The sequence below is a fragment of the Dermochelys coriacea genome, chromosome 12, assembly GCF_009764565.3.
Source record: "Dermochelys coriacea isolate rDerCor1 chromosome 12, rDerCor1.pri.v4, whole genome shotgun sequence".
NCBI lineage: Eukaryota > Metazoa > Chordata > Testudines > Dermochelyidae > Dermochelys > Dermochelys coriacea.
The window spans coordinates 3,654,661-3,771,555 of record NC_050079.1 but is presented as its reverse complement, the minus strand read 5'-3'; the positions used below and the strand labels follow the sequence as shown (position 1 = coordinate 3,771,555).

Here is a 116,895-nt window from a genome sequence, read left to right as displayed (position 1 = left end):
TGGAAATCTTTGGGAGTGAGGTGCCTAAATCTCTTTGACAACTTGGGTCCTAATTCCCATTGCCTTTCAGTGCCTACCTGCCATGTGCACTGTTGAAAATCTCTCCCTAAAAATACAACAGGGATCAAGTAGAGAATAAAGTCCCAGTGACAGACTGCAGTGGAGTGGGAATGCTGTAATACGCAGAAATCAGATGTGACACCATTGAAAACTAGATGCATTCGCCACGTAATATTTTATTTCAGGCGCGAGGGCTCTCTGGGCATTTAGATAGATTATTGATTCCTATGTTAGGCTGGCAAAAAATGCATGAAATAGACTAGGTCCATGATCCCCCATCAGAGAAGGCTGCAGCTCTTGCTGGCTTATAACACACTGTCTTTTCCAGTGACGTTTATACTGAAGGGGTGATCTATCTGGGAGCCCACTGCAGTGCTACAAGAATGGTGTTTAATGCAGCTGGGAACCAGGCAGGGCTGGACCCGAGAGATCCAGAAGGGAATGTGCAGAGAGAAACCGAGCTGCTGCCGTGCTCTTAGCTAATAACAGACTCCATGCTGGCAGCTCCCAGTTCAGAGTGTCTGGGTGTACGTGTGTGAATTTCCATACATTTCTTGTGATTAACGTGGCCACGTGTAGCAAAGCAGGAGCATTAGACAAATGTGATGCGTCCACCTCCCTCTGGGAGTGTGATGCCTGGTTCTTGACGCACAGGACAGAGACAGTCCCAGCTGTGACCAGAGAAAGCAGGAGATTCAGTCTGTGCTCGTGCGGCCGGTGCTGAAAGGCATCGTGGTGCTATCAGAGCTATTCGGTGAGGGGTAGGACTTCGACTTTCTGACCTGCCTCATCATTGTCCAGTACCAAAGGAAGATGAGGAAGCCTGCGAGAGAAGGGAGAAATGGGTGAGTGCTCACTGGGCAGGGGCAATGCAGAGAGCAGGACAATGGATCACCTGACTGCGGGGGGAGGCTGGCCCCCTGCCTGAGCATCCCATTACTCCTGCCCTTTAACTATACGGCAGATGAACTGAGCTAAAGGGGTCTCGGCTCCATCACTGTACCAAGGTAGCAGAGCACTGTCTCGAGCCTTAGCTGGTGGCACCCTCGTGTGGCCACTGGGTGCTATTGCACAGAAAATCCCGGGGCCCTGCAGGAGAGATCCCTACATACAGCGAGGCACGCTCTAGTATGGAGGGGAGCCTCTCCCCCATGGTGAGGAATAGGGCACAGGGTTGTGTCAGAGCCTCATCAGCTGCTCCTCGGAGAGACTCCATTTACCCCCGAAACTCGCCCCGGGGTGACGGCATGTCTCCGGGAGAGGGCGAGATGGGGAGAGTGCGCCCGGCCCAGCGCGCTCACCTTGCAAAGTGTTGATGATGGTGAAGAGGTAGATGACGACTAGCCGGAACGATCCCGAGGAAAAGGAGAAGAACGCCAGTCCCCAGGGGATGCCCAGCACAAGGCTCAGACCGAGGAGCACCAGGGTGTGCTTAAGCTTGTGGCCTCTCTTCCTCTGCCTCAGGATCTCCCACACCATGGCTCCCAGCATGACCAAGTTGAAGAGGAACATCAGGCTGAAGATGCCCAGATTGACTATGTTATGGATCAGGGGGGCTGTGATCCAGCATCTGGAGGGAGGAGAAAGGCAAATAGTTCAGGTCCATAATCCTCTGGGTTAAAAGGGGCTGAAGGTCTGATCGGAGAGCTCGGGGGGACCCACTGGCACATTCAGCCTCCAGCCCAGAGTTAAACATGGAGGCTGGTCTCCCAGCTGATGTAAAGCTGTACAGCTCCACTGAAGTCACGAGAGCTTTGCTGATTTATGCCAGCTGGGGATCTGGATGGACTGAGAGGCGGGAGGAAGAAAAAGTTTCAGGGAAAACCCCAGCAGAGGGGATGTAATCTGTTGGTATGATCCAGGGTCCACGCCGTGTGAAACTGACTCACGGGAGGAGGCACTGCTAGCCATGGTATAACCAGGAACACGGTGACGCCATTCCAATTACTCACATGGTTGCATTGGTGGATTTCTCAAGGGATTCAAATACTTCAATGTGGAATGGTCCATAATTTGTCTTATCCGCCAGGAAGATCACACCCACAATAAAGATGGGAAGTCCTGGATGCAGAGAACAGCATTAGGTAGTTTCCCTAGCCTCAATTCCTCTCTTTGCAGGTCCTTGAAAAAGGAGCCCATCCTTTCTCCTCCTTAGGAATTGACCATGTTGTTCTCCCATACCCTTTGTCACCCGAGCGGTGGACTGAGGACAGTGCATTGAACAGGGATGGTTGGGTACAGCTTTGGGTCCTCATGTTCACACTGCTCATAGGTTCATGGGTGTTAAGGCCAGAAGGGACCACTGTGATCATCTACGACAGGTTTCAGAGTAGCAGCCATGTTAGTCTGTATCTGCAAAAAGAACAGGAGTACTTGTGGCATCTTAGAGACCAACAAATTTATTAGAGTATAAGCTTTTGTGAGCTACAGCTCACTTCATCGGATGCATAGAATGGAACTCCCAGTCTCTATTCAAACCCAAGTTAATGGTATCTAGGGTGGCAATTTTGCAACAGAAAAGCCTCAAAAACAGACTCCAATGAGAAACTGCTGAGCTTGAATTAATATGCAAACTAGATACCATTAACTTGGGTTTGAATAGACTGGGAGTGGCTGGGCATTGTACATATTGAATCTATTTCCCCATGTTAAGTATCCTCACACCTTCTTGTCAACTGTCTAAATGAGCCATCTTGATTATCACTACAAAAGTTTTTTTCTCCTGCTGATAATAGCTCATCTTAACTAATTAGCCTCTCACTTATAACTTATCTGTATGTGTGTGTGTAGATAGATAGATAGATATAGATATACATCTATCTTACTATATGTTCCATTCTATGCATCCGATGAAGAGAGCTGTAGCTCACGAAAGCTTGTGCTCTAATAAATTTGTTAGTCTCTAAGGTGACACAAGTCCTCTTGTTCTTTTTGTGATCATCTAGTATGACCTGCTGCACAGCACAGGCCAGAGATGTTCACCCAGTGCCTCCTGCCCGTAGCTGGTGTTTGAGTGACCGTGTATTTTTTTTTTTTTTTTTTTACAGAGACAGCCAGTCTTGACTTAAAAGCCTTAGTGATGGAGACACCATTGCCGCCAATGCTTTAGGCACAATTCTGAACAGTGAGGGGACTGATCTCTAGCCTGAATTTCTCTAGCTTTAGTTTCCAGATATTGGTTCGTCTTACGCCTTTGCCTGCTAGATGAAACAGCCTCTGCCCTCAGAAATCTCTTCCACGTGTCGGTACTTATGGACGGTGAGCAAATCATCCTCTCATCCTTGTGAGAGGAAAGTCTTCTAGGGGCACAGAGGCCTGGAGTTCTCAGGGCCATCTGGGCCTCCTTTCGTACTCACCCCAGCCCACCATGCAGAGCTTGAAAATGAAGTGCTCCACATAGGTGTTGAAGACCTCCACCACCAGCCTGTAGAGATTGTAGCCCTCAATGCCCATCCAGGTCAGGCAGCAGAGCAGAGATAGGTGCAGGAACATGCCGCCGGCTTTGCAGGCTGCCTCGCTGCCGATGGAGGCCAAGTGCTCAGTGATGAGGAAGCTCACATCCAGCAGGAAGATGGCCCCCAGCAGGTTCATGTGAATGTAGATGTTTATGGTGCCGTCTCTGTGCTTCCTCCTGGGAAAGGGAGAGGAAGATATTTCACTCCTGATCGTGTCTGGGAGTCCCAGACCCAGCACCCACAAAAGCGCATGATGGGGTCCCAGTGCTTTGATTCAAGCAGCTCACACTAACCGGAGACACACAAGAGATCTGTGTCTTAACAACAGGAGATTGTAAGCCCAGTGCCTATTCCACATGTGCATAGCCAGCTGATGGCTGAGATGGGTGAACTTATTGAGCCACCGGTAACTGCAACAGGTGAGCGATCCTGGTCCCCTTGTTCCACTGGGAAGCTACATCTCATCTGGCCTTTGAACCATGTGTCTAGGTGACGGGTTTGGCCATTGCATACAGCCTAATTTCTCAAAGGAAGCCTCTTTTAGTTTGCATCAGCCTCTTCTTAACACACTGCTAAAGATCTGTGCATGCCCACGCTCGCTGCATTAGTGCTAAAGACCAAGATGGCAGTCAAGATTATTAAAAATGACAGGTGGTTCTGGGGGCTCATCTGGAGACCTTATAAAGGGGTCTGGTTTCTAGGGGGGGGTGTTCAGCACTTCCTGAATATCAGGCCCCTTTCAGGTGTCTCACAGTGGACCCCCAGAATCACAAATCCCTTTAGAAAAATCTTGGCCAATCTGTGTGTAGTGGCAGCCGAGGGGGATGCTGCCTGCATAGCAAACTGGTCAGCACGAGCATGAGTTACAGGCTGCTAGCTAATCCCCTGCCCCTAACCACAGTACTGTACCTGGAGCAGCAGAAGATGATGATGGTGAAGAGGGAAGCCACAGCTGAGATAATGCAGCCAACGTAGGTGATAATCATCAGGTACTCCTTGTGGATGTAATCTATCCCCGGAGAGGACATCTGAGAATGGAGAGGACAGGGGAGGTGTTAGAGCCACACTGGGCAAGAGCTGAGAGCTTTACCCATCACTGCGGAGACCATGCAGTGAGGATGCAGAGAGCTCGAGTGGGAGCTGGTACCTACCATCAGCACAGCAAAATAGGTGAGGTGGTTGCAACGGCAGACCGTCTGGCCATTACCCGTCTCTGTTTTACAGCCATCACTTTTCCAGCTGCCGTGGCCATCTGCAAAGAGAAAAGCAGAGTTCCCTGTTGCCCGTGGGAGGTTTCACACACTCAGCCCAAGTCAATGTTCACAGAAAGTCTTTGACCCACGGTGTCTGCAAGCAGGTGAGAGAATGAGAGAGAGCTTTGCAATGGGGCCCAGTGACTTCCTTACAGACCACATGGCAGCACTGCTATACTGGGGACTCCTAGCACCCGAAATCACCCCCACCCATATCTGTGTGGGGAGCAGGGCCTGGGACAGATTCTTTGAGATATCCGTGTGGGAACCGCCTGAGATCTAGCCACCGACAGAGATCTAGGGGCTGTATCCCTGGCATTATAGGAATGGCAGGATTTACAGATGAGGGGAGGCAGTCAAAGCAAGCCCCGTTGAGGCTAACAAGGAGAAGTTACAGGGTGCTGGGATGAGTGACACAGATTGGAGGAGGACAGAGTGAAAACTGATCAGCTTCTACTGATGGAAAAGGGATGGATGTGTATCCAGCCACTGACCATGCGCTGGGCCATGGTCAGTGGTAAACGGGACTCCATCCACTCCAGTGGGAGTTTGACGTGGCCAAGAGTTTGTCTCTACAAGAGTTAAAATATCAAGGACAATCCAGGCCCATGCGTTAGATTGTAAAGTGATTGATGCTCAGTCCCTTCCTTGGGCAGCTAGGCTAGGGATCTGGTTCCCACCTGCCCCACACCTTGAGTCCTCACACCTGTGCAAAGCCAGCATAAAGGTGCTGTCAAATTGGGAGGGTAGCACTGCACTGCCACACTGCACAGGTGTAAGTGACCTGGGGGAGACCCAGGGCCCTGCAAAACAGCCTGCTTTCTCTGAGATACTCACGGCTGGAGTCCACATCCCAGAACACGCACCGTGGAGTCACGTTTCTCTGAAAGGACAAGAACGTGGGTGGTGATGCAGGAGTCTCTCTGGGTTATTCACGGGGCAGGAGAGTTTGGCCGAGGGGCAGATCAAGGGAAAGATGGGGCAGGAGGAGAAAAGAAATTCTGGCCCTTGTCATGTGACTGGAGCCAGGAAACAAAGATCATTCTCTCCCCAGCACTCCAGGGTGTCACCTCCTTTTTCAACAGGGAGACTGCTCCCAGCAACAGGGAAAGATCAAAGACACCGGTTGTGTCCCCTCTCTGGAGATGATCGCCTGGAAGTGGCTAGTTGTCCTGAGTTATGTTTTTTGGAAGGGCATTCCCTAGAGAGGATGGGGCGACAGAGACGAGGCCGAAGCTTAGTTGACAGAAGTCCCAGCTTCCACCCCCTCCTCCCCGGTCTGGACAGACTGATTTGAATGAGGCCATTTCTCACACCTACCGGTAGCTGGTCATGAAAGAATTTGAGGACCACGTCCTGGGGGAGGCCTGATACAGGGGTGTTCCCCACGGTGATGCCAATCACCTTTTTACCGAGCACCCTGCTGCTGTTCTGGTCCTGAAAGAGATGGAAAGACCGTGATGCCAGTGTGGGAGAGTGACAGCTGCCGGACACCACGCTGCTATAAAACCCCTGGAGAGCTCAGAGCCAGAGAGCTTCCTTGTCACCTTCCTCAGCAGACAATACAAACCCAAAGAGGGCCTGCGCACACAGGCGACAGGAGCCGGCGCAGTCTTTCCTCAGGTTGTGCCTTGCCGCTGTCACAGATAATGTAGCACAGTCATCTGCAGGAGGGCACCAGGACACCAGGTGCCTCCTATGTACTGTGGCAAAGGCCAGATCACAACCACCAATGGTCCAGCTGCTCCGGTGTCTTGCCACTGAGAGGAGCTGCAGTCCGATACTTCGGGGAAGGTGCCACCTTCCATACTGCCCCTAGCTGTACAATACCCTGCCAGGGGCAAGGGGGCATTTCTTCCGGAGCCCAGCCAGGGACTGGTTTGAGCTGCAGTCGCTAGGCACAAAGGGAGATCACAATGGGCAGAGCTTTGGCAGGAATCTGAATTTGGGGACCCTCCTAGCACTGTCCCCGTGCATGTCTAGGATGGGTCCGCAGCGTTTCCCAGCGGGGTGGAGAATGGGGGACTGAGAGTACCCAGCCTGGCTCCCCTGGAAATGGGAGCCTGGCTAAAGGCACACAGCAAAAATAACCTCTGGGGTCTCATCCTACTCAGTCTGTTCACACAGGACACTGGGCCGCCGGGTACAGTTCAGATAGGCAGCATCAGCTCAGGGGAGCCTCTGGGCTGGGAGAGCAGGGGGTGCTGTGAGTCGGGGGGAGGGGCATTAACACAGCTGGCATAGCAGGGGGTGCTGAGAGTCGGGGGAGGGGCATTAACACAGCTGGCATAGCAGGGGTGCTGAGAGTCGGGGGAGGGGCATTAACACAGCTGGCATAGCAAGAGGTGCTGTGAGTCGGGGGGAGGGGCATTGGCATAGCAGGGGGTGCTGTGAGTCGGGGGGGCATTGGCAGGGCAGGGGGCCAGAGCTGGCAAAGCAGCGGGTCGGGGGAGGGGCATTGGCAGGGCTGGGGAAGCAGGGGGTGCTGTGACTCGGGGGAGGGGCATTGGCAGAGCTAGGCAGGGGGCCAGGGCTGGCATAGCAGGGGTTGCTGTGAGTTGGGGGGGAGGGGAATTGGCAGGGCTGGGCATGGGGTTAGGGCTGGCATGGGGGGGTGCTGTGAGTTGGGGGGGATTGGCAGGGCTGGCACAGCAGGGGGTGCTGTGAGTCGGGGGAGGGGCATTAACACGGCTGGCATAGCAGGGGGTGCTGTGAGTCGGGGGGGCATTGGCAGGGCAGGGGGCCAGAGCTGGCAAAGCAGCGGGTCGGGGGAGGGGCATTGGCAGGGCTGGGGAAGCAGGGGGTGCTGTGACTCGTGGGAAGGGGCATTGGCAGAGCTAGGCAGGGGGCCAGGGCTGGCATAGCAGGGGTTGCTGTGAGTTGGGGGGGAGGGGAATTGGCAGGGCTGGGCATGGGGTTAGGGCTGGTATGGGGGGGTGCTGTGAGTTGGGGGGATTGGCAGGGCTGGCACAGCAAGGGGTGCTGTGAGTTGGGGGGAGGGGCATTGGCAGGGCTGGCATAGCAGGGGGTGCTGTGAGTCGGGGGGAGGGGCATTGGCATAGCAGGGGGTGCTGAAAGTCGGGGGGAGGGGCACTGGCACGGCTGGCATAGCAGGGGTTGTGTGAGTTGGGGCAGGGAGATTGGCAGGGCTGGGCAGGGGGGCAGGGCTGGCATAGCAGGGGTTGCTGTGAGTTGGGGGGGAGGGGAATTGGCAGGGCTGGGCATGGAGTTAGGGCTGGTATGGGGGGGTGCTGTGAGTTGGGGGGATTGGCAGGGCTGGCATAGCAGGGGGTGCTGTGAGTCGGGGGGGCATTGGCAGGGCAGGGGGCCAGAGCTGGCAAAGCAGCGGGTCGGGGGAGGGGCATTGGCAGGGCTGGGGAAGCAGGGGGTGCTGTGAGTCGGGGGAGGGGCATTGGCAGAGCTGGGCAGGGGGCCAGGCCTGGCATAGCAGGGGTTGCTGTGAGTTGGGGGGGAGGGGAATTGGCAGGGCTGGGCATGGAGTTAGGGCTGGTATGGGGGGGTGCTGTGAGTTGGGGGGATTGGCAGGGCTGGCACAGCAGGGGGTGCTGTGAGTTGGGGGGAGGGGAATTGGCAGGGCTGGGCATGGGGTTAGGGCTGGCATGGGGGGGTGCTGTGAGTTGGGGGGGATTGGCAGGGCTGGCACAGCAGGGGGTGCTGTGAGTTGGGGGGAGGGGCATTGGCAGGGCTGGCATAGCAGGGGTTGTGTGAGTTGGGGCAGGGAGATTGGCAGGGCTGGGCAGGGGGGCAGGGCTGGCATAGCAGGGGTTGCTGTGAGTTGGGGGGAGGGGCATTGGCAGGGCTGGCATAGCAGGGGGTGCTGTGAGTCGGGGGGGCATTGGCAGGGCAGGGGGCCAGAGCTGGCAAAGCAGCGGGTCGGGGGAGGGGCATTGGCAGGGCTGGGGAAGCAGGGGGTGCTGTGACTCGTGGGAAGGGGCATTGGCAGAGCTAGGCAGGGGGCCAGGGCTGGCATAGCAGGGGTTGCTGTGAGTTGGGGGGGAGGGGAATTGGCAGGGCTGGGCATGGGGTTAGGGCTGGCATGGGGGGGTGCTGTGAGTTGGGGGGGATTGGCAGGGCTGGCACAGCAGGGGGTGCTGTGAGTTGGGGGGAGGGGCATTGGCAGGGCTGGCATAGCAGGGGTTGTGTGAGTTGGGGGAGGGGCATTGGCAGGGCTGGCATAGCAGGGGGTGCTGTGAGTTGGGGGGAGGGGCATTGGCAGGGCTGGCATAGCAGGGGGTGCTGTGAGTCGGGGGGGCATTGGCAGGGCAGGGGGCCAGAGCTGGCAAAGCAGCGGGTCGGGGGAGGGGCATTGGCAGGGCTGGGGAAGCAGGGGGTGCTGTGAGTCGGGGGAGGGGCATTGGCAGAGCTGGGCAGGGGGCCAGGCCTGGCATAGCAGGGGTTGCTGTGAGTTGGGGGGGAGGGGAATTGGCAGGGCTGGGCATGGAGTTAGGGCTGGTATGGGGGGGTGCTGTGAGTTGGGGGGATTGGCAGGGCTGGCACAGCAGGGGGTGCTGTGAGTTGGGGGGAGGGGCATTGGCAGGGCTGGCATAGCAGGGTGTGCTGTGAGTCGGGGGGGCATTGGCAGGGCAGGGGGCCAGAGCTGGCAAAGCAGCGGGTCGGGGGAGGGGCATTGGCAGGGCTGGGGAAGCAGGGGGTTCTGTGAGTCGGGGGAGGGGCATTGGCAGAGCTGGGCGGGGGGCCAGGGCTGGCATAGCAGGGGGTGCTGTGAGTTGGGGGGGAGGGGAATTGGCAGGGCTGGGCATGGGGTCAGAGCTGGCATGGGGGGTGCTGTGAGTTGGGGGGGATTGGCAGGGCTGGGGAAGCAGGGGGTGCTGTGAGTCGGGGAGAGGGGCATGGACAGGGGAGGTGGCCAGGGCTGGCACAGCGGAGGGTGCTGTGAGTTGGGGGGGATTGGCAGGGCTGGCACAGCAGGGGGTGCTGTGAGTCGGGGGAGGGGCATTAACACGGCTGGCATAGCAGGGGTTGCTGTGAGTTGGGGGGAGGGGCATTGGCACGGCTGGCATAGCAGGGGGTGCTGTGAGTCGGGGGGGCATTGGCAGGGCAGGGGGCCAGAGCTGGCAAAGCAGCGGGTCGGGGGAGGGGCATTGGCATGGCTGGGGAAGCAGGGGGTGCTGTGAGTCGGGGGAGGGGCATGGACAGGGGAGGGGGCCAGGGCTGGCACAGCGGAGGGTGCTGTGAGTTGGGGGGGGATTGGCAGGGCTGGCACAGCAGGGGGTGCTTTGAGTCAGGGGTCAGAGCTGGGTGCCAGCCGAAACTTGGCTGAGCAGGAGGTTGCATGGCAGGTTAGGATTCACAGTGTCTGGCAGACCGAGGGAGCAGGGCAGGACCAGCAGCGGGGATGCTCTGAAGCGGCCCTGGCAGAGTTGTGGGCAGCACGTATCCTCGGCATTCGTAGCAGCTGCTCCCAACCAAACTTGGCCCAGCTCTGCCCAGCACTATTAGCCCCTCGCTTACTACACCTGCGCACCAAATTCATTCCCATCCCTGAGCCCGGTCGTTACCTGGAAAAGGGCCTGGCTGTTGATATCTATCAGGAGCACTCGCCTCTCAGCGCTCTTCCTCCTGCCCTTTGCCTTTGCAAAGACGATGCTCGGCAGATTCACCGCAAACCTATGGACCTCTCTGCCCTCCTGCAAAACAAAACCCAGCAGAGCCCTCGAAGAGTGGCCGGAGGACGCGGCGAGTTCGGGGGAGACACTAGGGAAAGCCTCGGGCTCTGGCTACACATGCACCAGAACATCCACTGGGGTAAATCGGCATCAACAGAGCTAGGCTGATTTACCCCATCTGAGGATCCGCCTGCTGTCTAGCCCATATGCATCACTGCTCTGGTTTCTAGTGTGGACGGCACCGGACTGGGTAGTAAAGGGACGCCAGCAACTTGAGTTAAGAACATTTCTATTCCAGTAGTTTAGCTGGGTTGGCTGCTCCCTCTCTTCAGCAGCAGCACTGAGATGAAGCCTCACCCCTTCGACGCTCCTCCCTGGGCTTGAAAGGCGGGTCCTCTGCCTACCCCACATCCCGCCATTCCCCAGCCTCATGCCAGAAGGGCGGAGCCGGGCTCCCCATGCAGGAGTCTCAAGGAAAGGAGGTTCCCTCCTGGCTGCCCTCGCAAGGGTGCGCAGCCCTCTGGCAGGGCCCGTGGCACAGCCTGCCAACACGCTCTCCTGGGGAGTGAGGGCCGGGGGCTCCTCTGATCACCCTCATGAGAGAGGAAGTGCGACTAGTCAGAGCATGGGACTCCACCAAGTGCTACCTAAGGCGCCAAGGGAAGAAAGCGAAACCAGAGTGAAAAGGAGATTTCCCTTGCAATCGGTACAAAGAACAGAAGTCTGATTTTTCGGGGTGAGGGCATCCCTTTAACTACACGCTGGAACCAGACCTGTCCCAGGTTACCCTGGTTATGGGAAGGAGTCAGGTCCCCTCTACGTTGCAAACTGTAACGCTGCGAAGACCAACCCAGGACCACGACCTGGAAAGATTCCACAGAGAACAAGGCACAACCTGGAAACATGCCAAGTGCATCAAGAGGTTCTGCAAATGCTCCGGTTGGTCTGGGGTCCCTGCTCTGGGCCCTGCAGGTCATTTCAATCTGTCACCGGATGGCTGGGCCATTAAGAGGAGCAGGACCCAGCCTGTGACTGATCAGCTCGGGATGAGGCGATTATAGAAGCCAGCAGGCAGGCCAGCCGGGTATGGAGCCATCAGGAAGAGCTGCAAGCAGCAGATCGACTCCTGTGGGAAGCCCAGAAGCAGGGCTTTCAGGTAAGAGACCCGTAGGGAACAGACACCCCCTGGATTTGCGGGAAGGGATGGCTGGTATGGAACCTGTACTGTCTGTTCTTATGTAAAATAAAGCTGAAGCCCTCATGCTTCAGGGCTTCAGCTGGTCAGTGGCAGGCATCAGGGAGGGAGGGTTCCCCTTGCCACCAGGTCATTTTTTTGTCTCCTTCCTCTGAAGCCTCAGGGATGGAGGTGGGACATTGAATGGGGGTGGCTGGTGAGCTGAGGTGATCCTGAGCGTCCTCTCTCTCGGGTGCTGGGCTGGCTGGTTCTTGCTCACATGCCCAGGGTCTAACTGATCACTGCCATATGGGGCTTTGAGGAGGAACTGTCCCCCAGCTCAGATGGGCAGTGACCTGGAGAGTTTTTTGCCTTCCTCTGCAGCATGGGGCAGGGTCACTTGCTAGGATCATTTGAGGGTCTCTCTCTTCATCATTTCCCCACTGTCCCCAGGCATTCATGCACCTAAGCCCCTGCTGTTCTCTGCCTGTCGCACACAATAGACTAGTCTCCTTTAGGCTGTAATACTTGGGTCTTGTTCCAGTTGTTGGGTTAATGTGTGGGTGTTGGTGGCCTGTACTGTACTGGAGGTCAGACTAGATGATCTGGTGGTCCCTTCTGGCCTTGAACTCTATTGTCATGACTTTGTGACTATGGGAAAAAGAGCCTGGACCCCTGGCACACCTGCACTCACCTCCAATTCAGACATGAAGGGCAGATCCTGAGAGACTTTGCTGGATCCTATCTTCAAAACAGTCGCACGCACTGTACTCGTCCCAAAAGTCTTGTTCTCCCCTTCAAACGCCACCTGTCCCAGGTCCGATTCCAAATGCAGAAGTCTCCTTTTGGGGAAGAAGGAACAGAGCGTGGATCTAGAGAGAGTAGGAGGGAAGAGAGCCTCAAAGCAGGGGCTGTACCATCAGCAAGTGACAGAAGGAGAGTTTTGAGGACCCGCTGCTGCGGTTGGGAGGCCCTACATCTGACCTACCTCTCCCGAAAACCATAGCTCCCCACAGACAGATCCTCGGGTATGTGAGGCTGTACAGACAGTGATGGCAAGCGCCTGATCTGGGAGAGGAGGAGATGGACATAGTTTGTATACTGTACTCACTCATATGGTATTCTGGCATTGGTCTTTCTTCCAGTGGGTTTATTGGGATTCTTCATGTAGTTTGCTAAATTCCTTAATTGTTCTTCAATCGCATGCACCTTGCTGATGTCTTCAGCAGTCGATGTGGAAAGAAAAGAGAATGCGGTGATTAATTCTGTGAAGAGGGGACAATGCTGGTTTCTGTAGCATCCCTCCCCGCAGCAGCAAGTGCTTTATACTGTGTTCTCAGGCGCCTGCATTATTAATTAATTGGCAATCATGGGTCTGATGAGGACTGGTCTGAATTCAATGGAGCCACTCTTGATTTACATCAGCATGAGTGGCAAGCCAGATGCAGGGTGTTTGCAATGGTTATGCCTGGGTAGGTCCGAATGGCCAAGCAGAGCATGGGTACGGCTTAAGGCATTTGGGGCCAGACTTTCAAAGTTATTAGGCACCTCAGCGGATTCTCAAAAGCCCCTCTCAGCATCTTCTGGTGCCTAAATACCTTTACAAACCTGGCCTTTTGAGCCGAGTCACAGGGACTAGCCATGCAAAAGGAAGAATTCACATGAGGTGATCCCTGAGCCTCTTGCATCCACCAGGACTCATGAGAGGGGAGACAGCCCATGGTGGTGCATTTCTTGCCTGTCTCATTCCTCTGGACTTCAGTTGCACAGGAGATGGGCTTGCTGAAGTTTGCAGAGGGCTCCTGAACAGCCAACTGGCTGCACCAAATTGTAAGGAATGGGCTAGCTGAGGGTAATAGCAGGTAATAGATACTTTGACAATAGCTTTGCCCCATTGTCTGGCAGGCCATTTGGTTACAGCAGCTCTAGCATAGGTGCAAACTCATGTCATTCCTATCTGCACAGGCCGAGAACCTCAAGGTGCAATCTCCAGCATGCATGCTCCTGCTCTCCCGTCTCTTACTCTGCATGTCTCTAACCAGAATGCAGCTGAGGCCACTCCAGTACCCATGTGCAGCCATGGACACTGCAGGTCCTAGCACCCAGAGCTCCATCTTGATCTCAGTTGTCTCCAACTGTGCAGATCTTCTAAAGGATGGAGTGTTGCTGGTGTCATGATGAATCCCTGTAAGGCCCCCCATACAGCTGTGACCTGAGGACCCCGGCACTGCTGTAGGCAGCACAACTGACCATTAAAGATGGGACATTGTGACTAGACAAGGGATTATCCAGTGAAATGCAGGACCTTTGCAGCTACGTGTTCAAAAGTGGTCACTTATTTTGTGTGCTTACGCAGAGAAACTTTGGGTTGGATTTCCAGAAGTGCTGAGAACCCACAACTCCGGTTCTTGTCAATGGGAGAGGTGGGATTTCGACACCGTGGGGAAATTGGCCCCAGAGCGCTGCATGTGGGTGCCCAGAAAATGAGGAACCCAAAACTAGTGGCCATTTTTGAAAAACGATGGAATTAGCGACTGGTGGAGAAGCCAGCTGCGCTGCTCTACCTCCTAATGGTGCCTCAGCGGTTTCCCCAGAACCTTCCCATTCATGGGTGGGCAGATAGAGCCAGCCCCGCTTAGCTTCCAAGACTGAACATGCTCAGAGGCTGCGGTGGTACCGCTGCAAGCTCTCTAACCCATTTAACATGTTGATTCAACTGTACCACGGACGGAGAAGAAGTAAACATCAGCGTTGCTGAGGGAGGTGTTCCGCAGGTCTTTGCCGTAGGCGTAGGACACGTTGAAAAGCACAGAAACCCCACTTTTATTCTGCAGTTTGTCCAGGGTTGAAAACTCGAAGGAAGGGTTCGCCTCAGTACTCAGCGTGTAGTTGTTTCTGCCATACGTGAGGTTGAAAATCCTGTCCCTTTGGTACCAGTAGAGGCAGAAGCGGTAGTTCCCCAAGTTGTCCGGTAAAGTGTAGTTTTCAAGGTTTGGGAATGGCGCACCTATTTTCAGTGTCTCAGCACTGTTCTCAATGGTGATGTTCTCTGACTGCATCTGATACATAATACGGCTTTTCTTTATTTGCCTTCTTTCGCCACAGAATCGGAAATCTTCAGCATGGTGGCTGCTTCCGTTGACCCCTGCGTTACACAAAACCGCACGGTAAGGTGTAGTTCAGCCTGAGGGGCTCCATATGCCAGGAGTTCCCCAGGTTACTCATCTCCTTGGTGACCCCACACAACACAGCTGTCTACTATTTATTACATGGATCACAGGAAGGCTCAGGGGCTCCATTGTGCTAGGTGCTGCATGTGTACAAGAGACAGAGAGAGACCCTCCTCTGAAAATCTTGGGAGCCATGTAAGAACCCATTATCATAGAGTCCGAGTGCCTCCCAGTCTTTCATGTCTTCAGCCACACACTCCCCTGTGAGGCAGGGCAGGGCAGGCCTGTTATCCCCATGGTATGGATGGGGAAGTGAGGCCCAGAGAGACTAAGTGACTGCCAGTGGTCACCCAGAGAGGTGTTTGCAGAGCAAGCACGTGAACCCAGCTCTCCTGAGGCTCAGGCCCGGCCCATCCTTCCTCTGAATGGACTCTAACCTCACCCGGGTGAGCTGATCGGACAAGAGGAACACAGACAACAATAATGTATTCTCCATGTCCATCCAATCTTGTTCCTGCCCTGATTCATCTACATGCCTCTAGCCTGTCCTGGAAGGAGAGGGGAAGTCCATCTTGGAAAACAATGACGGGTTCTCTGTCTTTCAGGAAACTTAATTAGAGGGAAAGTCCCTCTATACCTCCTGCCTCCTCCTCACTCCACCCATACTAGGATGACTGCTTCCTCCTAACGGGTACTATCCTGGCACTGGCAGTGGAGAGAAGGTTGATAATGCTACATCCCTGCCACCTCAGCTGTTGTAAGCCATATAGACCCCTGTAGAGGTGAGGAAATAACCAGGGAGCATATTACCTTGCAACAGGAAAAGCAGAGCCAGAAGGAGGCGATCCATCATGGGCGGCTTTCCCAGCTCTTGATGTTCCTCAGTGATAGACTTTGACCCTGAGGGGCAGAAGCACACAATGGCAGAGTGAGTTTGTCTAAAGAACTGCAGGAATTTTTCACAGCTCAGGGCCTGGAACAGACAGAAAAGCCTGCAGTTCTTTCTGCATCAGCATGGGCTGAGTTGAGCTACCATGCTAGGTGTGGGACACCTGCAAATGCCAGGAACTGTGTTCCTGTGAGTACCAGAGAGAAGAAAAAATGGCAGCTCTATCCATGCAAGAAGGCTAGACACAACTGTTTTATTGTCATCTGCCACTAGGGCAGTGGTGGGCAACCTGTGGCCCATCAGGGTAATCTGCTGGTGGGCCGCAAGACAGTTTGTTTACATTGACCATCCGCAGTGAAGTGGTTAAAAAAAATTATGAGAACAGGGCAGTCATACGTAGCAATCTAGATTGCTTGGTAGGCTGGGCCAATTCAAACAAAATGCATTTTATATAACCAAATGCAAGGTCCTGCATCTAGGAACGAAGCATATAGACCATACCTATGGAACTGTACCGACATGAGCTCCTGGCTCAATGCTGTGGCTATAGAGGCTAATGCAGGCCTTGGGTATATGAACAAGAGGTGAGGTAGATACTGGAATACTATGTACAGTTCTGGGGGCAACATTTTAAACAGGATGTTGGAAAAAGTGGAGGGATCACAAAAAAGAGACACAAAAGTGATTCGAGGGCTGGAGAAAATCCTAAGAGAGGCTTGGAGTCCAGTCTAGTCATCTTCTCAACAAGAAGACCGAGAGGTGACTCAATTACAGTGTCCAAGTATCTTCATGAAAAGAATATACTGAGTAATAAAGGGCTCTCTTAGCTAGCAGAGAAAGGCAGAGCAAGAACCAATGGCTGCCTGGAAGATAAAGCCAAACTAATTCAAATTAGAAGTAAAGTGCCTATCTTCACAGTGAGGGTGATTAACCACTGGAATGAACCACCAGTGGAAGTGGTGAATTTGCCATTTCTTGATGTTTTCAAATCCAGACTGGCTGCCTTTCTGGAAGATGTGCTTTAGCCAATCACAAGTTGCTGGGCTTGATAAAGGGGTAGCTCAGAGAAATTATCTGACCTGTGCTAGACAGGAAGACAGACTAGCTGATGTAATGGTCCCTTCTGGATTTAACCTCTAGGAATCTTGAGAATTCAGTGTGCACATGGGTCAGCGTCTGCTGTCTGCTCGTGCAAGCCCAGCAGGCAGGGGGTACGTAATATAAATAAAAGTATTTGGCCCATCACCTGTAACCCTCCCTCATGTCCCTCCTAGGATTTATAGGTTTCAGAGTAGCAGCTGTGTTAGTCTGTATTCACAAAAAGAAAAGGAGGACTTGTGGCACCTTAGAGACTAACACATTTATTTGAGCATAAGCTTTCGTGAGCTACAGCTCACTTCATTGGATGCATCACGAAAGCTTATGCTCAAATAAATGTGTTAGTCTCTAAGGTGCCACAAGTACTCCTTTTCTTCTAAGATTTATAGTAGCAGTAGAAACAAATGATCATGTTGCAATATCCATACTCTAGTTCAGTGGTTCTCAACCTTCTTGGGTTCAGGACCCATCTGTAAACCTTGATGGCCTGTCGTGACTCAGTGCCCTCTTCCTCCCCCCATCCAGGGCAGAAGGGGCTGGGGTGTGGTGGGAGAAGAGCTGGGGACCAGGAGGGGTGGTTTGGCTGTGGGGGAGTGGTACATTGGGAGGTCCTGCAGGCTGGGGGTATGCTTGAGTGCAAGCATTTATCAGAGAATGTGACACCAGCCACTCCCTCCCAGCTCTTAGCCCCCAGGTCTGCCTGGGCTCAGCTCCCCGCTCTGGGTGTTGTGACCTCTGGGGTCGCAGTGCTGCTCAGGTTTGGCCTGGCTGGACCAAATTTGTGTAAGTGGAGTTGTGACCTGGTGCCTGGGGTTGCAGCACCACTCACTCCAATTTGGCCCAGCTGTCCCAGTGTCGTCATGATGGAGGGGTGGCTGGGGCAAACTGGAGTGGCACCGAGACCCGATGCACCAGGTCATAATGTCCAGAGAGGGGAACTGAGCCCAGCCAGCCCCATAAACTTTTGATACATTCTAGAGACCCAATTTTGGGTCGTGCTTCACAGGGTGAGAAACCCTGCTCTAGTTCAACCCCTACTTCTACAGCCAGCATATTTGCCGCAGCTGTTTTTCTATAACCATTTTACAGCATTACATCTGATTCCTGGCTCGCTCCTAATTTTCCTTCCTCCCATTTTGATTCGCGATGCTGCTGAAATTATAACGAGGTGAAATCAAGCACCAGGAAAGAACAGAATGTTCTGACAGCTGTTCAGTGACATGTGCAAAAAGAGCTACTGGTCTGGATCCAGCTCTTAAAGGACAGGTGTCCCCATCCCAAAACCCACTGCTACAACTGACAGTAACTGCCCCTCGGGGCAGGTTAGTCCACAATTTTCCAATAGCGGGTTTTTGGCACCTTTCTCTGAAGCAAGTGGGACTGGCCGTTGTCAGAGGATAAGTCTACCATGAAATCAAAGCAGTGATAGCAGCTCCAGCAGATATACGCACGCTATCATGGCTAAAACCAGAAGCATAGAACCGAGGGTTTCAGCAATGTGAATAGGAAACCAGGTCCCTGGTGTGCTTGTACAGCCCACACTGCTGCATCTACATTGCTATGTTTAGCCATGCTAATGTGCATATGAGAGTGTGTCTGTAGGAGCTGCATTCACACCTCATATTGCAGGACAGACATACCCAGAGACAGGATATTGGACTGGCTTCTCCACTGGTCTGCTCTTAGGTTCCTTGTTGAATCACTGATCTGATCCAGTGCAGTGATTCCCGTTCTCCCATAAGTGGTGTTCCCGTGGAGGCTCTCTCAGCAGCGAAGCCGTGGAGACTGGTGGGAGAGCGCAAGGGAAGCTTGCTACTACTCCCCTTGTGCCTGTTCTGTGGCTACAAGGGAGGACTCCAGTCTCAAGGGTTGTCAACCCAGGACCTTCACAGCACTAAAGCAACTAACCAAACTTTCCAGCAGGACTAGCTGACCAATCACTTGTGAGTGCAGGGGGAGTCTGTTTGCCTTTTCGGGGGGGGGGTGATTTCTTCCTCCACTCTACCGCTTCTCCAAGGCTGGAGGATTTCACAGCGAGTTCTTTGCACTTGTATATCAGCCTTTCCCACGCTACTGCTCTCAGATAATAAAACCAGCCAACACAGGCTCATTTATGTTCTAACACACTGAAATATGCAACACTGTGGGTGTGTCACCCACAAGGGAGTGAGTGCGGGGGGGGGGGGAGGGAGAGAGAAAGAGAACAGTGAGAAACAGGACACCAGAGGAGAAACATACAACACATCAACTCAGCTGAGTGTGCGGGCCGGGGTTCGTGGCCCCCACAAAGGAAGTGACAGCTCTTGTTCATTATTTACATTGCCGTAGTCCTGACGGCCCCACTCAGGAATCCGGGCGCTGCTGTGCCAGGTACTGTACTTGCATGTACAGAGACAGGCCCTGCCCACAGTATTAGCTTGTCTGCACGCTCCCTCTCTCTCTCTCTTTCCATTTTCTGCCTCCAGAATTGAATAGTCTGGTCAAAATTCTCCCCACCCCCCCTCAAATGTCAGCTCATTCCTTCTCCCCCTCCTGCCTGCATGGGAAAGTTGGGGTGTCTTTGTTACCTGCTCCTTTCCCAGGATACCAGGCCACACTTCTATGGTTACACCTTTCCAGGTGCTGCTGCACAACTAGTATAAAACTCTGGGGCATGATCATACATGTATTTTTCTTTACTGCCGTTACGAATGTCTGGGGGTGATTCCGATCTTGCATACACAAGTGTAAATCAGTAAAAACTCCCTTGGGATCAGCTAAATTAAACTGGGGGAAAGCCCCTGAAAGTGAAATTAGAATCAAACTGTCTGGATGAAATCCTGGTGTCAGTGAAATCAATGGAAAAACTTCCCTTGAGTCAGGATTTTAAACCTTGGAGGATTCTCTCCTTGTGGGATGCAGCCGCTAGCTTTCCAAAGCCCGATCACCCGCCCCTATGATCGCCAGCCCCTATGCGCTCTGCTCTGCACAGAGCCCGTCAGCACTCTGGCAGGCAGCATGGACCTGCTGTTACTCCTCCAAGCATGAGAGCTGCCTGCTTTCATGGGAACCAAGTCTTTGGGTTTTAACCCCAGCACTCAGGTACTGGTTTCTGTCTGAGTCAATTGTGCTGTGGCTGCAGTGTGTTAACATGGATCCAGCATAAAAATAAGGGGGAATAAAGGGAAGAGGAACAGAGGTTGGTTAGGCCGGAGAGAAAACTCCAAGTAGGGAAGTCATGAGACATGCTCTTGGCCATCCCTTAGTGACTTCAGCTTCAGGGAGAGACAGCTCAGCAGCCCCTGTTTTTGCTAGTGTGGTCAACTGCACAACTCCTGTGGTTCTGTTCCCAATTTGAATAAGATCAGAAGCACCGCTGCAGAAATTGTGGCTGGAGGTTTCCAATGCAAACACAGATCAAGCTTAGTTTACGAGCCCTATCTGTCACAGCTGCTATGCAAACAACGCGCCAGGGGATGGTAGTATGAGTGCTAGGAGGAGTGGTCTTCGCAGCTTCAGATGCGAGCCGGAGGTGCCAACAGTGCCACATGCCTCCTTACACCAGCCCAGCTACATCAACGGGCCAGCACTCTTAGCTTGTAAGCAAGAGTGGGTGCTTTCTGCCTGTATGCTACCTCCACCTGCAGCACCCACGGCCCCACCTCCAGGCTGCACGGCCCTGCGTGTTCATTTTTAGAGCAGTTTCATTGTCTAACCACACCACAAATTAGGGTATTGATCTGCACGGCAGAGCAAAGGGACTGGAGCCCCTGTGCAGCTGCTCTTCAGAAACTCTGGCTCGCAGCGCGAGTTTCACTTTGCCCAATGCTGTCTGGCACCATGTGAGCCAAGGAGCTAGCAGACAGGCCAGGGAATGAAACAACAGGGCCTGACAGCTGCTCTGAAGTAGCGTCTGATGAGGGAATGCTGGCCTGCCTGCCTCCTGGGGGAGTAGAAGGGGCTGTGGCGGAGGCTCTGCTCCACTCTGAATTAAGCCCATTTCCTTCTCTCCATTCCTCTCACATTCCCTCCTTCTTTCTGCGTCCCCCTTTGTCAATCTTCTCTGTCCTCCTCTTCTCACATCCTCCCTTCCAGCCTACACTCAGTCTTCACTCCTTTCCATCGACTCTACATCTCCGGACCTGATCCAGCCCTCTCACCTAATAATCAGCTCTATCTTCTCTCTCTCCATTTCCCTCTCCCTCCCTGGGTGATATACGTTTGCCTGTCCGGGTATGCCTACACAGCAATGAAACCCCCCCAGCTGGGCTGGGCCAGCAAACTCAGGCTTGCGGGGCTCAGGCTGGGGGGCTGTTTCATTGCTGGAGCCCCGGCTCCAGGATCCTGCCGGGTGGGAGGATCCCAGAGCTCAGGCTCCAGCCAGAGTCTAGAAATCTACACAGCAGTGACACAGACCTGCAGTCGGAGCCCTGCAATCACGAGTTTTTCTTTGTTATGTAGACATACCCACATTCTTTCATCCTGTCTCCTGGGTGGTCATTTACACTAGGACTCCCAAAATTGCTAACATCTAGTGCAGATGGACTGGTTCTAGCAACGAAGGAAACATGCAAAATTTCCCCCAGTGTAGATGTCAGGGTTCCCTTCTAGGGAACAGATGTGAGGACCTGTGTGAAAGACCCCCTAAGCTTATTTCTACCAGCTTAGGTTAAAACTTCCCCAAGGCACAAATCCTTCCTTGTCCTTGGATGGGTACTGCTGCCACCACCAAGTGAGTTAGACAAAGATTCAGGAAAAGGACTACTTGGAGTTCCTGTTTTCCTCAATTATCCCCCCCAAACTCCTTCATCCCCTTTCCTGGGGAGGCTTGAGAATAATCTACCAACCAAATAGGTAAACCAGATGAACACAGACCAGACCCTTGGGTTCTTAGGACACTAAAAACCCCAATCAGATTCTTAAAAACAGAACTTTATTATAAAGAAAAAAAAGAAAAAGAAGCACTTCTGTAAAATCAGGATAGAAGGTAACTTTACAGGGTAATCAGATTCAAAACACAGAGGATTCCCCTCTAAGCAAAACTTTAAAGTTACAGAAAACAGGGATAAACCTCCCTCTTAGCACAGAGAAAATTCACAAGCTAAAAACAAAAGATAATCTAACGCTCCTTGCCTTATTTACTTACTCTTTTTTGCAATATTGAGATTCATTTTAGCATGATTTGGAGGAGTTTTCTGACCTGATACTTCTCTGCTTCCCCAGAGAACACAAAACAAAGAGCGCAAACAAAGCCTTCCTCCAGATTTGAAAGTATCTTCTTTCCCCATTAGTCCTTTTGGTCAGGTGCCAGCCAGGTTATTTGAGCTTCTTAACCCCTTACAGGTAAGGAGGAATTCTAGGTTACCCTTAGCTGTATGGTTATGACAGTAAACGTGGCCTATGATGGCTGGAAAACTAGTAAAATGATGACACAAGAGGCTGAAAGTTAAGGGTCCAGAAGTTGTAGTTAGGCAGTTTAAAATGCTTTGTAGTTGTTGAGGCCTATTTAATTCTAATGACTAATTAACATTTGGGAGAAAGGAAGATTTTGCTAAAGATTCAACACCACCCTCACCCTTTCCCTTAGAGTTGTTTCTGGAGTCAATGGGAGTCTGGCCATTGGCTTCAGCGGGAGCAGAGTCAGGCCAAGTCTGCGGGCTTTTGAAAACCACACCTTACGTGGCCCCTGGCGTGGCGCAGCTGGCTGTCAGGGCCCCAGCCTCTTGATCTGTTTCGTTCCTCTTCTCTGGTCTCCAGCCCCAGAGCTGCTTTCTTGCTAGGAGCCTGGTGAGTTCTAGACCTGACTGCAGGTCTCCCTGGAGTGCCATTCGCTGCCCCAGATATTTTCCTCGCCGCTGTTTCTGCTCTTAGGAAATGCATCGAGCCAGGAGCCCTCACACGCTGCCCTCTCTAGGGTCACTGCAGCGCCCAGGTGTCAGGCAGCACACCCTGAAGCTGGGGAGGGAGACAGCCTGGGTGCACGGTCACCCTTTCCCCTTTCTCCACACGCTGGTGCACCCTGTATCAGCTTCATCCTGGCCTGTTTCTGAGGCACTTGTGCTCCTCACTGAATGAAACCATGTTGGGAAAGGGAGCCAGGGTGGGGGCTGTGGTTTCCCACCTTCTCTTGAACCCGGGCTGTGCTGACATTGCTTTCCCATAAAGCTGTGTGTTGCAAGACCTCATGACTTGGTTCTGCCTCAGTGCAGGGAGCTGAACTTGAGAACCACTCAAGGTCCCTGCCTGCCCTTCATATGAAGTGAGCTGTAACTCACGAAAGCTTATGCTCCAATAAATTTGTTAGTCTCTAAGGTGCCACAAGTCCTCCTTTTCTTTTTGCGAATACAGACTAACACGGCTGCTACTCTGAAACCTTCATATCTATGATTCTTTGCAAGGGAATCAGCTATAGCCAGAGATGCATGATGTTATCCAGGAGTGGGGAGCTGTAGCAGGGCGGTCACCCTGCTCCGGCCCTGAAAGAGTTAAAAGTCAGCCCTTGGAGAGGGCTGGGACGGAGAGCCAATCAGAAAAGGCTGAGAGGCAGCCAATCAGGGCCAGGCTGGGCCCTATAAAAGGGCTGCAGGGCCAGAAGGCAGGTAGTCTCTCCTGTTGTGGAGAGAGATGGACCTGGATGCCTGAAGGAGAAAAAGGTTCTTTAGACAGCACAGTGCTGGGGAAGCTCCAGCCTGGCAAGCCCCCCAGGCAGAGGCCTTGCTGTCAGGGCTGGAGGAGGTCCTAGGGCTGTGGGAAAGTAGCCAGGGGAAGAGGCAGCAGGTCCAACCCCCTGGCTAATGATGAGTGACCACTTCAGCCTGCCGTTTGTCCCTGAGGGAAGGGGCTAGATGAAGACTGGCAGTGAGTCATTGAGATGAGGTGGTCTTAGGGATTGGGGTTCCCCAGGGAGGGGAGGACCCTGAGTGTGGGGGCACTGTTGTGGGGGAGTACCCAAGAGAAGGGGCATCGCAGGCTGGGAGGGATGCGGGACCTGAACTACAGTGTGGGAGAAGGAAAGGAAGCAGGTACCGGGAGGGAAACACTGGCTAGCAGGAGGTGCTCTGAGGCTGGGATGAGCTAATTCCCGAGGTAACCAGCAGGAGGTGCTGTGGTGGCGAGGGCACACCGTGTTACAGGAGTGCTGTCATGAGATGCTCAGCCCTGGCAGTGATATCCAGGAGACTTGGTTTCCTGGGCGATCCAGGCTCTGGCGCTTGGCTTTGCGAAGGGGGTGGTTGGTGACTACATGGAGCAGTTATGGGACTCATTGTCCTCTCTTTCCTCCTCTTGAAGGTGCAGATTACACAGTTTGCTACAGATGCTAATTAGTGAGGGCTGGGAGGTGTAATTAAGGATGGGCAGAGCCCCAGATGAGGGGATGTAACCACAAGTGACGCTTGGTGCATGGCTGGTGCTTTGTATGTATATGTGGTTTGGACTCAAGCGGGTCAAGCTCTGCAGCAGGGCTGTGAGTGTTATAGTTTGTAGCCACATCCCAGACCTCAGCAAACTAGTGATTTCTGGTCCTTGCTGGTGTTGTGGCCTGGGTGTGAAGCGTGGGGAGGCTGGCTCTGAAGCACTCCTTGTGGTGGGTGCGATGTTGTTCTGCAGTGCAATGCCCAGACAATGAGCTGTGGCTCAGAGACCCGTCCATTTCACAGCTTCTCTTCCCCTCCCCTTGAGGCCCCGTATTTCAGCAGAGATCCGGGTGATCCCCTCCGAAGCCCACTGGGCTGACTCCAGAATGGTCAGGATGGGGTTGTTTGCGGGAGGGCGGTGTACATAAGGCACTGCCAGGTTGTGCTCCAGGACAAAGCCGCTTGAAGGCAGAGCCTGATATTAGCCCCTGCTTGGCAGCTCCTTACCCTCGCTCCCTGCCAGAACGATGAGCAAAGGGCAGCGCAGGGCTCCCCTGCCAGGTGGTGCCCCCCTCCAGTCGGTGCCAGGCTGAAGAGCAAAGGGCTGCCCTCAGCTCTGTATAATAAATAAAACCTTGAGAATTTGCATGCTGAGCTCTGCTGCTGCCCCAAGTGGAGATTCTCTGTGGGAAGTACAGGTAGCATTCAGTCCCTGGGAAGGGGTGCATTTCCCGAGCGTGCCTTCACCCTCTCGGTCTCCTCTCCTTTTTTGAGGCACCAATCAAATCTGATTCACCGGGGACACAAGCGTTGACCTTTAGCTTTTCCTTGTTTCATGTACTTCATGCTCGCTTGGATCTGGAGGGGGCTCCTTTCTTTTTAAACTACATTCACTCCTTATTTAAGTAACTATTTACAGGGGTGCTCCGGATTCACACTCTTTGCCCTGTGAGCACAGACTGAGTCCTTCATGCCATCTCCAAACCCTTCTCTTCTGCCACCTGGGCTCCGCTCACCTCTGCTGGATGACTGAAAAACCACCACATGGGAATGGGTGGGAAATGGATCTTCTTCCAGGGCACTGGGAAGACAGCGGTGGATTTGTGTTGCTTTGCTTTCCCTGGGGAGCTTTTCCCATGCAGGCCCATAGTCACAGGACAGATGGGGAAGGATACGCCATGGGGTTTTTGGAGGCAGCCTGCATCCTGCCAGAAGTGGAATCGAGGAGCTGGTGGGAGGATTGGCTCAGTGGTTTGAGCATTGGCCTGCTAAACCCAAGGTTGTGAGTTCAATCCTTGAGGGGGCCATTTAGGGATCTGGGCCAAAAATTGGGGATTGGTCCTGCTTTGAGCAGGGGTTTGGACTAGATGACCTCCTGAGGTCCCTTCCAACCCTGATAGTCTGATTCTATGATCTGTGTCAGACGTTCTCTCCTAGCCCAGTTTCTCTCCAGGGGCTGTTCCATAGCCGGGCCAGAGCCATCCTGTGCTTGCACCTCCTCTGTCCAGTGGCTGGTTTGGCCCTGCTCCGTGGGGCTTCGGATGGGTGCAGACATGCTAGGCGTGGCAATGGCCAGACCATCCCTCTCCCTGCCCACACCTCTGTGAACCTTGAGGGGCTCTGTGCAAGGGGGATCCTTGGCCTGCCCAGCAGCCCCTTGGCACAAAGGGGTCCCGGGGCAATGACGAATCGGGTCCACAGGGTGCTGCTCACCCAGCAGCACCTCTCAGGCCACCTGGATGCTGTTCTGCAGGGCTCCCCAAGAACAGATAGTGCTCGGCTTTTGTGGGGCGGCTCTGGGCTTCTGCACCAGGGAGAGCCTGAAAGTTCAGAGGGGACAGAGGCACCAAGATTTTGCTTGCTTGGCTGAAGTGTAGGCCTCTGAAACAGGGCTGGGATCCCTCTGACCCAGGGGAGTCCCAGATGGTGCAGCCGCACATCTCAGCGGGCTAGGGCATCACCCTGCACCTCATGCAACTGCTCACGCCAACGCAACAGGGCTGCAAAAGGCTCCCAGGTGAGAATGGAAGTGATTCACACCCCCTTTGCAAAGGAGGACATGGTGTGCAGGGTAATAGGGGACCAGGGCAGGCATGTGGAACAGCAGAGGAGAGGCGCTGAGCATCACAGCGATGGTGACAGCCCTCAGCCCAGAACCCAGGGGACACCAGCTAACACTGAAAACTGTCCTACATTTTGCGGGACAGTGAGTCATCCCCCAGCAGCTCTCTCAGGCTGTCAGGCAGCTGCTGCGCTCTTCTCATATCGCTGCTGTCCACAGCTGGCTGGCTGGCGCTGGGCTCTCCTTCTCCCCCCCGCCCCCCTTGCTGCTCTCTAGGGCTAGGCTCTCCCCTCGCTGCTCGACAGGTGCTGGGTCCTGACTCCTAGGCACTATGGGAATACAAATTAACAACAGGCCTGGCTGCTGTCCTAGGACTGGGCTGTGCCCCAGCTCGCGGCTCCCCAGGGCTAGCTCGCCCCTCGCTGTGCCCTAGAGTTGTCGCGGGAGGTTGCTGCTCTCGGTTGATGTATCCGTGCTAGCAAAAATCAGGCCCAGCATTGGGCCTCACAGAGCCGAGAGCAGCAGACAGAGCTCGGGCGTCTTGCTGGTGGGGCGTGGGGGAGGTTTACCGCAGGCCCGAGGTTTGCTCATGGAGACAAGGCTTAAGGTTGTCTGGCTGCTGCTGCCCCTGAGCCTGGGCCCCCCTTTGCCAGGCTCTCCCTTCGGCTCAGTGTAGTCACAAGACCCTGATGCCCCAGCTGCATGCACAGGCTGGCATTAGCTAGACAGACATTAGGCAGATGGTGGGCTGTGCGGTCTCACATGGGAACACCAGACCGTTGGCTCTCCCCTCTCCTAGGAGCTTTCCTGTTCTTAGAAATTCACCACGGATGCCCGGCCTCTAATCAGCCTGAGATCTGACAACCCACCCGAGCCTGTCACTATCTCCCAGGGCCAGGCAGATCCTTCCTCCCCACAGGCTCCGCAAGGCCAGACTGAGCCGTTTTCTGTATCCTTGTATCCTGAGACACCAACCCACAGCCTCTTTCTCCTCCCTGGCAGCACGAACAGCCTTATCTCCCCCACGCTGCAGCTAGGAACGAGCCTTGCGGTATATTTAGAACCCACCTCAAGGCCTGCTATTCAGTTACTTCAATGGGCTGGATGGAGAACAATAGCGCAGAAAAGTTCCTGCTTAGTCACAAACAGAGTACAGATGGATCTCAGGGGATTAAGTAATCAGAGGGGATGCAGGCTCAGATGGAGCACCTCCCTTCCTGCCCCCGATGGCAGAAGCCCTGTGCTGCAAAAGCAGCCATGGCACGGGCTAGGATCCTGGGGTCAGTCGGAGGCAGAGGTCACTTGTGCAAGGCTCGTGATTCTGCCCCCTAATTCTCACCAAGAGACATCCAGCCCAGGGTCTGTGCATCACCCTGAGCCCAGTTGACTCTCAATATGCAGCCTTTTGCATAGGGGTACCTGAAATCGGTATGCAGTACGGGACTACTCAGCATGAGGAAGGGTCCTAGATGGCTGGTATTCTGTAAAGCTCCAGCCTAGAGCTAGCTGCAACAAATGCAGGGTGCCAGCTACCAGAAACAAAGTGGGCCTGATTCTGACTTCACCAACACCAGTATAAATCAGGAATAAGAATAGGAGCCAACAGAATATAAAACTGGTGTCAGTGAAATTGGACTTACACCCAAGAGCTGGGCACACAACAGTTAGCAGGATGTTGGCACCATGTTACCAGCTCTCATGATTAGTATCACAAAGCTTGTGATACTAAGTAATTTTCTTAAAGCCCCAGCTCCTGGAGTAAGGCTGACTACATGAGACTAAATAGGATGTAAGTGTTGGGCCCTGGTGGTGACAGAGAAAGCTCAGAAACATGAATGCAAAAGGCTCAAAAACCGGGAGGCAAATACAAAGAATGCAGCATTTTTAAAAAAAATCTCATGCTGTTTAAATGCTTGGGGTTAGCGATGCTGTTGGAAGCTGTGTTTCACTTGCTATTTGATCTTTTTTCCTTACGAAGGAGACGGATGGTCTTATATCTTAAGTGCATGACTAGTAGTGAGAAGACCTGGGTTCTGTTCCCTGCTTTACCTGCTCTGTAACTTTTTGAAAAATATGTCAACGTTCTTTGCCTCAATTTCCCTAGCTATAAAATGGGTATAATATCTGCTGACCTTCCCCATTAGGGGGCTGGGGAGATACATTCACTTGACTTTGAAGCCCTTTGAGAGCCCAGCTTACCCTGTAAATAAGGGAGAGGCAAGTCCCGCTATTGCTTCTTCCTGTCTGAGATAAAAACACTCTAGTAGAGGGGGTCAAATTCTCTTTGCTGATTTTGCTTACTGAATTTTTGCCTCTCCTTTTAAGAGCTGGTTGGGATATGCAAACAACTCAAAAACATCCCTAATGAACAAATGGCAGCTTGCGTATTATTCATAACGTTGGCATTCGAGCTGCAGAACGGACCGTCTGAGTTGCAAGTGGGCTGAATACACACTCATTCATCTGAATCATGCAGACCAGTTTCGAAGCATTGTGTATTTGCCATCACTAAAGGATTTAAATGCAGCTGAGCTGAATGGAAACTAAGATTTGCCAAACATTTTCCCAGTCTTCAGTCAGCTCTGTCTTTTATTAAATACCCCATATCACTAATACTAGCTTCAAAGAAACCTCAAGCATGATGCATCATGGGTAATGGTATACAAACTGAACCTATCAGTCCTACAGTCTGACTTCTACTGAAAAGGAAAAAAAAGAACAGACATGGCTGCACAGGGGGCTGAACTCATTACAGTCAATGGGAAGACCCCCTCTGACTTTGCTGGGAGCTGGCTCGGGCCACTAAATTAGCTGACTCGGAATGAGAAAGCGGGGTGAGGAAATAACAGAGAGCTAACCTCACCTTGTGAGCTGTGAACAGTGGAAGAGGGAATTACAGGCGCAGACAGTTATCGGCATTTGTGGCTTTTCAGGAAGACTATTTGGTAAGAGCTATCGTCTGGGGGCTGAAGGTTCAGACAGGTCATTTCCTAAAGTGTTCTAGCTGGGTTGGCTAAAAATGCAATGCTGGTTGCACCTGCTTTGAATGTGGAACTTGCAGCATTTTGCTCAATGAACTGGAAAGAGCTATAAATGGACTGCAAAGGAGATGGGCTGGTGGCCACCCACCCTCCAGCTTTCCGGACCGATGGCTATTTTAGAGGAGTGATCCTGTGGCTTGCCAGAGGTTAGGTTAAGGCAATAGTCTGGGGTCTAGTTCCTGGCTCATCTGCAAAATGGGAATGATCATATGGCCACCCTCCGTTGGTCTGAGAGTGTATGCTCTTTGGGCTGGAGCTGTCTCTTACTGTGTGTATGTACACAACGTACACAATGGGGTGCTGGTCTCTAAGCTCTCCCACAATATAAATACTGTAGTATCGCTAATTAATTGTCAGGGTTTGACATCATCCTGTGGTGATGCTGCCTCCCTAGATACTCAATAGGCAGTACACAGTAATTGGGAAAGCCTGGACAACCTACTCATTCCATCTTTGACTCTTCCATCTTCTCATTCATGAAGTGTTTTTTCTCTGAGCCAGAGCAGGAAGTTGCTCCCTGCAGATACGCAGGGCTTGCCGTGTGGTTTGGAAGCACATTTGTATCTTCTCCTCAGAATTGCAACACTAATAATAATAATAGCCCCTCACCCCATACGCTTAGTACGCATACAAGCTGCGTGTCTGTGATGCGATGGCCACGTGAACAGATAAGCGTTTAACAGGCAGCAATAGAAACATTTTCAGCACTGCAGGGTCAGGAGCTGAATGTTGGATTCAACAGTGGCCATGGCCAAGATGTTGCTAAGATACTAAAGAGGAAATATCAATCACATTGGTGCATATTTCTACTGGGCCCGGGGAGCTGACCCACTGGTACATCTCCTCACTGGACACTGCCTTATTCATGGCTCTGAAGTTGGGTAGCTGGAAATAATGTCACAAGGCCAGCCAGTCAGTGTCTTGCAATGCTCACCACAGTGTCCTGTCCTTTTGCAATCCTATTTCTGAGAACCATCCACTGAGGTTAGAGGCTGCACAAGCATTGTCAGTCCCTCAATGTCCCTTGCCTTTGGCTTCCTACACACCAAACATGGACCTGTCCTGCTGAGTTCAGCTTGCTTCGACATACCATAGCACTCAGCCTGACTTCTGCTCTCCCGCTGTCTTTTCAGAATTGGACAACAGGATTATACTGTCCATGGTCTGATCAGCAGGGCAGAGAAAGAACCAAGAGGCATGCCAGTGACATAAAATACTATAGCATTAAAGGGAATAGAAGGTGACCAGTCCTCACTTCGCTTTGAGACTTGGGTGCTGCTGTCAAGAGATCTCATAAAAGACAGGAGGGTCCAGCTACCCACCTCAATAGGAGACTTCAGTGGAAAACCCAGGTGCTGTGGGCAGCAGTGCTGAGAGGACACCCTACTCTCACAGTCAGTGTTGAAATGAGAACCTAATATAGCATTAGGCGGCAGGTGCTGTCTTCATCTGGGTCACTCATGGTTGTGAAAGATACCATGATGCTTTGCTTTGGTGGACTATCCACATTCCAGCTCGTGTCTTCTCTCTACCTAAAATTCTCCTGTGGTTTCAATGGGTTACAATACTCTTCCACCTATCCTATACAGATGTGAAGTGCTGATGCATGCATGATGCTGGTAAACCAGGAGCCAGCTCTTGCCAAGGCTGTAGGTTTCAGCTGAGCACTTATAAATTCATAGGTGGAAACCAGACCAGCTCACTCATCGTGATGTTACTGACATAACCTGTGACCGTATAGATCATTGTTGCAAACACGGTTGTATATTTTCAGCAAATATTGTACAAAGGTAGGTGTTAGATTTGTAAAGATGAGTCTAAACATTAAACACTAAGTTGTGGCATGCATTAATCTTACCTGTAATGTCTGTGTCTCATGCTATAAGATAGTAAGTTTTGCTTTATAATTGTAAAAGTGCCTGGTCTGAACTCACAAACCTAGACAGGAAGAGTGGTTCCCCCCGCCCATCAAGAAGGACCCTCAAGACTAAATGGTTCCATCGTAGGACAAACTTTTTTGATTGCCCCATCCACCCATGAAGAAGTTATGTGCAGGAGCTCTCATCCCATTGGTTTGAGCTCTGGGGGAAGGGCATATAGAGAAGCTCACAAGAAGAAACAAAAAGAAAAGGAGTACTTGTGGCACCTTAGAGACTAACAAATTAGAAGAAACAGTTCTCTCTTTGAGGTTTGAACTCTCATCGGGCTGAAGCTAGGAAACAAAAGCAGAGATCCCCAGGGTCAGCCCTAAAAGACATTCAGTGGACAGATGACTACATCTCTGTCATCTTTTGGAACCACAGACTGTAGCTCACCTGTGCTTATATGGTGTCTGCTTTAACCTGTAAATAACTCATTTCTTTTTCCTAGTTAGCTTACTATAGTCTTGGCTACTGACATGGTCTTTAGTGCGAGATCTAAAGTACAAACTGACCTGGGGTAAGTGATTGGTCTCTTGGGACTGGGAGCAAAGTGAATATTTTGTGACTTTTGAGTAAGTGACCATTTATCACACAGCCCAGCTTGCCTGGGTGGCAAGATAGACTGCAGTGCCCAAGGGGACTGTGTCTGATTCCATGGCCAGACTGTTACCATGATCCAGGAGGTCATATTTGTTACTGGGGTGGTGAAATCTCAATTACAGAACATACCACCAGTTTGTGGTGTTGGCCCTGAGGTTGGCACTCACGGCATGAATCGCACCAGACAGTGACACTGCATGCTTTTAAATTGCTGCCCTCCTCTCTAGTGGCGCATTTCCGTAGGGGGATGTGGTTGGACGGCAGGATGGGGTAAAGTGATCCAGACACGCACACAAGTGTGCACTCAGTGTTTTCCTACACATAGACTGTCATCACTTTGTTGGCTGCTTGGGGCTCTCCGAATACAAGGTGCGAGATAAATGCAGTCACTCAGTGTTACAACAGCTGTGGAGTGACATTCACCTATGGGTGCCAGTGAACATACGGGAAAGAGCAAAAAAGAAGTTCTGGATGGTACAGGGATTAGTGCTGGGAGTCCAGAGATCTGGGATCTATTCCCAGCTTGGTCATTGACTTGTTGGGTGGCATTCAGCAAAACACATTAATCTCTCTGTGCCTCAGATACCGTCATGTATAGATAGGGATAACATAAAGGGCTTTGAGATCTTGGGAGGAGAGATGCTAAGTATTAGCATCATGCCAACAGATCCCTGCAGACAATCCCTCTGTAAGTGCCTGAATAGGTCAACAATTTGGAAGCGTGAAACTCATTATGGAACAAGCCCTACTCTCCTCCGTCTGTGCTGACTCCTGGCTGGGCCTTTCTTGCCACTCCCCTCCTGCTAGGCGTAAGACACATTATTCTGATCCTGGGAGTCATAGATGTGGCAAAGACAGGGCGATGTCATGGGAGTCTCAGACCTTTTTATGAGGAGGAGGCAGATTCTGTTCTCAGTTGAATGCATGTAAATCAAGGAAAATGCCATGGAAGTCTATGGCACAATACAGGGGTAAAGGCAGGGATTGGGAACGCAGAATCAGACCCAAAGATGTGTGTCTGTGACTTTGGAAGTCCTGAGAAAGCTGGCAGCATTGTGTACAAAGACAGACCTTGGAAATGTTCCTGGGCGGGGTAAAGCAGCCTCGCTGTGCTTTATAGACTCCTTTGTAGTCTGATCACGGCTGGCTGAATGTTTGTGGCATTTCAATGAATGCAGAATTCCTAGGGGATGGCATAAACTCATGTGACACTCAAGCACAATCGGTAACCTGCCAAGTCCTGTGGAGCATGGAGTGAGTCACACAACCTGGGGCCATGCATCAGACCTCACAAGAGCCTTTGTGCTCTCCCCTGGAAAGGGAAAGGCAGCGCTTGGCATACATTCTTGGGATTTTGTTGGAGGGTGGGTTTTCCCTTGGGATCCATAACAGGTGAGGCTGGGTGTCTGTCACACTATGGCTTTGGTGACAAAACCTAGGCCACTTCGGGATTTTTTCCAATGAGTCATGGGCCCTGATCTCAGCGTGGGACCCAGAGACAGATTCCCAGCAATGTATAGAGGTTGGAACTGTGCTACAAGGGGCAGGGAGAAAATTCACCCTGACCTGCACCCCCTGCTATTCCACCCCAGAGTGCCCAACTCACAGAGACCAGTGTACCCCATCATGACCTGCACCCCCTGCCAGTCCACCCCAGAGTGCCCCTCTCACAGACCGGGCACCCCCACCTGACCTGGGGAGGCAGGAGGGAACGTGTCCTTAGCACATCCCCTGTGAGACTCTGGGCTATTCAGGACTACAGAGCCACCCATGGGAGGCTGCTGTGGATTGGAACACCCCCAGTGGTATTCTAGTTTATCCTGGAAGGTCCTTTAAGTCTCTGAAGTAGCCCCAAATCCTGAGGTCACAGAAGTGTCTTAAAGCCAGCTTTGTCCCCAAGCTCCACTGGGCTTCACCTTCTGGGCACACAATCTCAACCCTGGTATGCACAGTGCACACTGGGATGGGGTGGAGGCAAAGACGGCTTTGGGATGGGGTGGAGGCAAAGACGGCTTTGAGATGGCCCCTGATCCTGGGCTGCTCGCCTGTGTGCCGGTCCTGTCCCCAGCATCAATCAGAGCAGAGCTGTCGCTTACGCTGGCTGCCAGTGACTCCAAGGGGCTGTTATGGAAGCTGGGGATTGGTGGGGTCCTGGGAGGCTCTATCCACCCACCTTATTCCCAGCCACACTCCCTATGCCAAGAGCCAGGAATGGGTGTAGCAGAGGAGTTGCTACACTGGCTCTGTGGGATCCCCCTCCAATGGGGGGGGGGAATCTTCCTCTGGCCAGCTTTCCGGCTGCCTTGTGCCAGGGGGATGACTCCTTGGGCTGGATTAGTGTTTTGTCACCCGCACACTTCACCAGCCTCCTCCACAAACGTCAGCCCGGGTCCTGGGCAGTGCAGCAGGGGGATGGTGAATGGTCATGACCTATTCGTTAATTGTTAACAGACAGCCGTAAGCCCTTCTAAAATAAAGGGTTTGCAGTTGGCTTTCCCCATCACTTCCCATGACACGCAACCTAGCATTCATTCCAGCACTGTGTGTCATGACTGTCCCGGTCTCATTGTTATGCCATTTGCACTCTTTCCCTCCACCAAACCATGGTTTTAAGATGCCAGCCTCAAAAAGGGGATGGCAGAGCCTTTCATCTACATTGGTGCCGTGTAACAGCTGCTTTGGAGCTTCTGGGAAATGAGTTGGTGGGTCTCGGTCTGGTTACGCGTGAGCAGGTGTCCATATGATGAAACCACCACCCATACCAGCAATTAGTTCCCTTGGTGGTCTCAGCAGAACTCAGTAGTCCTGTATCAGCCCCCTGGGCTCTTTCACTGAGAGGGACAGCTGCTATCACACAGCTAGGAAAACTGCCTCCATCAAAAACACATCAGTGCTACCTCAAGGTTTGGGAACTGCGCTCACCCTTACACCACTACGGCTTTAAAGCACCAGCAGAGATTCCCTTTCCCACCACTACCACTGCTGTTTACAAACCTGTCGCTTTCCGATTTCCTCCCTCCCCACCCTTTGCCCACTCCCCTCTATCCAAATTGCTGGATTAAGATTTGGACGGCGATCAAATATGTAACATTTAACATCACTGCCTGATTTGTGCAAGCACTACAGATCAGAGCCGCATAGACAGTGCAGAGGATTCTAACTGGTCTCTTGTGGCTTCTGCTGGAAGATCAGCAACCAGCAGATCAATGTACTTGTTGCTCTGGACAAATCCTAACTGCTAGCTGGAACCACCAGGAGCCAGCTGACACGATCTGAAATCCACACTAGGCATCCCTTGGGACAACAAGAGTTCTCTGGGGTGTCAGCGGTTCTGCAAGGGAAGGCTGAGGTAGACCTCACTTGAGGTGGTACTAGCAGGGGCAGATGTAGCCCTCCTTGTTAAAACGCAGGGGTGGGTGAGCCCAGACGTTCAGCGAATCCTCAGAGTGAAGTTCTCTTCAGGGCTGGCACCACCAGGCGGTTCAACATGGTCCAACGCCGCAAGACTATGTCTGTGGAGGTGAACCGGCTATAGGGCCACAGGGACGAGAGATGGAAGGGCCCCTGCCAAGGGAAAAGACTGAGTTGCTGGGACCAGGGCAGTGGTTTAAGATTTCCAGAGGAGTCCGTGCCTCCACTCAAAAATTTTTAGGGGGCTGCAAATGAAAAACAGGTTGAAAAACCCCTGGACTAGGCTCTGCAGTCAGACCTTGTATGGCTGGATCCATTGATAAAGTGATCGCTCAGCCTCAGCTAGAATGAAGCTACCGCCCAGCCCAATGCGCCTTCATAGCCCCCAGGCCGGGTTTATCCATACCTGCCTGCTTGTGGTCAGACCCAGCAGTTGTGCACACAGCTGAGCCCTCCCCTGCTGCGGGAAGGTTTTCGAGTGTGGGGGGCAGTTGGAGGATGCACTGTTTAATGGCAATGGAATTCATCCCCACCCTTAGTTGGGGGGCTTCCTACTCCCTGGGGCTGGCCAGACAGATCCAGCAGACACGGGGGGAGGGGGGAAGCGCAATCACTCTCACGCCAAACTGTCGTTGCAATCTAACCTGAGCCGCTTGCAGCACATTGTAATGCACCCTGGGACTGGATTTTTTAATACAAACCCTCAAAGGAAGTTACCCCCCAGACTGACCCCCTTATCTTCAAGCTCCTGCTGACTGGAAAAGCAGAGCACCCAGTCATTACTTGAGCTAGTGTGCTAAAAAGAACGGATGTTGCAGCTCCAGGCTAGCCCGGGGAGCTCTGACAAAGGGGGGATAGGGCGAGCCTGGAGGCAGGCTGCTAGCCTGAGCCAGGCGCGCCCCCGAGGGCAGTGTAGACATACCCAGTGAAGACTCCTCTATGATCTCCGGAGTTGCTCACCAGCAGCCTGCCAGTCCCAGAGCCACCGAAAGGTTTCTGACCAAAACCCCACCACAGGCTGCCTCATTTACAAGAGACTGAAAAATACCCATTCAACCGCCTAGCCAGGTGCGCCTTAAAACTCACGGCCTTCCTGAGGGATCAAAGACACACCTGGCCCCAGCCTGTCCGTTTTACATGAGTACCCGTGGGTACGAAATCCCCGTCTTTAGTAGTGTTGCAGCAGCGCTTCTCAAATAAGTGGGTCCCGTTAGCCCCCCTTCCCTGCCAGCCCCCGGAATGAGAGATTCCTGGCTCGGTCCACTAGCCGCAGATCTTCAGCTGGTTGCAGGGTCCCTGGGCTGAAATCAAGGGAGGGCCAGTGATTGTGCAGGCAGGCACCTGGGGATTTAAAGGGCAAGTCCCTCGCCCCTTGCCAAGCGCTGCCCACCTCTGCCAAGCAAACACATTCCTGACGCCCACCCCTGCCTCTTCCTAAGGGATTAACCAGCCCCTCCTCGCCCAAAGTCCAGGGGGGAGAGCGCGGGGGGGGGGGGAATGCAAGAGCCTAGCCCTGGCCAAGCACAGCCCAAGAGGGCACAAGGAAAGAGTCCCGACGTATTGGCGCTGCCTTATTTAGCGACTTGATCGCTGCAGCCCTTACCAGCCCCTCCGCGGCACCCCAGGAGCCCAGGGCGCCCCCGCTGGCTGGCGACCCGCGGACGGCGAGGGAAGGCGCGGCGGAGCCGGTACCTGTGCTCCGCAGGGGCGAGCGGCGCGGCGGGGAGCGGCTCTCGGGCGGCGGCGAGCGAGGGCTGGGGACTGCGATCCCGCGCCCGGCCGGCGGAGGAAGCCGCTCGCAGCCCCCGCGGAGAGCCAGGCGCGCTGGGCGGCGGCTCCGGGGCTGCGCCTCCGCCTCCGCCTCCGCAGCGGGGCCCCCCGCGCCCGTGGGCCGGGTTCCCGCCTGGCTCCGCCCCGGGGCAGCTCGGGGGCGTCCGGGCTTCACCTGCGCTGCCGCTGGGGGGGCCGCCCGGGAGCGAGCCGGTCTCCCCCCCCCCCCCGCCGGGCGAGGCTTGGGCAGGGCACCTGGAGGAGCGCCCCGGCTTTCACAAGAAGCCAAACCTCCAGCTCACCCCAAGCCTGGGAGCCCCAACGCTCGGGGGGACTCGATCCACCCCCGTGCAGTCTGGGACTCTCGCCTCCCCTGGCCCCTGCTTGCCAGGAGCCAGTCCAAAAAAATAACAGAACAAGCTACAAGCCAAAACCTAGCCGGCAAGCAACTCACAAGCCAAATGAGCCAAAACCAAGCGCAACGTGTGTGGTTTTCTCCTGGTTGCCCACCTCCCAGTCACCCTGAGCCCTCAGCAGGTCCCACCGCACGGAGAGACCATCACGCACACAAAGGCACTCTCATACCCCTACACCGAAACACCCTACACACACAGAGGCACCCTCAGACTCCGACACACAGACACACAACTGGCACCCTTATGCCCCTACACACACACAGAGGCACCCTCAGACCCCTACACACACACAGAGGCACCCCTACACATGCACACACCTTACACCTCCTACACACACACACAAAGGCACCCTCTGACCCCTACACACATGCCAGAGAGACACTGGTGGTCCCTCATGCCTCTCCCTCTCCAGTAGTCACCTTCCCCTAGGTTTAATGCACTAGTGTTTAAGGCACCGCTTATCATTGCCTGGTGTGAGGCCCCGGAAGGAGAGGACATCTCTGTTAACAAGTCAGTGAGGAGTACAGAGAGGATGGGAATTAATATGCAAGTCACTGATATTATTACAGATTGATTGGCTCTTGTCTAGCTTCCCACCTGCCTCAGGTAAGCAACAGCTTGAACAAAATAGAAAATCCACAGCGTCCTTATTGGCCTTGTCCACACCAAGGTCCTGCTGCTGGTGTTAAAACACAGCTGCTCTGGCTGGGGATCATCCATTTTTAAGGCTATTTGGTGTATGTCTACACAGCCCAGAGTTAGTAGAACTTGAATTAGGAGACCCTGGGTTTGTTAACCTAGGGCTTGAGCGTCTACGCTCATTTGTAACCACAGGTTAGGAACCGTTGAATCCTGGGTCACTATCTGCAGCTCCAGTGTCTACGTATGCAGGGCCCAAATCCAATCACCCATATGCCAGGCTTCCTTGTGCCCTCCCCAGATGTGGCCCTTTGTTCGTGATGCAGTGAGGGAAAACTTGACTGTCCAGAGGGCAAAGAAAGTCAGCCTGTGGGATCATGGGATACTTTTGGCAGGCTCCCAGTCCAGTGGGGCTGCCTCTACACTGCAAAGCAATAGGGCTTGAACCCTTGGTCCCAGCTTCATGCAGGCTCAGACCCTCCATCCCCGTGGATCCTGGGCCCAAGTGCTGGGGTAGGATGATGTGTATGTAGAGTGAAAGGGTGGGGGCTGAGGCTTGAATCATAGAATCTCAGGGTTGGAAGGGACCTCAGGAGGTCATCTAGTCCAACCCCCTGCTCAAAGCAGGGCCAATCCCCAATTTTTCCCCAGATCCCTAAATGGCTCCCTCAAGGATTGAGCTCACAACCCCTGGGTTTAGCAGGCCAATGCTCAAACCACTGAGCTACCTTCCCCCCTAGTTCAAGCTGTGAATTTGGTCCCGTGTTAACTGTGTTATTACCAAGTTAAAAGACACTTCCTCTTCCCCCAGCCATAGCCTTGGCTTCTACCTGTGCAGTCAGTTTCACAGTGCAGACAGGCCCAGGACCCTGACATTGGCAGCTCCACTATTCTTATGAATTAATGTATGTATTGTCTGTATTGTGGGAGTGCCTAAAAGCCCCAATCAAGGATCAGGGCTCCATTGTATGGGGCACTCTACACACAAGTAGCACAGAGACAGTCCTTGCTTTGGAGAGCTCACAGTCTAGGATTGAGACAACGTCCAACAGGTGAATAAACAACCCGGGAGGAGAAGAAGGTGAGGCACGGCTGTGAGCCCAATAGCTGCCAAAGAATAATGATTTGTAGGCATCCCAGAGAAGGGACTGGATTGTAGCTCTCCAGCGCCTCTGGGCCTGCCACATGGAGCAGCTTGGAGGATTTCCCCCTTTCTCTACTAGAGCCAGGCCACTTGACTCCAGCTGGGAGTATGTCAACTGCCAGCTCCAGTTCTCTGCTGGATTCCTGTCCCGACTGAGCTATTCAGGCTTCATTTGCCCCATTTTTGTCCACGATTCTGCTTTCTTCTGGCACCGCATAATACATGTGTGATGCACAGGAGCCGTGGGAAGAGACTTAACTGCATTTCGTATCTCATGGCAGAGGGCAGTCGCCACCAACTTCAGTGGCAACTGTACGTTCACCTGCTCTCTTGGACAGAGGGAGAAGAGAAAAAAGTCAGGTGTGTGGGTAGACAGGGTGGGTGAGGTCATATCTTTTATTGGACCAGGAAGGCAGAGAGAGAGGTATGATTAGCTATTTCAATGTCTGAGGTTACCATGGTCCCCAGCCAACCCTTATCTAAGATGGTGGTTTTGCTATAATAGCTGTACGGGGCTGTTGGCTGAGCTGCTCTTTGTTCTGCAAGTGCTTGTGCACATATGCATTCGTTGGGGTGTGCATGCCTAGTGCACTTGGCCCGAGACTCTTAGCCGGCAGTACCTGTCTGGCTGGCACATGCATCCTGAATGTCTTTGTACCCACCCCCTCTGTCAGAGCTGGCAGCAAAGCTTGCTTTTCCTGGCTTATCAGCAGTTTGTCCTTGTGTAAATGGTAGTTAGCATAGTCGTTAGTCTGTGTTTGATAATGTTTCCTTTGTTCTCCTCTCTAGGTAATCTTTGTGAATAACCTGGTTCCAGTTTAGCCATGCATAAGTCCCCAGGTTTTAAAAACTGCCCCTCTTAGACAATTTACCACAAACTTTAAAGAGACATACAATGACATTATTGCACCGAAGTTTCTTCTAAATGTTAATATTTTCTTTTGATCTTGCAATTAACAGATATTCGGTTTCTTTGTTTATCATCTAACCACATCTCCTTCCAAGTCTTGTACACCTGTATTTCTAATTTCAAACTCTGCCGTACCAAACGCAAAATGGCCCTAATTGCCATTTACACACGTATCTAACATGTCTCTAAAGGTTGCCAGGCATTCATGCCTGTTAATGACAGGCGTACGAGATGCATCCTCTGTCCGGCTGTGAGTTTGATGTGGTGCTCATGGTAATCGTGAACTTGAATAGAACCCATGACCCCCACAGTGGTGACCTGGCCCACATGGTCACAGCACCATACAGGTTTCATGCACCCGTCCTGCTGTAGATGGAGGGGTGGATGTGTCAAACCTGAATTGTTTTGCGACCCAGCATGTTAGGTCTCAATGCCAAACAATCTGGCCGTCCACCCCCATCTCCATCCACGGAGGGGTGGATTTGCCAATGCGGAGTGGCACTGCAACCATGTGGGCCAGCTTGCAACACCTGGAGTGGGGACCCAGGCCCAGCCCCCTGGGACGGGGCAGCCGCTGCGGCGTGGGCTCGCTATCCAACCCTCCCTTCTTTCCCCACACCTCTGCCATTAAATGTATTACAATTTTCTATGAATAAAAAGTGTAGCCTTTCTCATCTGTTTAGGTGAAGGGCATGGTAGGGACAAATGTAGTATTTGAGAGTCCTTCTCAAAGGCTAACAAATTTATTAGAGCATAAGCTTTCGTGAGCTACAGCTCACTTCATCGGATGCATTTGGTGGAAAAAACAGAGGAGAGATTTATATACACACACACAGAGAACATGAAACAATGGGTTTATCATACACACTGTAAGGAGAGTGATCACTTAAGATAAGCCATCACCCACATGGTATTTCTCCCCCCCACCCCACCCCCCACTGTTCCTCTGATATTCTTGTTAACTGCTGGAATTAACCTACCTGCTTGTCACCATGGAAGGTTTTCCTCCTTTCCCCCCCCTGCTGTGGGTGATGGCTTATCTTAAGTGATCACTCTCCTTACAGTGTGTATGATAAACCCATTGTTTCATGTTCTCTGTGTGTGTGTATATAAATCTCTCCTCTGTTTTTTCCACCAAATGCATCCGATGAAGTGAGCTGTAGCTCACGAAAGCTTATGCTCTAATAAATTTGTTAGTCTCTAAGGTGCCACAAGTACTCCTTTTCTTTTTGCGAATACAGACTAACACGGCTGCTACTCTGAAACTTCTCAAAGGGTATGTCTCCACTGCAATCAGAGGTGGGAGGGCAGCAGATAGAGCATTGATCTAATTAGTGGAAGAACAGCAGGAGTAAAGCCACAACAAGCTGGGCAGCAGTATGGGCTGTACAACCCCGCCCGGGACCCTGGCTACGTATGTGAGTAGCTAGCCCCCAAGAGGAGGCAATGTAAGCCTCAACAGCTCCATAGTTAGCCCTCCATTCCAGCTGACTCCTCCAGAAAGTGGCACAAATTTCCACGAAGGAAGCCTTCTGCTTTGGCATGAATATGTTCGACCCATCAGTCTTAAGGCAGCCAATCTGGCTGCAGCGCGCCAGTTATTCTGGATCTTCCCAACCCATCCCCTCACTTTGGAAACCTGTTGTACCACTTCTCTGCCGCCTGAAACTTCATAACCACTAATCAGTGGGTTCTAGAGACTATGGGACTGGGATACACCATCCAATTCCAGTTCTTGCCCCACCCCCAGCATCCTCCCCTTTCCCTATTCAGGGACCTACTCACAAAATTGTACTGCGTCAGGAGCAGCAGTTTCTTCTAGCTCTTGGAGGGGGGGCCCTTTATACCATAAGGAAGTCAGTTCTACTCCTGATATTTTCACCCCAAATGAGAGGGGGTTCCTAGACTTAAGGAAATTGAACATCTTCACCAATAAGCAAAAATTCAGGATGGTGTCCCCTGCCTCCGTTTCCCCATCCTTAAATCCCAACGATTGGTACATTGACCAACAGGATTCCTATTTTGATGCGGTTATCCACCCAAGCCACAGAAAGTACTTAAGGTTTTTAGTGGGACCACCATTACCTCTCATCAGTCCCAAGAAGTCTTACAAAGTGCATGGTAGAGGTAGCAGCACATCTCAGATGACTCAGATATTCCCATCTCTGGACGTTTGGTTGATTTGTGGTCGCATCAAGTGACAAACAGCGTCCATCAGAGCCAGTACCTGTTTGCACAGGTGGGTCTGAAAATAAACAAGGACAAACTGACACTATTCCCTGTACGAAGAATCGAGTTCATTGGGGCCATTCTCGATTCTACAACTGCAGCCCCTGGATGACCTTGTAAACTGGAGTAATAGTAATAGGATGAAATTTAATAATGAGAAGTGTAAGGTTATGCATTTAGGGATTAATAACAAGAATTTTAGTTATAAGCTGGGGACACATCAATTAGAAGTAACAGAGGAGAAGAAGGACTTGGAGTATTGGTTGATCATAGGATGACTATGAGCTGCCAATGTGATATGGCCGTGAAAAAAGCTAATGCGGTCTTGGGATGCATCAGGCGAGGTATTTCCAGTAGGGATAAGGAGGTTTTAGTACCGTTATACAAGGCACTGGTGAGACCTCACCTGGAATACTGTGTGCAGTTTTGGTCTCCCATGTTTAAGAAGGATGAATTCAAACTGGAACAGGTACAGAGAAGGGCTACTAGGATGATCCGAGGAATGGAAAACTTGTCTTATGAAAGGAGACTCAAGGAGCTTGGCTTGTTTAGCCTAACTAAAAGAAGGTTGAGGGGAGATATGATTGCTCTCTCTATATATATCAGAGGGATAAATACAGGAGAGGGAGAGGAATTATTTAAGCTCAGTACCAATGTGGACACAAGAACAAATGGATATAAACTGGCCACCAGGAAGTTTAGATTTGAAATTAGATGAAGGTTTCTAACCATCAGAGGAGTGAAGTTTTGGAATAGCCTTCCAAGGAAAGCAGTGGGGGCAAAAGATCTATCTGGCTTTAAGATTAAACTTGATAAGTTTATGGAGGAGATGGTATGATGGGATAACGTGATTTTGGTAATTAATTGATATTTAAATATTCATGGTAAATAGGTCTAATGGCCTGTGATGGGATATTAGATGGGTGGGATCTAAGTTACCCAGGAAAGAATTTTCTGCAGTATCTGGCTGGTGAATCTTGCCCATATGCTCAGGGTTTAGCTGATCGCCATATTTGGGTTTGGGAAGGAATTTTCCTCCAGGGCAGATTGGAGAGGCCCTGGAGGTTTTTCGCCTTCCTCTGTAGAATGGGGCATGGGTCACTTGCTGGAGGATTCTCTGCTCTTTGAAGTCTTTAAACCACGATTTGAGGACTTCAATAGCTCAGACATAGGTGAGGTTTTTCGCAGGAGTGGGTGGGTGAGATTCTGTGGCCTGCGCTGTGCAGGAGGTCAGACTAGATGATCAGAATGGTCCCTTCTGACCTTAGTATCTATGTATCTATGAAAGATTCCAGTCCCTACTAAACCTGTGCACCAATCTGTAAGTTCAACGAGAACCACAGGGAGCTCTTGTCTGAGGTTGCTGCTACCCAAGGCATCCGGCATGTATGTGACTCAGTGTGTCACGTCACCTGAAATTCATGCAAAACTGGATGAGGTCTGCGTATCAGCCGAACAAGCATTTTCTGGACATGCTGATCTCCTTACCTGCTCAAATCGTATCATTGTTACGTCAGTGGAGGAGTCTAGAAAACATCTGCACAGTGAGGTATGTGGTTCCCCTTCTCTTCCATCAAAGATGTGAGTGCTGGACACATCCACTCTGCGCTTGGAAGCTCATCTAGATAGCATACAGACTCAGGGTCTCTTAGTCCAGCCAAGAATCAGCTCTCCAAAAAAACATTTTGGAGCTGAGGGCCGTTCTTTATGCCTGTGAAGTTTCCTACCATCTATCAAAGGCCTTCCCAGCCCAAGTAATGACAGATCATACAAATGCTATGTTTTACCTTAATCAGCCCATTATCCTCTGGCACTTCTGCATCTGGAACGACATCGCCCTCAGGGCATCTCATCTTCTCAGAGTGCAGAGTGTTCTAGCAGGTCACCTGTGCAGAAGTCCATCCAAGCCCACGAACAGAGTCTGATGTACAAAATAGTTAAGATGATTTTCAATAAAGGGGACATCCTGCTTTTGAACTATACCCTACCAGGGAGAATAGAAAATGTCATCACTTCTGTGCCGGGGCTGTCACAGCCCAGGGTTGATAACAGATGTGTTTGTGCTTCCTTGGGGCTCGGATCTTAGGCATTCATACCCTCCATCCCCAGGATTCCCAAAGTCATCAGATAATTGAAACAAGATCAGGCCAGAATGATTCCAATAGCTCTGGCATGACTGAGGAAATTTTGTTTTTCAGATCTTCAGACTCTTCCAATACAGCCTCCCATAAGCCTGCCACTTCTCCCAGACTGAATCACCTGAGAAAGTCCTCACCAGCTCCTCACTCACATCACTGTGTGGATTTTGACTGGCTAACATCCTCAGAGGTTCTTCCTACATGGTGTCCAGAACACCTTGTTTAACAGCAGGAAAAGCTCAACCAGAGCAAGTCACCTAGCTAGGTGGGGTGGGAGTGCAGGGAGGATTTTTGATTTGGGCTAGCCATCATCCAAGGAAGATATTGTGGAATACCTACTAGACTTAAAACAATCAGGTCTCTCTATGAGTTCAATAAAAGTCCACTTTGCAGCCAGTTCTCCAGTCACCTTCTGTTCTATAGGCATTCTATTTTTTCTCATCTTCCGGTGGGAAGGCTTCTAAAATGCCTAAAGGGATTAACCTCCATTAAGGGAACTAGTGCCTTCCCCTGACCTTAATTTAGTATTGGCAAGACTTATGTGCCTGCCATTTGAGCCACTGGCTTTCATGTTCTTTCTTCCATTTGTCAGCTAAGACAGTCTTTCTAATGGCAATAACATCATCAAGGCGAGTAGGAGAGCTTCAAGTTTTAATGGCAAGGCCCTTATATGCTCTATTTTGTAAGGGCCAGGTCTCATTAAGGCTTCACCCATTGTTTTCATTGAAAGCGGTCTCAGAATTTCACCTGAATGAGGTCATATATTTGCCAATATCCTTTCTGAAACTGCATGCTCATGGGGACGAGGAGAGGTTATGTTTGCTGGATGTCCCCAGGGCAATCTCATTTTACAAAGACAGGATGACACAATTTAGATCCTCAACAAGGCTCTTTGTAGCTTACTCAGAGAGAATGAGAGGCCAGGTAGTATCAGCACAAAGAATTTCCAACTGGATATCTTCAGGCATCAGGACATGTTATGACTTGGCAAAGGGGACAACATCATTCTTCCAGGGATCAAGTACCTCAGTGGCTTTTCTCAGCAATGTTCCAGTCCTAAACACTTGGCAAGTAGAAGACTGGTCTTTGGTACAAATGTTCACTCATAATGTTCTCAGTGAAGCATCTAGAGCTGATGCAGACTTTGGAAAGGTAGTTCTACGCTCACTGTTTAAGTAGACTCCATTGAAGGAGCACTGCTTGGAAATCACTAATAGTGGAATATATATGTGCACGATTATTTGAAAAAGAATAAATAGTTATTTACCGGTACAGTGATTGTGGTTCATCGAGATGCGTTGTGAACATCTATACTCCATGGCTCACCCTCCATCCAGCCTATTAATATCACAATTTCAGTGGCAAAGGAACCTCACGCCCTCAGTTGTAAGCACGAGGGCACTCAGGAAGGATGCATGCACCATCCCAACAAGTACTGCTGGCCCAAAAGTCTCCTGGTCAAGTGCATTGGGCATGCACACACCGACAGTGGAATATAGATGTGCACAACACATCTTGAAGAACAGCAGTTGCCATACAGGTAAAAGTAACCACATCTTCTTCTAACTGGTCTTTCCTGTGTTGCTGTGCATTACCCTGGCGGTGTTGCGACATCATTGTGTGGAAGGAGACGGCTGAGCTGTTCTATGGCACTGCTGCTTGTGTTGTTTTAATTACACATTTTCATTCCCACGGGAAAGAGGAACTTCTTGCCTCAGACTGTGCACACCAAGATCTCCCAAGGGGATTCCAAACACACCGGCTGCCCATGTCCCTGCAGTGTGACTGGTAACGCACAGCCCATGCATGACCATGGCTAACACATCCTCCTTTGAAGTGCAGTCATTCCTGCACAGAGAGGGAGCAGCAGATGCAACCAGATGGTTTTTCAGCATGGTCAGTCACACAGTTGTCTCTCTGTGCCTCAGCACGTGGCCCTCGAGCAAATTCATGTGGGCAGAGATCAAAGCCAGCTGTGATGGGGGAGGTGGATAGGAGGAGGGTGGGGAATGAGGAGATGGCAGATGGAAATAGGAACTCAGCTGGAGCAGGCTTTTAGCTTGACTTGAGCCTGAGCCACAGAGGGTGGCTCCGGATCCAGATTGCCCCAAGCTAAGGAGCATTCAGATCCAAGGACTTGATTCAGGCCCATCCACCTCTACATCCTCGACCTTTAAATAAACCTGACCCATTGGCATAGGACAATGACTTTGACTCCCTCAGGGAACAGATGGCCAGGATCCCCTGGGGGACTAACATGAAAGGGAAGGGAGTCCAGGAGAGCTGGCTGTATTTCAAGGAATCCCTGTTGAGGTTACAGGGACAAACCATCCCGATGAGTCGAAAGAATAGTAAATATGGCAGGCGACCAGCTTGGCTTAATGGTGAAATCCTAGCGGATCTTAAACATAAAAAAGAAGCTTACAAGAAGTGGAAGGTTGGACATATGACCAGGGAAGAGTATAAAAATATTGCTCGGGCATGTAGGAAAGATATCAGGAGGGCCAAATCGCACCTGGAGCTGCAGCTAGCAAGAGATGTCAAGAGTAACAAGAAGGGTTTCTTCAGGTATGTTGGCAACAAGAAGAAAGCCAAGGAAAGTGTGGGCCCCTTACTGAATGAGGGAGGCAAGCTAGTGACAGAGGATGTGGAAAAAGCTAATGTACTCAATGCTTTTTTTGCCTCTGTTTTCACTAACAAGGTCAGCTCCCAGACTGCTGTGCTGGGCATCACAAAATGGGGAAGAGATGGCCAGCCCTCTGTAGAGATAGAGGTGGTTAGGGACTATTTAGAAAAGCTGGACGTGCACAAGTCCATGGGGCCGGACGAATTGCATCCGAGAGTGCTGAGGGAATTGGCGGCTGTGATTGCAGAGCCGTTGGCCATTATCTTTGAAAACTCGTGGCGAACGGGGGAAGTCCCGGATGACTGGAAAAAGGCTAATGTAGTGCCCATCTTTAAAAAAGGGAAGAAGGAGGATCCTGGGAACTACAGGCCGGTCAGCCTCACCTCAGTCCCTGGAAAAATCATGGAGCAGGTCCTCAAAGAATCAATCCTGAAGCACTTAGAGGAGAGGAAAGTGATCAGGAACAGTCAGCATGGATTCACCAAGGGAAGGTCATGCCTGACTAATCTAATCGCCTTTTATGATGAGATTACTGGTTCTGTGGATGAAGGGAAAGCAGTGGATGTATTGTTTCTTGACTTTAGCAAAGCTTTTGACACGGTCTCCCACAGCATTCTTGTCAGCAAGTTAAGGAAGTATGGGCTGGATGAATGCACTATAAGGTGGGTAGAAAGCTGGCTAGATTGTCGGGCTCAACGGGTAGTGATCAATGGCTCCATGTCTAGTTGGCAGCCGGTGTCAAGTGGAGTGCCCCAGGGGTCGGTCCTGGGGCCCGTTTTGTTCAATATCTTCATAAATGATCTGGAGGATGGTGTGGATTGCACTCTCAGCAAATTTGCGGATGATACTAAACTGGGAGGAGTGGTAGATACGCTGGAGGGGAGGGATAGGATACAGAAGGACCTAGACAAATTGGAAGATTGGGCCAAAAGAAATCTAATGAGGTTCAATAAGGATAAGTGCAGGGTCCTGCACTTAGGATGGAAGAATCCAATGCACCGCTACAGACTAGGGACCGAATGGCTCGGCAGCAGTTCTGCGGAAAAGGACCTAGGGGTGACAGTGGACGAGAAGCTGGATATGAGTCAGCAGTGTGCCCTTGTTGCCAAGAAGGCCAATGGCATTTTGGGATGTATAAGTAGGGGCATAGCGAGCAGATCGAGGGACGTGATCGTTCCCCTCTATTCGACACTGGTGAGGCCTCATCTGGAGTACTGTGTCCAGTTTTGGGCCCCACACTACAAGAAGGATGTGGATAAATTGGAAAGAGTACAGCGAAGGGCAACAAAAATGATTAGGGGTCTAGAGCACATGACTTATGAGGAGAGGCTGAGGGAGCTGGGATTGTTTAGTCTGCAGAAGAGAAGAATGAGGGGGGATTTGATAGCTGCTTTCAACTACCTGAAAGGGGGTTTCAAAGAGGATGGCTCTAGACTGTTCTCAATGGTAGCAGATGACAGAACGAGGAGTAATGGTCTCAAGTTGCAATGGGGGAGGTTTAGATTGGATATTAGGAAAAACTTTTTCACTAAGAGGGTGGTGAAACACTGGAATGCGTTACCTAGGGAGGTGGTAGAATCTCCTTCCTTAGAGGTTTTTAAGGTCAGGCTTGACAAAGCCCTGGCTAGGATGATTTAACTGGGACTTGGTCCTGCTTTGAGCAGGGGGTTGGACTAGATGACCTTCTGGGGTCCCTTCCAACCCTGATATTCTATGATTCTATGATTCTATGACAAGCCAATGCAACCAAAGTGCAGGGAATCAAGAAGCCAGTCTTGGAGATAACGGGAAGGAGAATGTGATTGAGGGGAAGCGTACTGACTCAAAGAGAAGGTCTGGGGACTTGTTCACTCCTGTTCTGCAGTGCAAAACTACAAACCTAGAGGGGTAGAGCCAACACCTCCTGAATTTGTGGGATGGCCCTGAATCCCATGTGGGACTATGGAGTCTACTGCTGTCTGAGAGCCCTGAGGTGAGCAGGAAGGCAAAGAGAGACTGCGGAGACCTGGGAAAGGGATTGGGGTGGTGTGTGGGGGAGTGGGGGGGAGGACTAAAGAGATGACTTTGGGAATCAGAGACTGCAGGGCAGGGGTAAAATCCTAAAGCTGGTTATGTGGTCAGAATGAGTCCTGCTTGGCTTTATCTGTGGGGAACCTGTCCCCAAGGTACCAAGCACCCACACACAGGAGAAATTATATAGCAACCGATGTCTGTAATCTTTGCAGTTGTTGATCATCTCTGGTGCACCTGCTCCTGCTAAATCACCAGCATCACCTGTTCTTTAGTTGTCACAGGAAAGCTTTTCTTGTTATCGGTTGACATGGAGATGGTCAAGTGCCTCCACCGCAGCTACAGTGAAGCTTGGTGTGTATGCAAGAGAGAGCGATCACCCGAAGGGCAAGGAGATACCCTTGTCCCGCCTAAATGCATCCCAGCCATTCAGCCATCCTGACTTGCTCCCCCTTATTAACATGTCCCCTGCTTGGCTCTTGGTAAGAATGTTGTTAAGCAATAAGCCCCTCCTCTTGTTTCCAATTGGTTAGTCTTGATGTACATTGTCATAAATGTAATCCTTTTTTTTTTTTTTTTTTTTTAAATTCTGGTGGCTAGAGGCTGCTAGCAAAGGTCCTGGGCATTCACTCCATAGGGATTTCATACTGTCATAGCTCCCCTTTGCCTTCTGCAGGTGCCCCAGGGGGGTTCTTCCTGCTCCAAGCACTTGTTTCCTGTAAGCTTCATTCCACATATAAGCAGGGACTGGTCTGTGCTTAAAGGTGAACGGATACAAGGCTCTGAGACCTGGAGCGTGGGCTCCACCATGCAGCATTTACCTTTTAATGTCACAGCCTCCCGCTGAGTCTTTATCTTCAGGTCACCATGACTGGCTTGCTACCCTTAGTTAGGGACCCCTGTAAATCTGCAGTGCCATTAAAAGAACAACAGCAGCGAAAAAATCCAGCCAAACAAATCATAACACCCCCTCTCCCCTTGTCTGCCTTCAAATAGCTCCATAGTCCTCAGAGTTGGAGCAAACCTATGAAATCACTGATTTCATCCTTGCTAGTACAGGATACAGTCCCCCCCACCCCCGTCAAAGATAAGGCCTGTATTCACTGTATTAGGCAATCAGCTCTGTCCATTGTGTGTCTGAGTAAGAATCAGCCTAGGAGAAAAGAACATTTCAAATCACTTGTTTTGTTGCTGTTTGTGACAGAGGGCTGGAAACTAGCAGCAGAACCGGCTCTGATCACTTTGGCGCCAATCAGTTTCCCTGGGGAGAAGGCTGATTGGGAGGGCTGATGAACCAATTAGCAATAGCTGAGGGGTATAAAAGAAGACACCGGAAGGTAACAAGGAGGGAGGATCTGGTCTAACTGAGTCTAGTTTGTGTGGGAAAGGTGAGCATTGTTCTTCACTGGCCTTGTGAGAAAGGGCAAGAGACACTGTAAATACCTTGCTGCATGAGACTGTATTGGTGTGGGGAATATAAAGGGGATGAAAAGTGTGCCCTGTGGCACTTTAAAGAACAGAATAACTTTCAGATCCCTATCTGATGTTTTTTTTTCCTCTCCTGCTGGTAACAGCTCACCTTACCTGATCACTCTCGTTACAGTGTGTATGGTAACACCCATTGTTTCATGTACCCTGTATATATAAATCTCCCCACTGTATTTTCCACTGAATGCATCCGATGAAGTGAGCTGTAGCTCACGAAAGCTTATGCTCTAATAAATTTGTTAGTCTCTAAGGTGCCACAAGCCATCCTTTTCTTTTTGAGGTGAGTGAGTTATTTGTAATGCGGTAGTTCATAGAACTGATAGATACAATCAGGTCTTACAACACTCGTGTAGGGTTGACTGCTGTCTCAAAAGGAAACCATGGGCAGAGGATGACCCTGCTTCATCTGAAGTCAAGGTATATCTGCCACTGATTACAGATGCTCAAGAGCACCGAGACAACCAACTCCCATTGAACTCAATGGGTGTTATGCCCCTAAATAACTTGGCTGATCTGGTTGTGAGTCCACAGTGATTGGACCTTATGAGAGTGGCTGCACCTCAGAGTGTGTTAAATTTGAGGGACCTACAGCCACCCCTCAAATCTGTTCACTTTGTGTCGTTACCTGTTAAAACTGTTTCTCTTAGAATTGGCCCCTCCCAAATGAAAGTATTCTCTTGCCAGTGGGTGATGTGATGGACCTGCGGACTCTTCTCTGGGCCATGAGGATGACTCCCCTAAGGGTTCTTTTCCTTCCTGTCATGAACTTTTAGAAGGAAGCTAATGACCTTAGCTCAGCTTGGGAGCCTTGAGTCTGACCAACAGTGGACTGGGGCTCTGGTGACTTAGAACTGTAAGGTTTTTGAAGCCCAGTGGCTCTTGGGTGATATTGCAATTTAGGTTTTTTTCTCCCTTTATCCTTTGTAAGATGACCTGCAGGAGACACTAACTATGTTTGTACCTTTTGTTGCTTCTTAATCATGGCTAAAGAGAGCCTGAAACACTTATATTTAGTTTATCTTGCCTGTCTGGGAAGACTCTATGGGCTACTAGGAAGCTGGTAGCATCTATATTGTCAGAGGAACCACATGTGTTGGGAAGGGGACAGATTATTTTTCAGCCTGTTTAAATATTTTCTTGCTATGTGTAAACACCTGACAAATATGACCTTGCTCCTGGGTGTCTGCAGGCTGGAGGCAGCTGACTCAAAAACCACTGTATCTGCTGTCCCCTACAGAGGGGGATAATGACAAACACTGGTTTAATGTGAGTTACGTTGACTTGATTGGGGGGGTTTCTCTTGATTGTTAAAGACAACAAGTGCGAGCCTTCTGTTCTCTAACTGAAGTGGTGGAGATACTGAAAGTTTAACAGAAAGCTTTTCTCCCAAATGCTGCTTGGATAACTGTGGGGTTGGACTGGACTGTGTTTTAGGTTCTTGTATTGTTATCACCATGGTATCAAAGCGTATTCAGTGACGTGATTAGCATCTGTGGCATGTGGTTCTGGGCACTCTTTGAACAGCTCCCCTTCTATCTGGAAGCAAAAGACTCCAAATCCCAGAAGGGCTGTGGGGTAAGATGTTTCCTGCAACAGACCATGGCCTGTTTAATTACTAGTTTCAGATTTGGAAACTGATACAGGCCAGGCCAAGGGAGAATGGGGAATTGAGGCAGGAGAGCCTGGCAGATCTCGTACGTGTGGTAAGGGGAGGCCTTGGACATTTGAGGAAAGGACCTTTGGCTCCCATGCTAGCACCCCAACTTGGTAGGGTGAGCATGAATGGGAGCCATAGCAAACTTAGAGATGGAGGACCATGAGGATGGCAGAATGAGCCGGGCTCATGACTAGAGAGCTATGGCCAATGTGGGGGGAGGGGTAGAATGTCTCACTGAGGATCTGCGATCTTCCCCATTTCTAAAGCTGATGAGTTATGAGAGGCATACTTGAGGGTCATCAAAGATGGGGAGGAAGAAGGGAGAGCTGGAGTAGCTTAAGGCTGCAAAAGGGGGATGCCCGCTGGCGTGGGAGAGACCTGGGGTGGGGAAACATCCTGGATCCTTTGTAAAATAAACCCTTTACTTGTGCCTGTGGTCCCAGGCTCCGGAAGTGCTCTACATACACTAATTGAGCATCCCAAACCTCTGGAGGTAGGAAGTTATCTCCATTCTGCAGTTGGGAGGAAAGTATGGCACAGAGAAGTTCCACGATATGTCCAAGGTGTCACTGCTAGTTAGTGTGGATCAGAACCCAGGAGTGCTGACTCCCAGTCTCCATGCCACCCTGGAGAGAAAACACGGCTTTTTTTTGGTTGGCTACAGCTGCTCTGTGGGGAAATGAAGAACACTGCATGGGGCTTTGATCTGGGATCAGGGCAGCTCATGAGCTCCAGCTGAGCAACACCCAGTCAGAGTCAGTATTTGAACTATAGGAAACGGATCGAAAAGAATCGATGCCTCCGGTTCCCCGTGTGGCTGGGGCTGGTCTAGATGGCTCCTTGCAGGTGGGCGCTAGGCTCGACTGCTCCCACCTGGGCTCACTAGCCATCTCTGGTTGTACCTGATCTCAGTAGCTCATCATATTGGAATTGCAAAAGGTTCAGAAAAGAGCGACAAAAATGATGAGGAGTATGGAACAGCTTCCATATGAGGAGAGATTAATAAGGCTGGGACTTTTAAGCTTGGAAAAGAGACGACGAGCGGGGGGAGATCTGCTAGAGGTCTATAAAATCATGACTGGTGTGGAGACAGTGAATAAGGAAGTGTTGTTTCCTCCGTCTCATCACACAAGAACTAGGGGTCACCCAATGATATTAACAGGCAGCAGGCTTAAAACAAACAAAAGGAAGTATTTCTTCACACAATACACAGTCAACCAGGGGATGTTGTAAAGGCCAAAAATATAAGTGGATTAAAAAAAGAATGAGGTAAATTCATGGAGGATAGGTCCATCAATGGCTGTTAGCCAAGATGGTCAGGGATGCAACTCCATGCTCTGGGTGTCCCTAGCCTGTGATTGCCAGATGCTGGGAATGGGCAACACAGGATGGGTCACTTGATGATTACCTGTTCTCTCTGAAGCACCTGGAATTGGCCACTGTCGGAAGACAGGATGCTGGGCTGGATGGACCTTTGGTATGACCCTGTAGAGCCGTTCTTATGTTCTTATCATTGGTCTGGATGGCCCAATCCTGATCTCACTGGTTCCTGGTGCCCACTGCTGGGATCAACAGTGCCATGTTGGTTGTTGCTAGGATTGCTGACCCCTTCCTAATTGTTTCTTGTCTCAGTGGCTTCATGTTGGTCATAACCCTCATCCTGGCTGTTGCGGGTCTTGGTAGCTCTGTGCTGGCTATCCATGGGTTTGCCATCTGCCTCCCAGTCACTGCTGGCATTGGTAGCCCCTGACTATTGTTGGGGTGGTTACCCTGTTTCTCTTGGTTCCCCTGCCTTTGCCCTTTACCAGTTATAACCCTGTTTCAGTTAACTCTGTCTTTCCCCTGTTAAAGTGTTGGATACATTTCTTTTTTAAAAAACGTGATTAGTCCTTGATTGGTTTTAACTTGTAATGTCCCTGTATAGTGGCTGTATATTTATTCACCTGGCCAAGGCCCCAGGCCTCACTGACAAATGCATGACTGGAAAGGAGTCTGGCTTACCTGTGTATTAGCATTGTTACAATAGATATTGGTTATAAGAATGTGTTTAGAGTTGATGGAACGCTTGTAGGATGCTGCATGTATTAACCTCACTTCAGGGGCATGCACAGGAGTTTAAATTAGACTGATTTTGGAGGTGTATGTTAAACACACGTTATACACATTAAACCATATCAACAAAAGCAAATGCATCATATGCATAGAAATAAACTGCAGTACACTCACCATTTCAACCAAAATCCATGCGCTTGGAGCCATCTGAATAAATGTATCCCCAAGTACTTGGCCATGGCGGGGTCACAGAGCTCCTCTGGCCCCAGGGCTGCAGTGGAGAAAGTGAGCGAGCTCTGTAACTATTAAAATGTTTGCTAAGACTTTAAACCCCCCACCACTGGGAGAAGCTTTCCAAGTGTGAAATGCTAGTTCACCAGAAGAGATGTTGTTTCCTCCTCAACAAAAGAAAGTCTACAGACATTAAAGACTTTTTGTGGATTGCTTCTCCCACACCCCTGAAGAGGGTATGTGCACTAGCCCTCATTACATCACAGCTTGAATGCTGAGGGAAGGAAATAAAAATGCCTGTTAAGGAGAAATTGTTCTCCTTATGCTGCTTGCAATCTGAGGGGCAAAGATTTCTGAGTATAAGCAAGGGATCCCCAGCTGCTCTGCATGGGTTAACCCCAAAGGACACATAAAGCTTGAATATTATAGCAGCTACTATTATCTTTTGAAACATAAGACTGTGTCTCGTGTGTGTATGTTTACCTGATTTAGCCTTGTAGATAAGTTTCTTTTCTTAGTTAATAACCCTTTAGTTAGTTCATTATAGTATTGGCTACTAGCATTGTCTTTGAGACAGCTAAGGTGCAATTGACCTGGGGTGAGTGACTGGTCCTTTGGGACTGGGAGTAACCTGAATATTGTTGTGATTTTTGTTGTTGTTGTAAGGGACTAGCTATCACAGAGGCAGGCTTGCCTGGGTAGCAAGATAGGTCGCAAGGGGACTGTCTGTGATCCCCTATTAAGACTGTTATAGTGCCTGAGACGTTCACGCATGTTACTTGGTTGGTGAAATCTAATTACAGAACATGCACCCAGTTTAGGGTTCATGCTGTGTTTCTTGATCGTCTGCCCTGAGGTTGGCACCCAGGGCCGTGAGCCACTCCAGACAGCGTGACAGATACTGCTATGTTAGTCGGTGTTTAGTAGCGAGCTGGGACCGGATATCATCCTGCTGAGCACAAAGTCCAGGTCCTGAGGTGGGACCCAGAGTCGCATCGGAGGGAAGAGCGAGTGGACAGTACTGTGCTTTGGGTCCTCCAGGAGGCATGGCTCAATGCTGTCTCAGGAGACGGGGTGCAACCTGAAATTGCTTTGGTCTCTTTGCTGCATGAGATGGCAGCAGAACTCGGGGAGGGGGAATCTACAGAAGCTGTACCACTGAAAGAGAATCCGGTCGGAGACCTGTCTGTGTTGCCCCATGGGGCTGGTGGGAGGCTCAGTTACTTATTGCCTATAAGAGCTAGGGATCGTGGTAGTTGTGCTACTTTTGCAGGAATGAGGAACTCTCCCAACGGCTCACAACCTGCTGCAGCAAAATCGGGTGGTTACCTTTTTTGCTGGGTAGCCAGTCAAGGCAGAGACCTCGTGAGATTGCGCTGCTGGGGGAGAGCCAGAAAGCAATCCCATGTCAGTACTGAGGATGGGGGGCAATACGGACCTAACCCTGAGAGGGGCTGAGTCCCCCCACCCCGCCCTCATCGTCCCAGGGAAGTGCAAGGGTACAAGGCAGACTTGGCTCAATCCTGATCTGACTAATCAGCCTGCATTTGAAAGCAGCTTGTGGTTGGCAGGGAGGAGAGCAGCTGAAAGGTGTCAGCCTGTCTGCCCATAGGCACTAGCTGGTCTACTCAGAGGGTCGGATGCTCAGCTGGTATAAATTTGCATACCTCTATTAAAGTCAAAGGTGCTACCCTGACTCTCACCAGTTGTGGATCTGGTCCAGAAGTACCAGCCTCTCTGCCAGGGGATCTAACCTGTCTGCCTTGAGCCACCTGCCACACAGGAAGTGCCTGCTTCTCTTCTCTGCAGGACCACTCAGAGGGGCTAGCCTTCCTCTCCAGCCATGCCAGCGGGTGTGCTTAAATGGTCAACACAACTCTGGACAACAGCTGCTCATCCCTGCCTGGGTCCCTGGGGAGCAAATCTCTCTGGAATCGTTCTCTCGGGGATGTAGGAGGGCACAAAAAGAGAAAGCACTTTGATCACAGGAACCGTATTTTGGGAGCACTCTGGGACTAGCTAACAGGTATATGGGTTGGGGAGGACCCAATTCTCAGTCTCCCAGGTCCAGGGGAATTCTGGGGAGAGGATTTCTCCTTAAATCTCAAAATCTGGCTTGTCAGATTTTACTTATAGAGCCTGGACACTAACCCAGGGCTGATGTGTATCAGTGTGTGCAACCGTTAACTGAATGGTAAGTTCTTGGGGCAGGGACCATCCTTGTGTTGTGTGTGTACAGTGCCTAGCACAATGGGGTACTGATCGGCACCTCTAGAGGCTACTGCAGTACAAGTAATGAATAACAGTGTCTGTGTTGGGTGTTGCTTTTCTCTGCTGGGGTGACTGCCTCCTGTTGGAAGATAACTGGGCTGCACTGAAAGATGAGGTTTCCTGGGAAATACTGTGCCCTTAGGGCATTGTATGCTTTCTTATTAAAGACATGGAGAATGGTTGGTCATAGTGAGCCCCAGCCATGTATCTGAGGGCAGGATCTGGCTCTGAGGCGCCATCACTCGCTCTGAGTGGCGGCACTGAAAAGCTCAAGCAGAGGCTGGAGAACCAGTTATCGCTCCTGGTAAGCTCCAGAAGCTGCCCTCTATCCAACTGTGAAGGGCTAGGTGTCGCTCCTTAAGGAACTGGCCAGGAAGGGTCCCTGAACTCTGAGAGCCCCCGTGCTATGCCCAGGTCCAATGTGCTAGCCAGACAATGGAGCTGCAGCTCCTCCGCACCTTTGCAAATCAAGCTATTTAGGAGCCTAAATATGGGTTTCGCTTCCTAGCTTTAGATAAACCAGTTAAAATGTTGGTTTGAACCTCTCTGTGCCTCAGTTTCCCTATTAGGAAAGAATTTTTACTAGCTCCAAGAGCCTTAATTCATCTCCGTAAAGAGTTTCGAGAGCCTTGGATGAAAGGTGCTATAGAACGTCCCCATCTAAGTAAAATAAAATAGGCTTAATCCCCTGAGATGGGATATTAGATGGATGGGATCTGAGTTACCCAGGAAAGAATTTTCTATAGTATCTGGCTGGTGAATCTTGCCCATATGCTTAGGGTTTAGCTGATCGCCATATTTGGGGTCGGGAAGGAATTTTCCTCCAGGGCAGATTGGAGAGGCCCTGGAGGTTTTTTGCCTTCCTCTGTAGCATGGTGCATGGGTCACTTGAGGGAGGATTCTCTGCTTCTTGAAGTCTTTAAACCACAATTTGAGGACTGCAATAGCTCAGACATAGGTGCGGTTTTTCATAGGAGTGTGTGGGTGAGATTCTGTGGCCTGTGCTGTACAGGAGGTCGGACTAGATGATCAGAATGGTCCCTTCTGACCTTAGTATCTATGAATCTATAAGTAGGTTTCAGAGTAGCAGCCCTGCTAGTCTGTATTTGAAAAAAGAAAAGGAGGACTTGTGGCACCTTAGAGACTAACAAATTTATTTGAGCATAAGCTTTCGTGAGCTATGGCTCACTTCATCGGATGCATTCCATCTAAGTAATGGTTCAGCTCTTGGGGGCTATGTGTTTTGTGGTAGGGGCTGTACAGAAGGGCCTAACCTGGCAGGCTTCTAGAGGCAACTGCACTATAAATGTTAAACAATGTTCGTCTTCCACGCACTTATGGTGCTCGCCTGTGTGCTAGAGCTGTAACCATGTCTACACGGCAGCGGCGCTGGAGTGCCATAGTGTAGATGCTTCCTACATTGACAGAGAAGGGATTTTTCATCGATGTAGTTAATCTAGGTCAGAATTCTTCCATTGACCTAGCTATGTCTACACTGGTGGCTAGGCCAACTAAATTACGTTGCACCAGGGACAACATTTTCCACAGCCCTGAGTCATGTAGCTAGGTTGACCTAGGCTTAGCTACGCCTAAGCTTAAGTTGTGTGCTCAAAGCGGAGATTCGGCCTCTTTGTTACATACAAGGAATATAGCGTATCCTCCTCACACTTACAGCACCAGCTCTTTGAGCACACTCTGGGGACACGAGTTCATGCTAGCAAGCGCAAAGTGGACTGCGTCTAAAGAGACAACAGCTGACTAGCTGCTTTCCTAAAAGCTGTAACCACACATGTAGCTACCACATTCACACGCTGTTTGTAAGCCTTTCTGCTGAAAACCTTCTCACCAACCTGACTGCTCAGAGCCACGTATTAACACTCACAGCCACAGCAGTGGAAACGCCATTATAGACCCGGTGCTGATGGCCACTCATGGTTTTGCGGGTGTCTCACACTCCTGCTCAGAACATTCACGGGAAACTCTTCAGACAGACTTGTGAAGGCCCAGCCTCCAGCAACATGAGAATCGGGTGATTTATTTGCACAGCAAAGTTGTTTGTTTTGATGGAGTCAGGCCTTTAGCTTCCTGTTGCCCATCATAGAACCATGGGGAATTTTTGTGCGGTGATTTACTGGCCTTTATCGTAGTGATCAGATCCTATCTCTGGAAGAACGAGCCAATGCAATGATGGAGGCACATGGCAGCCTGAAAGATGATAATGGGATGCAGATCAGAGCTAGGGAGCCCCTTCTATTGTTAACTTCCCCTCTGCATTTGGCTAACAGTGACTCAGAAACAGGATAGCAGAGTGCATCATGTACTCTTGTAGCAGATCAGGACTGGTCGCAGAGCTTGCTTATACACGCCAGATATGTTCATCATAAGATCCTTTAATGCTCTGCCAGGTATGGCTGAGGTGTGTTTAAGGTATTTTACACAATGCCATCTACGGGCTAAACAGTACAATGCAGTTTAGTATTCCATTACAGCGTGTGTACGCCAGCCTGCCTAGGGATATGCAATGATCTTTTCACAAAGCTTTACTGGAAATCACTAACAATCCAAAGACCCCGGGGATAGGCTGTCTCTGTCACAGGACTAGACCACTGGTGATAGGGTCTGCTAAACGGGAGAGATTAAAGAGGCTGGGATTTTTCAGCTTGGAAAAAGAGGAGACTAAGGGGGGATATGCTCGAGGTCTATAAAATCATGAGTGGTGTGGAGAAAGCGAATAAGGAAAAGTTATTGTTCCTATAATATAAGAACTAGGGGCCACCAAATGAAATTAGTTGGCAGCAGGTTTAAAACAAATAAAAGGAAATTCTTCTGCACACCACACACAGTCAACCTGTGGAACTCCTTGCCAGAGGAGGTTGTGAAGGCTAGGACTATAACAGAGTTTAAAAAAGAACTGGATAAATTCATGGAGGTTAAGTCCATTAATGGCTATTAGCCAGGATGGGTAAGGAATGGTGTCCCTAGTCTCTGTTTGTCAGAGGGTGGAGATGAATGGCAGGAGAGAGATCACGAGATCATTACCTGTTAAGTTCACTCCCTCCGGGCACCTGGCATTGGCCACTGCCACCAACAGGATACTGGGCTGGATGGACCTTTGGTCTGACCCAATGTGGCCATTCTTATGATTGTTGGTTTACTTAAGCATTTTTATCCCCTCCCCCATCATTCTCATTATGTTCAGAATTGCTCAGCATTCAACATGCTGAATTGCTTTGTAAAGCTGGCTACTCAGCTTCGTGCCACAATGGGCGCTGAGGTCTCGAACAGTAACTCACAGCTGTATTACAAGCTTCTTGCTAGCATGGTTTCAACTTCAGAGCCGGTCCATGCTGGGATAAATGGGATCATTTTAACTAACATGTTTTTTAAAACACTGGTATAGAGCAACTTTATAGTTTTAGTACATGGTAGCTGGCAGGGGTGCTGGAACAATTTGTATAGTGGGGGTGCTAAAAGCCATTGTACCAAACTGTAAACACTTTATATAATGGAAATCACTTCAAGCCAGGGGGTGTGGCAGCACCTCCCTGCCTCCCCCGTGCTCCCCAGTTCCAGCATCTATGGTAGCTGGTCCTCTTAACTTCATGCTGAGCACATAACATGGGAGGCAGTGTGGGCTAGTGAGTAGAGCACTAGACTGGGACTCGGCAGACCTGGGTTGCATTCCCACTTCTGCCAGTGGGCTGCTAGGTAACCTTGGACAAGTCACTTCACCTCTCTGTGCCTCCATTTTCGCCATCTGTAAAATGGGCATAATGATACTGACAAAACAATTTTCCTGTTCTGGGAAAACTTTTGAAACTTTAAAAAACTTTTCCTTTCCCAAATCGATATGAAAAGTCCATCTCAAATGTTAGCAAACTGGCATTCTCTGCCCGCTCTCCGCCCCAAAAATCAACTGAGGTAAATCAAAACATCTTGTTTGGATTTTTGATGTTTATTTGAACACTTTACTATAATTAGTTTACATTGCTCAATGGAAAGTCATTTTGAATGGGGAAAAAACAGAATTTTTCATTTTGGAAATGTCAGAGCGGGATGTTTTGAGGATTTTTAAACTTTTTTTCCCCCATTTTTCTTTTGAAATAAGACATTAGTTAAAACTAGCCCTTGACCATTTTGACTTCAACAAATTAGCATTTTCCAATGCCTTTTTTTTTTTTTAAATTCCCTATCTGCTCCAGTACTGACTTCCTTTTGTAAAGCGTTTTGAGATTTACTGATAAGTTGTATAAGAGCTCAGTGGTGGTGGTATTATTAAAATACCTCTCGCCCTGTGCACACTTGGATTGCCACGATGGCAAAGGGCTGCTAAAGCCTTGTCTACACGAGGGCTCCTGCAGGGAGCCTACTGCCGGTGCGGCTGCACCAGAAGCATCTTTCTAAACTCCCCTAACATAGGCATGGCCAAGAGACCGGGTACGTGCAGAGACCGGAACCAGATTATAGCCCCGGGCCGCCCCTGCGATAAGGGTAACATGGTTCTTCCTGCAGCTGTCTGAGAATTACAAATCAAGAGGGCATTTAACACAGCCACTGCAGTGAATTTAGTGCTGGTAAGAACAGAAGCATCCCTCCCTTTCCCCAAGCTGCTCCAGCAGTGCGCCTCCTTCCCTGCCCAGGGGGACAGTGTGCAGGGCAGTTCAGCATCTATGACCTCCCTGCTGAGCTGCCAGCAACGGGGCCTATCAGTGGCAACAGCGATGGTTGACACAGGCCCATAAGGCAGGGGAGTGAGAGTCCCGCATCGTCTGCCCACTCAGTGAGGGGAGGGAGAGGGCGAGCAAGATCTCGCTTTGGAGAGGCTTGTTGGCCTTTTGTGTGAGAGGATGTGAGGTCTGCACGCCTCCCCCAGTGTTGCAGTATGAGTGGCGCATGTGACTGAACCCACAAACTCAAAACAAAACTTGTAGCTGAAGGTAGCTTTTTCTGATCTGGTGTGGAAACCAGAGTTCTGTGTCGTTTGCAGCCAAACCTGTGAATTCCTGCCTGGAAGATGCACCCAGATCCAAGCACATACCCCGGCCCACCTTGGCATCCAGGTCTGAGCTTTGACTTGGGTCTAACCCTAGTTTTTTATCCCAGGATCTGAAGAATTCTCTCTAGGTCTGTTTATTAACTTACTACCCCTTTATGGAGCGGTTTAATTTGTTCCTCTCCATGGAAACAAATTCTAGCTTCCCAAGAGCAAACAAGCCCTCTTTTGATAGGGATAACAGACAGCAAATAGGGTGGTTTTCTCTGGGTTATTGGGCGGGGTTGGAAGAACAGAACGTCGCCCTGCTTTAAAGAGACAAGGGGGAAAGAAGGAACTAGTAGAGAGTCCTGTTCACCCCCATTCATACTCATGCTAGGAATGGGTCCTGAGCAGCAGATGGATGAAGGGGCCTAGTGCCAGGAGGTGGGATGAGGAGGAATGGAACTTTTTCCCATCCCTTACCAGAGCACCACTCCTCTGGAAAGCATAAACAAAACATGGCAAGGACTGTTCTCAGCTATCAAAATTTCCAGGACCACTTAGTTCAGGACCTCAGAACTATGAGCAAACCCGTATGGGGTGTGTGTGTGTGTGTGTGTGTGTGTGTGCGCGCACGCCCACGGATCTGTGACTGATCACCTTGTCCTTAAACTCATTCTAAAGTTCATCCGCTGCCCACTTGTTCGACACTGACAGGCATCACACGCACACTGCAACCTCTGAGTGCTGCGTGTCTCCGCCAGCACCAATCCACTCCCTTCATGTCTCAAACCCGTGCCTTGAAGCTCCCCATGCATTTCTCGGTGGCACGGCTGTAATCCTCTACCCAACCCATGTACGTGAGGTGAGGGGAAGCGGAACTCACGAATTTCTGCAGCAAAAACTCGGGCCTCTCCTGTTCCAGCTAAAGGGCAGTCACATTCGTGGCATGAGGGCTTTCATCTCTTCTTTCAGGCCCCCGCCATCTCTCTCGTCTGTGCTCAGAAGCATGGAATCATAGAATTGAAGGCCAGAAGATCATGTAGTCTGACCTTCTGCGTGCCACAGGCGAACAACACCAGCACCTGCATGCTGTACCTAACAACTGAAATGAGACCAATTACAGCCCACAGGAAGCGATATTATGTGCCACAGGCAGAAAACAGGAGGGACTGAAGTGCACCAGCACCTCTGGCCTCCTGCAATGGCAGGGAAATGATTTAACAGATGGACCCAGAAAATCTTGGCTAGTGATCCTCACCCACGTGCTACAGCGGCAGGTGACCCCGCCCCCCCCAGTCACTGCCAGTCGAGCCTGGGGGGAAATTCCTTCCTGAGGCCATATATGGCAGTGATCAGTTAGACCTTGAGCTTGTGATCAAGAACCAGCCAGCCAAACACCCGAGAGAGAGGACACTCGGTGCCACCTCAGAGCCCCCCCCCCCGCCCTCCCTCCCAGTGTATTTATACAGAGCAATGATGTCCCCTCTCAGCCTTCCTCTAGCTAGGCTGATCAACCCAAGCTCTTCCAGTCTCCTCCCATACGACAGGCCCTGCATTCCCCTGATCATCCTTGTAGCTCTTCTCTGCTCCTGTTCCAGTTTAAAATATTTTTTTCTTGAGCAGGGGTGACCAGAATTGCACGCACTATTCCGGATGAGGTCTTACCAGTGCCTTTTACAAGGGCATTAATGCTTCCCTATCTCTCCTGGAAATACCTCGCCTCACACATCCTAGGATCACAGCTGCCTTTTTCACAGCTGCATCATGTTGGTGGCTTATAATCACCCTCTGATCGACCCGCACAACCAGGTCTCTCTCCTCCTCTGTCGGCTCATCTGATGAGCCCCCAGCTTGCAGCAGAAACTTTTAGTAGGCCTTAAGTGTGTGACCTTGCACTTTGTACACTTGAATTTCATCCCATTTCTGTCACTTCAAGGTCATCCAGATCTTCCTGTACAATGTTCTGATTCTCCTCTGTGTTGATTCAGACTTGTACTGCTCCGCCCTGCAGGCTGACTTGCCAGCCATTGTGCAGGGATCTAGCCGGGTGACTTCCACTGTCACAACCTCAGCAGAGTGCTTCCAAAATTCAGCACTGAGTCCTTGGCTTGGTAGCGCTGGACTTTCTGCCTCATGCCTCCTTCTGCCTGGTCTAAGTTTGGTTTAATTTCATCAGTAAATAAAGGACAGACATTTTAGCTGTCAGAGTAGATGAGCCCAGTTCCGTTTGGTGTGACTTTTTATTTGTATTGCGGTAACCTAGGAGCCCCGGTCACAACACAATTGTGCTAGAGGCTGCATTAACAAAGCACGAAACCCCCCCAAACAACTTACAATCCAAGGCAGATTTTTACCTATTGTACTAAACGCCGTTCACAGCTGGTGTCACAGCACCCCTCTAATTCCCTCGAATGCCTCTTTCCATTTGAGCCAGTCCATTTCCCCCCAAATTTACCCCTTGTACACCCTGAAACTGCTCTGCTGGTGTTGCGTTGTCTGAGACAGCAGAATAATTTCACTGCAAAGGTAGGACTTTCAGGCCGGGATTGTGAGGCTCTGGCTCAGGGGCTAACAGCACTGAAAACAAAATACGGCTTGTGACTCCTGGGTGGTGACTTGCTGGCCTTGGGCAAAACCTGCTGGATGCTTGTTGTGGACATTGGAAAATGGTTCTACTACAAGGTTTTGGGGGGAGTACTGCACTGGTGGGTATGAATATACTGCGGTCAGAGGCAGGCTGCATATTAGACACTGAGCTACTATGTTCTTTTGCATTCCCCAGAGAAGGGGAAACTGAGGCAGGAGCACCTGTCATGTAGCCTGTTGCAAGAGGGCACCCCAGGAGGCGGCTGTCCAGATGGCTTTTAGGAGGGGCAGAGCCTCACGTGAAGTAGAGGTCTTTTCACAGGAAACAGGAGAAGGCTGAGAGCGCTTCAGGGAGGCTGGAGGAGGAAGTAGCAGTGGCGGTCTGAGATGATCACTGCTGGATGTGAAGTTTGTGGTGTGAATGGAAAGGAAAGGATGGAGTTTGGAGATGATGATGATTACCAGCAGGATGTAGGGACAGTATCCAGTTGGGAGAGGAGGAGAGAGTGCACCAAAGTCGCAAACCTTGGAGGGTGCAAGGCAGGGAGGACAATGGCATTGTTGACAGAAATGGAAAGGAAGGGAAGTGGGAGGGTTTGGAGCAAACTAATTCAGCTGTTGGCGCTTTGAGCTAGTATGGGTAGAGGGACTTCCAGGGCGGGGGAGATGTCCTACACATAGCTAGGGCCTTAGTCCTTCATGCAGTCCAGCATCTGCTAAATTCAGCTACCATATCTAGAGCCCCACAGTCAGCTTCCCAGGCTGAACACACTCTGTGAAAGTGCATTTCTCCTTATTTGTTTTAAACAGACCTGCCGTTGGCTTCACTAAGCCATCCTGTGATCTCTGCTCATGGAAACCACACTCGTGATGCATCCTCCAAGCTGCTGGCTTCAACACCGACACCAAACTTATTTCGCTTCTCAAACCAGACCTAGCCAACCACTAACCTTGTGTGCTGTCAAGTTGTAGTGTTCTGCGTTCACCTGTGCTTGGCATCTGCCAAACCACATACATGAGAAGTGGGGAAATGGAGTCCTGCTTCAGCAACATAAAACACAAAAATCCTTGTGATCCTTACCCCTGATGTCAAACTGAAATTGTTGAGTGCCAGGCAGATCTTTCTGAACACAAAGGTGGTTGTAGCAAAGTGGTTTTAATTACCTCAGCCCCATGCAATCAACTCTGGTTAGTTGGGTGGCCTAAAGAACTGTTGCTTGGGAGTTTCCACGGCTTCTGATGGAGTTGTCACATTGTTCTAGCAACAGACCAGGATCACTTTGAGATAGCAGGCAATGCCTCTATGTGGACTATTGGATGTTTAGTTTGATTGGATGTTTTGCATGGGACAAGGGTGCCATCCCTTCAGGACACTCCATTTCTGGGGAGTGCCTTTGGTGCCTTTAATCAGTCACCTTGTCAAAGGGCATCCTCCTTCACCATCAGCACCATCCCCCACCATGGGTGACACCAACATATGCTGGCACCCAGAGATTTAGCCGCATATTCTTGGCTTCTTTTCTGACTCTGAAAGATCTGATGAAGAGAGGACTCCAGGTAACATCTCCATCCCCATTACTCTTTCCTGAGCAAACTCTAAGACATGAACCACATATTCTTGCTACTCCAGTCCCATGTCCTCTGGTGTGTTAACTTCTCCCCTAACTTTTTCCTCTCACCTCTCTTCTATATTTCTCTTGCCACCTTCTCTTTAGTAAGAATTGGGCTCCTTTAGCCAGGACAAATGTACCCCTGGAACACTTTATATTGACGAGTTTGGCAAACTACAAAGAATGCATGAGCAGGCTTATTCCAGAAAGGGCTTTCCAGAAGAAGACTGGAGTAATCTAGTGAGCTGTTTTTCACAGCCAGGGCAGCAAAGCTGGGGTCCAGGAGTGACTGATGGGGTCACGTGCTAATGGTTGCAGTCTTCCAGGAGCTGAGGGTGTGTCTACCCAGCAAAGAAAAGCCCACGGCTGCCCTGTGCCAACTGACTCAGACCTGCAGGCCTCGGGCTGCGGGGTTGTTTCATTGCAGTGCAGGCTTGGGCTGGTGCCTAGGCTCTAGGACACTGCAGGTGGGAGGGCTTTGGCTTCAGCTATACAGTCCCAGATGGAGCTGTGGCATGAGGGTGTCCTCCACTGGCTGCTGCCCCTAGAGCCCCATCTCATGAGGGTGGGTACGGGAGCATAGAGGGGAACCTGCAAGCCAATGCTCAGCTTTAAGCTGGGGTGGGTCTGCTGACAGGCTTGATGGTGATGGGAGATTTGATGATGTAGACAGCAGCTGTTTCATTGCCTCCCCACCTACAGATCCTGATCATCATGGTGAACCCATGGGGAAAGAGAAGCATGCCACAGAGCTGGCCCTCCCCATTCCGTGGATCAACACCCCCAGACCGAGGGACTGGTGCTCCATTCTCTTACACCAGTGTAACTCTATAATGTTACAGAGAGGGCAATTGGGCCACAGATTTTTGCTTCTCCCCCACCACACACACACCCACCAAATTATAAGGTCCCATGGGATCCTATCGCACTGGCTAGTGACTGTGGTGACTTACAGCTGGTCTTCCAGATGCTAGTGCAGCCTAGCAAGGTTCTGCTTTATTATGATTCAATTTCCCTCTTTCACAATTATGAAACCTCAGGAAATCTCTTCCCCCCCCCCCCCCGTCCCTCCATAGCCACTGTGTTTCCTTAGGCACATTATCCATCAGTATCTGTTCTATCTTGTCTTAGATTGTCAGCTCTTTAAGGCAGGGACTGCCTTTAGTTCTACATTTGTACAGCCCTTAACACCATGGGGTGGACTTCAAGAGGCTACTGAAATACTGATACATGGAATTGGTTGAACTGATGTTTGGCAACCACTAATGGCTTTGGGAACACACAGAAGCCTGATGCTTCCTCTGCTGCTCTGAGCACGGCCCTGTTTTGCAGTAACATTAGCAGGTGTGAGACAGAGGGAACTTTTCTGTTTGTCAGCATGCTTGTGCGGATGAGGTGTCTCTTGAGGTGTGTGACAAAGGCCACAATTCAGAACTTATGAGTAAGGGCTGGGATCTCCACGTCTGCCTCCAGAGGAGCAGAGTAGGATGAAGGGCCGCGCTGAAAGCTCTATAGGAAGGGAGATAACAAAGGTGTCTTTTGTCACGCTCTCCTCCTAGTTTCCTAGCAGGCAGCCGCATGGCCGTGCCTTGATGGGGAAACGGCTTCTCCCTCAGCCTTGAGGAAGCATGGGCCAGATGTAAGCTGGTGCAGCTCCATTGACTCCCATGACAGCCCTGAATTTGGCCCTTATAATGCAACTTGCTGTGTAAACTGACTTGTGGCCAGACAGCAGAACAGACAGAAGCAGCAGGTTGGTGGGGGAACGGTGCGAGCATCATGTGTGTTACCACAGGTGGGATGTGCAGGAAACCTCCCGGGCTCTAATGCGTCGTTCTGCTAGCAGAGGCAGCAGGGGCCTTTCTTGCTTTATGTCTGACCCAGCAGATTATCTCTTGTCAGATAGAAGATATTTCTGGCTTATGTCAGACAGCATTTGATCTAACAGAAGCTGCACCAGTTAGATGGTGTGGGCTGGGGATGGCAAACCACCTCATCTGCCAGAAGATCTCTGAAAATAACCTGTGTTTCTCTGCTGTTTCAGGGGAGACTTTTTTTTTTTTTTTTTTGCAAAAATTGCTGGTTTCTAACACTTTTTGTTAACTTTAATTCCCCCCCTCCCAAAAATCTATATTTAGGTCAAGGGAACATTTGATTTACATCTGGTGTAAATCAACGTAACTCCATTGTAATCAAGGTAGGTAGGCTGATTTGCACCAGCTGAGCATCTGGCCCAGGGTTCCAAGACCCTCCTGCTTGTTTTTACCTGCTACTTCACTTCTGCAGGGCCCATCCTGCCCCTTCTCCACAGCTTTGGAAGGCTCCAGATGCAGTGGAACCAATGCAATTCCACAGCAGATGGATATAGGATTGGGTCTGAGTGCCCACCATGCTGAGGGGGTGGGCTCCCTGCAGAGTGTTTATTGGAGAGGGGATGAGGAAGTTGTGGCCAAGGAATCTGCCGGTTCTACAGAACAGCATTGCAGTAAACCCCTACTGCTTCTGCAGCCTACAAGTGTGGCTGCATCGTGGTAGCCCAGAGGAAAATGAGGAGGGTAAGATTCCCCCCCCCCATCTGCTGAACCTGAACCCTAACCGTAGAAATAGTAAAGAAAAAGAGAAAAGAAACATCCCTGACTCAGTCAGCTAACCAATATCTAGGATCTCAGCAATATCTGTTCCTGGTCCCACAGGGTCTGTGGTTCTGAGTTTGTCTCGTCCACATCCTGATTTTTCCCCAGTTCCTAAGCAACAGTTTCAGTTTTGAAACTTTTAGTTTACTGGGACTGAGGTTACAGATAAAGCTCATCCCTGCATTCCCATCTACACACTTGTTCTAACATAATAGCATCCCATCCTGCCCCAGTTACTCTCCTCTAGTACATTATGTAGAATCATAGAGATGTTGGCGTGATGGATTCCCCTGGGGTGCCAGCTGGAAGTGGGGTACTACTGAACCCCCCAATCCACCAGCCGGGGCTCTGTTTTACACTGTACTGCTGTGACAAGCTGCCAAGCCCTCCAGGCTTCAGCCAGCACTTTCACCAATATACATACAGGCAGGGACACACCCAGCTGCAGTTACATGCAGGCACTTTGACCAGGCCCTGCATGGGAAGGGGACAGCTAGGGCAATAACCAGCTCCTCAGGCATGCACCCCATCTGGTGTATAAACCCAAACTTATGCCATCTTGCACTGCACAGGGAACTGTACAGTGTAAGCTCATGAAATTCACCCCCTCCCTCAATGTGGAGAGGAATATGCACAGCTTTCTGCTCCTGAAGTAGGATTCCCACATACTGGTTTAGATAAAGCTAAAACAAATTTATTAACTACAGAAGATCAATTTTAAATGATTATAAGGGATAGCAAACAAATTAAAGCAGATTACCTAGCAAATAAACAAAAAATGCAAACTAAGTTTAATATATTAAATAGATAGGATGAGAATCTGCTATTCATATCCAAAGTGATGATACAAGCAGGCTGCAGATTCTTAAGGGGAAAGCTGCCTTGCTTACAGCTTGAAATCCCCACGTGTTCCATTCACAAGCTAAAAATCCCTTTAGCCTGGGTCCAGCACTTCCCCCAGTTCAGTCTTTGTTCCTAAGTTTTCAGAAGTCGTCTTGTGTGGGGAGCAAAGACCCGCAGGTGCTGTCACTCCCCGCCTTATATAGCTTTTGCATATGGCAGGAAGCCCTTTGTTCCAAAGCTTGGTTCCCAGAGTGGTCTATGGAAAGACACTGACATTCCAAGATGGAGTCTAAAGACATGTGGTCACATCACGTGTACTTGTAGAGTCATAGCAGCCATTTTTCAGAGGCTGTCTGTAGCGTTCTCGGGAAGGCTCCCCAGGTGGGAGATAAGCTTCTCTTAAGGCCTATTGTGTTCCTAATGCCCCATTACCCACCCACTGTCTAGAATGAAAACAACAAGGAGTCTTGTGCCACCTTAGAGACTAACACATTTATTTGGGCATAAGCTTTCATGGGCTAGAACCCTCTTCGTCAGATTCATGAAGTGGAAAATACAGGAGCAGGTATAAATACATGAGAAGAAGGGAGTTGCCTTACCAAGTGTGTTGCCTTACCAGCTTGGGACTCCAGAACCTTGCCTTGTTGAGCCAGACACTCTAGCCAGCTGCAAACACAGATCCAAGTCTGGTCCACAACCCAAAAGCTGCAGACTTTGACTAAAAACTGCTCATCAGGTCACCTATCTCCAGCACCCAGACACCCAGTTCCCAATGGGATCCAAACCCCAAATAAATCTGTTTTACTCTGTATAAAGCTTATAGAGGGTAAATTCACAAATTGTCCGCCCTCTATAACACTGACAGAGAGATATGCACAGCTGTTTGCTCCCCCAGGTATTAATCACTTAATCTGGATTAATTAATAAACAAAAGTGATTTTATTAAGTATAAAATGTAGAATCTAATTGGTTCCAATAACAGACAGAACAAAGTAAGTAATGAAGCAAAATAAAACAAAACACGCAAGTCTAAGCCTAATAATTAAGAAACTGAATATGGGTAAATCTCGCCCTCAGAGATGTTCCAATATGCTTCTTTCACAGACTAGACTCCTTCCTAGTCTGGGCCAAATCCTTTCCCCTGGTACAGCTCTTGTTAGTTCCAGCTCAGGTGGTAACTCGGGGATTTCTCATGAATGGCAGCCTCTTTTGTTCTATTCCACTCCCTTTTTATATCTTTGGCACAAGGTGGGAATCCTTTGTGTCTCTCTCTAGGTTCCCACCCCTCCTTCTAAATGGAAAAGCACCAGGTTAAAGATGGATTCCAGTTCTGGTGACATGATAACATGTCACTGTAAGACCTCCTTCTTCATTACCTAGTAGCTGGAGGACAGGTCCATAGAAAGGCATGCAGAAAAACAAATTCACAGTTCATTGATTTTGAAGCACCCTTAATGGCTTCCACTTAAGATGTTTGCATCAGTAGTACAAGTTTACATCTTATTCTCCTCATTCCAGACATAGAAATAATACATGCAAACGAATAGGATGACTATACTCAGTAGATCATAAGCTTTGTAATGATACCTTACAAGAGACCTTTTGCATGAAACATATTCCAGTTACATTATAATCACACTTATAAACATATTTCCATAAAACACGTGGAGTGCAATGTCCCACAGCTGTTTTTCTTAAGTGACTCTGAAAAGCACATCCTGGACCCCTAGATTCCTCCTCACTCAGGATTCCAGAGAGCTGCTGCTGGATAATCGTGAAAAGACAACTCTTCAAACCACCATTGGAAATGAGCGTTGAATTACTTTTTGGCACCAAGTGTGGTCCATGCAGGAGTGATTTAACATGGGAACTTGCATGGGTCTGGCCCCAGGGATGTCTTGTAACACTGCAGAAGGGGTCAGCTCGAGTGGAAGAGAGGCAGTTTGTGAAGGCAAAGAGGAGAGAGGGAGAAGAAAGCTATGGTGAAGAAAAGATAGGAAGGAGGGTCCAGTGCTTAGGGCACTAGGCTAGGACTTGGGAAAGCTGGGTTCAATTCTGTGCTCTCCTACAGACTTCCTGTATGACCATGAGCAAGTCATTTAGGTCCAAATCCTCAAAGCTCAACCTCCAGTTGAAATCAGACAGAGTTAGGATCTGGGCCTTCACCTCTCTGTTCCCCATCTGGGAAATGGGGATAATGGCACTTCCCCACCTCACAGGGGTGAGTGGAGATACCTCAGTAATGGGGACCATATAAGTGCCTAAGATAGGGAAAGTAAAAGACTGTCTGAGAGAACAGAAAGAGCCTGTTTTGGAGAAAGGCAGGTGCCTAAGGAGAGGAAAATCGCCTCTAGACAGGCTCTTAGCAATAAAAGAAACCTCCTGAAGTGTGTACCCCTTGGAAACTTTGTGGCCCAGCTGACATAGCAAATAAAATGCTGAAATTCGGTTCTGTGCACATGCCAGGGAGCTCTGGCAACTAGCCTTCCATTCCTGAGAGAGTCTGTGGGACTAATCCCTCCCCCACCTACAGATAGAGATGCAGCCCAAATAACCCCAGAGGCAGCTTTGTGATCATAGAATCATAGAATATTAGGGTTGGAAGGGACCTCAGGAGGTCATCTAGTTCCACCCCCTGCTCAAAGCAGGACCAATCCCCAACTAAATCATCCCAGCCACGGCTTTGTCAAGCCTGACCTTAAAAACTTCAAAGGAAGGAGATTCCATCACCTCCCTAGGTAACTTCACCACCCTCCTAGTGAAAAAGTTTTTCCTAATATCCAACCTAAATCTCCCCCACTGCAACTTGAGACCATTACTCCTTGTTCTGTCATCTGCTACCACTGAGAAAGATCTAAATCCATCCTCTTTGGAACCCCCTTTCAGGTAGTTAAAAGCAGCTGTCAAGTCCCCCCTCATTCTTCTCTTCTGCAGACTAAACAATCCTAGTTCCCTCAGCCGCTCCTCATAAGTTATGTGTTCCAGTCCCTTAATCATTTTTGTTGCCCTCCACTGGACGCTTTCCAATTTTTCCATATCCTTTTTGTAGTGTGGGGCCCAAAACTGGACACGGTACTCCAGATGAGGCTTCACCAACATCGAATAGAGGTGGAACGATCACATCCCTTGATCTGCTGGCAATGCCCCTACTTATACAGCGCAAAATGCCATTAGCCTTTTATTGGACCAACTTCTGTGGGTGAGAGAGACAAGCTTTCAAGCTTACACAGAGCTCTTCTTCAGGTCTGGGAAAATGAGGAAGGCCATGTCTACACTACAACAGTTATTTTCTGGTCTGGGAAGTAAATCCCTTCCTGCAGCCGTTTAAACAGATTAGAGTTCCTGAAGACACAAGCGTCATGAACCTTTCCCGGCCATCCCACGTTGATGTTGGTGAAACGTCCCTTGTGATCCACCAGTGCTTGCAGCACCATTGAAAAGTACCCCTTGCAGTTTATGTACTGGCTGCCCGGGCGGTCCGGTCCCAAGATAGGGATATGCGTTCCATCTATAGCCCCACCACAGTTAGGGAATCCCATTGCAGCAAAGCCATCCAGTATGACCTGCACGTTTCCTTTGATAGCAGCAGCTCAATGACTGCGTTGGCTACTTGCATCACAGCAACCCTCACAGTAGATTTGCCCACTACAAATTGATTACCAACTGACCAGTAGCTGTCTGATGTTGCAAGCTTCCACAGGGCTATTGCCACTCGCTTGTGAACTGTGAGGGTTGCTCTCAGCTTGGTATTCTTGCGCTTCAGGGCAGGGGAAAGCAAGTCACAAAGTTCCATGAAAGTGCCCTTACGCATGTGAAAATTTCGGAGCCACTGGGAATCACCCCAAACCTGCAACACTATGCGGTCCCACCACTCTGTGCTTGTTTCCCAGGCCCAGAATCGGCATTCCACGGCATGATCCTGCCCCAGTAACACCATGATCTCCAAATTGCCGGGGACCGCGGTTTTAAAGAAATCTGTGTTCATGTCCTCATCATCGCGCTGCCGTTGCCTCCTTGCCTAGTTTTTCAGGTGCTGGTTCTGCATAAACTGCATGATAATGCGCGAGGTGTTTACAATGGTCATAACTGCTGCAGTGAGCTGAACAGGTTCCATGCTTGCCATGCTATGGCGTCTGCTCGGGCAATCCAGGGAAAAGGGTGTGAAATGATTGTCTGATGTTGCTTTCACGGAGGGAGGGAGGGTTGACTGATGACATTTACCCATGACCACCTGTGACAAATTTTTGGCCCCATCAGGCATTGGGAGCTGAGCCCAGAATTCCCATGGGCAGCGGAGACTGCGGGAACTGTGGGATAGCTACCCACAATGCACCGCTTGGAATGTCGACGTTTTCCATGGTACTGTGGACACACACCACCAACTTAATGAGCTTAGTGTGGACACATGCACTCGACTTTATACAATCTATTCCCAAAAATAGACTTCTGTAAAATCGGAGTACTTTCGTAATGCAGACATGGCCTGAGAGGCAGTAAATAGGGGACCCCACAATGCCATTTTCAGTCACCGTAACCACCCTTTAATACCCTCTGGGCAGACCTCTGTCCAAAGCAACTTTAAAATGTCTATTCAGACTTATGTAGTCAGGCTCCTTTAGCCACTGTGTATTTGGACAGGTGTTAGACTTCTAGCAGGTTAGAAAGATGCCTCATACACTTCTGGAAATCACAGCAATCTGTCTCTGTTGTTAGTCATTCCAGTGCTTAGTGCTCCACTAATGAGCTCCTCATCCTTTCTCAAATATGAATCACGCTACCTGACAAAAGTCACCTGCCGGTAACTGTCTTTGATGACAAGTGAGATGTGTGAAGCCCAGCTACTGGTCCTTCAGTCTTTTTCCATAAGGGATTTCCTTCAGGGTTTATACTGCTGATGTACTTGTACTTCATGAACAACGTTTGCCTTAATATTTTTGATGATTTTTTTTTCAAACCTTTCCTTCGTCTTCCTTCTACCACCTTCCTGTGAGAGGCAGAGTCATTGGGAGTGGACTGAGCCAGGAGCCACTGAGATGAGCTCTGCTCTGACTCAGCGTGCGGACTTGAGGAAATGCCTCCATCTCTGAGTCAGCTTCCCAAATCTGTGAAATTGGGATGAGTGCAGTTGCCGGCCTCCCAGAACTGTTGTGAGGACTATCTAGTTAATGTGTGTGTCAAAGGAACAATTCCAAGACCAGTCAGCACTGAACTTAGTGCTGTCCAGAACCAAAGTCACTAACCACTGATGATCTCAATTTAGTCAACCACATGGACAGATGGACGGGTTCTCCACAGCAGCTCCCTGGTTGGTGGCTGCCTGCCATCTAGTAGTTACATGAGATAGGCAAATAAGAGCTGGGTTTTTTTCCTTGTTTTTCTTTTTTGTTTTGTTCCCAGGAAATTCTGAGAAACTGGGGGGAGAAATCATTGTGGGTCGAACAAAATATTCATTGTGATCTTGAGCATTTTAATGCTTCTCATTTTTTTCATAAATAACAGGGAAGGAAAATGTGTTTACAATAGCATTGTTTCAAACCTGCTGACTTTGAAAAAATTATCCTAAAAAATCAAAATGTGCAAGCTGGTGAAATTGATGCACGTTCATGAAATGTTTAGATGTCCCCCAATCTGCCTTTTTCATGGGGTGGAGGGGATTTTGGTTGAAAAGTTGCACCCAGCTCTAGTGTGGAACCATTTCTATATCTATATAATGTGCATAGGCCAAACTGGACAGTCTCTACGCAAAAGAATAAATGGACACAAATCTGACATCAGGAATTATAACATTCAAAAACCAGTAGGAGAACACTTCAGTCTCCCTGGTCACTCAATAACAGACGTAAAAATGGCAATTCTTCAACAAAAAAACTTCAAAAACAGACTCCAACTGAAACTGCAGAACTGGAATTAATTTGCAAACTGGACACCATCAAATTAGGCCTAAATAAAGACTGGGAGTGGTTGGGTCATTACAAAACCTAATTTCCCCCATACTAATTTCCCCCTACTGTTACTCACACCTTCTTGTCAACTGGTGGAAATGGGTCACTCTCATTACCACTACATATGTAATTTTTCCTCCCTTGGTATCCTACTGTTAATTGAATTGTCTTGTTAGACTGACCTCCCACTTGGTAAGGCAACTCCCATCTTTTCATGTGCTGTGTATTTATACCTGTCTACTGTATGTTCCACTCCATGCATCTGATGAAGTGGGATCTAGCCCACAAAGCTTATGCCCAAATAAATTTGTTAGTCTCTAAGGTGCCACAAGGACTCCTCATTGTTTTTATATCTCCTCTGTTCAGCCCTCTCCCACACTGGCAGCTGTTGTGACTAACGGGGGTAGGGCGGGGGACTTGGTGCAGCTCACCATGTAGCACCTCTTCTTGCTCTTCACGAGCATAGTATCCAGGAGGACAGAATGACCCTGTGCAGTGGGCTGGCACACGGCCCACACACTCTTCCAGCCCCATTCTGGGGGATTCAGTGGGACTTCAGATGGGCCCCTCGGTACAGGAGTGAATTTCACACTTTCCACTATATTTATTTTTGCCATATCTGCTCCCCCTCTTCCCCCCTCAAACCTGGGAAATCTCTTGTACAGTTTGTCACAGGATGGTCCCCTGAAAGTCTTTTTCAGCCTCAGTAACTGACCACCACAACCCTGGGGTTCTGACACCACTGCGCTTTCTGACGTCCCTTCAGCAAGCCATGGCCTGGAGTAGCAATCAAGAGGTGTCCCCACTTGCTTTTCACGAAGGTGACAGAATTAGCAGTCGCCAGTCCTACCTACTCCTGCCTCAGGATCACTCCTCTCCTCTCTAGCACTTCCTGTCTGCTTATGTAATCCCAGCTGTGCCTGCTCTGATTACTTCCACCCAATTAGCACCTCTGCTGTATCTCTACTGAGTTAATCGATGCCCTCTGCCACCGACCTGACTTGCAGTCAGGTCAGAAATGGTGTATACTGGTGGGGATTGGAGTGACAGGGTGAGTCAGACCCTGTAACACAGCTCCCAAAGGGATCTCTGTCCCATAGGAACCTTTTGACTAATCTGCCCTCCCTTCTAGAATGTTTCTCTAGTTTAGGGGTTCTCAGACTTCATTGCACCATGAGCCCCGTGTGGCAACAAAAATTACTCCACAACCCCAGGACAGGGGACCAAAGCCTGAGCTTGTCCCAGCCCCGCTGCCCTTGGTGGGGAGGGCCAAAGCCCAAACCCCACTGCCTCGGTTGGGGGGACCAAAGCCGAAGTCTAAGGGCTTCAGAGGGATAGCTCAGTGGTTTGAGCATTGGCCTGCTAAACCCAGGGTTGTGAGTTCAATCCTTGAAAGGGCCATTTAGGGATCTGGGGCAGAAATTGGGATTGGTCCTGCTTTGGGCAGGGGGTTGGATTAGATGACCTCCTGAGGTCCCTTCCAACCCTGAGATTCTGTGATTCTCTCAGGGAGCCCCAGGCAGGGGGCCAGTAACCTGAGCCCCGCTGCCCAGGACTGAAGCCCTCAGGATTCAGCTTCAACCCTGGGAGGTGAGGCACGGGCTCTGGGCTTCAGCCCTGGGCTGCAGCAAATCTAAGCCAACCCTGGTGACCACATTAAAACAGGGTTGCGGCCCACTTTGGGGTCCCGATCTACAGTTTGAGAACCGCTGACATCTGAATGAGCAGCCCACCTACATGCTCCAAGGGGAGGATGAGGTCAGGGCTTCACCGTAGGAGGAGGAGTGTGATGTAGTGGTGGCATACAACACCCAGAGACAGCCTCTTCTCCCTGCACCTTCCTTCACAATCACCTAGTCCCTGCTTACCTTCCCCAGCAAAGGGCTGCTGCTGTATAGGGAGCTTTTTCTGGCATGCCTGTCTGGGGCTGACCCTTTATATTTGTCAGCACAGAGTAGTTAGAGCTCTTAAGTGATCACTTTGCATCTGGCTGCTGCATCTCCTTTTTTTCCTGCCTGTGTGTACTCGTCAACATGAGAGATACCATGATAGCAGTTTGGAGGGGTGGGGGGAAGGAGAGGGAAGAAGAAGGGGAGAAAAAAGTAATGAAAATCTTTCCTTTATATTGTAATGTTTGACATTCATCTGACTCTAAAAAAAATTTTCAGGAAAAAATTGAATTTTTCCTTTTTAATTTTGAAATTTCAAATTGTCAAAATCTCATTGGAATTTCAAAATTCCCCAATTTTTTTTAATCAGCTCAAATAAAGCTTTATAAGATGACAAATGGGATAGAAAAGGACAGGTGAGTTGTATCGAGAAGGTAGGTAAGGTGAGTAGAAGCGCCTGTTCTCATAGCACAAGAACGTGAAGACGATCGATGAAATGAAAAGCCGCACACTTCAAACTAATGCTCCCATTCTGTACTACTAAAAATGGCTGTCTCAGACTGCATGATTGGCCCCTGGTACTGGCTGCCACAGGTTATCATTGAGGCCAAGAGCAGAGCAGGGTTTAAAGACTGGCATTTATGGGTAATGAGGACATCCAGACTTACAAGGGTAAGGTTCAAAAGCAAGAGATATAAACCCCCCTGCTTCAGAGCATAAACCAACCTCTGGCTGAACGGGTTGGAAAGAAACTTCCTCCTCTTGGCAGGTTATTCCATAATTGCCCACTTCTGGGTTTCTTACACCTGGATCTCAAGCAACTGGCGCTCGCTATTGGTGGAGAGAGGATACAGGCCTAGATGGTCCTCTCCAGAACGGCTGTTCCTGTGTTCCTACCACCCATTATGGTTCCCGTTCTTACTTCTGCAGCAATGGCACATTCTAACTAGGGATCTTTGGGAAACATGGAATCTGAAAGTCAGTTTTCATATTCATTAACAAGAAGGCACCTTCTAATGAAATGGTGACTAACTCCCCATCGTACATACTACAGAGAAGGATGGTCATGTGACCCCTACTTGGCCAGGGACTGGCTTTAGACAGACCCAGTCTCTCAGCCATTTGCAGATGCAGGGAAGTTAATGGAATTGCTATGAATCAACGTGATTCTCATCTTCATCAGCTGCTCCATATCATGTGGGAAGGACAAGATCAGAAATGAGGCTATCCAAAGCTGAACACAGCAGCCACCTCCATCGGCACTAGTTCAGTGTTGGAGGCTTTCTTGGTATTGTTAGAGTGGAGATCAATGAATCGCGAAGCCACCAGGGAATCCACTACAGGGCAGTGATCGGATGGATGCCGAAAGCCCTAGTGTGATAAGATGATCGGATTATCCAGCCAGACCACCTTAAGGACATAGCCATCCATCGATTCTGGCTGGTTCTCGATAGGCAAGGAGCTCACATCCTTTTCGGACTTGCCATGAGGAACTGAGTGCATGTTACTGGTGTCTGTAGCAGGTGAACTCCTGGGTTCACCTGCTCTGAATCTAAAGCAGAAAACACGAGTGTTACTGTCAACAGTAGTCTTGAACCCAGCTACATTTCAGTGTCTCTGTAACATACCAGAAACACCCACCGCTTGCACTGAGAATGAAGCCAGCCTGGTTACAATGTAATGTCTGTGGCAAGGTGATAGAACCCCACCCTGACGTGAGAGCCCTGTCCCCAGCAGCCAGCAGAGCCTCCATGTCCTGCACAAGAGAATGAGTCACCATATAGCACTGGCAAAATGTTTGTGCAGCTGTCATTGGAGTAGCCTTAACACCCCTAATTTTTTTCCCCAATGCTGGGCTCCCAAAGTCCAGCCTTGTCTCTGTGCTGTGCCATGAGCTGCTGCATGCTTACGGGGTGCAGAAAATGGGCTTTCTGCCCCCACAGCTCCCTCGTCTGGTTCTGCCCTTTTGCTCAGACACTAGGCTGTGATGGGGCTCGTGCAGTTGAAGGGAGATGCCCTCTATTGGCTAAAGCTAGCTGGCTCTTCGGACGTGCCCTCTAGGAGTAGCTTCTCAAACAGATCTGGTGCCTAGAGGGTTAAAACATTACTTAACCCCTGAGCTTGTTCACCAGCTACCACTGAAAGGGAACAAAGGGAGTAAGACCCTGTAGGAAAAACCAAGATATAGACATATGCGGGAATAATGTACAGCAGGGCTGGGGCTCAGAGGCAGAGACAAGGGATGCTCAGCGATTAAGGCGCTAGCTTAGGACTTGGGAGACCTGGCCTCAATTACCTGCTTTGCCACAAATTCCCTTAGGCAAGTCACTTAGCTTCTCGGTGCCCTGGTTTCCTCCCTGGACAGGGGGGCTAACAGCCCTGCTTGGTCTCTTGGGGGTGTTCAGGATAGAGGCGTCAGACTGGGAGGTGATGGGTGCTATATAAGTACTTATGGTAGGTGGATAGCTGCTTTGCACTGCACCTTCTGAATGCCTGCTGGATTCTAAAATAAACACCCAAGGTCAGTTAGTCTGTGTGGAGAAAGTCTTGTGTCTGCTGCTGTTGGCGGGGGTGGGGGGGGAAGAAGCCTGTTACATTCTCCCAGCAGCCAGACCTGTGCCTGTTTGTCTCCACTGGGATTGAGTTGCATAGTCATGCTGAGAGAGCCATGTCTCCAGCACTTGGCGTTTCCCTTTTACATGATGGGTCCATTGTTGCAAAGGGCAGTCGGTACCAGAGTGTGAGGAAGCCCCTTGGATAGCTTTAGCCTCTTCCAAGCGGTACTTTGAAGATCAGGATTGAAGCCTTGAACTTCGCTTGGAACCTGGGAGCAATCTTCTCCCTGAAGCTCTGTGCTGCACCTTCCTAGCAGAAAGCTCATTTGCAGCTGAGAATGTATAATGCTATATAGGTATGTGTGTACCTTGGTGGAGCTCCCTGGTGCGGGGAGGAACCACGCTCAGTTGGAATAAACCCTGTTTAGAACCCGGAGGAGCCTCAGTCATTCACTTTATTCTTTGAACCTAGCAAACTTCTAGGGATTGTACAAAACAAATTTCCCATCAGAGGAAGGAGGCTAAAGCAACGGATGGGAGTCAGGACTGCTGGGTTCTAGTCCCAGTTTTGCTGTTGACTCACTGTGTGACCTTGGGCAACTCACAGAACCACTCTGTGCCTCCACTTCCCTGTCTGCGCAATGGGGCTTTGAATATTTGTCTAACTGCATTGCTGTCTATGCTGTGCTCTGCGATCCTCAGGTGGAAAGTGGAGTGCATAGTACAAGTGCTGCACCAGACTACCTGGCTGATTGCATCTACTTAGATATTTATAATGCACCCAATTATTTTCCCGCACAAACCTGGATGCGGATTGTTAGTACAGCAAAGTCATTGTTTGTATCAGAGGCCTTACTGCAAACCTAGGGGGAAATTGCTTCCAGCAGCAGATGGCATGGCATAATTTGGATTTGGACATTGATGTTCTTTAAGTCATTCATAGATAGGTTGAGAATCCCTATATGATCCAGTATTTATCCTGGATGGGGGATGCACTGCACTCACCAAGCGTCTCCCATCTTCTGAGTGTCTAGCTGTATCAGTGATGTGAGCTGAGTGCCTCAGGGCCAGTTTTACCTCTGCTCAGGCCATGTGTTGGGTGGGTGGGGGATATTTGTGCAGCTAAAATATATGGGTGGAACTGTAACAAACTCCTGCTTATAACCAAGGGACGCTGCAGCTGCCCAGACCTGGCCATGACCTGCTGTGCCCTGGCGAGAGCCCTTCATCGCTCACTGTCCCCTGGGGCAAAAGGAATTTCCCATTCAGCCCTGGCTTCCCCCACATTGCTACACCAGAGGGCACCAGTCTCATACTGCAAGGCTCATGTTCCTCTGGTGTGAGAAGGGAAGTCGCCCTCTTCTGATATTTAATCATGGACTTTCCACACTACTACTTCAACTGAGGCCTCTGCCCTAATCAGATGGGCTCCCCCACTCTCTGCCAAGACCAGAGGGAAATGCTCTCAGGCCACAGGGGAGAATACAGGTGAAACTGCCTCCAGGGGGTGTTGTGGGCTAAGGGGCCCACATGATAAAGGAAGTGGTATCCTCAGTCCGTAAGCAATCGGAATGGGACTCTCAAACCCGCATGTGACTCCAGAGCACAAGTCCCACTGGCTTTCTGTTCTACCCCAGCAGCGTCCCTGCCATGTGTGAACTAAGGCCATGCACTGCCGTCCCCAGTTTACCGTAAATCTAGGGTTGCTCTTGCAATTCTAGTGACTGTGCTGTCGTATTTGGTATCTTGCTTAAAGCCTCAGCTCCTGGAGGCATGTGTTTTGTGAGGATCTCAGCTTTGTTTTTTTTTAAAAAGTTTCTTACCCATGTGGTTGCAGAGGAAGAAATCTTGAAGACACAGCCGCTTTGTGCCACAGGAATGGCACCTGAGAAGTAGGCCCCTAGCCCAGTTGTGGCTCTCACTTCCCTTTGCAGTCTTCATTTTCTGCCCTGCCCTCTCTGAACTCCCCTGAGGCAGCTGGTGTCGTTTGTTAATGCAGCAAGCCCACCTGGCAGTAGCCACTGAGGCAAGGTGGGCTTAGAGGGTTGGGGGTTCCCCTGAGAGGGGAGACCCAGTGTGTGGGGGTACTGCAGTGGGCAGAACCCCAGGGTAAGAGGCACCAGGGTCCGGGCGCGACACAGGGCCTGAGGCAGGTAAGCCACCGGCCAGCAGAGGGCGCTCCAAGGCTAAAAAAGAGCTAATTCCCAGACAACAAGCAGGAGGCGCTGCCCTGGTGAATCATCAACTTTGCTACAACCACCCAGCTGCAAATACTATCCCAGCTGTGGTAATGTGCCCTGTGGAGCCTTCCAAAGGGCGTGAGTAGAAGGGCCACAGTTAAGCGCCCACAATCGGTGGTGGAGCCTTCAGCAAGGAAATGTTGGCAGCGGCCCAGCTGCAAATGCATAACAGACTGGCAGGCTTCAAGAGGAGCCACTGGGGTAATTGTTTTTATTACTCCAGCAGGCTGGCTTCAGGCTGGGAATGGGCTTTGGCCAGGGAAGGCAGGGGTGGGGGGATGTGCCATTGTAAAGCCGTTTTATGGAAGCCTCTGGTTAGGTACAAAAGAGCAATGAACTCCCCACACGGTCATTAAGAAAGCAAAAGCACATTGGTTCCAGGTTTAGTCCATCCGGGTTGTGGACTTATCTGTGAGAGAGAATTCAGCTGCAGCGTCTACCGTTGCATTAAGATCTCTTCACTGACCAGTCAGTGGCAGCTGGTGTCCTGCATACAGTCTCCAGCATCCAGGAATTCAAAGCCCCTTTGCTATTACTTCCTTTCCCTGTGTTCCCTGTTTCACCATGTCTGTTTCTTTATTGCCCTGCTCTGTAATTCCTCCTCTCCAATTTCTAGTTCTTTCCTTTCTGCAGTTTCCTTCCATCTCCTTCCTCGATTGTTCACCTGTCTTCTTTAAATCAGAGATGGGCTTGAGCAGCGGGGTTAGGATTTGGGTTTCAACCTCCTCAAAAATCAGGATGTTTGGGTACATCTGATTTGTTCGTAATGAACTGGTGTTGGGGTGAGCAAGTCGGTGTGTGCACGAACCTGCTTACACCACTGCCCTCTACTGACAGGAATCAGAACTGCTCTGATGTATGTCATTAGCCCCGTACTGCTAACAGATCTTCTCATTTAATGGTAGGGGCCTGTGCCAGGGCAGTTAGCTGAGTTTAGAATCTCTCTCCATGGTGAAGTGACTGGGACGGAGGAATCATCACATGATTTGAAAAGGAAATGTACCAAACTAGGGTGTTTATAGCTTCCTGGGGAGGACAGGCACATAGGCTCTGATACTCCTTGCTTTGCCCCTGGTCGTGTGTGTCTGAAGTAATTGTATGACGTTACCCCTGGTGTGAGTGGGTGGGAAGGTCTGGTTCGGTAGCGACATACACCCTCTCTGCACTCACTGTGCTCGGGCATAAATAAAGACACAAGGTGCAAAGCAGGAGACATCAACGCCCCAAGCATTGTCTGCCTGTAGCCTCCTAGGGAACAGCAATTCCCTGTGCTGTGAGAGTGACTTTCCTGCTACCCCTGTCTCGCTCGTGTACAGAACGTGCTGGACTGTGCTATGCCCCAGGTCCTGTTTGCCTACTCGACAAACTCTGCATAAGCTACTTTGAAGGCTCGTTGTCATGCTGTTTGTTGCCTTGTGTGTGAAGGCACTGAGGAGTGTCTCTTTCCTTGCTAAATCCCCCATCAGAAGCGCAGACCTGCCTGGGCCAACTGGGGCAGGCCAGTTCCAGCAAGTGAATCTGCTCCAAGGTGGGTGAGTTGGGCCCTTCTGGGAGCACAGTTCAGCTGGCTGGCCTGGTTACTTTGTCATCTGAGAGCTCCCGGTGGAGGAGCTGGTGTCTAGCTGGCGGCATATGGTGCAGTACCAGAGGCAGATGAAGAACCCTGCAGGTGGAAAGCACGTTGTAAGACTTCGGTTGCTCTATGGTGCCCATGGCAATAAGTGAGTAACATAGCAGCAGGGCCCTCTGACTTCTGACCTCACAGCAACCGCCGTGTCCTTTCCCCTCCCAACTCCTTGCCATTCCTGGATTCAGAGGCGGGGGCAGAAGCAGCAGAAGTGCACTGACCCGGTGGTGGCTGAGAACTGTGCTACTTATAACGGCAATGATCAGGAGCAAGCAGAAACCTTGAGGGGACTCTGCTGCTCCTAAATCAGTGGTGATAGAAACCTGGAGCTAAGCCAGCCATGCCATCTGAGGCTCCATCTGCAGAATCCCCATTGACAGAGCTTTGCTTCAGGTCTTAAGCTACTTCTGGTTCCATCCCATTCATCCCACTGCCTGAGCATTGTGCCCCTGCAACCTCACTGACCCAGGAGGGAGTTGATGATAGTGAAGAGGATGAGCTGAGGAATCAAGAAGACACCGAAACTGAGGAAGGCCAGTGCCCAGGTCATTCCTAGCAGGCATGTCAGTCCCAGCACTGTCACCAGATCCTTCTTCACTTGTTCTTTCTGATTGTTCATGTTGGATCTCAGTTTCTTCAGCATCGTCACGACGGTGACTAAGATGACCATGTTGAAGAGTATGGTGATACCAGCGTAGCCCAGGTTGAAGAAGTAATGAACATCCCAGGCCTTGTCTGTGATCCAACACCTGTGGGAAAAGAGGAGGAGACTCTCGTATGTTGATGACAATGATGCTACACTGTGCGGATTGGCCCCGTGACTGAGGAGGGATGTCTTTTTTTGGGAATGACACCATGCCATGAGAATTACACCATTCCAGGAGGGTCCCTGGGATCCAGGCCTTGTGGTCAGAGCCCAGAGAGGGTAGCAGACATCCGTGCAAGGCTGCTGAGGAGCCAGCTTCTTTGTGTGCCAGCAAACGGGATTCCGGATGAGGAGGACAGAAGGGTTATCTATCTCGGGTGGGGTGGAAAGGCTTTTTGGTCTGCTTAGTGTTGCTGGTGAGTTCAGATTTTAATTTGCCTTAGTAAATCCCTGCATGCCTTGGAAAGGGGAGACCACAGCAGTGCATGGGAAGGGTATCATGTTGGGGGAACCCTATTGTGCCATAGCTGAGATGGGATTTCAGCACCAATGCATAAGGAGCAGCACCATCTGTGGGGAAATGGAACCATGGTTCTAGGCTGGAATCATGCTTTGGAGACCTGCCCTGTTCTTTTGAAAGGGCAACATGCTTGTAAAATTGCACTACCTCTGGGGAATATGAGCATGCCCTGGGTAGAGGATAGCACCATCCACCAGAAGTGGTCTAGTGATGTGTGAATGGCACTGTAGTTTTCAAACCATCCCACAATCCTGGGACAGGCCGAAAGAGGACAATTCTGACTAAATGGCACAACTGTTATAAATCAGCATCATGCACCCGGGAAAGTCACCATGTTTTGGAGAGTTGGACTTAACTTATATCAACGTAAGCTGTTGTTTGTACATAGCCTATGTTACTCCAGGGTGTGAATAAGCCACTCCCGAGTGATGCAAGTTACAATGACCTAAACACTGGTGTGGACATGCTATGTTGGCAAGAGAGCTTCTGTACCTCCGTTAAACTCTGTAGCCTAGCCATAGCCTTAATCGTCATTGCCCATGGATCTGATCAGAGCATTCCATGGAGGGCACATTGCTTGGAGGTAGGATACAAGGCTTAGGAGAATAGAACCACATTTTTTTTATCCTGCATTCTGCAGAAGACTGGACCACGTGGAAAAGAACCAGGAGGGACTGGGGAGAACAGAAGCTTTTGATGATTAGGAGACCTACTGTACCACTGGAAACCCAGCCTCAACCCCTACTGGTCCCCATTATGGCAGAATGTGACTGTGTGTGGACTATCAAACTCATTGCTAACACTTACATAGTTGTATTGTTGTAGCCCGTATCGGTTTCAATTATGTGCAGCCCATATGCCTCTTCCTTGAAGATGAGAATGCTAACCACAATTAAGGCTGGCAGTCCTGTGGGGGCGGGAGATAAACACTGACTAAGCTATGATTGAACATGATGGGAATACATAAGAAGGACCCAAGTAATTGGAGGGTAGGAAACTGGGTAGCATATGAAGGAGTTGGTCCTTGGACATAGGTAGGAAGAAAAGTATACTGGAGGAAGGAAAAATCCAGTAAGGCAGATGAGACAAGTGGTGATGGAATAAGGGGCCATTTTAGAGAGCAGAAACACAAAGGCATGTCGTGGCTTTGTGAACAGGATGCAGTTATGTCCCTCAAAAAAGTTTCTCCTGTCCCAGCACACTCCAGGTAAACCAGGCAGTCTTATGTTAGATGTTGGTAGGGCACCTTAGATTTCCTCCCGCACACCCCTGTCATGCATGGAAAACGCAGACATGAGATGTGGACCCCATCAAAACCCCTGAGCATTTGGGGAGGGATTGGAACCCAAATCTAGATATAAACTCTGCAACTAGCCCCTACTTCTTTACTATGCAACAAGCTAATGCATTGCAAACAGACAATTACTATATAATTCTAGAGCCATGGTCTTCTGGCTCTCAAAATACAGCTAAAGGAGCGCTTTGATCAGCAGTGGACAACTTCCCTCCCACAGGCCAATGCCTGGCTCTGACCTCCCCCCAGATCTTGAGTGATTGAAGTGTGGATACATCTCTCACTGGAATCTGGTGACACTGCAGGGGAAGGGCTGTGGTTTTGGCAGGAGGGACAGAGCTCCTCGTGGGTTGTGAGGGAGGCATCCTTCTGGGTAGAGAACCTGCACTTACCCCAGCCAACACCACACAGCTTGAGGACGTATCTCCTGAAGTACACGTTGTAGACTTTGATCAAGAGCAGGTAGAGGTGGAAGCCCTCAATGGCCATCCAGGTCAAGCAGCAGAGCAGGGAGTAGTGGAGGAAGGCGGCAGTGCCTTTGCAGAGCCATGTGGAGTGAACCGATGCCAGGGGCTCGCTGAGCAGGAAGGAGGTATTCAGCAAGAAGAGGGTACCCAGCAGGTTCATGTGGATTTTGGTTGTATAATCTCTGCTCTTTTTCCTAAAAGGAACACCGCAAATGGAACTTGGGTTCCTTCTAACTGCCCTCAAAATGGGGACGGGGCGGGTGCGAAGCAGGCAATGCAATCCACTCCTGCTGCACCCAGCCCCTCCACCTGGGACATCCTCTCCAGTCGGTGTGTGCTGCCAGAGAATGCCAGAGCTGTCTCTCATCTTGATAGGGCCCACGTTGGGGCGGTGTTTCGAAATGTCATGCCCCTTCCTTGGGTGCTGAGTCCAAAAGACCACATGGCAATACACAGGCAGTGCACACTGCGTGAGGCCAGGTCTGTATTCAAACCACTGGTGACTCTAGCAATGTCTAACTTTTATTCTATTTCTTTACAGGCCAAACACCTCGTGTAGATGCCGTTCAAAGTGCATCGGGCAGCAGGTATAAGCGAGATCAGTTGCAGTACAGCTGAGCCCAGGGCTGGATTAAAGCAGGGGCTTTAGGGGCTGCAGCCCGGGGCCCCGGCTCAAGGGGGCTCCCAGAAAAATAAATCACAGGCAGCGATCTCTGGGGCGCTCAGGCTGCCTGCCCTGGCCCCACGCCATCCCCAGAAGCAGCTGGCTGCTGGCACATCTCTGCGGCCCCTGGTGGGGTGGGAGGCGGCTCTGCGCGCTGCCCCTGCCCCCAGCACCGTCTCCGCAGCTCCCATTGGCTGGGAACCAGCCAATGGGAGCTGTGGGGGCAGCACTTGCAGGTGCAGGTAGCGCACTGAGACACGCTGTCCCCCTTCCTCCAGGGGCACACAGACGTGCCAGCAGCTAGCCGCTTCTGGGAGCGGCGTGGGGCCAGGGCAGACAGGCAGCCTGCCTGGGCCCTGCTGCACCACCGGCTGGGAGCCACCTGTGGTAAGTGCCTCCCGGCTGGAGCCTGCACCTCGCACGCCATCCTGTACCCCAACCCCCTGCCCCAGGTCAGAACCCCTCTCCTGCATCCAAACTCCTTCCCAGATCCCACACCCCCTCCTGCACCCCAATCCCCAGCCCTCCTCCTGCACCAAACTCCCTCCCAGGAAAAAAGACTTCTATACAGGGGCCCCACAAAATCTAATAGCCCCAGGCCCAGAGGAGAGTTAAGCTGGCCCTGGCCAAGCCTACCCTAGGAAGGTTGGCTGGCATAGTTGTACCAGCAAACCCTTTCTAGTGTAGACAAGGCCTGAGTGAGGCTGGGAGCTAAAAAGCCAGAAAACCACAAGATCTGTCCGTGTCCAGCAGCCTCAGTGAAGAATTCATGAAAGCCAAGCCCTGGGCCAGTTTCTTTGCTGCTGTGGGCTGGCATTATTCCATAGATTTCAATGGAGTGCGCCTGCTTGACACCTGCTGCGGCTCTGGCCCCGTCTCGTCTCTGCTGCGAGGGATGTGGCAAGGGATAACTGGATCCCTCCTGGGAGCAGATGGGCGAATGGTGCAGAAATTCAAGCAGGAACATGACCTCTTGGGGGGTGGGAATGGCAAGTGTAACTCTCCAAAAAGGGCCAACCTTATCCCGCATGTAACCCCAGGGGCCTCAGTAGGGTGTCCCCATCAGGGATGAATTTGGTTTAGCATCTCTCTTGAGGGAGCCCTGTTGATTCAGCTCAGCCAGGCACCCCGGGCGGGAGCCGCTCTGCACAGCAACGGAGTTACCTGGAGGTGAGGTAGTGGAGGATGGTGAGAAGCGAGGCAGCGGCCGAGGCACTGCAGCCCACCATGGAGATGTAGGTGAGAGGAACCAGGACGGCCTCGTCTATGGGCGCTGAGGAGACTTTCTGTATGGGATGAGGAGGGGAAAGAACACAGCCCTTGGGCACTGGTACTCAGCCTTCACGGCCGCCCTGGCCTTTCATTCTCCCCTCAACCCCCTCCAGCTTCTTCAGACCTGGAGCCTGTTCCACCCCCCCCCAGCTTGGCACCCATCCCTGAGGCTGGATGTCCCTGACCTCTGTCCTGTCTCATCCCCCCCTTCCAGAGCTCCGAGGGGGGCAGGGGGAACCGCCTCAAAGCTCAACCCCTGTCCTGACCCGGTGAGACGGGTTGATCAGCAGGTCCAAGAGGAGCGGGGAGAAGGTGGGGTAGAGTGTGTCCTAGTGTAACCCTTGTGGGGGTGCATGCATGTGCACTCCCCCCTCCCCCGCCAGTGTAACTGAGGTTCTGGAGCGAGGCGGCCCCAGAGGATGGCGCTGAGCGTCTGTCAGCCCCTGCAGGCAGGCGTGAAGGAGGAAAGGGAAATGGAAGCAGGGCCTTATGGTGGAGCTCCGCTTCGGGGGAAATGAGCCACTGAGAGCGGCTGATGGGGAATGAGTCGGGGAGAATGAAAACAGGAAACCGCCCTGGGACAGGGCTGAGTGCTTTAGAGCAGTGGTTTTCAAACGGTGGGTCGCGACCCAGTGTCAGGCACTGGGTGGCAGCACTGATGAGCACCACCGACCGGGCCTTTAGAAGTCCCAGTGGCAGTGCTGCCCAGCGAAGGCAGGCTAGTCCCTGCCTGTTCTGACACCGCGCTGCGCCCCAGCAGCAGGTCCGGCTCCTAGGCGGGGTGGCCGCAGGACTCCGTGCGCTGGCCCCACTCCGAGCACCAGCCTCGCACTCCCATTGGCTGGGAACCAAGCTGGGGGGCAGTGCCTGTGGGCGAGAGCCGCACAAGCCTCCACCTAGGAGCCAGACCTGCTGCTAGCTGCTTCTGGGGCGCAGAGCGGTCCGTGGTGCCAGGGCAGGCAGGAAGCCTGCCTTTGCTCCCCCTCTGCGCCGCTGACCAGGAGCTGCTTGAGGTAAGCCCCAATCCTGCCCTAGCCCTGACCCACGCCCCACAACCCAGAGCCCCCTCCTGCACCCCAAACCCCTCATCCCCAACCCCACCCCAGAGCCCTGACCCCCCCCAACATCCTGAACTCCTCATTCCCATCCCCCACCCCAAGCCCTTCATCCCCCAGCTCCGCTGGGTCACGGGCATCAACAAGTTTCTTCAAGTGGGTCGCCAGAAAAAAAATGTTTGAAAACCACTGGGTTAGCGCACCTGAGAGGCAGGGGCTGATAGGGAGCAAAGACTGTGTCTGATGGCTGTGGGGGGAGCAGACACCCCCCCCCCAAACAGAGCAAGAGCCGTGGGGGAGAAGCAGCCTTCCTACCAGCAGCACGGCAAAGTAGGTGAGGTGTTTACATAGGCACAGCACCACTTTGTCCTGGTGGATGGTCTCACAGCCAGCACTGCTCCAGTTCCCCAGGCTGTTGTTTTCTGCAAGAGGGAGAAATTGCCTTAAGCAAAGCAGCCCCTGGCCACAGAGCCGTGAGGCAAACCCTCGGGAAAGCCCATAGGCAACCTTTTCCAAAGCACCAACTCACTCAGGAGCCTAAGGCCTATTGATTTTCAGTGGGGCTTCGGCGCTTTTGAAAATGTTACCCTCCCCCCCCCATCTCTAACAGCAAAAACAATCAGAGTGTGGGGCAAGGTATTGCTAGTGCGGCATGGGGGTGTTTGACACTAGACATGGGCCGGCGTTGGGATCAGGGTTGGGTTTGGGCTAGCTGTGGTTCAAGGCTACACAGCACTAGGGCTCATGTCAGTTGGTGCCGAACCCTGGAGAGATGTTCAGAGGCATATAGTGAAGGGAAGAAATAAAGCGAGCAGGACAAAATGTCCCCCACGCTGCTCCCAAATCCTGAGCCATTAGGCCAGTCTAGAAGATCTGGGGGTCCCTTCTGGTCTTAAATTCTATGGCCCTGGGTCTCTAGATGACCCCTTCCTCGGAAGCAAGGCATAAAAACGGGAGCTGCTTTCACAAGCCTGTGGGAGGTGCCTGTGCCCTGCTTGGCTATTTGCAGGTGGCTCCGGCTGACCTGGGCCTGCTCTTCACCCCCTTTGTGCATGACAATGGCACTCACTCGGGAACCCCCTGAAGGATGTGGGGTTTAGGCCTCCAGTAGGTGCCAGTGTGAGTCTCCATAAAGCCCTGCGATTGGCAAGGCTCTGTGCACAGTGTGGGGGGCCTCTCCGCAAGCAGCACAGAGCAGAGGATGGCTTGGCAGCTTGTTGCCGCTCTGGGATGGAGGAGGATGCTTGTCGCTGGGAGCCAAGGGAAGTCGGGGTTCACAAGTTCTCCTGGCAAGGTGGCTGTGGTGAGTACAGTCGGGCAGCAGACAGGGATGGTCTAGCATGAAACCCCAGAGTCTGTCTGGTAAATTGCAGCTGCATGTTTGGTCCTTAGGTCCCCCTGGTGTCTAAGGCAATGCACTTTCCATTGAATGACTCCCACCATCCTCGTTCCTTGCAAGCATGCACTCTCTCTCCGGGCGCCTGGCAGATGGACCTTTGCAGGCAACACTGAGCTCTGGGGATGCTTTACCTGAACCCAGGGCAGGAGTGAACTGTAACTGCCTGAGCGGTTTCTCTCGCGCGTGTACCACCTGATGCCATGAGTGTCATAATTACCTGATCCTTCCACCCAAAAGACACAGGTCGCATTTGAGTTATCCTGGTTGGGGGGGCGGGGGGAGAAAACATGAGGCACACGGTGAGATGTCTGTGCTCCCTTAGTTCCAAGCAATGTATGTACCCTGGGCTCGTTAGGGAAAAGCCTGCCCTCCTGTCTATGCAGGGTTGGTCCCTACAGCGTATTTCCCAGCTCTTTTTCCAACCCACTGTTCACATGAAGTCCCATCACAGGAATCCACTACATCACTTGGGAGACTATTCCGCAGTGGAGTGAGGAAATATTTGATAGTTACTCAGTTTTATCCCATTACTCTGAGTTAGTAATAATAACCCCTTGGAGTAGTAATACCCCCTTTGGAGTACCCTACACTTCTTTCTTTCTTTCTTTCTTTCTTTCTTTCTTTCTTTCTTTCTTTCTTTCTTTCTTTCTTTCTTTCTTTCCCCCTGCTTACACCTAGATTTTCAGCTGGTGTAAATTAGCATAGCTTCCTTGAAGCAGATTTAAACCAGGTGAGGATCTTGCCCTACGTACTTATCAAGCAGTTGTCTTAGAGCTCCTTCGTCATTTGTCCATTCTACTTTGCAATCTTTTCCTCTAAATCCCCGGAATTGGTTCATTGCTGCTCTCTGACATGTTTCCCATATACCCGAGAGCATTCTTCATATAGCACAAAAGTCAAATGGCTTCCTCCTACATCTGCACAGTTTGGTTCCATTGCACCGTGCCCACTTGGCGGGCACGTCTCCCACTCAAAGATTCCCACCTGCTCCCCAGTCCAGACAAAGACAACTTGCATGTGGGCTGACCCTCACAGTCTCAGCAATACTTCACAGAGAAGAGTTGGCAGGGGCAGTGGGGCTGCACTGGGTTTGTGGTTAAAAACAAACCAACCAACCAACCATCACATGCCTTATTGGTTGCAATTAGCCAGGACCTTCCCCCCTCTCCCGTAGCTCCAGGTTAGGTCAGAGGAGGAGAGAAGCATTTCAAAAGCCCCACTCCATTCCTGCAGCAGCTACTCTGTTTTCTGATACAGCTTCTGCCTCCGCTAGAACTCCTCCCAGGGAGCACACACAGGCATGGCCCGCTGCATCCCCTGCAAGGAAGTGGCATGCTCCTCCTCCATGCCAGGCCAGTTCTACTGGGTGGTATAGAGCTGGGGAGATCTTGCTCTTAGCCTGCCATTCCCTGCCAGGCCCCTAGCATCTGAGCACACTGCTAGCAGGGAGCAGGAATTACATTCCCCTTTGGGATCCCGGGCAGTTAATGGTGCCAGGGCTCAGGGAGGGGGAGCTCCTTATGTGCTCGCTCCCACCTCTTTGCACACTGAGGCAGATAGATACTGGCCCAAATCCACCCTTTAAGCAGCAGGTTGAATTCCCATTGGGTTTCAAGAGGCCTGAGACTTCACTGACCTCCCCTCTCCAGTGCCCTGAAGAGCTATTTGCCTTCCCTTGCCCAGAGAGTGATAGCTGCAGTTAAATGCCTTTGTGGGCCGTGATCACCAGCTCACCAGTGTTTTGTTATGCCAGAACCGGATCTCCACAGGCTCACTGAGGTTGGTGATGATGATGTTTTCAAGGGTGGCCCCTAAGATGTCATTGTTCAGCAGGGAGTTGTTCTTCCCGTCCTGCAAAGCCAGAGCAGAAGAAACAATGTGCAGACCCATAAAGACTATTACCAGGAGTGGGGAGGTCACTGGGATAGGGAGTCTTTCATCTGCAGATGACCAATGCTGCTCCTATCCATGGGTAATCTGATGGCCTATGTGCAATGAGTTTGTTGGTCTCAATCCAGTTCCTAGCAGGCAGGTGCTCACATTGCAAACCTCCCACACTACGATACTTAACCATTTCATCAGGGAGGCCATGGATGGAATGGTCAGAGGCCAAGCTACCCTTCCACTCCAAGAGGTGTCCCTTCACGGCGCGTATTAGTGGGGTTGCACAGAGAAGTTTGCACTGCTGCTTCCCATGTTATACCTCAGATCCCTCTACGCTGCATGTGTGAGTGTTGTGGGTACCTGCATGTCATATACTGTTAATGAAACGATAGATGGGTGGGCGAGAGACACCGTCCTGCTCATCTCATTGAAACGCCACTGGAAGCTATTTTCTTAGCGTTGGTCAGAGGGGCCAATTGGTGAGCAAGGCCAGACAAGTCTTGCTGTTGCTTGACCGTGGTGACCACATCTTTACAGCTTCCTGGGGCTTTCATTACCAAAAGAGGGGTGTTCCCCTGGGACAATTCCAAAATACCTGGGGCCCTTGCCCTCTCTACATTCCCTTGCACTTCCAATTGGATAAGGCATTCCTCTCGACTTCTGTGCCATAAATGAGCAAACCGTCATGCAGGGCTGCTGCGTGCTGTTAAGCAGCTGCCCTGCTTCATCTGCATCTCGGTGTTGCGGAAGGGCCCCATGTGTATAGTCTGGACAGCTCTTTGAAAGAAAGGGGCTGCGTACATGCAAACTAATGTCTTTTCTCTACTTCCCCAACCCACCCGCGCTGGTAAATTTTCAGAGCGTCTAACCTGGAACAGGCAAGGAGTGTTGAGATAAATGCAGACGAGTTTCGTTTCTGCCGCTCTGCTCCGGCCTTTCTTCACCAGTGCAGCTGGGAAATGCATGGAGTGTTGGGTTCTGAACTTGGACTGCGAGGTTGAAGCAGAAACATTCGCAGGCACAAACTGACACATGCCAGGTTATGATTACAAGAAGCAAGTGCTGAAAGAGTGATCGCCGGGGGCTGCAGTGCAACTCAATAATAACTGTAGCATCTTTCAAACACCCTGCATGCCAGCATGCTGGAAAGAGCGAAGCACAGCGTCCGTGTTAGATAAATGATAGCTGAGGGAGCGAGAAGTGAAATGAGGCAAGGATGAAAAGAGCAGTGCTTGGGTCAGATGTGTTTGTAGCTGGACGGAGAGAGATTTATTCATGTCCCTGAACCCATCTGGGCCAACAGTGTGGTTTGAACCCAGGATCGTCTGCACTAAAAGCATGAATTGCCACCCCTTGAGCTAAAGAACGAAGTGAAGCGCTGTAGCTGGTTCCTAAACCTTTTTTATGGACCAGCTACTCGAGGGGCGACAAACACCTCTGTTCTCCACAATGTCTCCACGTCTACGTCTGTCCGCTGCCCCGCACAATGGGGGCCTGATCCTAACTGGTGCTTTTGGATGCTACGGTAATATAGATGATTGATGATGACAGCAGGAGCTGCAGAGGAGAAGGTGGCAAGGTTGCATGGAGGTGTAGCGAGGAGACCAGTATCAGATGAGCAGAAGAGTGGGAAATGAAGAGAGGTAAGGTCTGTGAGGCAGGGCTCCGGCAAGTCAGACATGATAACACCATGGTGATGGGTGTGGTATAAATGACTAGTAGAAGCTTTTTCTCAGAGCTTTGGGTGAAATAGTGTCTGGGAATCTCTCTGTCTTGCCACCTTGGTCAAAAAGAGGAAAGATTGAGAAGCTAGAGCAAGAGTATTTGGAAGCCCCAGATGTCCTATTGTTCCATAATAAGTTTAGGCCTGTGTGTAGTGGCAACAAATATTGTGATTGGGATTGTAACTTTCTAGGTCGCCTTATGGCAGAAGTGACAGGGCGGATGGAAGCCACAGGCTCCCTCCTTCAGACCTTCCTTTACAGAAACATTTGAATGGTTCCCTTGGGTCTGTGACCTACCATTTGCTTTAGAGGTCAGGCCCAGTTTGCAAAGTTTGGAGCCAGGCCTTGGAGGGGTCCTGCTGGATCAAAGGATTTGATTCGGGCCAGTCCCTAAATTAGGCTTTAACAAGGTCTTCAAAAGTGACTAGTGATTCTGAATGCGTCAATCTTTAGGGGCCCAGCTGGAGACCTTAAAGAGACCTCTGGAAATCAATCCCTTCTAAGGTGTCTCAAGTTGTGCCCCTGCCATTGACGTGCCCCAAATTACCCTTTATTTTCTTAATAATAGAAGTGTGGTAAAATTGGTTCCTTTTGCACCTTTGCATGATGCTTTCCTGATGCTGGATTTTGATCCCTGTGGGATGCGCACTTCTACCCCTAAACGCCCTAAGGCAGAGGTGGGCAAACTACAGCCCGTGGGCCACATCCAGCCCACAGGACCATCCTGCCTGGCCATTAAGCTCCCAGCCGGGGAGGCTAGCCCCCAGCCTCTCCCCTGCTGTCTCCCCTACCCCACAGCCTCAGCTTGCTGCACCACCAGCATGCTGGGTGGTAGGGCTGCGAGCTCCTGCCGCTCTGAGTGGCATGGTAAGGGGGTGGGGAAGAGGGGGAGGTTGGATAAGGGGCAGGGAGTCCGGGGGGGCAGTCAGGGGACAGGGAGCGGTTGGATGGGGTGGAAGTTCTGGGGGGGGCAGTCAGGGGACAGGGAGTGGGGGGGGTGGATAGGCGTGGCAGTCCCGGGGGGCCTGTCCAGGGGCGGGGTGTGGATAGGGGTTGGGGCAGTCAAGGGACAGGGAGCAGAGGTGGGTTGGATGGGGGTGAGGTCCCAGGAGAGGGCAGTCAGGGGACAAGGAGCAGGGGGGGTTGGATGGGTTGGGGGTTCTGAGGGAGGCAGTCAGGGGGTGGGAAGTGGGAGGGGGCGGATAGGGGGTGGGGGCCAGGCTGTTTGGGGAGGCACAGCCTTCCCTACCCAGCCCTCCATACAGTTTTGCAAGCCTGATGTGGCCCTCGGGCCAAAAAGTTTGCCACCCCTGCCCTAAGGTATTACCTCACCCACACTTGTCTGTAACCTAATAGTCAGATCCAGCATTTCAAAGCCACGCTCACATGCACTTTTTTAAATCTCCGAGAACGCTCCCTGGGTGCAGAGCTCAGCAACCAGTTTGCTCCCAGAAATGGCTGCAGCAGAGATGCATGCATTGAGCTCTCTCCTGTCTATCTCCTATAACTTATACGGCCTCCGTTCCTTTGGCCTCTGATACTCCCAACGCCTGGGTGGTAGGGAAGTGCTCTTATCCCCAGTTCCCAGATGGGGAGCTGAGGTACTGACAGACTGTGACTTGCCCAAGGTGACACAGGGAGTCTTGAACTCAGTATTTCTAAATCAGTGCCCTAACCATTGGAGCATCCATCTCTAAAATCTTGGGCCCAGCTCCACAAAGGTATTTAGGCTTCTAACGTCCATGGATTTCAATAGGAGCACACATACCTTGATGAAGCTGGGTTCTGGAGACTTTGGTCTTGTTTTTCCTTAGTTAATGCAAGACAAATCATTTTAGACTGAAAATCCGTATTTTGCTCTTTGTGTAGAGAATGGCACATTTGCATGTGTGCTTTGAACACGCAATATACGTGCGGACACAATGGGTTCTGAGGCAGTCGGGATTGGAAGTTGGCGGAGGTGTGGCCATTTGTGTTTGTGAAAGCACTGGAATTGTGAGTGTATGTTCCCACTGCGGGTGCAATCAGCAATGGCTATAAATCTGTTACAGCCCCCTTGGGAGTGCGGCTCATGCTTTTAGCTCTGGAGGTCCCTAGTTCAATCCCCAGGACTGTCACACTTTCTCGTGATGATAATGTAAGTGCTCACTTTCACTGCAGAAAGTTTACTTTAAAAAGAGAAGGAAATTCAACCCAAAATAATATTAGAGCAGAGATGCAGGAAACCCGCCATCTGATACGTTCAGGGGCTAACACTGAGGAAGTCCCCCAGATGCTTTAGAGGCCATGTGGATGATTTTCAGTTCCTGCTGCTGCACTATTACATGGCTTTCAGTCAAAGAAGATAAAGCTGAAATCTCTCCCTTTTCCCCGCTGCCCTCTGGCAAAAGTTCTTCCCTGGATGGAAGCGTCAGCACGTTGCATTCCCAGCGCCCGTAGCAAGGCACAAAGCACTCTGGGAGGATGTGGAGACTGAGACCCCGGCTGGCCACCGGAGACCGTTCTAATGACCTGCCAGAGTGGATTAGGCTGGGAAGGCAGGCGCCTGGAGCTTTGGGTTGTGGGAAGGGAGTGTATAGCTCTCATCTCCAGCTGGCTCTGCTGGATGGCTGAGGGAGACACCTCCAGGCTGCCTGAGAAAAAAGCCCAGGGCCAAGGGCTGTCATGTCCAGAGCAAAAACATGCCGAGTTGGGAATTGACCAGTTAAGGGGGGGGGGAAGGGGTGCTGGGAGAGAAAATAGCCCCAAGGCTGCTGGAAAGGGGTTGGATTTCTCTCCCAGTGCAGTTCCCAGGCTTGCACTCTCCTCGGCAGAGATGAGCAGCTTGATCTATGGTTCTGTGGCCATGGGAGGCCTTTCAACCCGTGGGGGTGATGGGGAGAAGAGGGTAATCAATGAACATTTCTAGTGCCTGGTGTCATGTGATGCCCCACAGCGATGGAGCGTTATTAAATGGTACCACTGAGAGACAAGAGCAGCAGCTATCTGCACAGGAGCATGTGCAGGATCTAGTGTTGGCATTTGCATTTCACAGAATTTTTTTTTAATGCCTCATCCAGGCAAAATAACATGAGGATGTGGGTGGAAATCCTGGCCCTGTTGAGATCTATGGCAAAAATCCCGATGATTTCAGTCGGGCCAGGATTTTAGCTGCCACTTGGAAGACAGCAGCCATGGCCTCAGCATCCCCAGCGGTTTGTTGACCTGCAGGGCATGTTGCAATGTTCTCTCCTACCAGCCGTTTTCTGGGAGGGAAGCCTAAATGCATGGGAAAGGGTGGATCCTTCTTTGAGAAGGTTGGAGAAGGCTTCAGTGGTGGTATTGGCCCAGTTTGTATTTTGCACGGATCTTATCAATGTGCATGACCCCAAAGCTATGGGGGGCAGAGATGTTTTGAAATAAAGAGTAATAAACCACCTAAATGTGAACTATATACAGAGCTGAATGGAATCAGCTGGGGAGTCTCCGGCGTTTCTGCCCCAGACTGCCAGCATCCAGGGCCAAGAGTCAGGAGCATCATTTGCTATGGGGCAAGGGGGGGGCAGCATTGGTTTGCCCCCCCGCCCCAACTTTTCATAGGTTTCTATGCTCTGCTCCCACCCACCCCCAATATAACCACAAAGACCAGTCTATATACTGACACAACTTTGTCCTCCCCCCCCAAATTTTTATGAAAGATGCCCCTGACCAGAGTGTGCTGAGAGACCCAGAGGTTTTTCACAAGTGGCTTATGATTCTTGAGATGTGTCCAAGCACCCTGGTTTCTGGAGGGGAGGAGCTCAGCATCTTCTGAAAATCAGGACCCTTCAAGGAGACTTAGGTTGGGCCCCCCAAAATGTAAATGCTCAATCTTGGCCAGGGTCCCAACTCTGCCTCTAATTACCATAGTCTTGCCTGTGGGAGAGGCTTAACGTAGAAAAGAAAACCCATCCAAGCCAACACTGCTGCAGGTGGTTGGAGACTGCTGGGAATGGATGTGACTCCTCTGTGGGTTAGAAAAGGAAGGTAAGATAAGGTTTAAGGACCCTTCTGAGCCATTCCCTGTGGGGCAGGGCATATTTCAGCACCCCACCTCACCGTGTCTATCCATCCAGCCCGCCCATGTTATATTTATATCTGCTGGGTCAGATGTACGGAGTCAGACTTCAGTAGTCAATGAAGCCCCAGTTGGTCCTTGGGCCTGGTGTTTGGGCACACCTCACGTGTTCACACGACTTCAACCGAGATGCAAATGGGGCTCCTTGTGGCTGGTGAGCTGCAGCTCTGCCAGCTGAGCCAGGAGGGAACCAAACCGGAAGGAACTAAACTAATCAGGTCTCCTCCAGAAATCGCTCCTGGGTCGATCTTACTTTAGGCACTTGGCCAAAAAAGGAGGAAGAGGCAGGTGGGATGGATCAGGGGAGACAGAGAAATGGGCGACTGGAACTCGAGATCAGACTCCTGTGGAAATGAAAGCTCGTGCTGTCGTTCCGTGCGCCAGAACGCTGTCAGTATGAGAGGCCCTGTGCTGGGAAGCGTGATTAGAAAGCAAAGCCCCTGGCCGTTAGAGCAAGGTGGATACTGACCTGTAATAACTCACTGGTGAGATTCAGCCCTCGGAACAGCAGCTTAATCTTGAATACGAAAGTCTGGATGTTGGGGCATATGACAGTGAAGTTGTCCTCTTGGAAACGGACTTCCAACAGCTTCTGTTCTAACTGTTTTAACCTAGCATGAGAAACAAGAATCCACGCTCAGAGGGGCAGAGAAGACCAGAGAGGCCGGGGCTGGGGCAGATAATAAGAGGCAGAAGGAAAGAACAAGGGAGTGAATGAGGTTAAGAAAGAGACAGAGACACTGAAGATGTGTATTTGAGATCACGTCAGAAGGTATCGTCACCCGTTAGAGGTTGCCTCAGACTAGGGGCACTAAAACTGGAGACAGATTCAAACATCGGACCCTGTCGCCGTCAGCTTGAAATGTTCCTCACACAAACGACGGAATGGGTTTTCTTTGGGCTTGCCTCGTTTGGGAGACTGTGCCAAGCATGTCCTTGAGGCTTCCTGTCTGTAGGGGACTGTGTGGCAGATCCGAGTCTGTATTCTTTTGTGTGCCTGACTTTAGAATTATACTTAGAAATAACTGGATCTGGTCGAAAAACAGACGAGCCATCCCACAGAAAATTCCAATGGTTAGCAGTGTTGCTTTCTTCCCAAATCTGGATGCAAAGTTGATATGGGCAGTGCTGACCAGGACTGGGACAGAGGGCCTGGCTTTTCTTCATCAGTCCCTCCTCACTAGTTCCCCCTTCAGCTGAGATGCCCTGAAGGAGAGCAAAGGCGTCTCAGCTTCGCTTGCTTGCTTTCTGCTTTCCCTGAGCTGGCCCATGAGGCATGGACCCAGTGTGGCCAGGTGCTGTACTACGGCTTCTCCTTGAGGCCACACAGCTACCCTGGTGAGTGAACCCCAGCCCTTTCCACCTCCTCCCCTTCACCTCTCTGCCCCCTACGCTAACCCTGACTCTCCTCTTCCCCTGTGCTAGCCCTAAAAACCTTCAGCAAATCCTGTCTCTCCCCCTCTCTCTGGTCTGGAGCAGAGGGCTGACTCTGAGCTGTCTGCATTGAGTCTATGGACTGTAGAGCGGTCTGGGAGAAGCTGCTTACATGGGGACCTTAATTCCTCCTTTGAGCTTAGCCATTCCTCTGACACAATTAATCTCTGAGTGCTTGGAGCAGCCCTAGAGCACCACTGGGACCTTCAGGGTACAGAAACCCAGCAAGGGGGAAGGGTCTTGGAGCCTGGGCTCCCGCATGAATCCGAAGAGCTAGGCTACTATTGTTTGCTCTGCAGCCTGAGCCCCACGCGCCCAAGTCACTTGATCCTGGCACAGAGACTCGGTGCCCCGGGTTTTTCTTTGCAGGATAGACACGCTCTTAGTTTTCCCATCTGTAAAATGGGGGTGATGAGACTGAGCCACTTCCCTGGGGAGTTATGAGGAGGGAGCAAGGTTTGTAACCTGCTTTAGTCATTGAGGGAGGCTGTGGATCCAGCTGCAAATAAATTGTTCTCCCCTTTCAAACATTTCAGCCAAAGAGAAAAATGTTCATTTGTGGCAAACGTTCTCTGGGGGGAAAAAAATCTGGGGAGTGGGCTTTTTATTGAAAACCGATTTGTTTTATTGCTAAGGTTTTAGTTTGTCGACCCCTCCCACCCCAAATTTTTGACAAAACCTGGTTTTCTCACTCAAATTTCCATTTGATCGAAGCGCCGTGTTCGGCTTCAAATCGCCTCGCTGGAAATTTCCCTAGCTGCAGGAGATGGACTCAGGGAGCTGGCCCCAGAGTGTAGTCTGGCAAAGCCCCCTGTGCGTGCTCCCCACTCACCTGATCGGCTTCCCATGCTGTGCAGGGCATCCTTTCTCCATGTAACTGTCCGTGCTGGCCACCATGTTCATCTCCTTCCTTCGCGCTCGTGTGGCTACCTGACAGTGTTCCCGGGCCCCTGTGCAGTCTGGGAGGGAAATGAGCCGTGTCAGGATGCGCAGAGCGGCAGCACTGTGCGGGGGGAGGTTTGACCCCTGTGCCATCCCATGACACGCCACCACCTGACCAATCTTGGGGGTTCAAGTAAAGGTATGCAGGAGAGCATGAGGAAAGCAGAGGAAGAGCTCCCCACACCTCTCCTTGGCTTAGATAAACAGCACCCCTTCCCGCTTCTGGGCTAAGGCCGTGCGGGCTCTCTCCCCACACTGCAATCTTCTTAAAGTTGCACCTCATGAATGAATTTGTACTTGGAGCAATTGGCCTGCCACCAGGGCAGGGAGGAGGGTCGCAAAGGCCTCTGGGGAGATGAAAGAGGGGCTTGAGGTGAGCCCTGCACGCTGCTGTTTTCACAGAGTCCGATTCCCACCACAACTCCCCATGTGCCTCCAGATCCACAAAGCCCTGCTGCACGTGTGTGTGTGTGTGTGTGTGTGTGTATAATCTTTTTTTGCTGGAAAAGGCCACTTGTCAGAAACAAAACATTTGGCCGAAAAATGTCAGTGAATGCAATCACTCAGTGACTCCCATGAGAGTAGATATGGGGGGCTTTGACCAGGATGCCAGACTTGTCCCCAGGTTGGTGCAATCACTGTCGGCAAATGTCAGGGTGGCCTTCTAGGTGAAATGATAGCGGAGATGTCAGAGCTCCAAATAAAGAAATATCCATACCTGCTTGTTGGAGCAGAAGAGCAGCAAGATACAAAAAGAGGCCAGTCCGCAAGGGTGAGTCTCTCTGTGTGGTGCTCCAAATGTAGTTCATCTCCTGCAAGAGACATACAGGTTCTGCTTTCTGGATTCAATTACCACTGTTGTTAAAGAGCTGACAATGTGCACAGACAGTGCTGTACAAGCCAGTAGGAGATATAATCTCTGCTCTGTGCATTTTACAATCTAAATAAATTATCCAAAGCCCATGGGGGGAATATCTCAGGGCATTTTTAAACTTTCTGATATAGTCCTCACTGTACCCAGCGTGATGGTTTATCGGCTGACACTAAGCAAAAAAGAAAAGGAGTACTTGTGGCACCTTAGAGACTAACAAATTTATCTGAGCATAAGCTTTCGTGAGCTACAGCTCATTTCATCGAATGCATTGTTTTCTTTTTTGCAAATACAGACTAACATGGCTGCTACTCTGAAACCTGACACTAAGCAGAAGATTCTGATGATAACCTTAGTGGTGGTAATCATATTCAGGAAGGCCTGAACTGTGTGTCTGTCACACCCTGTCTCTTTCTAACCCTTGCTGCTTAGTTCAAAGACAATTCAAGGATTGGATCTCCTTCCATGACAGGGAGCTGCTCCATTTACCATTAGACTAGGGGAAAGAGGGAATGTTGCGGACAACAGCCAGGGCCCTTTATTTTGAGTGCACTCCAGTGTGCATTAGTGTTATTCCTGATATACAGCAAGACAAGAGCAGATTCAATGAGCTGCAGCAGCAAGAGGCCCAGAGTTTTTGTGACCAGGGTCCCGGTGGGGGCTAGCTGTGGTCCCTCAATTAGGGTGAACTGCAAAGAATGGGGCAAATAATTCCCCAAAAGCTGGTGGATATTCCAATACTTAGATTTACCAAGCCAGCATAAAACAGCTTCTTTATTACCTTACTTACTCAGAAGTCCAAACACCACAGTTCCCTTAAAGTGATCCAGCTTCAGGCCTCCATCCAGGTACCTAAGTCAAATATGATGATTTCTGTAAATCTTATTTTATCATATAAAAGAAAAGATTCTACCAATCCCAAAGGTTCGGACACATGAATGTTTCAGATCTTACCCAAATACACGCTACAGCCAATTCTTATTAACTAATATATTAAAAAAAATCGAGAGAGAGAGTGAGTGTATGGTTAAAAGATCAATATACATACAGTAGGGCTGTCAATTAATCACAGTTAACTCATGCGATTAACTCACAAAAATGAATCACAATTAAAAAAATAATTGTGATTAATTGCAGTTTTAACCGCACTGTTAAACAATAGAATACCAATTGAAATTTATTAAATATTTTTGATGTTTTTCTACATTTTCACATATTGTATTCTGTGTTGTAATTGAAATCAAATTGTATATTATTTTGAATACAAATATTTGCACTGTAAAAATGATAAACAAAAAATAGTTTTTTTCAATTCATCTCATAAAAGTACCACTGTGCAATCTCTTTGTTGTGAAAGTGCAATTTACAAATGTAGACTTTTTTTGTTACATAACTGCACTCAAAAACAAAACAATGTAAAACTTCAGAGCCTACAAGTCCACTCAGTCCTATTCCTTGTTCAGCCAATCGCTAAGAAGTTTGTTTGCAAGTACAGGAGATAATGCTGCCCGCTTCTTATTTACAATGTGACCTGAAAGTGAGAACAGGTGTTCACATGGCACTTTTGTAGCCGGCATTGCAACGTATTTATGTGCCAGATATGCTAAACATTCGTATGCCCCTTCATGCTTTGGCCACCATTCCAGAGGACATGCTTCCATGCTGATGACGCTCATTAAAATAATGTATTAATTAAATTTGTGACTGAACTCCTTGGGGGAGAATTGTATGTCCCCTGCTCTGTTTTACCTGCATTCCACCATATATTTCATATCTCGGATGATGACCCAGCACATGTTCATTTTAAGGACATTTTCACTGCAGATTTCACAAAACGCAAACAAGGTACCAATGTGAGATTTCTAAAGATAGCTGCAGCACTTGACCCAAGGTTTAAGAATCTGAAGTGCCTTCCAAAATCTGAGCTGGATGAGGTGTGGAGCATGCTTTCAGAAGTCTTAAAAGAGCAACACTCCAATGCAGAAACTACAGAACCTGAACCACCAAAAAAGAAAATCAACCTTCTGCTGGTGGCATCTGACTCAGATGATGAAAATGAACATGTGTTGGTCCGCTCTGCTTTGGATTGTTATCGAGCAGAACCCGTCATCAGCATGGACACACGTCCACTGGAATGGTGGTTGAGGCATGAAGGGGCATATGAATCTTTAGCGCATCTGGCACATAAATATCTTGTGACGCTGGCTACAACAGTGCCATGAGAACACCTGTTCTCACTTTCAGGTAACATTGTAAACAAGAGGCGGGCAGCATTATCTCCTGCAAATGTAAACAAACTTGTTTGTCTGAGCGATTGGCTGAACAAGAAGTAGGACTGAGTGGACTTGTAGGCGTTAAAATTTTACATTGTTTTATTTTTGGATTCAGGTTTTTTTGTACATAATTCTACCTTTATATGTTCAGCTTTCATGATAAAGAGATTGCGTTACAGTTTTTGTATTAGGTGAATTGAAAAATATTATTTCTTTTGTTTTTTTACAATGCAAATACTTGTAATCAAAAATAAATAAAAAGTGACCACTGTACACTTTGTATTCTGTGTTGTAATTGAAATCAATGTATTTGAAAATGTAGAAAACCTCCAAAAATATTTAAATAAATGGTATTCTATTATTGTTCAACAGAGCAATTAATCAAAATTAATTATTTTATTGCACGATTAATCACAATTAATTTTTTTAATTGCTTGACAGCCCTAACATACAGACATGAGTTCAGTTCACTTAGGTGTCCATTCATAGCAGAGATGGTGAGCTTTATAGTTGCAAAGAGTTATTTTAGAAATAGTTCATAGGTTATAGTCCAATGTCCATATCTCGTATTCAGGGCATACCAGCATAACTGGGACCTCAGTCTTGTGATTCAAACTTCCACTGATTAAGTCTAAGCAGATCTGAGATGACAGAATCAGGACCCGAGGATCTTTTATATAGTGTTCTAGCATCCACTTGATCACACAGTCCTGGTTAAACAATAGGCTTTTGATGTAACCTTCTGCTTTCTAAACACCACTAGTAATTAGTTACGCAAATTAACATAGTAGGGCAATTTATCCATTAGGCAGTCTATTACAAACGTCAAAGAGACATATAGACAATGACATTATTTTACTCAAGTTTCATCTATATGTTAATATTCCCTTTTGATCCCTGACTTAGTAGCTGTAGTGGCAGACAGGAACTGTCTGTTTACACGAGTAGTATTTAAGATACACATAATTAGTATTACATCTAACTTCTAAGGTTTCAGAGTAGCAGCCGTGTTAGTCTGTATTCGCAAAAAGAAAAGGAGTACTTGTGGCACCTTAGAGACTAACAAATTTATTAGAGCATAAGCTTTCGTGAGCTACAGCTCACTTCATCGGAAGTGAGCTGTAGCTCACGAAAGCTTATGCTCTAATAAATTTGTTAGTCTCTAAGGTGCCACAAGTACTCCTTTTCTTTTATCTAACTTCTAACAATACAGGTTTGCATTTCAAAATTCTAGCCTACTTAGCATGAACGGCCCTCATTACCATTCGCATACCTTCTAATATGACTTTAAAGGTGGGCTTTGGGTCATTCAGCTTGCAGGCTCTTTAACCCTTTCTGGCCACGAGTTATATTTTGTATAAGATTTGCTGCCATTATATAGCAGTTGTAGCAACAATGGCTTGCATGGTTACATTTTTTGCATTGTCACAGTTTTTCTTGCCTTGCAAGGGTTAGACAGAACCTCTGCTTTCTGGGCATTTTCCAGGGATCCCACCTTGGGGGTGGGGAATAGAGTAACTGCCAGTGGGTAAGGTAAAACAAATAACTGTTGAGGGAGTGGCCTGTGGGGAAAAGGAGTCAGGACTGGACATATAGGACCAAATTCTGCCCCTCGTTCGATCCAGGCAGCTCCACGGCCTTGATTGGGTAAGGGTAACATTGGACTGATCAATAGTGTTTGCAGTGAGGAGAACATTTGATTTTTTTTTTTTCTGCGCTGTGATTTGCTGAAATTCTCCTGGTTTTATAATAGATTGCAATAATATCCAGTGTTTGGGACTGAGAGGGAGGGTAGCCAAGAGCCCCGTTAGTTTGGTGCTCTTGTGCACAGTCATTTCAGGTGACATTGCCCTGGTGACTTAGCAGTATTCTCTGAGTGTAGATAGATGGAATTCTTAGCTAATGTAATGCCGGCCTGCCTGTAAAGGCTTCTACTTTAAGAACATAGGTGTATTTTTATCGCTTAGCTAGTTATAGAGGTATAAAAACAGAGAATCAAAACCACAGTCTGCCTGTGTATGGGCCTTCTCTCACTAGGATAGTCTGAGGCCTTGTTTTTAGGCTAAGGGCTTTGGCTAAGCAGCAGGGGTAGCCCTAAGCTGGAAAGTGAACGGTCACATCCTCCCATCCCAAGCCTGTCGCACTGAAATAAGGTGGGTATTGGGCCGTTAGGAAGATGATTCTGTCCTGATAGTGCCCATCACCACCAGATAAAGAAACAGATCTTAAGTTGGTTGAAGAAAACTTAGTTTGATAGCATCCTGTCTGGCAAGAAATCCTCTCTCAAGGATTGTGCTTGTGAAACCCTCATTTCTGTATTGTTTAATCTTTATGGCTCCCACTTTTCTATTGTTAATCTGTCTGGTTCTCTAATTGTTTCTGTCTGCTGAATCATTAATTTTGCTAGATGTAAGTTAATTAGGGTAGTGATATAATTGGTTAGAGAATTATGTTACAATATGGTAGGGTTGATTAGTTAAATTTCAGTAAAATGATTGGTTAAGGTATAGCTGAGAATATTACTATATAAACTGGGGTCAAACAGGAAGTGGGGGGAAGGGAAATTGGAATCATGTTTGCTAAGGGGGGAACGAGAACAGGGAATAGGGAACAGGGACACAGGCAAGGCTCTGCTGGGAAGGGGGACATGGGGTAAACACTCTGTGGCATCAGAACTGGGAAGGGGGACACGGGGTAAATGCTCTGTGGCATCAGAACTGGGAAGGGAACACTGGGAAACAGACTCTACTGGCGTATAGAGATAAGCCCGACTGGTGTGAAGGGCTTCGGAACGTGCTTGCTTGGAAACTAACCCCAATGAACATCGTACTGTCTGTGCTTCGGACTTCTGGTCTTCTGCTTTCTGTCTACATGACAAGAACCGGGGAGAGGGTGAAGGGAAAGCGCTCTAATAGCTGGGACCAGTGGGTGGGAGAATTTAGCAGTGTGAGTTCCACTGATGGGACTAGAAATCATCTATTTGAATTGCAGCTGGTGGTTTTGTGTTTCAGGCAGTGGGCTTGACCTTAGATCTGGGTTCAATTGCCTGCTCTGTCACCGATGTCTTCTGTGACCTTGGGCAAGTCACTTAATCTCTCTGCCCTCCTTAAGTGCTGCTTCTTTTGTCTCTCTTTTCTTGATAGATTATAAGCTTTTGGGGGCAGGGCCTATCTCTTCCTATGTACGTGCAAACGCATAGCACAATAGCAGCTCAGTCTTAGTTGGGCAGTAGATTTGGCTGTAGTACAAATAATAAATCCATCCAGCTCCTAGGCTGGGAACTGAGTGACTTTTGTGCCCCAAAAGAAGGAATTTTGTAGAGTGCAGTGAAGCGTCTCTCCAATTCTTTGCTTCACTCTTACTCTAACTACACACTAGCTATTTATAGCTCACACAATGACAAATGTCTCACAGACAGCAGTGTAAACTGTTGGCAGATGATTTGAAAGTTTAAAGGTAGCTCATGTGATCTTGGAATTGGCAACCCAAGGAGGGCTGGTGCTGGCCCAGCACAACATGTGTCTTTACTGTTTACATCTAGAAGAGGAAATACACTTGTAATAAGGGTGGAAGATATGCTCAGAGAATGAAATAAGTTGTAGCATGGTAAAAACTTCCCCTTCCTGCCCTGCTCCTTGTTACCTGTAAACATGGTGAATATACAAAAATCTGCAATAGAAGGGTAGGTATTATTTTAGGGTAGCTCCTTCGTCCAGGGACCCTCCCTTCCCTAAGCTTTGTTTATATGCTCACTGTATTCAGTGATATATTTTTCAGTATGAATTTTCAATATAAAGTATTGATGCATTTTAAACAATATCTCAGTTCTTCTTTCAAGAAGAAGAAGGGGGCTGGACTGATGGTCTTCGAGTTGGAAGCTGTTGGCTGCCTGGAGAGGTGGTGTGCTTCCATGAGCAGGGCATTGGCCTGCAGATTAGGAGACCTGTGTTTACTCCCAACTCTGCTACTGATTCTCTCTGACAAGTCTTTGGGCCTTAATTTCCCTGTCTATACACCACAGATAAGGACTTTGACCTCTTTTGAGAAATACTTCGTCATCGACAGATGAAAAACACCTACATAAAGGGCTGAGGATTATTATCAGTGTTTGCAGCAGTGCAAGTACCCCCACTCGCCCCTCACTGCCCAGCCAATGCAGCTCAAAGCTGCCGAGATCCTCTCTCAACAGCCCAGAGATGATAGTTCAGTCACCATGGCCCTTTAGTCTTCACTAGTGAGAGTCCCAAGAGGGATGCCACAGGCACGGCAACTAGAGGGACGGCTGTAATGATGTGGACATGTGTCCACTAAGAACTGGACTGAGACCAGCCCTTCATTTCACAGAGGCACCAGCTGATTGTGGTTTGCAGCCTGGAGCAGATTAGAATGGACAATCTAGAGGTGATAGGCTCCATTGTTCCCCGTGCCTATCCTCTGAGCCAGCCAGTCCCTAAATCTATTTGTCATTGGACAGCTCGTCTGTGTTACTTTAATGTACAATCCAAGGGGAAAATTAATTTTTGCCACTTAGAGTGGCATCTTCAGGGAACAGGTAAACCAGTCCCCAAAACATGGTCAAAAATATTAAACTAATATGAAACAGCAATACAGACATATAATGCAATAAATAGTGATTCCAATGTAACAGCAAAGTGGACACAAACACCCACTTATAACCTCTTTTGCACAGGAGAGCACAACTCTGATCCAAGCACTTTACTTAACTTTTACCTGTACCTTATTAGGCCACGGAAAGGAAATAGCAGCATATTGGTATGCAGCAATATTTAAAAACAACTGGCTAGTAAGCACGTCTGAAAATAGATACGAATCAAACAGAGAAAAGAATTACTTTGCTACGCTAGTCTGAGCACTCTTTCTATGTGATAAAGTGACGTTGTCAGCTAGGCTTGAGCTTCAGTGCAGGGGTTTGGGATTAAAATCGGTCAAGTTGTTTTATTACGGTCACTAATAGTAAGTTTCCACTTACAGCTTTTCATTTTCTTAGTAAGTTTCAGACTCTAACTGGAAATCAGATGTAACCCCACTGAAGCTGGTGGAGTTACATCGTTCCAAGCGAGCGGAGAATTGGGGCCACTGGGTACAACAGCAGAACCCAGGCTGCAGCTCCCAGTAGCAGAAAGTCCACCAGGGGCGTGAATGCAGTGGCCCAAGTTGCTGTCAATCCCATTTCCATCCTGGGGCCCTGGAACAACCTGGCACGGACCAGAAAGGGAGAAGTGCTGATTCTGCACGTCTTCCCGACAGCCTGTACTGGTGGGGCTGCTATAGAGCCTAGTGAGAGATTAAAGCTACCCAACCCCCACAAGTGAGCTTGGAAGGATTAGATTTTTATTGGTAAATGTCATTTTTACTGTACACACATGAACCAATGGAAAAAAGTCTTTCCATCGATGGAGCAGGGGCAGATGCTCCTTGCCGCGGAAGTCTGGCCTACAGCTGAGTGGGAGCAGAAGCTGGGGCAGGGAGTGCTGCTCAGAAGGTGCTGTCATGGGACAGTGGCTATCTTGGCTGACACACCGGGAATGGAACCAGGGACCTCCAAAGCTAAAAGCAAGAGCCATTACAGCTGGAACTCAAGAGCCAAGGTTCCCCTAGCTGGGAGAACTCCCATGCTCTGTGGCCTAGCATGCTCTCCAGCACAGAGCTCAGGCTCTGGGCTTCAAAGAGAGCAAAGGCTGAACTCCAGCCTGGCTTGCCCCAGGAGCTGGCCAGTGCTCCCAGGGAACCCCGCGAGGCTGAGGCTTTCCCAGCAGAGCGTGAACTCCGCCTCTCCTACAGCCAGACACACAGGGGACGTCCAGGCTGCAGCTGGCAGTGTAACTTCCAGCTCGGGTAGACGTACGCCCACCAGCTCCGAGCACCTGCGCTAAAAATAGGAGTGTAGCTGCAGCTACATAGGTGGCTAGTCCCCTGAATACGCACCCAGGGGCTTGGGTGGGATTGTACCAAGACACCCTGTACCCCCGTGGTGGCTACACTGCTGTTTTTAGTGTGCTAGCACCATCAGAGTTAGCAGGGGCACATCTCCCTGTGCTGGAAACTACAGCTCCACAGTAGCCATCCCCCCCCCCCGCCCCCACCGACCTTCTTCTCGCTTCACTTCAGCGAGGAGAGAAAGATGCAGCGTGCTAAAGAACAAAACAGAACAGTGCTGCTCACCTTCTCCTCCTCGTAGGACCACGTTACAGTAGAATACAGTTCCAGCATCCAGCCAGAGAGAAAGGGAAGGTGGTTGAAGCCCCCAGAAGCACGTCTGTGACCCTCCTCCCGCTGGGGTTTGTACGCTGCACCTCCCTCCTTCCCAATGAAACAGCTTAAAGGGAGGGAAAAACTAAACAAGGAGGAAGAAAACCCTTTTGCTCCCCCGCAGACATGCGGGGGGGGGGGGGCAATAAGAAGAAAGAACTGGAAGCTCCCCTGGGAGAGGCAAACAGCTGGATCCACTATGAGCAGCCCTTTGCAGTTAGAAATAACCTGTTGAGCACTTAGGGTCTGTCTACACTGTAATCAGAACCCTGCAGCTGGCCCATGCCAGCTGACTCAGGCTCGCAGGACTCAGACCCCCTGGCTGTTTCAGTGCAGTGCAGACATTCGGGCTCAGGCTGGAGCCCAGGCTCTAGGACCCTGCAAGGTGGGATGGTTCCAGAGTTCGGGGTGCAGCTGGAGCCCAAATGTCTACACCCCAGTTAAATAGTCCCTTAGTCCAAGCCCTACGAGGCTGAGACAGCTGGCACGGACCAGCTGCCTAGACATACCGTTAGATATTCCAGCAATAGGTGTCACTGGAACCCATAAGACAGAGAGTTAATGTAAGAGTCCAATCATCTCTCTGTAGTGCTCACTCCTTCGTTACCCACTGCACACCCCAACTCAGATGATCAGTTCTAGGGTCTGACGCTTTTTTTGTTTCCTTTAATACACTGGGCATTTTATAGGCTGCATCAAAGAGGCTGACAACCCCATTTGCCTCTTTTGGCTCCAGGAGAGCCTTTGAGAGTACCACAAATCAAAATATAAGTGGACCTGATCTCTTCTCACACCAGTTTTACACAGTGTAACTGCATTGGAGCAACTCCTGATTGATTCTGCTGCATGCAAGATCAGAACTGGACCAATACAGTTCAAACCAAAGGACTTACTTGCAGTCTCCTGCAGGATGGTGACTTCCTCAAGCAAGTTTGTTTCTCCCTTTGCCCTTTGTGCATATGGTCTCCTGTCCCTCGCTCTTTGCCTAGTTCGCTGCACAATGCATGCCTGTCTGAGAGTAGCTTCCCCGGAGCTGCACAGACAGTGTTGTGCAGCAGAGAAGTGCTCTCATGCAGATGTAGAGAAAAAAACAACAGAGGTTTTTTAAAAAGGAAATGCTGGAGGGTAGGTCCTCAGCTGGTGCACAAGGGTCAATGATTCCACTGCAGTTAATGGAGTTGGGCTGCTGTATGGCAGGGGAGGAGCTGGCTAGGGGAGGAAGTTTCATGGTGGAGGAGTTTGTGGTGTGGGCACATACCTAATATGGGACATCACCCACTTCTCACGGCTATGGGCTGAGAACAAGTCATACCAAAATAATCTCTTCCTCTTTCTGCCCGTTGTAACTCCAGGTGTGGTGTTTAGTGCAGAACCCTCGAGCAAAGGCAGAGAGCCATTGAAAAGGTGAAGGAGACAAGCTACCACATCTTCTGCAATTTTCTCCTAACCCTGTCCTCTCCAGGTTTTGTTCACTGTTTTCTGAGTTGGTAGAGAAGCGGCCAGGTTAAGGCATCAGCTTCTCAGCTGTGGAGGGGGGAATTCAAGTGCCAGCTCAGATTGCAACTGGCAATGATTGCCTCCTATAGGCTGAGCATGCCATCTACCCTGCAGGGTAAATTCCCCGGCCTGGCACTGAGTGCCTGTACCTCCTTCACTTTGTGCAGGGCGTGTGGAATGTTATGGCTCCTGGAGCATAGTTCCCACATCACAAACCCATCATATGGGATGGCACGGTTGGGAATCTCTGATCAGCTGAGGGATCCAGGACAGGAAGAGCAGGGTGGTGCTGCACAGCAAGGCTAAGATGTATCAGCAGAGCGGTGCAGAGAACTGGGACTGGGCGAGCAAGTGAGGGTTGAAGCACACTCACGGAGATGCCTGTATGCAGTGTAAGCCAATGCTATGACTAAAACCAGTGGAAATTTGTGGGCTCTATAAAATCCTGGTTCCTGCGATTATAAGATTATTATTATTATTTCTGGTTCCTTCAGCGTAATCAGAAACATGGCTTTCAAGTGCAGCTCTGCTCTGAAGAGGAACTAGTGCACTTTTTTCCCCCTCACTTCTGCTGCTTCCTGCATGCACTTACATCTGCTGGCTGGAGTGACAAAACCGAGTGGTTGCTACTTTTTACCCCTGTTAGCCCAGCAGAAGCCAACACTGCGGGGAGAATGAACTGGATTCAGATTAGAAATGCATACTAAATTCCAGGATGTTTATATTACACCCAGGCAACCTCCACGGAAGATATGGGGAGCTGCAAACATGTCAGGCAGGGGCTATTTTGCTCTGCAGACCCTTACTGGTGATGATCTAAAGAGGTTATGAGCTCTGTTTGAATCAAGAGTGCATGGGGATGACGAATAGGAAAAAACCTACATAGTTTTACTTGTATGCTGAGCAAATTTGTCCTGCAATCACTGAAAGGTAATTGACAGAGTTTCAGGAGGCCATTGTTATGGTCACTTTTCAGAGCAGAGATGCATTGTACAAGGAATAATGTTTACAGTTTACTATTATTATCACCACACAGGAAAGCCTAGAGGCTCTATTCAGGGCTCAGGGCCTCCTTCAGTCTGGCATTGTACAAACACACAGAAAAGAAATACTCCTTGCCCTAAAGAGTTTACAGTTGAGCTCATTGACAGTATGCCAGGAGCCTGCCCACTGAAACTGCTGCCCTGCCAAACCCAGCCTTGCAGAAAGTTCTCACTTCCCCAGCAATAGCAGGAGTGTGAATTACGCCCACTCCCACATATGACTTGTTTTCCGGTTTGAATACTGATGTGTTATTAAAAACCATGCTCAGCACAAATTGGTGTGGTAAGCAAGAGTCCTTACTAGCAATGTGAGTTTACAGTTCCTAATAATGGGTATTTTAGCGTCTCTAGGGAAGCTGGTTTGGCCAAAAAAGAAAAGGAGAACTTGTGGCACCTTAGAGACTAACAAATTTATTTGAGCATAAGCTTTTGTGAGCTTATATTCACTGTAGCTCACGAAAGCTTATGCTCAAATAAATTTGTTAGTCTCTAAGGTGCCACAAGTTCTCCTTTTCTTTTTTGCAAATACAGACTAACACAGCTGCTACTCTGAAACCTGTTTTGGCCAAAACGTTCACAAGTGCCCACAAATCAGGTTCTTGGATCTTATGATGAGAGGGCCTGGGTGGATGGGTTGGGGGTGCCTCACTGTTCGTGAGTCCAGACTGAGACACGGTTGTTGAATATCAACAACTTGCCTCTCCAACTGTTGCCCCGTTTCCTTTCATCTCTGATCTCATTGAATGTACAGTCGTTGTCTGGAGTTCCTTGACTCCAATTCCATATTAAACCCTCCTCAGTCCACTCCTTGGAATCCTGAAATCACTTTCACCAAAGTCTCTGATAACTCTTCCGACCCAAAGCTCAGAGCCAGTATTCTAGCCTCATTCTCCTTGACCTGCCAGCCACCTTTGACTCGTTGACCATGCTCTTCTTGAAATCTTTTTGGCTCCTGTGACTCTTCAGGAACTGTCTTTTTGCACTGTGATTGGACAGCACCTAGCAACAATGGAGTTGTGGTCCATGACTGGAGCTCCGAGTCACTCTAATAATACAAATAATAAATACTATCAACTGCTATAGAAGTAGCAGGTGTTCTGGATTCAGCAAAACTACCTGTCTAGACCAGAGGTGGGAAGACTATGGCCCACAGGCCACATCTGGCCCATGGGACTGTCCTGCCCGGTCCCTGAGCTCCCGGCCGGGGAGGCTTGCCCCCGGCCCCTCCCCTGCTGTCCCCCCTCCTCTGCAGCCTCAGCTCACTGCACCGCCAGGGCTCTGGGGGGCGGGACTGCAGGCTCCTGCTGGGCAGCATGGCTGCCTCCCAAGGGGCTGCAAGCTCCTGCCGCTCTGAGCGGCATGGTAAGGGGGCAGGGAACGGGGTGGTTTGATAAGGGGCAGAGGATCCCAGGGGGCAGTCAGGTGACAGGGAGCAGGGGGCGGTTGGATGGGGTGGAGGGTCAGGGAATAGGGGGGCTTGGATAGGTGTGAGAGTCTCAGGGGCCCTGTCAGGGGATGGGGGTGTGGATAGGAGTCGGGGCAGTCAGGGGACAGGGGGGGTTGGATAGGGGGTGGGGTCCGGGGGGAAGTTAGGGGCAGGGGGTCCTGGAAGGGGGCAGTCAGGGGACAAGGAGCAGGGGGAGTTGGAAGATATGGGGTGGGGGCCAGGCTGCTTTCCCTACCTGGCCCTCCATACAGTTTCACAACCCTGATGTGGCCCTGGGGCCAAAGTTTTGCCCACCCCTGATCTAGACTATGCAATGAAATGTCCAGGTATAATAGGATCCATTGTATGAGTGTAAGTTGAGGCCTAGAGCAGGTTGCTCCAATTGAAGACAAGTTGAGGGAGGCTAGGCTACATTGGTAGGGACATGTTCAGCTGAGAGACACCTAAGAATTATAGTGGTAGGACGGCTTTGACCATGATCATGGATGAAAGATGACCAAGGGGAAGACCAGACTTGCTATATGGACTGGATATCAGCAAGTCTTAGAGAGACCAATTTGTACAACAGCCTGGCCTACAATCATGAGTTTGGGATTAGGGCTATACATTGCTGAGCCCAAAAGCAGCAGCAGAATCAGAGTACAAGTCTAAACTGCTTAGCTATTATTCCTACAAGCTGTGAGTAACTGGTCTGCTAGCATCCATCAGTCCTTGCTTCTGGGAGAGCGCCAGTCCAGTTCAGGTTATGGGCCCTAGCGAACAATTACAATATGTGCCCTTTCCCCTTTCTTTTGCCACGTTTTCACGGCACAAGTTTCTCTAGGGAGGCATAGCAGCTATTGTTAATGCTCTGAATAAGCTTTAAAACACATGAGTTTTTGCTTTGGGATTTTGGCTCAGCCTAAAACTCAGGGTTTACAAACTCCATGCGGCCCCAAGCCTAAGAAAACCTCTGCTGGAACTTCTGCAAAGAGAAGGGACCTCACGTTTGCATGGCTGTTCTTTAAAGCAGTCTCCATCTTGCTTTAATAACAGTTTAGAGCTCTTGCAGTGTAAATGCTCAAACCAAATGTTTACATTTTATGGGCCGGATTGCAGCAAGGCAAGTGGGGAAGTGGAGGGTGCCAACTGGGGAGAAAGGCAGAATTTGGCTCAGGGGCAGTGGCCTGATGTAGATGTAAGCAGGGTCTGAATGAATGCTTCCCTGACAGCTAGCTGGGAGGGGAAGAGACTATGGGTGTGTTTATGTAACTATAGTTTGCTTCTGCGCTGTTTACATATTCATCATTCATAGCTGTGTCAAAGGATCAACTTTGGCTGGTTTTGGGTACAAATGACTTTAGTACTGTTGGCTAATTTGCATTGGCAGGAATTCTTTTGCATTCAGGTTTGTCAGAGTGTGACAGGTTGGGTCACAGAAACTCCCTCAAGACTAGATGTGCTGGGATACCACTGAGAACAAACCCCCTGCCAAAAAAAGCTTTCCTCCACTCCCCTCTTGCTGAGTTAGACAAACCAGTCATCTCCAGCACAGACCAAGAGGTTGGGCCATGCCTCCCTGCAGATCACAGAAACTAAGCTTCACTTGGCCCAGGGGCTTCTCAGTTAACAGGGACTTTTCCAGCACCCAGTATTCAGTCTTTCTAGAAGCCTAAACCCTGAATACATCCGTTTTACTCTCTATAAAGCTTATACAGGGTACTCATAAATTGTGCACCCTCTATAACACTGATAGAGAGATATGCACAGTTGTTTGTTCCCCCAGGTGTTAATTACTTACTCTGGGTTAATTAATAAACAAAAGTGATTTTATTAAGTATAAAAAATAGGATTTAAGTGGTTCCAAGTAATAACAAGCAGAACAAAGTAAGTTTACAAGCAAAATAAAACAAAACACACAAGGCTAACTTAATACACTAAGGATCTAGTTACAAATACTAACTTCTCACCCTAGATGTTATCGCAGGACAATCCTTTTCAGACCAATGTTGTAGTTTATGGCCTGGGTCCAGCAATCGCTCACACCCCGGAAGTTACAGTCCTTTGTTCCAGTTTCTTTCTGGCATCTCTTTGGGGTTGAGAGGCTATTTCTTGAGTCAGCTGAAGACCAAATGGAGAGGCTCCCAGGGCCTTTTATATTCTCTGTCTTGTGGGTGGAAACCCCTTTGTTCTTCTGTGCAAAATCACAGCAACAAGATGGAGTTTGTAGCCACCTGGCAAGTCACATGTCCATGAATGATTCGGCTTTTTGCAGGCTGACGCCATTGTTTACATATTAGTTTGAACGTTCCCAGGAAAGCTCAGATGTGGATTGGCGTCTCCTAAAGTCCATTGTAAGGTAAGTTCTCCCCATTACTTGAATAGTCCCTTCACAATATATTGGCCAAACCTCCCTTATGTGTTTCATACAGCAACACTTCAAATACAAGCATAGAACCAACGTTCATAATTTCAGATATAAAATGATACATGCCTACAAATAGGATGAATATATTC

At 50.0% G+C, this 116,895-nt stretch overlaps 2 protein-coding genes and 2 long non-coding RNA genes across 7 annotated transcripts; 1 reads left to right on the top strand and 3 right to left on the bottom strand.

Annotated features, from left to right (window-relative positions):
* Window positions 1-204: 204 nt before the first annotated feature.
* On the bottom strand, window positions 205-37,022 carry ADGRG1 (adhesion G protein-coupled receptor G1). The gene is made up of 14 exons (XM_038368732.2): window positions 36,810-37,022; window positions 15,571-15,660; window positions 14,313-14,735; window positions 12,702-12,810; window positions 12,285-12,432; window positions 10,309-10,437; window positions 6,089-6,205; window positions 5,606-5,651; window positions 4,667-4,767; window positions 4,425-4,543; window positions 3,417-3,691; window positions 2,013-2,121; window positions 1,362-1,630; window positions 205-883 (listed from the first exon to the last, which is right to left on the bottom strand). The coding sequence occupies exons 2-14, from the start codon at window positions 15,611-15,613 to the stop codon at window positions 756-758; spliced, it is 2,016 nt and encodes a 671-aa protein (XP_038224660.1). The 5' UTR covers window positions 15,614-15,660; window positions 36,810-37,022; the 3' UTR covers window positions 205-755.
* A 4,254-nt stretch (window positions 37,023-41,276) lies between these two features.
* On the bottom strand, window positions 41,277-62,783 carry LOC122456313. Its single transcript, XR_006275165.1, has 3 exons — window positions 62,560-62,783; window positions 44,013-44,146; window positions 41,277-42,241 (listed from the first exon to the last, which is right to left on the bottom strand). It is a non-coding gene; the product is annotated as an uncharacterized LOC122456313 (long non-coding RNA).
* On the top strand, window positions 49,056-68,229 carry LOC122456314. Its single transcript, XR_006275166.1, has 3 exons — window positions 49,056-50,387; window positions 64,585-64,733; window positions 65,073-68,229. It is a non-coding gene; the product is annotated as an uncharacterized LOC122456314 (long non-coding RNA).
* Window positions 68,230-81,742: 13,513 nt separating this feature from the next.
* Window positions 81,743-111,973, bottom strand: ADGRG5 (adhesion G protein-coupled receptor G5). 4 transcript variants are annotated; one of them, XM_043494944.1, is made up of 13 exons: window positions 111,306-111,973; window positions 101,717-101,810; window positions 100,889-101,015; window positions 99,092-99,233; window positions 93,672-93,791; window positions 92,653-92,769; window positions 91,136-91,178; window positions 89,835-89,941; window positions 88,357-88,478; window positions 86,454-86,722; window positions 85,575-85,674; window positions 84,067-84,350; window positions 81,743-83,637 (listed from the first exon to the last, which is right to left on the bottom strand). In XM_043494944.1, the coding sequence occupies exons 1-13, from the start codon at window positions 111,369-111,371 to the stop codon at window positions 83,552-83,554; spliced, it is 1,677 nt and encodes a 558-aa protein (XP_043350879.1). In that variant the 5' UTR covers window positions 111,372-111,973; the 3' UTR covers window positions 81,743-83,551. The 4 variants fall into 4 exon arrangements, with proteins under 4 accessions (XP_043350879.1, XP_043350881.1, XP_043350880.1 ...); XM_043494946.1 differs by lacking the exon at window positions 111,306-111,973 and adding an exon at window positions 110,326-110,348 and having other exon boundaries at window positions 82,190-83,637; XM_043494945.1 differs by lacking the exon at window positions 111,306-111,973 and adding an exon at window positions 102,651-102,694 and having other exon boundaries at window positions 82,190-83,637.
* Between the last annotated feature and the right edge of the window lie 4,922 nt (window positions 111,974-116,895).

Bases quoted from the DNA above. Each gene is read 5' to 3' on its own strand.
- ADGRG5 (XM_043494944.1), bottom strand. From the start codon at position 111,371: ATGCACAAAGGGCAAAGGGAGAAACAAACTTGCTTGAGGAAGTCACCA. The intron at 92,770-93,671 runs GTTAGACGCTCT...CTGGCTTTGCAG, and splicing joins ACACTCCTTGCCTGTTCCAG to GACGGGAAGAACAACTCCCT. The intron at 84,351-85,574 runs GTAAGTGTTAGC...CTTTTCCCACAG, and splicing joins GGCTACAACAATACAACTAT to GTGTTGGATCACAGACAAGG.
- ADGRG1 (XM_038368732.2), bottom strand. From the start codon at position 15,613: ATGATGGATCGCCTCCTTCTGGCTCTGCTTTTCCTGTTGCAAG. The intron at 4,768-5,605 runs GTGAGTATCTCA...TTCTCTTTGCAG, and splicing joins CTGGGATGTGGACTCCAGCC to ATGGCCACGGCAGCTGGAAA. The intron at 4,544-4,666 runs GTAGGTACCAGC...CTCCATTCTCAG, and splicing joins CCTATTTTGCTGTGCTGATG to ATGTCCTCTCCGGGGATAGA.